This window comes from Poecile atricapillus, chromosome 9 (genome assembly GCF_030490865.1).
Source record: "Poecile atricapillus isolate bPoeAtr1 chromosome 9, bPoeAtr1.hap1, whole genome shotgun sequence".
Classification (NCBI taxonomy): Eukaryota; Metazoa; Chordata; class Aves; order Passeriformes; family Paridae; genus Poecile; species Poecile atricapillus.
Window position 1 is genome coordinate 12,090,254 of NC_081257.1, and position 128,404 is coordinate 12,218,657.

Below are 128,404 nucleotides of genomic sequence, written 5' to 3' on the forward strand. Positions count from 1 at the left end.
GTTCATGCCTATGATGGTTATATGATCCTGATCAACCATGAAAACTATCTAGGTTTCCAGTACTTACCTATCTTCTATTCAAAGCACTCAGTATTTACACTTCTTTTTTTTTTGGGCTAGGCAAGTTAAGCTTCCCTGTGTTTGAGTATAGTTACTTTCTGGATCTCCAGGCTGGCCTATTTTTTGTGTATCTGTCATTAACAGATACCTTTCACTATTTCAATTCTTTGAGTACCATCTAACAAACACTTGCTTTAGAATCCAGACCCTGCCATTTGATTTGCTGCAGCTGTTATATTCCAACCATGATGCATAATCAAACTACAACACCACTCCATCACATTTCTGGTCAGCTCAGGGGTACAGCTTCATCAAGAAGCAGTCTTTGCAAGCTGAAGAGCTTTGCTTACACAGGAAAGGGGAAAAAACAAGCAAACCAAACACACTTGTCATCTAAGGCACATAACTTCCAAAGGAAAAAAAATCAAACTCTTTATTTTTGTTTAAAAAAATATGTATTTGCAGTCATGTGCTAGTTATCATAGTTGTTACCAGTTTACATGTTTCCAAGAAATGACAGTGCTCCAGGTTAAATAGTTAAGATAATTTAGGGTATGAATGGCCACTTAATAATTTCTGGATTAGAAATGCTTTTCATCAGGACGTGCAAAAAAAAATAAAAATTGCAAGTTAGCAATTAATGCTGAAGTGGTATAGTTTAAGTAACATAATAGATACATTAAACTTTTGGTCATGAGTAATTGTATATAAAACATAACAGTACTAAAATACATTCTTTTCATAAAAATACTGTTGTGACATTTTATATCTAAATAAGACATTTTTAGAAAGATGGTATGAAATATTTGTTATACAAAAGCATATTCTTATAGCAGGATTATGTCATAAGATTTTAAAAGTTCTATCCAAGCACTTAAAAGCAGAGTGGTTTTTTTTTTAATAATTGTGATCCACTTGACATATAAAAGTATATGCTGTGTGTACACTATAGCATTATGTTTACTTGAAACTGGTCAAAGTACAATGCACGTGGAGCAGCTGAGTTCTTATATATGACTGCAACTTGTTCAAGAAGATAAAACATCCCTTACTTGTTGCTTAATATGCAAGAGGAAATTACTCTTTATTCATGTCTGTTGTATGCACAATCTGAGAATAATTTCATGCTACAATCTTTTTGTGCCAGTCTGACCTGTCCAGAGGCTTTTTTCAGCTGAAGCCAACATTTTCTCCCTCCAGCCTCATCACCTCCTCAAACACTTGACTGGGTAAGTCAAAAATAATAAAGTTAAAAATTATAACAGGAGCTGACTGGTATGATCTCCAACTGAAACAGACTGTATCAGCTAACTCTACTGAAATCACCAATTTTAAAATCCCTCTAAGAACACCACAGTGTTTATTTCCTGTGATGAGTACTGCATGCTTAAGAGAGTGATCCATTTGAAATCCTGGATGTCAGCAGTTTAAAACCACAAATTAGTATATAATTACTTTAAGGCATGTAAGAGCACCCTGATAACTGACATTGAGTGGAAGAGACTTCCCTTCAGGAAATTTTTGTCAGCTGCCTTCTCTTCTTTAAAGATGCTAAATCAGTATCATTTTGGAAAGATGGTAAAGAAGCAGAAATGCCAAAAGTTAAGAATGGATCTGATCATTTCAGTTGTTCCTGAAGCAGTTTTAAAAGCCGTGATTTACCAGTAAAATACCTAAATTATATGGCATTCTGGCCAAATCACCAATATGTCAGTTGGACTTACCACTAGCTAAAAACTAAAAGCAAAAAACAAAGAAAAATAATCAGATACTACATCAACAGGACAGTTGAGAGGACAGAGTCAGAGGATCAATAATGCCCTGAGTAGGACTGGGTATAGCAGCACCAATTGGAAAACATTCTGCAATGCCAGCACTGCACTGTAGTCCTATACTGTGGCACAGCTTCATATGCCCACAGATTATTTTTAAGAGCACTTATTTAAAATAGTATTAAACACAAGAATCCCTTTAGTTGCATTGGTATTGAAATGGAAAAAACAGTGAAAATTATATCATGGGCTATACTATTAGTACAGTCCATTTGTAGTGTTAATGTACTGGTTTAGAGCTGTGTTCCGAACTTGGAAAGCCACTGTCTTCCTTGAGACTACTTGCCTTTTGGTTTTCTGCACCACAAAAGCCCAGTAGAAATCATGTTGTGCCAGTTTTGAGCAAGATGTCCTGTAAGTCATCTGGCAGTGCCAGTATAATATCATTGATGTGTGTCTGTAGCTTTTTCAGCGTGTCAGTTTTCACAGGAAGACGTTCTGTGTCAGCCTGCAACTGCAAAGGACCAGAAAAGATGATTTGTACTAAAAATGCAAGTTTACCTTTAGAAATATTGAAGTAATGTATTAGAAAATCTGGAAAATGAATTCCTCATTTGCTGAGTAGGAATTTGGACAACAGCAGGTTTCCTCAGCAACCATGCAACAGTGAGAAAAACATTGATTTGGACTTGCAGAAATAACAACAAAATTTGGTTTTCTTCTTCCCTGGGGATTCTGATCAGTCACAGAGTTCCAGCTAATTAAAAAAAAAAAACAACAATCCAGCAATACAATGCTTCCAGCATAGCCAGATAATAATCAGAAGCCACTAACTTTTCAGGCATGGCTGAAATTGACAGTTTTTGTTTTTAAAGTCTGAATGAATGATTGATTCTTTAAACTACCTAGATCATGAAGAATATTTTCATTTATGTACTTGCAAAAGGAACTATATAATGCTTTTATGTAGCTAAGTCATGCTCAATTCAGTTACTTACCAGTTTATTTTTTAACTTTAAGACAAGATCCACTGTTTCTACCTCAGTATGCTTCTGACTCCAGAAAACCAAGTTCTAAAATAAAAAAAAAATCAGGCATTCAATTATTTATGGTTACATATGCAATTTTCAAAAGAGGTCTTAATCTATACTTAATGTTCAGTATAGGTATTTTCCTTATTTCTATGCCATTTTCTCACCTCATTTTACTGCACCACCTTTACTGTGAACTGCAAAATCTGCTTTATTTGCGTATTTGCTCAGTACTTCACTTAACAGCAAACTCGCACACAAACACAATACAAATAAATTAAAGGGGAAAAAAATCCTGCCAAACAGGCTTAGTTTGAGAAAGAGCATCTACAATGCAAAATGGCAGTGAATGATTACCAAATCAGAACTGCCAGCACAATGCAGTATTAAAGTAGTTCAGGGCAGTGCTTACTGTTTCTAGGGCATTAAAGGAGATGACAGCTGATAACTAGTAAGGTATAATCAAGTGGATTTTCTTATGGAAGTTCTGCTCCCCTACCCCCGTATGACTCACCTATGAAAGACATTTTTTCATGTACAAAGAAACATTTCTTTGACGGATCAAAAGAAAAAAACAATAAAGGAGCAGAATCGGTAATAAATTTGTAACACATCTTCTTTTTCTTGATTAAGTAAATGTCAAATACAGATGGATAGAGTCTAACTTGTATAACTGACCTGCAAATTATTTGGTCTATTCTATCTGAATAATCTGTTTGGATTTACTACATTTGTAGTGTTTGGGAACTGACAAAGCAAAGGATAAAAACAAATGGCTTTTGAGAAATAACCAGAGTAATTTTGTTCCTTTGTTTTAAAGCTGTCGTGCTGCCTTACTTTGTTTTTGTTTTTCCTATTCCCCCTCTGGCTGTACAACGTCTTCACCTCCTGCAATTCCTTTCTCCATCAGTTGTTCCGATTCAAATTATATCGATACCCACTTTGGCTTCTTAATTAAAGAACGGATCTCACAACATCAGAATAGCTACGTGGTGTGGCATTTTGTTCTAAACAGACTTCACTTCTAAGCTTTCCATTACTATGGATCAGTTGTAGGCTTATTTACTAAATTTATCTAATTAGCTGTCAGTTAGAATGTCAAATTTGCTGAATATTTACCTTTAAAGCTACAAATTATATTGTAACTGAAAATATGTTGTCAAGGATAGAAGCTGAATAGAATAATATTGTCAAGTAAGAGGAAAAAAGCATTTTTTGGAGGGTGGGTATGTGTACTTTATTTTAAAATATGCAACAAAACAAAAATATACTAAAGGTAGGTTTTACAAACAGTGACAGTTGTTATGACAAGTGAACTGCATTTCATATTGTCCTCTTGCTGTGTTAGTTCTAGCTTGTACTTGTTTAACAAAACCATGTTTTGCTAGATCAGGATTCACAAAACTGTCAACAATTTCACATTTGACCTATGAAAACAGGAGTAAAACTGACTTGTGGAAGAACGTATTTTTATTACAAGATGATAAATATAATCATAAGCACACATTTTTCTAACCTCGTTACAGAGTGCTTCTAAATGAAGGGCCTCTAACTTCTGTGTCATTTCTCTCTGCCGGCTCCTAAACCAACCATCAAAGTTTGGTGATTTCAAAAAATGCCTGGTAAAACACCAAAGAAAAATACATTTTATATTTTAAGTACAATTTGGTAACAGTGTTTTCTACATCATTAAATTTAATTATATTTGAGATTGAGTAAGATACTAGAACCCTTTCTCTATAAACTTTCAGAAAGATGTAATATTCTGAAGTAGAGATTAACAGGTACTTCTATTAATTAAGACAAGGCCTGAGAAAAGAATGTAAAGAACGTGTGCTTGAAACACAAAGATTAGGGGATTTTAGGAAAAAAGAAATCAAGGTTCAGTTTGAAATAGCCTAATTTTTATCTTTGTGTTTGATTGGAAAGAGGAATCAAGCTAGAATCAGAAATAAAACCACAAATAACACTGATCTACAGAAACCTGTATTGTTACCAGAGAAAGAGATTTAAACAAGTAAAGTATACTTAGCAGTATCAATTTCTATTAAAGTAGACATCCTAAAAGAAAATCTTATTCAAATCAATCCTGATTTTAAATTTCCTCAGGAAAAAACACCATTAATATTACTGATCTGTTTAAATTATATGATTTTTTTATGCTGATGAAAGAAATTACCTGTAAAGTCCTATCCAATCTCCCTTTAAACCTGAGGTGAGCTGTGGTCCTGCTTTTTCCAGTGTCTTCATGAAGTCATCTTGGCTAAACTGCCTCAGCTGTGGTGGACTCTATGAAAAGTAAAAAAAAATTAGTAGATCTTCATTTCTCTAATTACCAATTTCCAGCTCAATCAAATTACACTTCCTTACCTTCCAGGGTGATATGCATTTCTGCAAAGGCATTAGGCTTGCCACATAACGTTCCTGGGGAAAAGGAAAGGTTGTTTGCATAACCAGTTTTAAAGACACACAGTCCACATGTGTGTTTACTTATTGCTTGTGACCACAGCATTTTCTCTTCCCAGTGTTAGTACAGGGTGGGGCTGTGCATATTTACCACATGAGAAGACAAGAAGGAGCTTATCTTATACAGACTGCATTTCCCAACTCCAGAACTTTAAGCCAGTGAAGTTCAAGAAAGACATGAGACAAAAGACAGGAAGCAAACGCACCCATAGAATATCTATATCCTGAACTTAAGCCACTGATAAATAATCTCTCTTTTCTTGGAAACAGTCCACAGGTACCTTCATAACTTGGCTGATTCCGAACAGTAACCGTACTTTGTATCAAGTGTATGGAAGAGATTTTTCTGAGTTCCTTACCAAACATTAGTTAGAACTAACCCACAGAAGACTGTCTGAGCTGTGACCATCTCTGCTCTAGCAAGGCTTAGCATAGGCAGGGCCAGAGCCCAAGGTGTCCAAGGCACAGGCAGTGGGGCCATTGCCAAGTGTGACAGCAGGAGGCACCTGTGCCCCACCAGCGGAGCCCAGTGCCGGACCCTGGCTTCATTCCAGGGGTACACTGGAGGGCTACTGGACATAGGGTAACTCCAGAAAAACTACTCCTTATTACTTATGTAAAAACCCCATTAGTCTAAGAACTCACTAATGGAATAATGAAACTTTCTGTCAATTCCAAGAAATACCGCCGAAGTATCACACTCTGCGCTTCTGTAGGACGTTTCTGTTGTACTCCCTTAAAAAAACCCAGAACAACAAAACACAGTCAGTCTGTTACTCCAAAGTATGTAGGTAGTTGTGGTGGGTTTACTTTTTATGAATATTTATTATGAATCTGTATTCATTTGCCATATTCCCACACACAGCACTTCCTACCCCAAACCAGGGAAGGAAAGCAATAGCATCAAGTTCTTTTGTACAGATATTTGTCTTTGCAATTACTGTTTTTTTTTTTTTTATTTTCATGTAAAGAAACACAAGGAAAGAAATATTTCTATAAGGAAGTGTTTGCAAATCAGTTAAAATCTGGAAGCTCTGATTCTTACACATCTCATGTGTGAGACTTTTAGACCAGAGACCAGAGTGGGGGTAGCAGAGGATACAAAACCTCAACAGATGAACAGATAAAATACATTTAATTCTCTAAATTATTAAACTAACTTAATAAGGCCCACCATTCAAATGATTATAGAAGCTGCTAGCAAGGCAGCAGCCCTTCTACAATGAGGGTGTAAAAACATCTATTTTGTTATGAACTGGGGCAAAGGAACTAGAATCCAGGTTCATTTTGATTACACAAAGTGCAGCCTTATATGAAACCACTGTACAACACTACGCAAAATACACAAATCAGTTGCCATTAAGAAGTGACCTACACCATTACCTTTTGCAACTGCTTAACAATTTCTTCATCTTTGTTCAAGTATGGCTTGTAAGAGGAATAAACACCTAAAGAAAAAAAGCAGCATATAGCCAAAGGAGAAACAAGGTATGCCTTTTAAAATTAAAACACTGGCAAATTAAACCCTGCAGTTATTACCAGGTTTGGAGTCCAAAGTTTTTAGGTTCTTCAGTTTTTTCACTTTCACCTGCTTTGGAACTTCACCTGCCAAAACACATAAAGCCACCTTACTTGAAGGCTATCTATTATTGTAAGAAACATTACAAACACTGCCAAGAATCCAATTATAAATCTAGATACATCCAGCAAAAACATGAATAACAGAAAATTGACTTTTCACTTCATATAAGCATTTTATATATATATATATATATATTCACTTGTTGAAAAGAAAAAAACCAAATACCTGAAAATCAAGAAAAACCCAAACAAGTAAAAAGTAAACAAAAAAAAACCTACAAACAAAACCAGCCAAAAGATAACCTTCTGAATCCCTGCAGCCAATTAACATACAGATATATAGCAGAGAATAATTGTTTTCTTAATTTCATATTTTTATTCCATTTTTCTTTGCTCCCCTTAACATAAATGCTTTTGGGAACAAATCTTTGGTACCTTGGCATAACTAAAAACTGTATAGAAGAAAATAAAATAGTAGCCATGGATTAAGTGTTGTAAGAAAATGAATTTAAGTCTCCTTTGTCATAGGCCATACTAAGGGCTTTTCTTTTTGTTTTCTCAATTTATCCTGCTCCAAACAGAAGACCCTAAACCCTGTTCACAGTCTTGCAGCCTCAGCAGAACCTTCCTCCTAAATCTATTTAGATGCTCGACTTTAGAAACAGTAGCAGTTCAATTACCCTTGGAACTGCAGAGTGGGGGGAAGATGAAGAAAAAAAAAACCCAACAAAAATAATCAGAAACCCCTCTTTGGCCCTAAAGAAAATAAAATATAAATTTTTAAAGACAGGTCAGACAGATACATTTCTAGAACTTCCTGACTAAGCACTTCCCATAGCTACATCAAAACCAGAATTTCATACTTGAAACTGTATATCAGATTTGAAGGCCACCTGCTTATGGGGCTTTTCATAGTTTAATTAAGATTCTACTTTCCAAACATTAACTACACAGCAGCAAAGAAACTCTTCCCCACACTACCCTACGCCCCCACAGGTATTCTGACCATAGACAGACATGGTATTTTAAAGTAAAGCAAAACCTTGCCTAATCATATTGAACACAGTACACAATCCTTAATTAATTCAGTGTACTCAGCAGTTAAAATTAAATTCTTCTACAAAAATTAATTTTATGATGTTTTATCTTAATTGCATATTTATGTATTCCCACTGTAGAACAGCATAGTGAACCTGTAGCAGCAAACAGCTACATTCAGGAATTTCTTACAATAGTTAGAGTGGTGGCAACTGACACGTTATCCAAACATTACATGAAAATTCTACCCAATTGTGTAAGGAAATCATTCAGACTGAACAATAAACAATTACTGGAATATTGCCAGATTAGAAATATATTATCAAAATATTGTCAACTTTTTATATTACTGTAACATTCAAATGTAGATTTCACAGGGGTCTTATGTTCTGTGCTGGCTGTGACTGATTTATTATATTCTACTCACACTAAAATTAACATCAGTAATAAATTATGTCTCATTTTAATACCATATTGGTAGAGATACAAAATCAAGACTCTGTGAAATGTAGACCATTATTACTAATGAGAATTACTACCTTTTGCATTTAAGATACTAGTTTTGAAAAGACAAAGACATAGAGCAGTCAAGTTTCTAACTTCACTTGACAGATTTACATCCATGAAAATTTAATTAGCGTTAAACTAAATAAATAGAACATAATTACATATGTTTCTAAATAAACAGGCACACAGTTAGATCCCTTTGTGCAGAATTGTAGGAAATACTTTTATTTTACCTGGAAGTTTGATATCTCCAATTCGGATAATGTGAGGCCAGTGCTGAAGTGTTTTAGCAAAAAAGGGATTCGTCACCCCAAGAATCACAGATGGTCTAGAAAAGTAATGACAATGTTTAAAAAAAGACAGCAAGACCTTCTGCCTTAACAGATACAAAAGGCCAATTTAAGTACTTAACTTGAAATTACTTTCCTTTGGTATTTAAGAGCTACATTTCAAATTGCACATAAGAGCAAAAATGTTTATCAAAGATTCAACATTTTAGAAAATAAGACAGAGGCATCTTAAAGTACAAACAACAGTGAAGAATAAAGATTACATCATCTGCTTAGACTTGGCAGAATTCTGCCCACTTGCAATGGTGAGAACAGCACATTATCTGTTATTGGGGGTTTTGTGATGTTTTGGTTTTTTGTTTGCTTTTGTTTTATGAGCAGGAATCTGACCCATATTTGAAAGACAAAGTGCTATGTTTCTAGGTTTGATTATAACAAACTCTCAGTACTTGAATGTGCATATCATTAAGAAAATGAGACACTTAATATCCCACTTGCTTTAAGCAGCAGTTATCAAGAGATGCAGCACACGCACATTAAGAGCGCTGCCCCAGCTCACACTGCCAGATTTTTCTGTCTGCTCTGTGCTTGGCATCTGGCATGGGGGATGCACAGGGGCACACAGGGAACAACAGGCAGTGAGAGCACAGTGCTGCTGCTACAGCGTGGGCCTGCAAAATTTGGGATTTATAGCACTGATGAGATATGAACATGTTTTTCAATATAGTGGTTGCCATCCCTTTTACAGTCAAACATCAGCAAAGGAATATAGCAAAAAGTCTCAATGAAACTGCCATCTTAGAAATAGGTTATCATCATTTTGTTAGACAAAATTTAACACTTTCTGTAAACTACCCAGAAGCCTCTCTGCTCCCCTCTTACTAAGATAATAAAATACACAGAATAGGCATTATTTGGATTCTTCATCTTCTTAGAGCCATGGTTCTAAAAACCTATTTCCATTATTTTGTTTTCTGCAAGAAAGTCAGGGCAATTTCAGCTCTATTTCAAATACTAATCCATGTAGTGACCAATCATTCTATTTTGCTACAGAGGAGTGGATGGAATCTTGAAACATGGGTTACTAAAGTCTAACCAAATTCTTCCTAGAATTATTTTTAGAAACTAAATTACATACTGCATAACCATTCCCATGGAACACAATCTAAAACATATTCCTTATGTTTATGTGTTTCTCCACTGCTCTATCTCTGGCAATACATCCGTTGAGAGGAAAATTCTATACAAGTCTCTTGTACAAAAGTTGTTGGTTTTTTTTTATGAGTACAAAAAACAGTAAAAAAAACAACAAAGCAAACAAAAAATCCAAATCAACAACCTCTACCTGTTCTGACATTAGAAGAAATTTATCTATTAAAAGATCAGTGAATCTAACATACGCACTCCATTCCCAAATCAAGCTGCATTTAAATAACATATATTAAGAAATACTGGAGGTATATGCTCTCAAAATAAGAGCAGGATTTAAAAAAATATAAAGGGGAAAAAAAATGTGTCCTTAAAGCAGTTTCAAACATCACTGGTTTTGGACATTCATGCTCTTAAAAAATAAGCTTAATTTCTGACTTTTTTACATGAATAACCTAATAATAAATTTAGTGGAGAGATATTTGATTTTTAAATTGTCTCAGCTAGGACACCAACTGACTTAGCTTTATGGATATTGAATTCTACAAGTCACTTTGTTTAGCAGTTAATTAAAAATGAAAACAATTACAGCTGCAATTTGACTTGTTCTGTAGAGAAATATCCTATCAAACTCAAGCCTAATTTAATAATGGAATTGTTTTGTAACTTAGTTGTTCTAGCTAACTAGAATGAAAATTTAAATCAGCTAATTACTGCACTCTGCAAGATAAATATTACCAAGAAAGAGTCTAAATCTAATTCTCTAATGATAGAAATCCAGAGTAGTTAAACATATTTAATACAAATTTACGGTTACAAGTGGCTTTGAGCAACATCTTCTCCAGACAGTTTGATTTACTTACGGGGCTTGTGTGCGAGTTGTGTATTCTTTGAATTCACTGTCGTGGATGGTGAAGTATGGCCTGAAATCACTGCAGTACTTCAGGGGTGAAATACAACTGCAAGGTACAAGAAGGATGAGCTTGGTTTATGTATTCAGTGCAAACTTTCATGAAAAACACAAGCAAATCTAAAATTTGTAATGCTTTGTCACTCTCAGATCAAGTAAGGTCCAGTCAGCTGGAATCTTACACCAACTCCCTTAGTCATAGCCAGAAAGCTCTACTACATTTACCTAACAAGGGCCAACACAGTTTCTGAAGACTCTGCTGGTGATGGTGCCATCACAACAAGTGGTTCTCCCAGCAGCACCAGCTCCCAAAGCATCTGAATGTGAAAGAACACTGGACAGAAACACCTAAAAACAGATTAAGGTATTTCAATACATTTGACATCATAAAATACATATATCTACTGGTTAATAAAGGCATAAAAAAGAAGTTTGTGGTTGTATTTTAATAGTAATTTGAAAAATATAAAGTACTCTTGTAAATGAAACATTTCATGAACTTGATTATCTATTGTAGTTTCAGCCTGTATATTGTCCAACCTGTGTTCCAGCAAACTTTACAGAAAAAGAATATTAAAACCAGCACTGATAAAAGTTAGCTTATAAGCCATGAGACATGTTAAGGATCTGTCATAAATCAAAAAAAAACCCATGTGGTAGTTCACAACTAGGAATTAATCAGTCCAAACTCGTACCTGAAAAGATCTACTTCATGAACAGTCGGTAAAGCCATGGAGATCTGAGCATCTGCCTAAAAGACATCGCAATGCTTGGTTTTTAGTCATCAGACCACCTAGGTATTAAATGAAATGGTTTCCCTTAAATGCTTACAGACAGTAGACAGTATATAGTCTATTTATGTACTGCAGCAGTATATAGTACATTATCTCCACAACTGCCTTTGTGTTCTATGAGCAAGACATCTCTCAAGACACACACACACCCCCCTCACTTACAGGCACATGGCTTTCAGTCCAGAAAATATACAAAATACTGAAGCTGTTTTGAACAACTGCATACGAAGACAGACAGATTTGTTTTATAAACATCTTCTATGGCTAAAGACTTTTAATTCTGGGTTCATCCCCAAAAAACCCAAACTATCCAAACATTAAAAGGATGTTCAGGTTAGTAATTTTGTCAGCCTTATCTTCTTTCAAAACCTGGATATCTCTCCCTGCTCAGGGCAACTGGTTTCGAATATCGCATCTATGAAGACTCCAAATCTGGACTACTCCATTCAAAGTTTCAAAGATTGTGGATTTCATTATTATCATAGTAAATGATGTTTTGCTACCAATCTTTTCTAACAAGTTTAAAGAATGAAAGCAGATCTCTAACTTTATCTATGTGGGGCTATATACAGTATCAGTATCTAATCACTACCTGGTGCATATTCTGTACTATCGGTGTTGTTCCAGGCTTGTCACGATATGTTGGAATCCGCAACTTGGAAAGAAAAAGAAAGATTTATTTTCCCTTATATTGAATCCAGCAGACACTTAATATGCTGACTTAGAGACAATCTGTAATACTTTGAGAGGATATACTGTGGCATGATGCTTATTTACTTTACTGAACTTCCATCTACAAAATTTCCAATTGCAAATTGAGTAACAGAATATGAAAATAATACTCCAGTTTAAAAAGAGACCATTAGTAAAGTCAAAACTGTTACTGTAATTTCAATAAAAGTACCTCTAAATGTCAGAAAGAATGATTTGAAAAAAGGTCTTGGGGGTTTAAGATGGTACAGAATTACTTTTAGAAAACATGCTCTCCTAAAACATCAAGATGTTCTGGCGAGAGAGACAGAATCCAAATAGTGTGAACTTAAGTACACTTCTCTGTCCTCACAGTTTGCATCTGTAAGTGTTGAGTACTACAAATTTAATCATACTGGAAGCTGGTATGCACAAATGGATGTCATTTACACACAACACTTAAGACCCAAGCAGTGTAAAAAACCAGGGACAATATCACTGGGCAGTAATTATGGCTTTACTCAGTTTAGGAACACAATTTCAATTCTCATGGGTAAGAATTATTGATGAGATAAATGTAGGCCTAGACATATCTGATGCTCCTCATCACCCAGCACTGTTTTATTAAATTTCTGCTTTTAGAACAGCTTCAGAAATGTCTTTCTCTCCCTGGTGATGCACACATGTCTTTCCATAAACTTGAGAATATCTGCTGAGAAGGTACTTCTGGCTGTAACCTCAGATTTCATCAAATCCATTTAATTGCATTTCATATGGATTATAAAATTAATATGACTCCCAGAGGCCCAGTTTTTAATCACTATTTAAACTCTACAGTTCTTCCCTATGGACTAGATACAACTTTTTTAATAGCTTTCTTCAGACATACTTCACTGCCATTGAAAAATATAAACAGCACAAGCAATTATTTCTGGTCTGTGGGACAAAAAAGATTTTTACTCATCAACTTTCAGGAATTAAAATTATTTTCATCAATATATTTAATTTGTTTGACTGGAATTTAACTCTCAGTATTTTCAATTGCTACTTTATGTTTGACAAATATAATTAGCACTAAAGCCTCCTAGAATTCAAATTCCAGAGGGATAATACAGACACTGCAATTAGTAGTTGTACTGAAACAGCACTTTTTAGTAGCTACTAAAATTAAATATTAACCTAAACACTATAAAAGATCCTCCCCTCCTCCCTCCAATCAAAGCACCTAATCAAGATCTCCCAGACCTTCACTCTGAGTGCTGTAAACATCTACTCCTGTTTGGAACAACAGGACAATAAAAACAAGGCACAAGGCAGTGAGGAACTGTAAAGTGAAAGATGGGGAAAATCCTCTCAGAGAAGAACAAGTGCAGAAGTCTTTACCTTCATTATGACACCCATAATAGGCAACTGCAGAACTTTCCCTGGAACTGGTGGTGGCCAACGATCAATGTCACTACAAACTGAAAGAAAGATACAAGTTTCTGCAAGCTACAAAGCATGATCACAGAGTGCACACTGCAACTTTAAATTAGTGCTAATAGTCCACAGCAGTTCTACTTGTCTCTCAATCATACTGAACAACTTTTACAGCCTTTTAGACATCATATATTATTCCATTAGAACTACAAAGACTTTCATTTCAAGAAAACAATGTTCTCTGGTCTTCCATTTTTTGTAGCAATGAGACTTACAATTGGTGGAAGAAACGTTAACTGAGAAACCATGAAAGTACAGACTAAAAAAAATTGAAAAGAACACTTCCATTTATGTATATTGGCTTCTGCAGAACCAATAAACACCAGCAGTTAAGGAAAGAGTTGGTCTGTAGCTTGGCTAGAAAGTTTCCCAGCATTTTCTTGTAAGCAATTATGAATATAATACATAATACTCATAGTTTCTGCAGCGCTTATTTTGTTCATAATACAACCTCTCAAGAAAACAGGTAATTGAAAAATGCAGTTCTTTCATGGTTTAAACAAATTGTTGCTCAGTGAAAACACAAAAAACATGAAATGTGTATGGGGCAGGCACAGTACACAAAACAGAGCTCTTCCAGGCAAAGAGCAAATAACTTTTGTATTTGTCCTTCTCCAGCTCTTTCAGCTCTGCAGTAAGGCTGAGGCACCTGTTACCAGTGCTGCTCTGTTGCTTTTTCCATTTGGTCAAAAAACAAACAAATCACACAAACAAAAAAACCAAACCTCAAGCAAGATAACATTTGTACAGTTGCTTAGCAAAAGTTGTCAGACTGCTCAAAAGGACTTGGGCTGTGAAGAGTGCAAACTAAGGATTGCCATCAGCTCCTTGTGCTCAACAGCTGGCCCTGAAACACACACAACCCTGGATGGGTTTCAGGAGGGACCCCCAACTCTCCCAGGGAAGATCCAGAATTCAATTAGCTCTGTCCAATGATCTAGAAGTCAAGCCAGTTTGGTAAAATTTCAACCCTCTACCCTGCAAGAAGACAAAACCACAAACTAGAACGTGACGGTGTTGTTTATTTTTCTGGAAGAACATAATAGGACCACTACCTGCTTCCAGGAAAGCTTCACTTTTTTCAAAATATTCTGGTGCTATTTGCTTAAGCATGGTACGAAAGAGATGGACATAAGGCAGCTTGCTGATGAGGACCAGCGACTGGAATAAAGAGTAACGAATCAGAATTTCAAGTCAACGCTTTCCCTCAGACAACCAAGTGGGACTTCTCCCACACATCTGACTACAGGCAAACTGCAAAAAAAAAAAACCTCCCAAAACTTCCTAACTTTTTGTTTTTAAAACAAAAACTATCTCTTCTGACAGCAGAGCTGGAACATAGCATAACTAATGTAAAATTAGACCAATTACTATAAATTAATAACTAATTTAGTTAGAGAGCAAGAGACTTTTCCTGTTCCTCTGCAGTCACTGATTAATTTAATTTAATTAAGTCAATTTAATTTCCAAATTAATATTTTCCTAAAAGAACTAAAATTACCTTCTGGAAATAGCCTCTTTTTAATGATTTGTCTCGAACTTGTCTGAAATAAACATAGCCATAGTAATATGCTGAATCTTTCTGCAAAAGAAAGGAAATAATTCAACACCTGTTACTGCCCTGCTTTTTGAAGCATTCAACATACAGTTTAAAAGCCTACTCCCCTGTGAGCTTCAAAGTTGATTAGATACAATAAACTAAAAGGATTACTGTATTTATTAGCATTATCTTTTTTTCGTAAGTATTTCATAGAGAAAACATGGGGAAACAATTGTGCTTCTGGCTTTGCTATTTTTATATCATTTATTTACATTCCCCTGACACATTATGAAACTAAAACCAGAAATAATTTCTTGAGGAATAAATCAACCTTTATAATTCTGCAAAGTAGCATTAAAAATATTTTAGTAATTAAAAATGTTAAAGCCCTGACTTGAAGAGATAAAACCTAGTCTTTCAATGTATTAGTTTTACAAAAGATTCTTGGAATATTAAGGAAGTACTCTCTCACGTTTCAAAGACAAGACATCAGCTTCATCCTTCCTACAAACTGGAATTCAAGTACTTGCCACATAAACAGAACTAGACTGAGTTTGAGAATCAGGCTCCCAGAGGCCTCAATGTTCTCTATGGACATGATGAGAACAACTTTTGGTCACCACCTTTTTTTAGGTAACTGCTCCATCTTCAAAAAGTGAAGAGTGGAAACTGAGACAGCCCAAGTTGCTTGGAATTTTTAAAATTAAGTTCATATTCATAAAGCACTTCATATTTCCACAACAGTAATGGTTCTTAAAATTTGATTTACAAGTTTCTAGTCAATAATGAAAGAGATCTGGGCTTCAATTTAATTACTTGTAATCCAAAATCCATACTAATAAAACAATGAATAGTTAATTAAGCTAATTATTATTATAATTACAGTAACATGTTACAACAGACATGAGTTTTGACTTTCAGGACATCCAGTTCAGAGATTTTTCTTTTCGAACATTTCATTTGAAGGTGAAGACCCACAAATTAACATTACCCAAAAGAAATTTAACTTCAATTTTTCTCATTTCCAACCTTTAAGTAAACTGGTAGATCTCTATCCAGTTGGTCTGGAAAACAACACAATGAGACCTTCCTTCCAGGAGACCGTCGAAATCTAAAACAAAATTGTGTGTCTCCAAGACAACCTATATGGAAGAAGAGATAAATAGCAAACAGACAGTATTCTGAGTTTGAGCCTTGTTTAACATGAGCACTTGCTTACAGCCAAAGAAGCATCAGAGTTTTGGTTCATTTATCTTGCATTGCTCTTGTGAACATTTATGTGTTTATAATTTCATAAGTAAAAGTTTTGGCATCTTTAGCAACAGTAAATATACTGTCTGCAACAAGGAAAAAAGTCACTGCCTCCAATGTTGTCAAACAGGTGAAATGGCTGTTCTCCTGCTGGCATTACCCATTTCACTGGCATGCCTGTAAAGTTTTGATCATTTTAGCCACATCATTCCTCTGCTATGACTGCACATTGCCTTTTCTTTGACACCATACAGTTCATACAAGTCACACTGCAGAAGTGCATTATGCTGATCTGTAAATCCACAGGCAAGTATAAGATTCATAATTTTGAAAGCTGCAAAGCTAATTGCTGAAAACTGAGTGAAATTGAGTAGATTATTCCCAGTATTATCCCCAAGGAGAGAAGTTTTACTTCATTTCTATCAAAATGACTTTCTTAAAGAAAAATGTAACTAATTCTCCAGGGAACTGTTTCACCAGACTTGAAAATTCCATTTCATCTTCTCTTTCAGTCACACACATTCTCCTACAGCAAGCACAGACAGCCCAACCCCTCAGTCAGATGCACTGGCTGTGCAGAGTAATACTGACATGCCCAGAGCACCCACATCTGAGTTTCAGAATCCCTCAAAGCTGCAGTCAGAAACCCTAAATGCACCCTGACAAAACCAAAAGTAGCGAAACATGGTGTGATGGGACCATTGAATTCAAACAGGTAACAAGTGCTCAGCAATACGGATGCAATGATAAGAAAAAACACAGCACATGTCAGTAACACAGCATCAAATATTTGCTTCAACTTTCCAAAGGAAAAAAACCCCTCATAAACTCAAACTATTATGAAAACCTACACATAGAAGACCTAAATTACCCTTAATCATTAATATGCTGAAATATCATTCAGAATATGTCTTCTTATTTAACAAGCTCTTCCAGAAGAGATCAGTAAATGTGTCTTCTTCTTCAATTATCCATGCAGAGCAGGAAAAAACATTCTTTTAAAGAGAACTGTACTGCAAAACTCGGCTTTAAAACCACAACAAGCATTGTGATCTAGTAGCTGATTAAATCAATTTTCTCCTCTAAATTCACAGCCACAAGTACTGGAATAGTATATCTTTGTAATAATAAGAGAAGAAAGCTGAATTAACCTTTTGAGCCATGAAAATCTGGGATGGACTAACCTCAAATTTAGCTGCAAGCTAGTAACTTCCTTCACTGCTATATTACATAAAGCTTTTCTTTCTCTGTTAAGGCCAATGATGAAAAAATAAATCCTAACACATAAGATACACTTACAGCCTTGTGGAGGGCAGGTTTTACACAGGTTATTCTCTGTACATCATTTGAAACTTAAACCTACCGAGAATCATCAAGAACCAACAGTTCTTAATAGGGACTATAAAAAGCAAAAAAGTGGAATTTTTCCCTGCTGAAAGTGAAACCTCCTTACATATACATATTCTGCCTAAAGCAATTTTACTACACTCTTATTTGAAAAAATACACCAAAAATTTTTAAAGAAAGCTACCTTTGTTTTCAACACATGATTTTGTACTTTCAAGATACCTTTTAAAGTCTGAAGATATTTATAACCATTAAGAATAAGAGTAATTAGAAAATACAGTTAACTCATATTTCAATACAGTAAGAAGCAGAGCCTCTATTTGCATACAAAATAGCAAGAACAGAGAAAATATCTTAATTTTAGTGACATTTAGACAAAAGGGAAAAACTAGCCAAAATACTTCATAAAATTACATAAGATAAAGCTCACACACATTAAAAGCACACATCTGCATCACCCCCATCTGATCTGATCTGTCATACTGCAGAGCATCCAAACGTCAATGCAGATACAGGCACAATGCTGGTCCTACATGTTTTGACTTTTGTATAGAAATAAAAGTGAAAGGAAGTGTCTGAACTTCTGCCATTTCTTTTTGCAGGTGGTCCAACCCATCAGCCACATGTCCCAATTTCTCTTTGGCAGCAGATGAGCAGAAGTTTAGATTCAAGAATGATTTAACAAGCAGGACCACACACAGCTACAGGCACAGGAAGAATGGGGAAGATAGCTGAGGTTTTTCCTGCACAACTCTTCTTTCTAAATGCTTTTCAATTTAAAAGTCAGTTTCTCTGTTATGAACTTAGAAAATATATCTTTAGTCCTTTATGAGAAGAGGGCTCTGTATACTTCCATTTGCTGTATTAAATCCTTCATATTCTGTGCCTACTCTCCTCTCTATAGTGACAGCACTATTGTTTAAAGAGCAAGATTAAGATGCTCATTGTTTACTTGCCAAGTATTTTGAAACGTCTGCACAAATGTCATCTGGAAGGTCTTACACACATAAATCAGAGAAGAATCCTCAGACCTTACTGCAATGCAGACAGTTGCAGTTTTATATTTAACCTTAGCTGCAACATTTCTGTATTGCAATATTAATTAAGATATATAAATACGTATTTGATCTAAAGCCCAGAATACATCCTGTCAAATTCTTTTTTAATACAGTTTAGTCCAACAACAGACGACTACAGAGTGAAGAAAGCACTTACCCGAATTAGAATCTGGAAAAGACAAATAGCAAATATTGGTTTTCTAAAGAGTAGGGAAAAGAAAAGAGAGCTGTTATATTTCCTGAGATATATTATATTTATATATTTCCTAAGCTAAAACCAAATGATATACAGCAAATATGACTTACCTCTTTATCTGTAAGTTTGGAATGTGGAGGATATATCACCTAGAGAAAACAAACAGTATTATGTTATTTGAAAACAAGCTAGGTATAAGCAGTAAATTTCCATTAAATATTTTAACAATACAACCCTCAAACACCTTCCTAGCTTTAAGACATTTTCAATTGTAAGCTATTAATATTATGTCTTAGTTCTTATCTTCATATGCTTTTAAGCTTTCTTGATCACCCATCTTTACAAGGTATTTTGAATGCCAGTTAGAGACCACACACATTCATTTAAAAAGGTATATTGAGAGTATATGTTCAGAGATTTTAGTGCTTGAGATACTTGAGATTTTTGGTGCAAAAGGTCTCAAAGAAGGACAAGACTACCTCTTTTAGATTTAACTTGTACATGCAAAATGCAGTAGATGATTACATTTAAAGCAAACACACATTATTGCCTGAAATCCGTTGCAATCAAAAGTTAGGCTGTAGTAACCAAAATTCAACCACAAAACACAATCTGTATTATTACCAGCTCTTGGAGGATGAGCACTAGTCCTTAATGACAATAGTGAAAGCTCAAGGAATAAACTCCAAGACATGGGTTTTTGTACTTACAGAAAAAAAAATAGATAATGTAGTAAGTTTTCACTGCACAGAAATCAAAAACAATGCAACACAACATAAGATGCGGAAGCATAATTATTTCAAAAAAGAAAAGATGTATGAAATCAGTGATTATGCAAGCAAGTGGGAATAGAATATACAGGAAAAAGGACAAACCTCAGACACCTAAATTTCACCTAAAAAGGTCCTCAAAACAACCCACTCCAAAACTCCTGAAATGGGTGGCTAGTTAAGCCGAGGAAAACATAAATTCCAGGATTATGCTTTAAAGGAGGTTTCAAGGCTTCCAAAGATGGGACCTACCTAGTCAAAGAGCAAAAGTTAAATGCAGGAACAGAACCTTAATGCAAAGTCCTCATCTTACCATACAGCTACATTACCTCATTTCATCTTGTTCTACTAAAGGTAAGTAAATTTATCTCCTGATAACACTATTCTGCTCTGTAGGAAACTGGCTGATCTCTAAGCACCTTTTTATCCTCCAGCCATAAAATCTCCAGTGCATTTTTTTTCCCCTCAGCATTCTATCAAATGATGTCCAGCTGTGTAAGACATTATTAGCACAACTGAAGCTGAAAGCAGATACAAGTGGAATACTGGCATTCTGCATGAAGTAAACCTATCACCATCTCTTTTCCAACTCTTAATACTTTCCTTTGCTATCTTACGCTAAGCAGCTGTACACTAAATGTAACTCCTTCAGTAGCTGAATGATCCTGAAATTATCCACATTAAGTCAGAAGATTGGCATACAGACTTGAATTCATACTCATTCTCCTCACTAGCAGGTGTTTCTTCCCAGAACTCCTATATAAAATGGAGCTAATTATTCTTCCTGCAGCTACCCACTGGAAAAAAAAACAAAAACAGGCTTAAGTTCTGTAGACATTCTAAGTCTCACTTTATGCACTCATTTTATGCTCATGTCAAGTTAACGTGACTGTCAACTGAGGAGTCTGCAGCCAAGACAGAGGCTGTGCTTCACTCAGCCACTGAGCACAACAGCTGCTCAAGCCACAGGTTATACAGAAACACTTGTCTACATTGTTAATCCCAGTTTGTAACATCAAGGGAAGAGAACTCAGATAATTAGCACAGGATGCTAGGGTTATATCTGCATTTCTCTGTGGCCAACAGTTATGTATTTTACATATTATAATAGCTGGATTGGTTGAATTTTAGGCCAGTCCACCTTGCATTTATGCTGGCACGCCTTTAAGGCAAGACAAAGAAAAAGACACTGCCTGAAGACCAAGAGTTTGCTGCACAGTCACATGGCAAACAGGGTGAAACAGGATGCGAAACTGATCTGAACGGTAATTCTTCTATTTCCCAGAACCGTGAGCTCCCTGTGCATTCCCCAGGCAGTGCCACAGCTGTCCCTGCACTCCCCAGGCAGTGCCACAGCTTCCCTGCACTCCCCAGGCAGTGCCACAGCTGTCCCTGCACTCCCCAGGCAGTGCCACAGCTGTCCCTGCACTCCCCAGGCAGTGCCACAGCTTCCCTGCACTCCCCAGGCAGTGCCACAGCTGTCCCTGCACTCCCCAGGCAGTGCCACAGCTGTCCCTGCACTCCCCAGGCAGTGCCACAGCTGTCCCTGCACTCCCCAGGCAGTGCCACAGCTGTCCCTGCACTCCCCAGGCAGTGCCACAGCTGTCCCTATCTGTTGCACAGAGGGCACAGCTGGGAGCCGCAGCCGTAGCTGTGACACTGCTACAGGCCGGTATCCAGCTCGGGCTGAAAGAAAACGCTTCAAACTCGTAGAGAACCTTTCCGCACACCTCAGCGACCTGGAGAATTATGAACACCGTTCACATTCTCCTTATTATCACACTTTTTAACACCTAGATGCCATAGAAATCAGCGCTATTTGTATGCAAAGAAAGCCGGCGATGTACTTCATACAAATCTCGGGACGCGATACAAACCATTTAAAAGCGCTCACGAACAGCACAAGCGGCACCATGAGAACTGCCCGAAAACCACCAGCCCCACCCGGGACAGCCGAGCCGGTTCCCCAGGGCGCTGCCCCGCTCACCGCTCTGGGGCTCCGCACAACCACGTTTCCTCAAGCACGGCCGAGCTTCCCCCGCCCCGGTGCAACATCAGGGCCAGAGGAAGCGCCCGATTCCGGCGGGGCCCCGCCGCAGCCCGCAGGCCGCGGGGCGAGCGGTGCCCCCCGCCCGCCGCCGCACGTACCTCCACGGCCTGGCCCAGCTCCAGGTCGAAGCCCACCACGCACACGCAGTGTAGCCAGGCTGAGAAGCGGTCCCACGGCAGCAGCGACAGGCACTGGTCGGGACTCTCCGGCTCGCCAGGCTCCGCATCCTCCGCAGCCGCCTCAGCTCCGCCCGGCTCCGGGTCCCGCTCCCGGCGCGACATGGACATGGCCCCGGCCCCGACCCCGGCCCCGCCGCGCGGAGTCAGGTGACGCGCGTGGCCCCGCCCCCCCTCCGGAGCCGCTCGGAGTGGGAGGGGCCAAGCGGGCACCGGGGGAAGGCCAAACCATTTGTGCGGGAGCGGGGGGGAGGTAGCAGCGGTGGGCAGGGAGCGCCCCCGCGCGGCCCGCCAGGGAAGGGCTGCGGTGCGCTCGGCGCGGCCCCTCCGAGCGGGCAGCGGGAGCTCCGCGGGCCGGGAAAGCGGCTCCTCTGCCGGGGCTGCAGACACCGCGCCCGGCCCCGGGGAGCCCGGCTCACCGGTACTGAGCGGGGTGCTCGCGAGGGCAGCTCTGCAGGCAACGGATCAATCAGCTTCTTTTCCTCTTTGACATGTCAGTGACAGCACCTGCTGGGGGCCGACGTGACCGCCAAGTAATTAACAGGCGTGTCTCCATCGTGTCCTGTGCACCGCTGAGCACGGCACAGGAGGGAGGTGGAAATACCCCTCTGGCTGATGGCTGGACAACTTCACCCTCACAGGAAACGGGGATAATAAAAAAAGCATCCAAATCTCTTAAACCCTCTTTTGGTGCCTTAGCCAAAGCCCAAGCTCTTTAATAATGTAAGACCTTTCAAATATTCTTTTAGTATAGTCCAACAGCTATTTATATTTCATTACGAAACGTTTTGTAGAGTTAAAAGTGCTAAATAGCTACTTTATTTAAGGAAAAAAAAAAAAAAAGAGGAAAAAAAATAGAAAAATAATGCATGCAACCCTCCAAACTCCTGACCTCTTTTAACTTTTCACACTAGACTTTTGGTTCACTGCTACTATAACAGCTTCAGCAGCAGTAGGTGTAGATGGGCTGCTACCTGAATCACTACCTGCCATTTTTTCTCCAGAACAGGAGTTGCAAATATTAAAACCAAGATAATACATCTACACGTACTTAAAAGAAAATGTATGACTCGTTAGATGCACTGTTTCCTTAACGCCCATTAACAACATTTGTTTATCTATCAAAAGCAAACTGCTAGAAATTAAAGTATGCTTTGATCATTGGTCTAATTTTCTAGACAAAAGATGAACAAGCATATAAATCAGACAAAATAACACACAAAATTATCATGGTAATAATTTGAGATATACTGGCCTTCAGTTATCATAAACCATTAGTAGCAAAGTGAGTGTTAGATACAAACTGAGATAGGAATGGGGTTCTGCAGTGTGCAGCCTCGGGCAGGGCTCTATGGGAAGGTTCTTGCTGTCTCCAGCTGCTTCAGGTATTTTGACAGTGGTACCATGCAAGACTCACAGATTTTTCAAGTAGTTAACTCCTGAATTCCATAAAAGACTACTCTCCACAAAAATACATGAGTTAGACTGAGCTTAATCAAGTTCAACTCAGCTCAATGAATTTAAGTGGAATTTCATTTGCTGTTTCCATTTAAGAACTGAAATGGTCTGGCCAAAAGCTTTTATCACTTGGTTTAAGGAAAGATTCTATGCCACTGCTTCTTATAAGCCTTCATTGTTTATATTCTTGCTGTCATGGACAAACTGAAAGTTTTAACTATTATCATCATGCATGTCCTTCTAGTTTTTGCTGGCCTCTATTTTTAAGGTTTCATGTGAATAAAAAAAGTATCTATGTGAAATAATAAGAATAAAGTAATTAATAAGACTGATATGCTCCACTCATTTTATTAAACAGTAACTTAAATCCACTGAATGCTTAACAAATAATCTTTTGGCCGGAGAAAATTAAGAGAATAGACACGCAATCTCTGATAAAAAAGTACAGGATTCTTACCTACTGGAGATACTCCCAATAACTAGGGAAAGACTGCTTCAGAAAGATTTTCACTTAGCTATTTTAAATACATTTTAGTTTTGATAAAATGTGATTATCTTCTTCAGCTGAGAAAGAAAAATATTTCTGCATGTATTGTAACATTTAGAAACATCTGAGATTGCTTTCTTCTTCAGGAAGTATCAATACAGGACAAAAGACAGACTTCAGAGTTTGGAGCCTAACTGAGAGCATTTTGCTACAATTTGTAATAAAGCCTCATAAAACACTAGGGTTCTGTATATGGAATATACCTTTACAAATCTCCAGGACCTCTGCCTTGTTTTGCAGAAATACAGCCATCTGTTAATAGCTGGAAGGGTTTGGACATAAGAGATTTCTAGAAAAAGTGTGCCCTGTGATGTCAGTTGCTGGAATAAAAATGAGAATACCTACGTGGGACAGCTGGGTTCTAAAGATCCACAACTGTTCAGTTGAGCCTGCCTTGCTTTCTTCTGTGCCCTATCTTGCTCCTACAGCTGTGATCTCCACGGCTCTGTCCTGCGTCTCTGTGCAGGATGGTTTCTATCAGGTACCAGCAAAGCCTGTGTTGGCTGCTGGCTGGCCAGGTTCCATCAGCTTCAGCAGGGAGTGACTGTGCAGACTGCTCACATCCACAGAGTAACACCAAAAAACTGCATAAATATCATCTGCTCATCTCACTGTCCCCTCCATCCCCCGCCTCGAGATTTCAGTTTAAAGCAGATTTTAGTTGTATTTGAAAATGAGATTTGGTCTAATAAATACATTCAGTTAAATAAACACACACAAAAAAGTCTTAATTATTTTTAAAGCATGTTTTCCATTTTCCAAACAGTCACAGAAAACATCAAACATTTCAAAAAGTCAATATTAATATTAACTGTTAAATTGATATATTAATAGAAAAGCAAATAAGAGCTGGTCACATGATGACTATGTTCCGCTAAAATGATAAAGCAATGAAAATGCCATATATTTCAGCTTGCCTGATTTGAAATGAAAAAACATGGCATGTAAAATTAGATATTAGCATAACATGTATTAATGATATGCACATTAATTACACTTATGTATATATACCAAATACATGTATTATCAACATACTATGCAGTGTACATTGTATGTATAAACAGATAGGATATACAGCACATAATAAATAATATATTTTAAATCACTGAATAAACATTCATATTTGTTACATAATGTAAATTGGATAGTACATTCAGTATATGCTTACTACATATTATTACATTAATGTAAATGTTATGTTGGTAAGACACTCATTTGTATATAAAATACCTTTTTTTTTTTATTGCGAATCAGAAAGAGGAGCAGGGAAGGATCTGAAAGAAAATCGAATAAATGGAGAACCTACCTGATAAAAGAGAATTAAACTGGCAGAGTTGCTTATTCTTTCAAAATTAATGCTGAAAGATAATGCAATTGTTCTTTACATAACCAGTCAAAGAGTTAAAAGGTCACAAACAGAAAATAAGTCTGAAACTAAAGAACAATAATAGCACTAAAACAAAAAAGTGTAACCCCTTTACTAAATCTGGGGTGATAATTAGAATCCATCTTTTTAACACTGAAGAAAACTTCTCTGAAACAGTTCCTTACTTCTTGACAGCTTGGTTCAGAATGTTTTAGAAACTACTTTTGAGGCAAGTTTGTTTTGCAAAAGATACATAAGGATGTAAGTAACAGTTCAAACTTTGCTTTACATTTCCATACTGCTCTATACAGCAATAAATGCCTTCTTAGACTGTCAAATTTTAAATGTGGTATGACAATTGTACATGGAACTTGCTGTATTTCTAAAAATCACTACAAAACTGATTGGATAAATTGTTGATGAATGAGTTTCAGGGATGAGAACTCAGTAGAAAACTGCATCTCCAACTTTCTCCTTACCAGTTTATTCTGCTTTCTTTATCAGTTTGTATTTTAATTTTTACACTAGAAACTGAACTTTTGCTAAGCAGCATGCCTCAGTCATTTCAAATTAACAATTTCTCTGGAAGCAGCATCTAAGCAACTGGCTCATACCTCTGCACTGAAAACTCAGTCTGATATGTATTAATTATTTTGGAAGCCTTTTAGATCATCATTGCACAGTAGTCAGAAATCTGGCACTGAGTTGCCTATAATATTGCTTGGTGTTTTTCCTTTTGAGTCAGTTACAGTTAGCGCAGAATTCGCCATAGGCTTCCTTCAGCAAAAAATCTCATTTTTCATCATGTCATTAAGACTTCGACACACTCAAGCCAAAATCCAGATGTTTTTCAGGTATGTACATGAACTATCTCAGCTGCATTTCATCCTCTTGAAACAGACACCAGCTCTTTAGGGGACAAATGTGACAGTGACAGTCCCCTCCGCTCCCTTTCCCTTATCCAAGATGGCTATGGAGCGGGTTCTTTCTGCCCTCAGCTATGATGGCTATCGTAACATTTTCATGGACTTCCTGCCCAGAAAAAGGATGGACACAGTGTGCTCCTGCTGCCCTTACCTAACATGGCTGCGAGGTGTTCTGTCTGCTTCAGCTGTGCGACAGCGTTTGCAGAAACGAAGCAGGAGCTGACACTTCCTCCCTCCTCCTCCTCTGAGCACAGCACGGCGGCCGAGCACTTCACACCCAACTCCTCATCCACCTGTTGCTTTCCACAGTTCTGGGATGGACACTTTCTGGTAAGCAGCAGACACCTCATAAAATATCCATACAATAGCTGTATCCTCATTTCAGAATACAACTGCTTTCTGTATTGTTATCTTAGCTTATGAATCTGTCCCTGATAACTTCTGAACTCATCAGGCAATCTGAAATAGGAGTTAAAAAGCCTGAGGGATAACTACACCCACGCAGCTCTAATGAGAGCTGGCACTCATGCAGAGAAGGGTGGGTCAAATTAATGTCCTCGACGAGCAGTGGGTACAGCTCAGTTGTTACATGAGCCATTTGGCAGTGCCAAACAGACCTAGAAAGGCAGCTGGCACATACCATTGCTTCCCCATGAGACTGTCAGAGTGGGATTTCTCCAGGAGATGAAGAAGGATTCAGGAAAGCATAATATGCCAGTGGCTTACAGTTTAAATGACACAGTTATATTATTATTATGCTATTATACATAATTAGAACATCAGAAAAAGGTATCATTGCTCACTTTATTATTTTATCATTCTAGTAGGTCCTATAGATGATAATGGATCTTTTTAATCTCTAATTTTACTTTCAGTCTCCTTCTTCCATTAAACATGCCCACAAAAATACAAAAAATGCTCTTAGAAACATTCTTTTCAATCCAACACCTGTAGTACCCCTTGTCCCCACTTTTTACACTTTGCAGTTCCAAAGCGCTCTCAATTATTTCTACTTTTGCAACTAATTACCTGAAATGTAACTCCTAATGGACCTAAATTTATTATCACTTTCTCCACTTCCTTTTTATACCTTTTCTTCTCCCTTGGATTAGTTATGGCACATTGTGTGCTGTAAGCAACAGCCACACTGAATTTCCACTTACTAAAAAGATTAGCCAAAGCAAATTATGATTATATTTATCAGAGCAATACAATCTCATAAGCTGATGAAAGCCATGAAGTGATGTGCCAGTTATATTTTTTTTCCCTGTCAGGAGAATTAAAACTATGGATAAACAGTTCTAAAGGTTCCACCTATCAGTTATTTGGTTCTGTCTTCACAAAATCAGACTTGTCTTTAATCTTGGACTTCATTTCTCTGTTTCAAACACAGATGCTACAGCATGGTTTTGCTGTCTTTTTCCCACTGGATTGTTTGAAGAAAACTAGTCTGTTATGAATCAGTCTCCCTTCCCCAGATCACAGTGCAGTCAAAAACAAAGATAAAAAATAAAAAGACAGCCCTGAGACTTTACTGTGCTACAATTAAGAATGCACCAATCATGCTTTGTCTCATACACTGCACTGCCTTACCTTGATCGCTGCTTTTCCCTCATCCACTGCTGAAGTGCCTGGCCCACCTCCACTCCCGTCCTCCACAGCTGCCAGCTCTTTCTGCCATCTCCCATATCCCTAATCCTAACACCCTGTCACAGGGTAATTATAGTGCTGGCATGACCCCAACATCTATCCTATATCAACAATTTCCACTTGTTTGCTTTACAGGGAATGACGGAATTTAAAATGTACTTGGACTGGACAGACTCGTTCAGCACTAGCCTACCATATGACCTTGACAAGTGACCTTTCCTCGGCTTCTAGAAAACGGGCATAAATATGACCTCGGATGATGCTCCATGCCGTACTGAAGGAAGACACCATCTCAGTCCTGTCCCTGCAGCCACTGCTCCAAGAGTCCCCCTGCTCCAGCTGCCGACCTGCAACGAGACATGGCAAACATGGCCAGCATTCCTCCCGCCTCAGGACACATCAAACCACACTGCGGCTCCTTAGGTTTTTAATCTGGAATCATAAAACGACCAGAAGCGCACGGGGAAAGCAGGAGGATGTTCAGGAGACTCCTGCAGTTTCTCATGCAAGCTCTGCTGAGAACGTGTCACCTCAGCCCCTCCTCTGAGCTCCGCACTTTCACACAATCACAGAATATTCTGAGCTGGAATCACACCATCGAGTCCAACTCCTGACCCTGCACAGGGAGCCCCAAAATCCCACCGTGTGTCTGAGAGCGTTGTCCGAAAGGTTTGTGAACTGGCAGTCTTGGGGACATGACCACTTCCCTGGGAAACCTATTCCAGTGCTCGACCAGCCCCTGGGTGAAAAGCCTTGTCCTAAAATCCAACCCAAACCACCCCTGACCCAACATCAGGCCATTCCCTCCCCCTTATTTATAAGGGCTGTCGGGCCCCGCTCGCCTCCTCCCTCCCAGAGCTGAGAACAGCGACGGCAAAGCGACGGCACGGAGCCGGGGCTCACTCACCTCAGCGACCTGCCCCGCGCTTACACGTCCCAGCCGTGCCCTTCCAGGAGGAGCAGTCACCCCTGTTCCCTGTCCCCTGTTCCCTGTCCCCTGTTCCCTGTCCCCTCACGGCCTATCCCGCCGCCCCCTCCCCGCGCGCCCGGAGCGGGGCGGGGCCCGCCCGTGCAGCAGCCTCACCGCGCGCACGGCGCATGCGCGGAGTCCGCCGGTGCGCACGCTGCCCGCCCCCGGCCCCGCCCCGCCCGGCCCCGCCGCCGCGGCCACACCGGGAAGGGCTCCAGGCGCTATGGCGGCGGCTGCGCGCAAGGTAAGGGGGGAGCGGGGCGCGCCCCGTGCCGCCCACGGGGCCGAGGAGACGCGGGGGGACGCGCTGAGGGACGCGCCTGACCCGGTTTGTTTTGGGCCCCGCAGGTTGGAGAAAACTTCCCGCGGCCGGTGGCCGCCTGAGCGGCAGAGCGACCGAGCGGGAGCGTCCGGGCCCGGCCGCCAGGCCTCTCCCGCCACCGGGGCAGCGGAGCCGCGCAGGGCGGGCAGAGAGCGCGGGGGTGCGCAGCGGGCCCGCCTCATGCGCAGCCACCTGCGGAGGGGCTGAGCGGAGCCGCCGCCGCCGCGCCCCGCGCCGGGGGCTCCTGGCGGGGACTTCCCGGGGCAGCCCCCGCTGCCCGCCCCTGCGGAGCCGCCGCCGAGGGACGCACACCGACCCCGCCGCCTGCCACAGCCACCGCCGGGGAGCGACCTGTCAGGGCACCTCGCAGGCCGGCCCCAAGAACCCTTCCCACGCGTTGGTTTGTCCTCGGGAGAAGGAGAGTTGGGAGCCTCTCCATGCCTTATCAAGTTCCTTATCTCAGCGGCTCCCAGAAGCTATAGACCAGTTCAGCTTTATTTGGTGTAGGGGAGAAAAACAGTGTGTCTCTCGCACTCCATCCTAAATCGAGGACCACCACCTATTCTGCTGGGGTTTAACACACGAAGATGGTGAAATGCGGATTGCTGGGTGAACCAGTAGGTCCCTGTTGTGGAGCGAGGGCTTTGTATTCACCTTCCAGTTCCTGATCTGTGCCGTGTGTGAGAGGACGCTAATCTTTCTCCTTCATCCCCCTTCCCTAAACCTTTCCTTGTTTCCATGTTGCATTGGTCAGACTTTTGGTCAGTGTTGTTTACGGAAGGGGGGGGAAAAGAAGGCAGTTGAGGTTACAAACAAAAGTACTTATATGACTCATCTACTTGGATTTAAGACATTGTATCCTTCTTTCCCGGGGCCTTTGCTTCTCTCTGAAGGAATCAGATGCTTATTCCTATTCTTCCAGAGAAGGATGGATTGAAAGTCGTACGTTTTAGACTTTTTTTGGGCCACTGCTGATATTATTAAAAGACATAATGGGACTTTTTCACTGGGTTATTGCCAGAATTAGTTTACACACTGAAACAATGAGTTGTTAGGCCTCTAATACGGTAATATTTGTCCTGCTTTAATATAAAGTTGCTGTGGAGGTGTTTTAAAAAATTGTGGAGGACAGACTGCATCAGAAGAGGCTCTCATCATCTCTGGTTGGTGTGGCAACCACAATCTGTCCTCGATGCCTTCAGCCTTGGCCATCTTCACTTGCCGCCCGAACTCCCACCCGTTTCAGGAGCGTCATGTCTACCTGGACGAGCCTGTCAAGATCGGCCGCTCCGTGGCTCGCTGCCGGCCAGCCCAGAACAATGCCACGTTTGACTGCAAGGTGCTGTCCAGGAACCATGCTCTTGTCTGGTTTGATCATAAGACAGGCAAGGTAAGATGTTTTTTTAAAACCACTGAAAGCGCACATTTGTTTTAGCAAGTCCCTGTAGATTGTGGATCACTCTGGTTTTGCCGTAATAAATACGGTTGCATAGGGCAGGAGTAAGATTTGTTTTGAAGTGGTAACTTTCCAGGTAAGTTGGTAATTTCTTACTAAGCAGAAACTTTGAGTATTATGAGAAGTGTGTAAAACTAACAGTTGAAAATGGTTAGAGTACTGAAAGGCTTGCATGTGTCTTATTTAGTAGGTGATTTTGAGGTGAGTCAAGCAAATGTGAAAGCACATTGTGTCGATATAGTGGTGTAATAGTACTTTTTTCAAATGCAGAGAAATTACTGTTTTATCAGTGTATGCAAATTGGTCATGAGGAGAATTGAAAAACGGACTAAAAAAGATACTGTACTTGTTTGGCACTCTTCCTACTTGCCCTCTTGAAATTTTGTGGAGTATTTTGTTTGGCTCTGATAGAAGGGTTATTACTGGCAACAGGAGTGTAATGGGTGGCATTCATGATATAGTCTTATTGTTATTGAGAATGGTCTTAAAATATGCCCTGTGTTCTTAACTGTTCCTCTCACAAGTCTGGCAGTCTTGTTAAGCAAAATTGAGGGGTCCTGTAGTGCGTGTTTTGTCCACTAGGGATTGAACTGGGACAAGTAAAGTTGTTTTACTTAATGACTGTCAAGTTAATTTTAAATATCCAGCGAAAAATTAACAAAGGGCAGACTACAGTTGCTCAGCACTGGTTTTTTTTTCCAGATATATTGATGTTATGCCCTAGAACTTAACATGTTCTAAGTCAGCTATTTTTTAGCTTCACACCAAGTCCTTCTATGAAATGCAGTCAGTGTAGCTCTGGATTTTAAGAATAATATGGTCTGTAATTCATGTAGATTTTTTCAGTAGTATGACACAGCATGAGGAGCAGTACAGCGCAGTCAAAGTTCTTAAACCTTCCATTGTTAACTATCCTATGTTATGCAATACTTGGACATGATGGGACACGACAAGCATTTAATTTCTTAAGGCTGGATTATGCCATGGCTTTCAAGTTACCTGCAGGTAATTGTGCAAACTGCTATCTGTATGAAATGTTTCATTAAGCATCTTGCTTTGGCTCTATTCTGTATGTGATATGCATTCCTGGATTCTAGAAAACTAAAGTGGTTGAAATACTTTAAGTTTAGTCTTTAACCTTTCTTGTTTGACTCAACAAAGTAAAATGTTCCCATTTATTGTTTTTTAATTTTTTAATTTTTAATTTGGAAAGTATTATGCATATAGCTTTTTATCAGCATTTCTTATGACTTCTTATAAAGGTTTTGAGACCCCCCTGTGCTCTATTACAGCTACAAATAGTCTGTCATATTCAAGATGGTTAATTTGACAAAGCACTGAGAGTTGAGCAAGTCTGCTCACCGACAGGCAGGCTTCAAAAACCATCAGCTGTGGGGACTTGTTTGTTTTTAAATTTCAGTTTGCTTTGGCTTCTCTAATGTTTATAAAAAAATTATATGCTTACTCGTTTTATTTTTTTATTTTAAAATAGCAACTCAATAGTAGTAAATAAGAGGATTGTATTTGATAGTTCTTGAGAAAAGAAAATCATGTGAAGATCAACTGAATGGTAAATTGTGAGACAGTTGGCAGGGAGGGGGAAATGCACCATTAGAGATAATAGGTATCAAATGCTGTTGTGAAAAGGCAGGTAGAAGATACTGATAAACACAGGCTTGATCTTGAATTATAAGAACTACTTAAAAAATTCTGTGGTGTTTTCAAAACACAAACAAAACCATAAAACTATGCCAGAACGTTTACATGCAGGAACATCTATTATCATTGTTTACATAACTGCTAATAAGCACATCTCATTTAGGAAATTGTCATTATCCTATCAATGACCTATATTTAAACCTGCACAAATTCTCTTTGTCAGAATATTTGTAAACATTTATTAGAAGTTTATGTATCATTCATGTATCAATTCTGGGCTTTTCAAAAGATAAAAGATTTTCAAATGTTAATACAGTAATGAGAAAACCCTTCAGATATTTCAAAATAGTTCACGAATTATCTGGGACTACAGTTTCATAAGTTGTGGACTTTGGCAATATCTATTTCAGGAATTACCAGTCACTCAGTCCAGTCTCTGTGCTGCCTCTTGAGCTGCCTTTCAGTTATACTCTAAGACTTTTTTTTTTCCTGAGGGCTTGGAGTTTTGTTTTGTTTAGTGAATCATGTGAGTGATCCTGTTTACTACTTAGTCTGTAAACAATTTTGTCAGTGTTATCTGTAAATAGGGGTAGAACCTGAAGAGAGGGAGCATCAGTAAGCAATGCCAAGGAAAGTAATAGAGAATTTTTTTCCTGAGGCAGAGGAATGTATAAACTGAATTATGCCATTTAAGTAGACCAGGCTGAAGATAGCATGTTACTTACAGTTGAAAGATGTGAATGTTTACTTTGTATAAAGGCACTTTAATTATGCATGGAAAAAGTTTTCTGCCCTGGGAGATAATGTCTATGTAACACCAACATTATTAAGGATGAAAATAGAATGAGTTTTTAAGATCACCAATACATAGCAATTAAAAGAAAGTACTTAAAGTTGGATTTGGTTTTTAAAATACTTTAAACATAATATATAAACCTAAATATGTGTATGAGGAAGGTGGGAGGAGATGGTGGTGGGATTATCTGTACTTGGACTTTTTCTGTGCGTAGTAATATTTTTATAGACAACCAGTGCAATGCCTCTTCCTGCCTGTGTTTGTAGATACAGCATAATAACTCCTAGTTCACTAGTGGATTTTTCATGCAGTGATAACATTAGAATATTATAATTAGAATTCATTTTGATTTTATTTTTTTTAGTAATTACAAGTTAATGAATCTGGGTTTTTTTAGAGGTGCCTGAAAAAGTGACTCACTAGATATGTAGGAAGTAGATGTGCTGAGCATGGAGTGTTCCACAAAGTGTGAATCAAAGCAAAAGAAAAAGTGGGATATAGTTGAGAAAATCTAAATGTGTTTCTTCAGCTCAAATCACTGCATATGGGAAGAAACTCTTAAAAATTGTGTAACTGAAATTATCTTAAACTTTTTTTTGGGGGGGGTTGTTTTTATTTCTAAAAATAAGCAAGTGGAAGACCTTTGAGAATTTGTATGTGACTTCCAGGCTGAAATGCTTCCGACAGATGTTGTAGAAGCTTGTAGTAGAAACCTGAAGCTTACAGCAGATATCTAGACTTTCAAAATCTGGAATTATTCAGCCTGGGATTGTTATGACTTGCTATTATAAGTATCTTTTATAGGGAATTCATTGCCACAATTTACCAAAAGCTCTGAGAAACTGTGAAAAGTAATTTTCTTAGATCAAAAGCACTCTAAAAGACAGGTGATTTTTAACAACTGAAAAAAATAGGCACAAGTTGATGTCTTAATGGTAGCTAATGCTATTGTTTTAATTTAATTCAAAGTAGATATGAATTGAATTGAGCACATTCTTATCTTGGTGACAGAAATGCTAACTAGTATATTGAAATCCATGGTCCCCATAATAGTAAATGAAATTCATTAAAGCTGTGCATTATGGCTTCTAGACTTAAATATACGTGAGATAAATACACCACAAAATACCTCCTGCAGAGAACACCCTCTATAAAGAAAACAAACATAGAACAAATTCCACGTCCCCCTCCCTCCATAAAACTGTCAAAAACCAAACCCCAAAAGAACCAACCAAAAATCCAATAAGAAAATCCAAACCAATCATACCAAACCCAAACAACTCAAGACAACCAGCCCAAAGGTGCAGGCAGTTTAATGTGATCTGAAGGACTCAGTGAAGTTTTTACTCTGGGTGTGTTTGTGGTGACACCAAGCCTTTTGCTGTATTGTACTAGGGTTAAAAATAAATTTATCAAAGACAGCAAACAAAATTTGTAAAGAGGGAATATGTTACTCACTTAACATTACATAAAATGTTTTGTGGCTATCAAGAACTTGGCACGATTCAGGAAAGTACAGAACATTTTCTTTGGACGTTCTGTTTGTTCAGAAGTATTTTAGTAAATTCATCTTAAAATACTAAGTGGGTTATAAAAAATGGTATTTGGAATTGCAGGGTTTTGCTGAGAGATTTTTTTCCTGCTGCTTTGACTAGAGAATCCTGTGTGGTACTCTGGCCTATTTAGTGTTGATCTATGTAAAGGATGTTTAGTTTCCCATGTATCAGTAGGACTTGTTTTGATAGATACCATGTCTGTTATTTGTTTTTTCCTCTGTTATATCTTTTAAATTTTCTGTTAGGATTGTTGTTGAGAGATGAACAGATGTTATATTTTTCAGTACTCTTGATGTTGCTGTATCTTACAGTCTGCAGTGGAGACACTATCTTCCAAACATTGAATGTTTGTTCCAAGTGCCCTGGGGACTGACCTGGGATTTGCTGTAATGCACTAAGGTGAAACTCCAGTGCTTAGGTGCTTCTGGTAAGAGGGTGATGTCAGGCAGCCCTTGCATACACCTGTTAATATTTTTATGTAAGTGCTTTTCACCCTGAATGAACCATCCAATTTCATACTGATCTGATTGTGAGGATAGTACGGGGTAGGGAGCTCTTGTGTTTGACAAACTTCAGCACCATGGTTTTAGGAGCCAGTGTAGGAGTGCGGGCAGCCATTTATAGTAGAGGTAAGTCAGTACTGACAGGGCTTTCCCTGCAGAGATACCATCTAGAGCCACTGCTGCAGAGTTAATACTGTAATTCTTGGAACTGATCCATTGCAGTCATGATGCATCTATCCTGAGCCAGGAACACCAACACATTGATTTGCCTTTAAAAACAAACAAAAATCCCTTTTGTATTTGCAATGAATTTTTTCAAACCTCAGATGAATCAGGTTACTTAGCCAGAATGAAGGCCAGTAAATGTGTTTTCCTTAGATGTCTTATGGGATGGTTTGGGTTTGCTCCTGGTCCCAGGCTTATAAATGCAAAGCCTTGCTTCTCTACACTTTGATTATATAAAGCTGTTCTTGATTTTTACTTTTTTGTATGTTAGTTGGGCAATCCAGTGATAGGTTGCAGGTGGATTTAGATGGCACTGGAGAAATACTTTGATTTTTCCTTTATCTTCTAATTTTTCTTAATAAATGTGACAGCTTCATTTGCTTATTTATCTAAAGAAAGTAATTTAATTTATGTATGCTGTAAAGGGCCATGTGGGTGAGGAGTGTCTGTGTCACTGTGCTACTTTCATTGTGTTGATTTGAGTATGATCTAGCTAGAGTTCTGCAAAATGTGTCAATACATACTCGGGTGTTTTGTTGCGTTTTGGGTTTTGTAATTTCTTTTAATAGATAACATAAAGTGAAAATTATTTGTGTTTGTGGAATCAGGACAGTGGAAAGGAAGTAATAATGCTGTCTCCATCCCTACAGTTAGCAATTTTAGTCTATTGCTGCTATGTTATACAACAATTTGTTGTCTCTGGATTTTCTTTTGAATCACATCAATACTTGCTTCCTGTTAATTTTGCTCACTTGCTGAGAGTTTGGATTATCCAAGAGCTCTGAATTTTGTTAGATCTTTCTGTGACCATTCATTAATGTTTCCAGCTTGTCTGTCTTTCCAGAAACGTTTTCGCTTGTAGCAGAATTGTTGGAAGAAGGCTCAGCATTGCCACATTTTTGTTGAATATAGGGAAGTGTTTTTTCAGTCTGCTCTAGGAGTAGGAACATCAGGCAGTGAGATGGTTGGATTGTACCATCTTGCAAGAAGACATATCTCTCTGCCAGAGGCCAAGAACAGTTTCCTCATTGAAAAGGAAAATCATTGTGCTGGAGCCAGACAATTAATTGGATACAATTTTCCTGTTGTGTTATACCAGACTTGTGTGTGATTGAGCAATGCCTTAGAGTTTATTTCAGTCTTGAGAAAGTATAAATAAATGATGAACTTCCAGCAGGCTTATAATAGAAAGTCCAAGATCCTGTAGTAACACTGTAGTTGAGTGGAAAAACACAGAAAATTCTAGCAGTTTGACTTTTTTTTTTTTAACTTTGTAAAAAATAAACAAAAAGTACAGGGATTAGTCAAGGGTAGTTTAGGGCCTAAGGAGTTTATAAGATCTTTGCAGAGCTAAGGAACATTACAGTATTGATAGCTGAACTGTGGTGTGTAGTGAAGGGAAATATATGCTATTCTTGGAAATTTTATAGAATAACGTTAACAAACCAGTGGAAAGACTGAAGAATTGACAAGGAGATGGGCTCAACTGCAGATGTCCTAATAGTGTAAATAGGAGAACTTGTAGCTAAATACAAAAATTACTGACAGTATTGTGCTACTATTAAAGTAAGTTTTCCCCCGTAGGAGGAATATCTTGTTTAGTTTTAGTTTTCACATGATAATTCAAATGTGTTGAAAATATATATTACAGAAAGTCTTCAATACAGAAAGCATACAGTGCCTCCTATATGTATAAAAACTATGTATGAGCAGAAGGGTGACCTTTTGCTCTTACGTTAAGAGAGTATGGAATAGAAATTTAAGAATTAAGTTATTAGTGCTGCATTTTCTTGCAATTACACTTGTAGTATTTCTTGCATAAAAATAAAATAAATTCAAGAGCTTAAGATAGAAAAGTTATGGATGTTTGTAACCATGTATTGAGTAATACCCTTCCCTTTTTAAGGGAAGCAACAGAAGTGTTATGTTTCAATTCCAGGATGAAAAGCTCTATAATGGGCCAGATAGATATTTGTACAGCAAGTTCTTTTGAAGACATTTGGTACTGGCTGCTGCTATCTGCATATGTCATTAGTCTTATCTGATAGGGAAGTTTTTGCTCTTAAATGGACCTCTTCCAAAGTTGTTCCTTTTTTGGAAGTTGAGTGAGATGAAGTTTAAACCTCGATTTCTAAAACTTAGTATTTTCCATAGTATTGATGCTCAGTAAATGTTTTTATTAGCTTGTTTAACCCTACCCCAGCAGAGTTTGATGATTATGCCTTGCTTTTTTTTTTTTAATTGGTTTTCTTGAAATGTGTGCTTAGTTATATAGGTTAGAAGCCAGATCTCTTAGTTCTGCAAAGCTGAGCATTTAACCTGCCTACCTTTTTGCCTTTTAATATCCTGGTGACCTTTCCCAGTAACTCGTGGCACAATTAACTGTTATTCCCTCTTTTTTTTTTCATTGTAAACTGTGATAGTTTTGCCAGAACTTACGGGCAATAGAATTGAAAATCAGTTTCTGTAGTATTACTTGTGATTTATTCTGGCATTGCTAGATTTTACACTTACACCTACTGTTTCCAGGTGCTTGAAGAATGTGAAAGCTTTCTGGAGGCATAATGAATTATTTGTAATTCTTCATGTTTTGAACTTTGTTATTAAAAAATTAGCTTCGTTTTTTATTTCTGATTGTGAAACAATCCATTCTGCAGCCAAGTTATTTTTGCAGGTCTGTGATCTCGGTAGGTAACTACCGTTGTTGTTTTCTTATCATTACAGGGATTCCTCTTGCTGGATGCCAGAGGATTTTTAAGGTTATGTCAATATTAGCACATACTTTAAAGGGACAAAGAATGAGTTTGATGAAGTTTCTTTTGTTTCTATGGATTCCAGAACTTTAGGTCATTAAGTAGTTAGGTGGTATCTACTTTGAGGGAAATTACAATACTGTGAGCAAGGACAACAAATACTATGAAATGGATAAACCATCAGAGGATACCTAAGGTTGGTTTGTACCTCAGAAGATTGTCCAGTCCAATCTGCTGGTCTGCATGAGGTCTAATGAGTTGAGGTTGCTTGTGGACTTGGTAGAGGATTTTGTGTACAGAATTAATCCCTTCCAGGAAATAAGCTTCCGAGGTCAGTGTCAGGCATATTAGCTGGTAGATTAGCCTGTGTTGCTGTTGTCTTAAGTTATGTTTCTAACTTCAAGTGTATATATTGTTAGAATTTAGTATTATGCTTACCTGGAGTATTTATTTTATAGTGTAACTTAAAATTACCACCAAAACATGTCAAAATAAATTTTAAAAGTTTTCTGGAGGAAAAGAAGCACTAAATGAATGACACATGATTGTTCCTAGTTCCACTCCTAATTCCATAAGGGTGGGAATAATACAACACTTTCACTTACAGCTGTCAACCACTACTTCCTTTTTAAGAACTCAAAGGAGAATTTTTTTTTTTTGGGTCTTCCTCTTTGAGGACTTTTCATAGACTGCTTATTCCACCACTTACAAGAGAAAGCCATGAATACAAATTGTCATGGAAAGGGTATATTTGGTTTTGTAATCTCCGTAGCTATTTGATGTTAGGTAGAGCTGCTGGTTGTGCTGCTTAAGCAGAGCTTTGGTAGGTATGTAAGTATTGTCAGTGACAGTGAAGGCCGGTGATTTGGGCTGTGAACAGAGCCCTTCCTATGTAATTAAGGGAAGAGGTGATAGGCTGCTATTTGTATTAATAATATGTTACCTATAACACAGGCATGTGGATGTTCTAAGTCTATTTGAATGCTCTTTACCCATGGCGTCATTCTGATCTTTGGTTTCATTTATAATGACTCTCTAATTAGAAAGTTGAAAGTATTTGTGCTGTATTTAGATAATTTCTGACTTCTACGTAAACAGAGAAGAAAATGTTTCTGGAGGTTTTTGTACTTGAACAAATGCATTGCATCAGCACACAAAGACAACTTTCCTTTCAAAATGCATGTTTTGATTTTGTATCTCGGCACACATGCTGCCTCACTGACTGAGATCAGCACAGATTGTACATCCATCCTGTTGCAGCATATTGCTTCCTGATCAATGCAGTGCAGATCTACATCTTAGCTGCAGATTGACCTTCCCTGAACCCATGTTTCAGCAGTGGGCTTGGGAAGGGTTAGAATGGGAAAACACTGCACCAACACACTTGTCCTTTCTCTGAGCCACTCTGGGACATCCAGATTGCCTTCCTGGGGGCTCCTTAGGTCACCCTGTTCTGGGATTTTGCCTAGTTCACAGGTCAGCATAAATGTGCCTGCCATTGAACAATTTTGTATGCAGATGTGTGGGTAAGAGGGGTTTTTCTGGTCTCCCCTGGTTATCAAATGTAAGTGTGCTCATTTTCCTTCCTTTCCCACGCAGCTTAATGTTGAGCCTTCCCAGGATAAGTGTTGCTGGATAAATTTTAGATGATGATCTGGGTTTTATAAACTAATATTAAAGGATCTTCATGACTACTACTCTTTATTTTGAGATCTCTAACTTGTACTCTCTTTGATGTGTGTTATGGTTTAAACTTGCTGTGTACATCTTCTTTCATAATTGCTGCTTTGTAAATAATTGCTTTGTAATATCCTTTAAAGCCTTTTATGAAGATGTAATTTTGAGTCTAACGTTAGGGTACCTGTAATCTTGTAAGAACATTATTTCAGTGACTGGATCTGCTTGCTGGTGTTATGCCTCAAATCTAGAAACTATGTTAAACCATTCTGCTGTCAATATTGCTTCAGACAGTTATTATAGAGGTAAGCAAAGCTCAGTGGAGACTATTCTGTCTTGTCCAGACCAAAACTTTTCAGACAGTAGAAGGATTTAAGAAATAACAAGTGCTTGGTTATACTTGCAGACGTTTGGAAGAGGTAATTTTTTTCAACTGCTACACTTCTGCTGAAATGTCCCACGTATTCTTTTTCATGGGACAATTGTAGTGGCAGGATTTTAAAATGTGAATTTGTGATCATATATGGACAGAAAATGTTTTAACCCTGAAGTATAATTGTGTTTACAGACACTGTCGAAATGCATTTTTATTTCAAAAAATATTTTGGAACATAGGAAGGGGCCAACTTTTTTATTTTAATATTAGCAGTGACAGGATAATTACTAGGACATGAGACAGGACTTTAGTGAGTGTACTGAGTCAAATACAAAAAATGGGCCAATTCAGGGTTTTTTTTGTTATTTTTGACCCATATAAGACCTGCTCTGGGGTTTCCTTTCCATAAAGCTAGAGATGATACAGTGATTGGACAGGACCAGCCTGCTACTGATCAGAGAATCACAGAATGGTTTGGGTTGGAAGGGACCTTAAAGAATATCTAATTGCAACACTCTTGCCGTGCGCAGGGACACCTCCCACTAGACCAGCTTGCTCAGAGTGCCATCCAGTGTGGCCTTGAACAGTTCCAGGGATGGGGCATCTTCCAGTTGTTTGGGTTTGGGCCTTTTTTCCCCATCATTGTTCCTTTCTTGGTATTTTTTAACTTCGTTGTGCTCATTAAGTACTATCATAGTAGTAATAGTAGTCATTGTTATTGTTATATTCCAAAGCAGAAGAATTTCTGTCAGTGCTTTTAATAATTCTTGATGAAGTGTCCCATTTCAGTGGAAGAAAAGCACACCAACAGTAAATGACTACAAAATCAGGTATGTGTCAGGTACACTACATTTGCTCAAACAGCTGTCAGGAATGCACTTTTATCAGCTGTGTCCATGAGCAGGTCTGAGGGCCATCTCAGCAGGGTTCTTCTGATTTATCCCTATGCTCTGTGGGCTCAGGCTGGGGGAGGTGAGCTCCTTATTTCTCTCGTGCATTGTGTCTCTGAGCATTTGAAAGAGTACGAGTTCTACTTGCCTTTTTAATGCAGCCTTTGAAGTATAAGCATTGTTTGCTGGCATCTTAAAAGAGGGAGGAGAAAGTTCATATGCTTTCTTAAATAAGCATTTGGAAAGAGCTCTGTGACCTTGCTTGAAGAAGGATTATGATGAGAGGAATGCCTTGTATATTTATTTTATACAATCACAAGTGGTTAATTCAGTTAAATGTGACTTGTTTACAGTGTAAAACACTTAGATACCTACACTTGAGGCATAGTAAGGGTATTATCATTTAAATGTCTGAATTATGACAATTTACATACTTGTTTAACATGCTAGCAATGTATGAAGCTAAACTTACAAGTTTTGAGAACATTATCATTTAAATAACTTGAGTTGTTTTGGTTTTTTTTTAAGCATTAGGTTCTGGAGAATAGACATGGCTGACTCTTCTTTATAAAGGTGTTAACACCTTTTTTCTGCTTGGGTAGAACTGTTAAAGATGTCCCATAGAAGAAGGCCTGCATGTCTTCCACAATGCTAATGAGAAATTGCATTTTAAAAACTGTGGTAGAATACAGATTTTTGCTGATATTTGCTGCAAAACTCAGAGCTGCGATTCAGCAGAACTCTTGCTTTTCAGTTTCAGTTCTAACCTTTTACAGGATTTTGCTCCAATTTAAAAGGCACTTTTTTTCACTATTGATTTGTGTTCCTCTGTGCTTTCTAGTACCTTTGACAGAACAACTAAAGCAAGTAGCATGGAACAAAATCTTGTCAGCTTACATTGTGCAATGAAAATGTATTTTAGAAAATTCAAGGTCACTAAACCTACATGTTTCTGAAAATGTTGGTGGTAACAGTTATTTAGAGCATGATGCTCTTGCCACCATTAGGGCAGTAATCTAATTGAATAGGAATAGTGAAATGGAATAGGCAGCAAAAAGGCACAGTAAACCCCAGCATCAGAGTAGAGTGTTCCTTGTTTCAATTAGCTGATCTTCTTTAGACCTAAAGCCTCTGTAGCAGGGCGTTCCTCTCTGTATTGTGTTTTTGGCAGTTGCTTGGTAGTAACTTCCTTTCATTTTTAATGTATGTGTCTTACCATTAGAAAATATGATACTTCAGGTTGGAATTAAATTTCTATTTATTTTTTCTAGTTGAGAGGGTGAAAAATAAGGTGTTCTGCAAAATACTGTAGGATAAGGTATTTGACAAAACTGAAGAAATAACAAATCTATGGCAGAAAAGGTTATGGGTGCACAGAATAATTCTAAAGCAGTTGTCAAATGCCAGGTAAGCCCATCTGCATAACTGGTCCATCAGTCATCTTATCCTTCTCTTATTGATTTGGGCCACTCTTAAAGCAACTAAACTTAGACTTCAACTCCTTTGCCTGTCCTCTGTAATGTTGGTACTGTCTTCCTTCCAGTCTTTGGGATGAAAAGAATTGCAGATTTTTAAGAGTTACATTCTTTTCACAATGCTTCCCCACTGGATTCTGTAAGGAATCCCCAACTGCTGCCTTCCTCTTGCTACTGTCCCTTTCTGCAAAGTGGTAAAAACAGTGGTAAAATTCCAGCTTCGTGCACATTGCCTTCCTCTCGTGTCCAAGTGGCTTTGAATGCATATGGTGATGGAGCAGACAGACATAAGATTTTGGGGCTGGAGAGAGGAAAATCAGGGGAAAGAGGAGTGCAATGAAAGGCTGGAAGAAACTTCTGCTTCTCTTTCTCATTCTTTCTAAATGCAAGCAGTTCTCAGGTCACTTTCTCTGGTTTGAGTGTGGTAGCCATGGAAGGTGGCCTTTAGGTGCTCAGGTGCTGTGAGGGCAGGAAGCACATCGGTAGAGTCAGTTTGGAGAAGTGTTGAGATGCTCACACCAGCACTGAGGCTGTTCTGGGGATAAACAGTCGGGTGAGAAGAGCACTGAAGATACCAGGGAGTTTGCACAGGAAGTTCTACAAGGATGGGATAGAGACAAGGGGATCAGTGTTACAAGTGGATCAAGTGATGCAGAAGGGAGTATTGAAACTGAAGAACAATTGAAGTCACAACTGCACACTCTAGATTGCAAAAGAAAAACCAACAGGAAACATGTATTGCTACTTCTCCTTTTTAAATTTACTTGTACCATTAAGCACAGGTGCCCAAAGAGCAGAGTTCTGCGCTGTTGAAAGATGATCATAAATATTACAATTATCATTTAAGGTAACAAAGCTTTTTATTGGCAATTTGCTGTGTTATGCTCCTTGAGTATTTAATTTTAAAAAATGCTTACTTCTATCAGTTTAATTTGTCAGGTTTTATTAAACTATTCTTAGCATGTTGAAAAGAGCCATTGTTATGAGCAGTGCAGGAATAGCAGTTGTAAGGAGCTGTATATGTGGTGAAGTATTTCCAGAGCAGACAGATATCTTTATTTTTTTCATTGAACTAGTCATGTAGCTGGAAGATGGGTCATCTTCCATGAAAGATTTTAGGAAAAATAACTTCAGCTCTTTATATAACTGTCCTTAGTGAGGAGTGTGCTGTCTCTGCCTTATTTGAGACACTTATTGTTGAGCACTTCACCTGTTTTCAATTATGATTTGGTAGTGAGAGCATTCCATATTAGAGTTCACTAGGTGGTTTTGGTTTAATTTGAAATAGCAGCATTGAAATACTTGTCATTTATGAGTTTCTGTCACAGTTAAAATAGTTTGTTTCATACTTAGTTTAGTTCTGAATATGTTGCTTCATGAAGAAATCTACTAATTCAGTTTGCATTTTAGTTGATACTGAGTAGAGATGAATGTTTTTATCTTTGACCTGACAATGATAACTTCATATCTGCAGAATGTTAAAGCTCCAAAAGTTTTATTTTAAAATTAACAGTACTTGTTTTTTGCTTTATTATTTGGTTGAATAAAGTGGTTTGGTAATTTCTTCTGGTGGGTTTTTTGTTTGTTTTGGTGGGTTTTTTTGTTTTTTGCTTTTTTGATATTTTATTTATGCGTTTTTTTGTTTTTATTTTTTATTTTTATGGCTTAGGGATTGAATCCTTGTAATATGCATTGAATTTTTAGTTGAAATTATGCAGCACATAAATCTGAGAGAAGACAACCAGTAATTTATTGCAGCTCAAGTGATACTGAGGTTCCAGGGGATTCATTGACTCACTATGGACACACTTCTTTCTGGGTCGCTGACCAAAATCTTTGTCAATCACACACAGCTGGTGTGAAGAACAGAACTTACTCTGAGATTTTTAAAAGTTTAGTAAGAGATAAAAAGGGACAAATATCCAGCACTAGGGTGTTTTTGCCGATTGGCCAAAAAACACACCTTAGCTTAAAACAATGTTCTCTATCTACTGTTACATTACAGGGGGTACATGTATATTCATGAGAGTTTATACATTATACAAACATTCTTGTGACTTTAGATGTTCCAGTTCTTTTGCTTGATTTTAACCTTTGACTTGTCTTCATGCCATCCTGTAGATTAAATCAATATATTAATTTTTTTTTCTCATGATTCCATCCATTTTTAAACTCCCTGATAATGAAGAGTCAATAAATTCTTCTCTTGGTTTTCTGGTTTTTTTCACTGTTATCTCATCCTTCAGGTAAGGTCGTCCACAAATATGAGGAACCACCTAATTATCTTACACCATTCTTTGAGTATGCCATAAGTATATAATGAGTGAAAGCATTTTAACATTACATAGTCTCTATTTTAATATTATGTTATGGCCTAGGATATAATATATGTATCACACTACTATTTATATAAGCTATACAGTGCATACATAAACTGACAGATTATACTACACCAAAAAGTATATAAAAGTATAATTATCAAAAGGTCCACTGCAAGAATACTTCTATTGTAATTTATTGTGGAATATTACTGTCAAGTGACTTACTTTCTGTAAGTTATTATTAATTTTCTCTTAAAGTAATAAGCAAAAAATGGATTAATAATTTGCACATTGATTATTGTATATATGAGTGACTGATAAAATATGAAAGGACCTTCTGAAATTTTAAAAAATTATATTTGAATATTAGTTTATTCAAAATATTTAGGTATTCATAGAATAGTTAGGAATAAAGATTTAGCTTCAGTTGGTTTTAAATGCCTACCTTTTTTGCTTTTAGAAGAATAGCTGTGTGAGTTCTCCTGAGATTTTTCTCTGTTTTGTTACTCCAAACTATTGATGTGTTTTGTACTAGTTTGTGCTATTTTGCTGTTTCTGCTATTTAAGTTTTCAAGCTGAACCTTTCAAAGGGAAGTGAAGAAAACATCAATGTTCCTGATGTGCCTGTTAAGAAATGCTGAGGTTGAGAAACAGGTGGCAGAAAGCTGTTGGGTGGTGGTTGACGATAGTGTGTCACGCTTTGCATTAGCTCTGCTTGGCACTGGATGAGTGGATGGTATTGCAAGTCTGGAGACACTCAGCTGCTGAGTCTAGAAATTGGCAAGTCCATCCAGTTTGTGTAGTCAGGAGGTAGATACGCTGCTCAGGTTATCCAGTTTTGAATTAAGTGTGAAAAGTATAATGTAACATGGTAAATGAGGCACCTTTGTTAAGAGCACATGTTTATTTTATCTGACTTGAACTAATTTTAAGAGACAGAGATGCAAGCCCTGAAATAAAATGTACTAAAAATGGACTTGGTCCCATGAGAGCTTGTTGAGAATTAAATAATATACTTTAAGCTCAGAAGTTTAGCACCCCTTTGTTTTTAAGGTGTCTTGTTGAATGTTGAAAGAGTGCAGGATACTTTTGATGTTTTTCCAGGCCCTTGTGTGCTTTGCACCTGTTGCTGTTGAGTGCTGGGAGGGGACTGGTCCACACCAGTTCCACCAGGTGTCTGTGAAGGTTTTGTCTATTCCAAAAGAAACCAGAACGTATACACAGGAGGAAGCTGGATTAAAAAAATTACGAGGGTTTTGTCTAATCCAAGAGAAACCAGAACATATACATAAGGGAGGAAGCTGGAGGTGTCCGGTGGCGCAACTCTTGGGGCAGATGTTAAGGAGAGCACAGGGTGTGTTTCCGTAATTGCTGTGAAATGTTACTGCTCCCAGCATAGACCTGGTGTGAATGGGGAACTTGGGATGAAAACTATTTGAAATACAGAGAGAAGAAAGCAGAGAGCTGATTCCTGACACTTCCTGGAAACCTAGATAGGAGATTCTGAGTGCAGTCAAGGAAAGTGCTATGCAGTGAAGCCGAGAGATCTGTAAAGGCTTGAGGTTGTGTGCATGGTACTTTCCTGCTGCAGTCTGTAATTTAAGAATGTCTAAAATACAGCCGCTTCCTCAGCCCTGAGGAGCTACTGTCAGGAGGCAACAGAGGCAGGAGGTAATTTTAAGATCAAGAGAAGGACTAGCTTACTTCTTTCTAAGTCCGTGGTAGATAAATTCCTGCCTACTAACCAGAGCACTGTGATGAGGTACTTAGATGAGAGGGCCTTGTCCTTTACTTGCTTTCTATATCTCTTAGATATTGTGACTTCGGTGGATATTCACATGAATTTGTGTATAAGCAATCAGGAGAGCTGTTACTGATCTATATACAAATTTCATATTCTGTTTCTATTATAACAATAACATCTTAATTGTTTTAAGGCTGGCTGGGCAAACTTGTGATTTTTCTGGTAAACTCTTGAAAATTCATCTAACAAGAGTGTCACAGATGTGTTGGGGATTTGAAGAATTTTTTCTTTAAATAGTGCAGAGCTGTAATAATCCGATGAAACATTCTACCAACCTCCATCATGTATTGTGTTTGATATGCCTAGTATTTGCTTAAATACACTGAGTATACTATTTGTCTGGAGAAGAAAATATTTTTCCAAAAAATTTGAAAGAAGAAATAGGACACATGTTTCTCTTAAACTTGTATTTAACCATGTTGCCCTTAATGCTGCCAATTCCCAGTGGCCCAACCTATTTTCCTTTGAAACAAGCTTTGGATAGCATCTAATTCTAATTAAACTTTATTAAAACTTTGTACTAATAGTAGTCTAATTATAGGTAGTGTAAAAGTCTTGCTGATTTTCCTTTAATCAAAGTGTAATCTTGTCTACAGCTGTATTAAATTTAAGCTTGGATGACAAACCTCTTGGTATGTCAAAGCTTATTACTTAACAGCAAACATGTTTTTTGTGGGAAGGCTGTATTTGTACTGGGAGCGCAGTTTGAATGTTATATGAACTTAATTTGAGGGCTCATCTGTTTTGGTGATACATGGTACAGATGCTTTTTGTTCCATGGAGTAGATGGGCCAGTGTAGATGGGACTGATTTCATGCACAGTACCAGTGCACTGACACTATTATTAAGTGTCATCATTTTTGATGACAAGCTTGCTGAGCTTTTCTTCCATGTTCTGTTTTGACTATAGATTTTCTTTAGATACTTCTTTACATGTTCTTATTTTGAGCTTCTAGTGTATGTCCTGTCAGTTGGGGTTTTTTTCTTTTAGTGACTGACTCATTCTCCTTGTTCGCTTTAGTTTCTGGACCTTGTTTTCTGTTCTTCTAAGGGCATAGATAATCAATTTAACTATTTAGCAGAATTTAATATATTAGATGTCAAGAATACATTTCAACACAGGCCTATCTTTGCACAGAAAAAGCCTAACTGTTCTCAGAACAGCAATTTTTAAAAAAATGCTGGTTAGACACAGAAAAAAATCTGCCTGTTAATTCTGATTCTTTTGCAGGATATAGCAAATTTTAAGCTTAGATACTTTTTACCATTTATTAGGAAGTTAAAGGTCTATATTTAATGGGAAAAGCCTTTGACAGCATTCTTGTTTTTACCTATGCTTGTTTATTCTGGGTAGAATTCCAGTAACTTGCTTCCAGTAATTTCAGTATCAGGAACACCGATTTTAACACTAATTTTAAAATTTGAGAAGTACAAGAATTATTTCTGTGGATGTTGAAGTGTAGAAGTAGCTTGTCTGGGAAGCTTTAGACTGTAAAGATGGAAGTAATATTTTAGGCAATCCACAGAATATGTGGGTATATTCCTATAATTAATGGAAAATTCAATATTAAAAAAACCTTGAACAACCAAATCTTCATAAAATAAACAGTCTTCAGCTGTAGTTTCTGCTCTGCTTCTTGTGGCAGTGTGTTGTGTATCGTGGCCTTGCCCTCTAGTGGCTGCAACTCAACTTGAAATAGTGAAAAGGCGTTTTTGTGCTTAGGGAAGGGATTTGGAAGACTTTTTTTTTTTATGGTGGTTTAATAAATTAAATCATCGCGGGAGGCTATTTCTTCTTAGGTTGACAATCTGGAAGCTCTGATGCTAGAAGGGCGTTCTTTTTATACTTTGAAATTTTTTGTCCGTGTTCTAGAGGGAAAGATGGCACATCTAGTACAAAAATCTGCAAGACTTGATAATGACTTGGAGAGGTGTGGACAGCCACTCCCTTAGGCTTTTCAACTGTGGGGCTGCCAGCAGTACTGTGCAGTTCCCCTGCTCCTAATGCCCACTGGCAGATTGGTCACAGGCACTGAGGTGTTCTGGGTGCATTTCTGTTGACAAAGAGATTAAGAGGTTTTTCCTTTTAGTTTGTCTGAAGAATCACATTCACGGGCACAGGTGTTAGCAGTGTAATATCCTTGATGACCCTGATGGAAAATAGGTAGGAAAAAAACCAGCAATACTTCTGTCGTGTAGAAAGCTGTACCTTGGCAAGTTTTGCCATATTAGCAACCTGTCTAATCTGTTGATCCAGTGTACCTTGTATGTGATTTCTGCCCTTGACTAAGATGTATGAATCATGAGTCACCATGTTTGATACTGTAATTGATTCAGATCCTTGAATGCTTTATCCGCCCTCTGCCCATTCCTCTGCTGGGCTGGTTCTGATGTGAACCTGTGAGAAGGTTGACCCCTGTTTTGAAGCCAGGAGGACACAGCTAAAGAAGTGACTGATAAATATTCTGTAAGATTCCCTATCAAAAATCAGCTCATACATTCTCTCCCATTGCTGGCTGACCCATCTCCATATGTGAGTTTCTTAAGTTTAAAATAAATAATCCTTTTCTTTATTGTGAAATTGTTTACCTCAAAAGAGCACCAGAATAAATCAGCCTTTGTTCATGAATACCAGTATTTAATTACTACTTGCTTTGAAAGTCCTGATCCAGGAATGCAGTGCAAATAAATACAGCCTCCTCCCAGGGTATTTTTGCTCTCACTTTGTTGGAGGTATGGCTTGGCAGTGCCTTGAGTACAAATATTAAACTCCCAATTGTCAGATTTCTCCTCTGCACTGGAAAATGAATTTTCCATCTTTCGATGGAGCCGCACCCTTCTCTTTTGGTGTTTGGTTTCCAGTTAATTGTATTTGCTCTCTGCATGGAATGCTGAAGTTGAAAACACGGAATGAAAATAAATTAAATCTAGTAATTTTTTTTAAAGTTTTGGTCTGTCCTTGATGCAGAGAAGTCTTTGGAAAAGCAAGAAGGAGCATATTGCTCTGGTGACCCGTTGTTTTCAGTATGAGGAACTGTGTAGTGAACTCTCACTACACTCTATTTGAGTAATATTTGTGGTTTGGACCTCTTACAAAAATATCTTGTTTGACGTGATTAAAATTAGTGCAGTGTCATTTCTACTAAGGCAGTTCCCTTCAGTCAGGACTTGTACTTCTGTATCTTTATTGGCTGCCTTGAATTTATATCACAGTAGCTTTAAGTTTATCCTCAGTATGGGCATTTTAGCTGTATTTAAGCAATGTGCTGAACAGTATTTTCCTTGTGACACTTGTGCTCTGGAACTTAATAGTTCAGGAGCAGATGATGGCAGAAAGCAAGCGAACATGGCTTTGTGCAAAGGAGAGATGAATTAACTAGGCCTGCTGCAGATATTTGTTTAAAAATAAAAATACTGTAGTGATACCAGACAAATCCTTTGAGGTTGAATATATCCCTTAATAAAAGGAAGGGAGAAACTTTCCTAATTTTTTCAGGATATTTTGAGAGTTTTTATATAGATAGAGAAAATACCAAACCACTGCTGCACTGCATTTGGAGTTACACGTGAAATCTGATGTGGGGTTTTTTCTTTATCTGAATGTGTGATCACTGGGAGTTTTCTCTGCCATAAACCAGCAGCAGTATGGAATTAATGATGGGAGGTAAACACAGTGCCTTGTGTGGAAGGAGTAGAAATGAGAAATAGTTTGAAATAGTTTTACCAACTCCCTTTACTCTCTAAGCAGTTGAAAAGTCAGCATGTGATAAGAGTTTCTTCTGTGCCATGAGTAGAGGAGTTTTGATGTAATGATTAACTAATTTAGCAACTTAGCAGTGAGTAGCAAGACAATTAAGAAGCTTCTGCAGTTCTGCACCTGCCTTGAAATGTCTGGGGTTATGTTGGGAGTTGGAGTTTCCTGATACACTAAGAGCTGCCTCATAAGTATTGTATTATATAATATATTATTATAAGTATTATATTATATTACATAAGTAGTTCTCTTCTGGCAGAGTATCTGGTAATCTTGGCTTCTGTTGTGGTTTTTCTCCAATTTGCTTGCAAATGGAAATGTAATTGTTTGCTGATAGAAGTTCAGTAGTGCAATTTTCTTAAGGAAAATTTCCCTTTCAATTTTTTTTTTTTTGCTAGTTATTTAGTTATCTCGTTAGCTCAAGATCTTTGAGGAAGCAGAAACAATGGATAATGTTGGTGTTGGATTTCTTATTCTGAGTATTTACTGACAGATGCTGATAGTATTTCAAGTTTGCTTTTAAAAGCCATTTGTTTTTCATTTTTCTTCTTCTTCCTGTCGTTTCTGGTTATTCTTCAGTGTTTTGCCATAAAAACAATTCATTTTGCTTCTTTAGTAGGTGTTACAGAAATTTGATTTTAGATTTTGTTTATGGAAGGTTCTAATAAGGTCAGTTAAAATCTAAACACCAGGAGAGATTTATGCCTTACCTCTGCTCTTAAATTAGGGCAAAGCTCTGTCCAAATATGACAAACCTCTCTCTTTATGTCATACTTTTCATTGCAGTAGTTGGAGACAAAACCATGCTTTATTTTGGTCTTGCACTTCATTAGGTTGGCCAAAGAATGTTAACTATCAAGTTTAACCATTTTTTTGATTGTGAATTTAAGAATAGAAATTTTTGTTTTCTGAATAGTCTTAGTGTTCTTCACCAGTGCAGAATATTTATGGGTGCTTTTGTCTCTTAAAGGTATGAGTAAATTACAATAATACATTACAAACCTTTAGAAACATGTATGAAACACGTATTTGAAAAGAAATTAAGATTGTGTATGAGAACCTGCTCTTTGCAGAGCTTATTTATTATATCTGGATATTATATCTGGATACCAGATATAATAAAATTTGTCTTTATCTATTTGTCCCACAAATACCGGCTGGGAATTTGTACATGTTGGGAGCAAGTTTACTTATTGCAAAGTTTGAGTGTGCCATGTTGCTAGACTTTAGTTACATTTATTAGAGTAAATAATAGTGTTTAGCTTTCAGTCTAGTTTTGTAGGAAAGTATTCCTATAAGGGCATCAGGAGTGATGAGTATTTCAGCAATATTTTACACTTGGAAGTAATTAGCCTGAAGAAGCCCAGATTTCTGGGTAATAGCCTATTAGGGTGTTTTATTTCTATATTTTAAAGCTGCATTAAATTGCAGTATATTTCCATAATTGGCTAATGCAGAAAGCACAGTAGCATTAAGTGATACCTCCGGGAGTCACCTTTGCCATATGTTTTCCCCAGGGTCCATGTTTGATGTGATGATAGAAGTTGAGATAAATTGTACAAAGTAATCATTGGAGTCACAGTGATACATGATATGTAGCTGTACAAATGTCTTGTGTAACAAGAGGCTGAACTTCTTTAATGAAATAAAGCAGAAAACTTCTTTGCAAGAAGTACAATTTCCTTCTAGAAACCTGTTTTTACCTACCTTTTACTGGTTTTATGAGTACATTGCACAAGTCAGCATTTTAATATGGAACAGGAAAAGTTCTTTCAAAGTCTGTGCATGTTATGTAACATATTGTCATCTATGACAGCAGTAAGACAAAATAAGTCTCTTCTTTATATTGTTTTAGTATTCTAATGAGTCAATATGAGCATCTTGGGATGATGTGTGAGTAATCATTTTCTGGGAAGCTCTCTGTTGATTGTACTTTATTGTTAATGTATTTTAGCTTTGCAGTTAAAGCAATGATGTACCTTGAAATTCTCTCAGCATTTTCAGGATGGAATTAAAATAGTACTTGAGTACTACTTAAGTACATTTTCCTCAAGAATATTGTATATAACTAATATATAATTGGGTAATTTTTTTGTGGGAAGCTTCTGTGCTGTGTCTACATTCAGAATGGAGTTGCGTATTTTATGAAAGTGTTAATATCCTTCATCTCTTTTGTGATTCATGTACAAAAATTTTAAAGCATGATGTATATGAAGGGACAGACTTTCATTCTGCTGAGAAGAGAATAAATATAAAATTCTTCTAGTTATCCTGAAACCATGCAGCACTTGTAGCAGAAGGCTGATACTCAGATATTTTTGTGAACTGTGAGGACAAAAGTTAAGTAAAAGAGACATTCTAAAGAGTAGTAATTAGTTACTATGGTGACAGATGTCTCACTGTAGCAAGTCAGTCAGCTATATATAAACCAAATTACTTGTAAATTAGAACTCTTCCTCTACATCTCTTCTTTTTAAAAATAGCTTTTTGCATCAAAACTAGTGACACTGATGTGTAGAGAGGGATCTATTTTTGTATGATGGTACAAAAACGGATGCATTTTGTGGTAAAACATTTAATCTTGAAGTTTTTTATGAGTATCTATCTTGTCATTTTTCTTTTGACAGTGAATGCCTTTTTGGTTTATTTGCATAATCTAGGGATAGATCAGCACTCAGATACATGAGCAACTTCTACCTTTTGCAGTCACTTCATTCCACACCTTGTATATCCTGCAGAAAAATTTATTTAGAGAATGAATATTTTGTATCATGCCTGGCATTGCTTCTGCTCACATCCTTCATCATGAATCTTCTACTAGAGTGTACTTACTACAGAATTTTGAGGAGGCCTTACAGCATAATGGGGAGTGTGCAGGACTTGTTCTGCTGTGACTCGGTGTTGTGCTACATTTTTCCATTATGGAATGTGATTGCTGGGAGGTGTTAATTTCACAACTGTCAAGTTAGGCTTGAAATGCTTGTTTCTAGAAAATAACTTGTTGTTACTTGAATGCTGCCAGTTCTGCTGAAGGAGGGTGAAAGCAAATAAGTTAGCAAGGGGAACCATCCTTTGAGATAATATTTCCATTCACATTGGTTGTGTGCAGTGATAGTACACAATCATAGAGTAAATGCTTTCTTTTCAGTTTAATGTTACTTCAGCATAGGTATATATGATATATTTATCACCTTATATGAAGGATTCTTTTCCTGTATAAATTTCTATCACCACAACACTACTGTTTTTTTTCCCCAGATATTTTCTTGTATTAAGTATTTGGAGCATTGATAGTTCCTTTCAAAACTAATGTAAATAAAAGCAGTCTGCAAGTGAGTTAGTGCTGTTCATACAGTTCTGCACTGACTGATGTTGGAGGATTCAGGAATTGTAATGCAATTTGTTTACTTATATTTTCACAGAATTACAGAATGGTTCAGATTGGAAGGGACCACAGTGGGTCATGTGTTTCAGTCTCCCTGATCAAGGGTCATGTGAGAACATGAGGCACAGAATTGTGTCCAGATGGTTCTGGAATATCTCCAGTGATGAAGACTCCACAGCCTCTCTGGGCAACCTGTTCCAGTGTGCAGTTACTGCAGAGTAAAGAAGTTCTTCCTCATATTCAGGTGGAACTTCCTGGGCATCAGTTTCTGTCCATTGTACCACAGATTAGAGCCTACCTCTATTCCTCTGACACCTCCCAGCAGAAACTGATAGACATTGGTGAGGTCCCTTCATGAGGCAGAACAGCCCCAGTTTCCTCAGCCTGTCCTCACAAGAGACATGCTCCAGTCCCTTAATCATCTTTGTAACCTCTGCTGGACCTGCTCAAAGACTTTGTGTCTCTCCTGGACTGAGGAACCCAGAACTACATTTTATCAAAAAGCATGTATTTCATGAAAGCAAGGATGATGTAGGTCATGGTTTCCTTAATTTTCTTAATTCAGCTTGAGATAGTTGTCTCCTAATACAGGGAACTTCAGATTCTGGTTATGAGCTGTACTTATAAGTACTTACATAACTTATGTACTGATTCTGACATATTACAATTGACAGAAGTCAGGTGGTTGACACTGTAAATGCAGCCTGCTCACTGCCATTCTGTTCTTGACTGATGCTGCTGCTGTGGGAGGTGTGAGTATGTGGCTTAGGAACCAGTTTCTGAAGTTTGCTCATTTTTAGCTCAGGTCATCGTTACATACCAAGTTAAGCAAACTGAAAGCAATAGGAGTTCTGAAACTGCGCTAGGTTTTCAGCTGTCCCTGCCTTCAAGCCAACTTTGCTGCTTTCTGTGATGGCTAATGAGCAGACAACCCACCACCATCCTGGTGCAGCTGCCTCATTCCCTTTGTCTATTACCACATGTGAGTTGAAGAGAGCTGTCTGGAATGGTGTAGTGCTTGTGAAAGGTGTGGGGGACTATGGGTTCAAGTTGAGGGCAGCAATGCATAATCACACAAACTTTTGGACACAAGCAGTAGAGATTTTTCTCCTCATTGTCCTATACATGCACAAATTTGGAATTGTGAGCATAGGTTTTTGCTTTTGTTTTAAACTAGAGAACTTATATTGTGTTATAGTTTGAGGTCCTACACTTAAGCTTTTAGCCATCTTCTGTCATTCTCCTAAGTATTAATTACTTGGAAAAATGCAACAATACTGCTTGAGAATTATATTTGAGAAAAATAGCTCAAGCCATTTAAATAGCATATTTTTAAGCTCCATGTAGCTAGTTGTAAAACTGAATAATTAGGAGGAATTGCTTAATATTTTTAGTAGCCTTTTTGTTAATAAAGACCACTTTCTAATAAAATCATTGTAAAATAAATGTCTGATACCCCCTTTCTGAATTTTTGGATGTCAAGTAGATTATCTGTGATTACTTGAAGAGTAGTATAGAGCTAATGACTAACTAACCCTGAGTCCTGAGATTTTCACCTTCAGACAAGTAAGTTGAGTTGCAGCTACTAGCAAACTTATGGTTGGAATAGTGATTTAGAAAGTAAGTGTGATGCTTAAATGGGCACAACACATAGGAGGTGGCATTAAGTTTGCAAACATACTTTTTTGTGGTTTTTTTTTTTTGTTGATGATTTTAATTTGCCAGAATTTAAAGTTCTGATAGGTGTGTGTTTGCCAAGTCAGCAGTTAAAGTAAGCATTGCAAAATCATATGTCCAAAAAACGTCTGTGCTGACATGTTCGTGGGTACAACTTGAACATGTTTGCTTTGTCCTGTTGAGAAAGGTGACATTTTACTGCTGAGGATGGCACTAGAGCAACTCAGGGCTGTAGCCAAACACACATTTTATGCACAGTGAATCTGTTGGTGCCTCTCAGTGCTGCTCATTGCCTTTCTGCCTACCTAAGGTGCTTCTTCCCCCTCCCCACAAATCCATCCATCTTCCCTTCCCTGTGTCCTTTTCAGGCAAAGTCTTCTGACCACTCACACAAAAGTTAAGCTGAGTGACAGGGCCTATAGTGAACTTGAAAGCACTTGAACAACCAGGACATGGCAAGGAACACAGGGATTAATATTTTATAGCACCTCAAATGTTTCTAGAAAGGCCAAACTGTGTTTATACCCAGAGTCACTTGTGCTGGCACAAAGCTGCTTTTACTGGCACAGTTTATTTTGCTTGACAACAGGTATGAGCAACCAGCAGGGTTGTCCTGGCAGTACAGACAACAAAACTTCAAGGTGTAAACAGATATAGGAACAACTTGGTCAGCAGAAGAGCGTATTCCCTGCTGTCATTTCCCCTCTACACCTTTGAACTACTGGCAAGTTTGGAAGGATAGCATTGGATTCCTGGGGAGAGCTGAAGATTTTAACCTTTTCTTATCAGTGCAGCTGGATTTACATTAAGTTTACACTTTAAAAACACTGTGACTTTTTCATCTGTTGCTATATCAAAGAATGTTTTTTTTTTACTGCACAGAAAAAATGGTAAAATATATTATTTTTTTAGAAAAGTTACTGAAAACTACTAGCAAGTTTTGCTTCACTTGAGAAACCCAATAGTTATAGTCCCTGAAAAGCCAGCTGCTACTCCTTCACTCTGTTCAATCTGACTGGAAAATCCCTTTCTTCACAGCTGGTTGCATTTAGTTTGACAGTGGGTGCCTGCCTGGGGTAGTTAGAATAATTTTAAAAAGGAATTTTCACAAGAACTCAAAACTTAATGCACTAGTTTTGTTTCTGAGTTGAAGGAGCAGGGGTTTAGTAAGCAAAGAGCTATTAGATCTATGTGTTTAAGAAACGGAAAACTAAATAGAAAAGCAATTTTGCTTGATGCACCCCACCCTGTGAATTATGCTTGCTTATGGAGACAAATACTTGTACTTCCTTGATAGGCGGGTGGAGTTAGGCAAGTGAGAGGAAAGGAATTTAGGATCTGTCTAAGCAGACCAGAATGAGGAACTCAATCAATTGGATCTGGAGATAATTTAGCATTTGAACTTCTCCTTCTTACAGCCAAAGGACGGACCTGGAATTCAGCATGGTTTGCACAGTGTACTCTGCTAGCAGAGTGCTGCTCCCAAAATGAGAAAATTGTCAGTGTTAAGACTTCAAATAAGATAAAATCATCTTGTAACAATATGAGAAAAAAAAATTTCTAGCCACAGTGTGACAAATGCTGCCCATGTTGGTTTGACCCTGGTATATGTTGTTTTAAAATCTCTGGCTTTGCACAGTTGGACTTGCACACAGCATACTTTGCTTCTGGTAGAATTCTCAGCATGCAATGAGTAAATGACCTCGGTTGCATTACTGTTTAGTGAAGTATTACTCCAGGGCAAGTATTCCAATTTCTAGATCCCTATTTACTTGCTGCTTTTGAATATTAGCTTTAGTACTCTGGGGGTGCATTTATAATGCCTGCATTAATTGTTCAATGATTATGTAGTGTAAGTAGGAGAAGAATCTTTCAACGTTAACTGCAGCATTTTATGGTTTAACTGCTCTGGCTAACAGCCTTGCTGCCCCTTAGTGGCAGTAACCATGGCAAAAATGAAGCTGCCATCTCCTTACTGGTTACAGTTCATAATTTGACAAAATAATTTAAATCTCTCTGGTTCAAGCTAAAGCCACAAAGGTATAACAGGACCCTGAAGCTCATGGCAGTTGTGTGTATTTCTTTCACAAAGGAAATAAGAAGTGAGAAAAAGAATGGTGAACTAGAAGATTCTGAAATTTGGGTTCTTTTTCTACATTAGTTGTTTAGGCAGTGAAAATTTATTTATTAAATAAAATGCATTAATTTTTGACTTTGTGTAAAAGTAATAGCCTACATTTTGGTACTTATTTACTTAATTATTAATTTAGCTATAGAATAAGGCTGAAATAGGTTTAATGTGACGGTTTCTTCTTCCTGCATTTTTTGACTTAGAAGTTGTTCCTCTCCACATACTGAATCTCATATCTCTGTGGATGAACTGCCTCGTATTTCCAGCAATTCTCCTCACTGTAGTTCTCAGAATGATTGCCCTGAGCTCCAGTTTCAAGCTGGGTTAGATGGAGTAGCAGTAATGTGCTCTTAAAATGGCAAAGGATGGCTGTACATAGTAATAGCAAATATTAGAAGTATTAAAGAGCTGGTCAGTTGTTTGTTTCTGTAGTTCTACTGTAATTAAATTCAGGTAATCAAGTCACTGAAGAATTGTGCTACTTTCTTTTCAAGATTTTCTCTACACCTCTGAGCCTGTATTTTGTCTTCTCTGAGATCCTTCAGAAGTGTATCAGGCCTGCATATGGCTTGGGAAAGAAAACACTTCATGGCTTTCTCACTTGTCAGGCTAATTAAGGAAGGAGTTCTCTTCATCCTGCCTCCTGGAATATGTTACAATAGTGATCATTAAACCGAATGGGTTTGTTACTGCTAGTTGGTTTTGTTACTTTGAAGAAAAGAGTTTACCTACATTTCATAAGTTAGGTTAAAATCTGTCCTCCTGAAGTATAGAATTTGCAACTTCCTAGTATCAGTTAGAATTAACATCTTTATGTGCTTAATTTTGATGTATTCTGGTTTGAGATCACTATAGAAGAATCTTCTATTTCTCTAATCAGAAGATAATGGGAATTTTTTATGGGGGAAAATCGTAGTGTTGTGTGTGTTATGAAAATAACACATGAACTGATTTAGCAGGTTGTTGTTGATGCTCTTCTGAGTGAGTCATTGACCTAGAACAAGGAATGTGATTTTTATGCACCATAGGTCAGAGCAGAGGGAGGTACCTTTGTTCCATTTGCAAAACTAACAGTAACTTGAAATATTATAAATATTAAGTTGGTGAAATAAGCATGTAATTCCTTGCAAAACAGGGAAACAAATCTGTAGCTTTTTGAAACTTCCATAAAATATTTTCTAAGGAAGATGAACTGTACTGGAGAAGTTTGTGTACTGATGAACTGCAATTAGTTTAGAATGAAATCTTCACAAATTTTGTGGAAGCAGCTTGGTAAGATGTCTTCAATTAACTGAGCTTATTAATGGCTTGTAGGTTGGAGGGGGTATAAACAATAATTTACTAAAGAAGAAATACAGGCTAGGATTTTTTTTTTTTTTGTCTGAGGTGTTATGATAATGGAGCCTAAGTTTCTTGAATACTTTTGTGTTACCTTGTGTTTTTTAAGGAGGGGTGAAAACAGCACTTGAGCAATATATACAGGTGTCCCTTGAATTAAGGATGTGGTAATACTTTAACAGTCCTCAGAAGCTGGGTTGTTTTGAATGTGCATGAGCTGCCATCTCTGCTCTACATTGGACTTACTAATATGAGGTACAAAAGGGCTGGGACTTTTCTCTGAGGAGTGAATTATAAAAGCAAGTATAATTAGGCCAGGAAATGCTGCCATTTTTTCTGGCAGCCCTGGCTTAAACACCTCCTTGTGTACCTTGCATCAGCTAGAAACTGGTTTGCAATGACTAAACAAGGACCTGAGCCAGTCCAGGTGAGGAGGTGGTGGCACATCTCAGCAGTGAGAGCTGGGAAGGGCAGGATTCATCAGCAGTGGGAGCTGGGAAGGGCAGCATTCATCACTGCTCCATGAGCTGGCACTGCTGTCTGAGCTCGGGCTGCACTGGCAGCAGGAAGGATAAATGGTGCTGGATTCACAGAAGGTGCTGAGTTACACAGCTGCTGTGTAAAAGGCGTTGGTTTGGGAATCAGAGAACCTTCTGTGCTTACCACCTAATTAAATAGTACATTAAAAACCAGTATACTGCCCCAAGTACTAGTTAATGTATAGACACATTTGTTTCAGGGTTTGCACTTGATTTTATTTCCTGAAGATAGCTTTAGTAATTATGCAAAAGGGCTGGAGAGATTGACCTTTGAGAAAGATCATTTGAACTAGTGAAAACCAGCATGGAAGTAACATTTGAACTTGCTACCTGAAAGGGTCTGGCTCAGTGGGTTCCTGAGGAATGGCTGCGTTCAAGATGACTGAATCCTTTATAGCAAGGTTTGAAGGCAGTGTATTTTCCCTTCCTTAGACATCACCTATTAACATGTGTCTGGTATTGCTTCTTTATTAGATGCAGGGAGAACAGTGTTTACAAACAGGATGAAAAGACTTGAAGAGCTTCATTTTTCTAAAATTTATGTAATACAATGAAGTAGAATGCACTTAAGCAGACATCATTTACATAATATTAAATGTAATGTGTATTTTCTGTGGACATTTGTTCACAAATATCCTTTTTCAATTTGAATTTTGTGTCTGCTGATAATTTTTTAAGTTTTGTATGGCTGATGCTCTGTTGCACGTCTTCTCCTGTGGTCACTGTCCTGTATTTCCTTGTGCTATCTTGTCTGAGTCCCATTTGCAGATTCTGCAAAAATGTGGTTACAAGGGGCAATGATTAATCAAAACTTTGGGAGGTATAAAAGGCAGATATGCACAGAGAAGTAAAGGGTGGGGAAGAGCAAATAAGCAGAAGCATGTTTGTTTCTCCTTGCCCGTGACTCACTTTTTCATAACAGAAGTATTTTCAAATTAAGAAGAGAGCTAATTCAAAACAAACAGGAAGCAAGAAATAATTACCTCTGTACTGAACTATGAGAGGGTTTCAGTACTTTCAGACTATTAAATTAACAAGCTAATTAATTTGATTGGCTCTTAAACGTATAACTTATAAAAACTGTATTATATACTATTATGTTAATAGATAGTATTTCGTAATATGGAGAGTATTATTTAGAGTAGAGTGGGTTTTATTGCTAATGTAGTGAATGCAGTCATCATTTCTTGATCTATCCATAATTTATGTTTACCTTCATCTTTATCAGCTTATGACTGATGACTGTTTTCCTTCAGTTGAACATCTAAGGCGTATCTGTTGGGGGGAGCGAAGTCTTTCTTTTCACATAGTGCATTTCATTTCAAGCTCCTACCTGAGCTTTCATGTGCTGGCATTCCCCTTGATTACCGAGTCCTGTGTGCTGGGTACAATGGAATTCCAGCTCTGCTTAGGGCCACTGTGTTATGCCATTTAAGATCCGTATCATACACACACTCGGTGTCATTTTCCAGTACAAGATCTGAGGATCCCTGGTGCTGTGCTCTCACTCCATTCGGAACTCATCTTTCCCCTCGACAACGTGTTTTTGAGCTATGTATCAGGGTTTTTGAGGTGTGTGATGATAGAGGCAATTAAAAGCATGGAAAATTTTGCACAGAATGCTGAAAAAAAAGTCAATTACTTTTATAAGAAAAAGATGGGAATACACCTTTTCCCCCCAACCTTATGCCTGCTTTGGGACTTGAGATTCTTTATGAGTGCAGGATGCCAGCAATTTCTACCATTCCAGCAGGTTCCTGTAGTAGCTGTTGTTATTTGGAGTAGTGAGATTGACTCATTCCAGTAGTTACACCTGGCTGACAGTAGCATTCTGGTCCCCTCTTTTTTTCTATCACTGCTCAAGTCGTAGCAAATCACTTTGGTCTTCTGCTAGGTGTAACCTCTTCTCAGATGCAGCAGTTTTGACTACAAGTCTTGTGTCATAAAAGCAGTTTCAGATTCAGTAAGTTGCTATTAACATTTAATTAACTCTGCAGATGGGTATTTACAAAAGTACTTGAAATCTTGAAATTAAATTAATGATGTGAACTAGTATTGCTGAGAAGTAAAAGCATCCTGTTGGTTTAAAGTTTCACCATGGTCTTTTATTGCAATTCCTGATTTTTTTTATTGCAGTTCCTGAATTCTGTCTTCTGCCAGAGGTTTTCCTTGTGCTTTCAGTACTAGCTTTCCCTGCTGCATGTTTGTCATGCAATACTGTTACCTTAAATGTATGAGCAGCTAGAATTTTTATATGTTGACTAACTTAAATATGAATTGTTACATGTATGTAGCAAAAGGTGTTACTGCTAATGACATGTGATCCTCTACTGCAGGAAGTAGTTCAGGCAGGCTTTGTAGCAATTATTTGTATAGTGTATGTGCTAGAATTCAGTGAAACGTTAACTCAAAATCAAATATAAATACTTCTTGATAATGGGAAGGTGATGCATCCTGATGAGGGTGTTTAGAATTTACTTGTGCTTGTATTTCTTGGCTTACTTTTCCCAGATATTTTACTGGTTTTTTTTTTTTGTTTATTTTTAACAGTTCTATCTTCAAGACACTAAAAGTAGTAATGGTACCTTTATTAATAGTCAGAGACTGAGTAGAGGATCTGAGGAAAGCCCACCATGTGAAATTATGTCAGGTGACATCATCCAGTTTGGTGTAGATGTGACGGAGAACACGCGGAAAGGTAAGGGTATGGATCATTTTTTGGTTTCTTTTCAAGTATATTTTTTTAGAATATCTTATTACAATCCAGTCTTTAAAACTAAATGACATTCCCATTGTAAGAAAACAAATTTGTTTGGTTTTTTGTTTCTGCTTCCCTCCTTTGTGCTGGCAGTGATCCCTGTGTCCATGTGGTACCTGATCAAGAAACTTGTCTGCTGAAAACACATATTCTATTTCTACTCCCTTGCCCTGAGATGGACTTTACTGGGTTGTTTCCATGGCCTACATTCTTCCTTGGCTGTGTGATTTTTTTCAGAGGAAGTGTAGGTCTAGAAAAGGAGGCTCAGCTGGGGCCACATGTTCATCTATTGCCTCACTTAAATTGACAGTAGCAATTTTAAAAATGCAACACAAGCACAATGCTGTATTGGGCTTTTTTGTATTTGGACTTTATTATTGTAATTGTAATTACCTTTCTTTCAAACCCCTTGAACCCTAAGGTTTCAGCTAATATTGTGGCAGAAGTATGAACCTGAATTTCTTGGTCAAGTAGTCACCATAAGTTTGAAACAGGTTAACTTAATTCTTTTCAGAATACCCACTGTTTCTTTGTGAAGACTACTGGTTTTAATTTCTGCAAATACTTTAAAATGACAATAGAGAAAAGGTGCTAGCTGACAAATGAGGTGATGGCATTTTTGTTTGGTTTATTTTTCTTGCTGTCTTCTTCCCAGCATGCATGCTCAGGAAATGTTGTATTATGGCAGTAGCTCTGTATTTGTGTTAATTAAAATGCAGCCTCTATCTCTTCTCTTTTGAAATTATGTGGTGTTTCAGGAATAATTTCTTTATCTTTCTGGAGTATGGTATGTATGGGGATTATCATATTGTAATCAGTTTTGTCAAGATTTTTTAAAGTTCCCTAATGGGTCTACTGCTTTCTGTAAGCATTGAACTTCTGGCCATGTTCTATACCATCCTACCTATTCAGTAACACAGATTTGGCAAGAAAATGTCAATTGCCATCACCCCTTTACTGCTTTTCTGAACAAGACTTTCATAGAGCTTATCCTTAAAGAGAAGTGTATTAGAAAAGAATGAAAGAATAATATAAAATTGGAAGGCTGATGATAAAGTTTTTTAAAACAAGCAAATAAATGAAATGTCCATCAAAGCAAACCTCTTGTAAACCAAACCCCCGAAGCCCAACAAACCAAACCATAGTACAACAGGAGAATTTCCTGAAATGCATTAAGGGAACAAAACATAAAGATAGCATCTGCTGTGTTACTCATGAATTTCATCTTCAGCCAGACAGGATTGTAATTCTCAGATCTGAAGTATCAGAGGAGGGTTAATGAATGTCTTTAAAGAAAACAGTGTTAAGTAATGGTGGTGGTATTTTGTCATGAAGAGCTTTTGGAGCTGTAGGATTTTTGAGTGATTCTTTGTAGTGGAGGTCTCATCACATTGTTTTACTCTTCTCAAAAATGATGTTGCGAAGATTCAACTCCAGGATGCCTAGCTGAAATTGCCTGGGAGTTATTTAAGGTGTTTCCATGTGAAGTGATTGCAAACATTTAGGAATACTGGCAGTATACGTGGAAGAAATCAAAGGAATGCACTGCATCTAATGGACTTGGAGCTATTAATTTGATGAGATGCTGTCCTTGCTAAGAGAGGCTGAATTTCTTCAAGTGTGTTTAGACTACAACAATTTTTATTATAAGATTTAGTTGGAAGGAAAATTGGACTTGACTTATTTTTATCAGCACATTGCAGTTAGTTCATGGAAATATTTGTGGAAAGTTCATAGTAAGCAAATTCTTGCCATGAATTTTTGCCAGTAGTAGTTGTTGTCTGTGGTTTTATGTTAGTTTTACAAAGCACGATACATTACACAAATGCTGGTGACTTGGCATTTGTGTAATGAGTGATCAGATTATGCAGCCTTACTTGTCCTTTTCTCTGGCTTTGAACATGGAAGCCTTGCTCATGTTACTCATGAATGTGTTGAGCTCGCTAATGAGGAAGAGGATACAAGTTCACTTTCCTCCCTCCCTGCTCCCACAAGCAGAGAATGAAGATTTTATCATCACAGGGTGTTTACCTATGAATGCAGTTGGAATGCATGTAAGCATGGGGTTTTCACCAGTTGGCTTCAGTAATCTTAGATGCTACTGCTAATCTAATCTAGTCATGAAACAGACAGGAAAGTAGTTTTTAAATTGGTGGTTCCATCTAAAAGCACTCTGGTATTTCCATAATGCTTTACTTGCACAAGACATTTCAGCAATCTGCTGTGTGTAATTATAAGGTGATGACAGGACAGAACAGGTGTAGTTGCCCATGTAAATTCTGAATTTTGTCAGTGTTGCTAGAATACATTTATTGCATTGTTCAGGATGTGTTTTACTAAGTAATTTCCTTGCAAATGTGATCTGGATTAGGTTCATTAAAGTAGTGGCATGTTCAGTATGTGATTTTTCAGGTTATCAGGTATGAGCACCAATTCCTCAGTTTCCTGCTGCTGAGCCAAAGTCAGTAACAGGTCCTGGAGAAGTGTTTGCACCCCTCTTGCTTCCTTATTTGTCCACTTGCTATGTTACTGACAAGCACAGAGACCTGGCCATTTCCCCCTCATTAATACATCACTTACCTATTAACATCCCACTGTGCTTTTTTTGTGTTAATGTGGTTTATATTCTTTTAGCACTTTCTAAATTTCCCACTTGGTGCCAGAGCATTCCAGGTTAACTGATGATACTTACCTGCATGAGAAGGAGCAGCATCATTGCAAAGCAGGGTCAAATAATACCAACGTAATTTAATTCAAATGCATTTTATGCACTTTTTTCTGGTCAGGTTTGGAGTTCTCATACATCTGTTCTGTCATGGGATGTTTGAGGAAGGTCATGCAAGTGGGGAGCCCAGTGTGTGCTGCACCCAAGGGGTGTGGGGGGCTTCTCAGGGCTGGGTACCACATTAATGAGTGAAAATAAACACGAAAGCATCATTGGCGAATTGTCTCTTTAGGAAGCAAAAACTGAGACAAATTATTTCTGTGTTCCCATTGTGCTCTAGTGCAGCAGAACCTGTCGAGGTTCAGGACAGGTCTCAGGGGTTTTGGAGCTGTGAAATATGGGGCAGCTCTGTGTTTTGGAGGGGACCAACAAGTTCTGAATTATGACTGAATTATGGAGCAGGAGCAGGGCTTTACTCCGTGGGGAGAGTTCTGGATGTGAGGCAGCTTTTTCGTGCCATGGAGGGAGCACTGGATGTGCAGGGAGTGATGGATTGGTGAATGTGCACAGAGCGCTGGATGTGCAGGAGCAGTGGATGTGGACAGAGCAGTGGATGTGGACAGAGCAGTGGATGTGGACAGAGCAGTGGATGTGGACAGAGCAGTGGATATGGACAGAGCAGTGGATGTGCAGGAGCAGTGGATCAGTGGATATGGACAGAGCAGTGGATATGGACAGAGCAGTGGATGTGCAGGAGCAGTGGATCAGTGGATATGGACAGAGCAGTGGTTATGGACAGAGCAGTGGATGTGCAGGAGCGCTGGATGTGGACAGAGCAGTGGATGTGGACAGAGCAGTGGATGTGGACAGAGCAGTGGATGTGGACAGAGCAGTGGATGTGGACAGAGCAGTGGATGTGGACAGAGCAGTGGATGTGGACAGAGCAGTGGTTATGGACAGAACAGTGGTTATGGACAGAGCAGTGGATGTGCAGGAGCAGTGGATCAGTGGTTATGGACAGAGCAGTGGATGTGCCGGAGCAGTGGATCAGTGGATGTGCAGGAGCAGTGGATCAGTGGTTATGGACAGAGCAGTGGATGTGCCGGAGCAGTGGATCAGTGGATGTGGCGGAGCAGTGGATCAGTGGTTATGGACAGAGCAGTGGATGTGGCGGAGCAGTGGATCAGTGGTTATGGACAGAGCAGTGGATGTGCCGGAGCAGTGGATCAGTGGATGTGCCGGAGCAGTGGATCAGTGGTTATGGACAGAGCAGTGGATGTGCCGGAGCAGTGGATCAGTGGATGTGGCGGAGCAGTGGATCAGTGGTTATGGACAGAGCAGTGGATGTGGCGGAGCAGTGGATCAGTGGTTATGGACGGAGCAGTGGATGTGCAGGAGCAGTGGATCAGTGGATGTGGACAGAGCAGTGGTTATGGACAGAGCAGTGGTTATGGACAGAGCAGTGGTTATGGACAGAGCAGTGGTTATGGACAGAGCAGTGGATGTGGACAGAGCAGTGGATGTGGACAGAGCAGTGGATGTGGACAGAGCAGTGGATATGGACAGAGCAGTGGATGTGCAGGGAGCAGTGGATCAGTGGATATGGACGGAGCAGTGGATGTGGACAGAGCAGTGGTTATGGACAGAGCAGTGGATGTGCAGGGAGCAGTGGTTATGGACAGAGCAGTGGATGTCCAGGAGCAGTGGTTATGGACAGAGCAGTGGTTATGGACAGAGCAGTGGATATGGACAGAGCAGTGGTTATGGACAGAGCAGTGGTTATGGACAGAGCAGTGGTTATGGACAGAGCAGTGGTTATGGACAGAGCAGTGGATATGGACAGAGCAGTGGTTATGGACAGAGCAGTGGATATGGACAGAGCAGTGGTTATGGACAGAGCAGTGGATGTGCAGGAGCAGTGGATCAGTGGTTATGGACGGAGCAGTGGATGTGGACAGAGCAGTGGTTATGGACAGAGCAGTGGTTATGGACAGAGTAGTGGATGTGCAGGAGCAGTGGATCAGTGGATGTGCAGGGAGCAGTGGTTACGGACAGAGCAGTGGATGTGCAGGAGCAGTGGATCAGTGGATGTGCAGGGAGCAGTGGTTACGGACAGAGCAGTGGATGTGCAGGAGCGCTGGATGCGCAGGGAGCGGGGCCTGTGGGGCGCGCGCGGGGCGGGGCCGGCTCGGCGCGCGCGGTGGCTGGCGGCGGGGCGCCCCCTGGCGGCGGCGCTGCGCAGTGGCGGCTGTGCCGGCTCCCGGGCGGGAGCGGCGGCCCCGCGGAGCGGCCGGAGGTGAGTGGGATGGAGAGCGGGGTGAGATGTGGGAACAGGGGGTGCCTCAGCTCCGTTGGGAAACCAGGGGTTGCTTTACTGCCTCTTCTTGTTAATTCCTCAGAAGAAATACCATAGACCTGAATTTCAACTATTGCTGCTGCTCCGTGCACTCAGTACTGTATTCGTGTTTTCTGTTGCTTTATCTCAAGCTTTCTCCTTATTTTTCCAACTGCAATTAACTGATAGCTAAAGGTCAGACTGCAGAGTTTGGATATTGTTTCCTTGCTTACTGTTTTAATTTTATAAGTTTGTCAAAAATGTGGTACCTTTTTCCAGTCACTGTCCGTTTGAGACCTTTTGCTAGATGCCCATTATATCTTTATTTGACACAAATAAAGCCTCCTGCAGACTTTAGGAAATTTTTGTCAGTCTAACTGTTGGCAGAAAAACTTGGGTATTATTTAATCTTACAGCAAACCTTCCTGATATGTGACCCAAAGATAAAGCTGTCTGTTCGTATTTAATGTCAGGTATCCTAATGTTTTCTTATTAAAGTCACTGATTTCCTCTTAAAGAAAGAATTTTACATTATGAAAGCTGTGTATTACTAGGTACAGCTAATATTGATAATGTATTTTTGAAATGTTTTTGCAAACTGGATTTATTCCATTATAAATAAAGACCCCAAACCCTGCAGTTTAATCTGGTATGTATATCTAATACTTTACCAGGTCAGCTTGACAAAACAAGATGCTCTAGCCAGGAGAATACATCTCCAAAGCATTAGCTAAATAAAGGTTAAAATCAACTTGTCTTGGTTGGATCATTTCTCCTGTATTTTTAGATTCTATTGAGGTAGCTTCCTTAAAGACCTGTCTCATTTCCCTGGAGTATTACCAGTGTCCTAAAACGCCCATTGCCCTTTTTTTTTCAAAGCCAGATTAACTGTTTTTCTGATATTAGTAACTGAGAAAAGAGAGCAGCTATTTGTCTCTGTATGTTAGTGGGTGCTGGAGGTGTGGCAGTACATGATAGGTGACCACACACTCACATACATCTCACTTGTGGTAGTGTTTTGGGAACAATGTACAGCTATCTTTCCCTGTGTTTGGAAATAATTTTTACTTCCCAGTTTGTAGAACCATACAGGGTGAAAAAAATCAACTAAGGGAGACACATAATTTGACTGATCTCAAAGGCTTTGAAAATGGTATCAGTAACATTTTTTGAAACATTGTGTAGAAAGTTTGAACCTGATGTAAGAATCCAATATTGCACTTCCTCCTCTTACTCCTTAGGATCTTTCTTGAGTTGAAAGAATCTTGAATTTAGTCCTCAAGGAACAATTTTACCTCTTCTGAAATGAAAGACCACTAGTCTAGGGCTGTGCAGTAGATGTGCACTACAAGCACCCCAAAATAGAAATGTGTTGTATTGAATAATGCTGCTCATGGTGTTCAAAAGGATGTACTTCTCAGTGGTTCCTACACACTTCCTCTGCATTTCCTTTTCGATCCTTGTTTCTAAATAATAGTTGCTTGGCAAGTTCCATATCTCGAAATAAGTGTCAGTGACACAAATTGGACATGTTACCATTTAAGTTCCTGGATATGCTTGTTGGAATCTTGTCAAAAAGACAGCTCATTATTTTGTTTATATCTCTGCATTCCCATTACCTCGTACAGGTAAGATGCATTCCTCTTCACTCACTTTATGATCAAAACATTCACTTTTTTAATTAGTGTAGTTAAGACAAGTTTCAGGTATTGCTGCACGTGAAGGAGTTGGAACTGGACGCTGCTCCACAGCCAGGACTGAGTACACAGTGTAACCTCTTCAAGTTTATAATGACAAAGTTTTCTGTGTCCAGAGGAGGTTTGAGAAGGCAGACCCAGGCCCTTGTGCTTGAAGGTGTTCATGCCTCCTCCTCTTTGCCTGTCTCAAGGTTTCTTAAGACAGTTTGTTTGGTTACTATAACCTTAAGCACTGAACTTAATGGAGCATGATGACTTAGTATTTGTTTCTTTTCAGTTACCCATGGATGTATAGTCTCCACAATCAAACTGTTCCTTCCAGATGGAATGGAAGCTCGATTGCGATCAGAGTAAGAACATGTATTCACATGTACCGAAATTCAACTACTGTATGATGAGGATTGAATGGATATTATGTTTAAAATCATCATGGGAGCAATTTCTTTTCCTGTGACCCTGCAAAGCGAGTAACTGAGTGCATGATTCTTTTGCAGGCATTATGAGAAAAAGAAAACCTCATTTGCTTGTTGTTTTTAGTAATTAAGACAGCTATGAAGAATAAAGAAGTTCTCTGAAAGAAGAAAAATATTCTTTTATAGTTGAGCTTTTCTGACTGTGGTTTACTCTGCTGAAATGGGTATTAGAAGAATATAGAGGAAAAGAAAGCAAATCAGAAAATTCTCCTGCCCTCTTTATTTGTGATTATTATTTTGGCTCTTTTAAATGCACATAGACTTGACGAAAGTGAAGTTAATGGAAACTCAGATGAATATTGGCAGCATTTTCTGTATATGCCCATTTTTGAGAAATCTTCCATGAGCATTAGAAACCAAGAACTTTAGCATTTTGTTTGCACTGAGTGCTAATCACAAATGGCATAATTTTAGTCATCTATCATTATCAACAGTTTTGTGGGGTTTATTGCTTATTTAAATATCCTTTTATCATTAGCATCCAGAAATTGTGTGAAGCTTTAGGGTATCTGCTTCCTTGTGAGAAGTAAAAGTAAATTACTGTACAAGATTTTCCATATAATTTCATGTCCAAATAAGAATATAGTAAAAATGTATGGTGTTATAGTTTTGATAAGAATGTCCAAGTACAACATTTATGCATTTTCTGTCCATTTTTTTTTATTTTTTAGTGTTATCCATGCTCCATTACCAAGTCCTGTTGACAAGGTAATTCAGTAATTTGCCGGTTTATGCCTTATTCAGACACATGATATTTTCAGACTTGTTATAAAGATGAAGAAATAATGAAGTCTGTTTTTATCTAGTTTAATATTTTGAGTGACATTGAAGGTAGAGAAGTAATGTAGTATTATAGTGGATATTTGAAGGTAAGTTGACTTTTTATTTTGTGGCACCTGAAACATGGCTTTGGAACAAAACCATTGATGTTATGATGGTTAATTTCCAGGTACAGGTTGACAGACTAACAGGTCTTCCATAATTTAATACTTCATGTCTGTGGGACCCAAGAGTAGCTCATGATTTGGTGTTTGGATGAGGTCTATTTTCTCTATATCACATTTTTTTGTGGAGGAGAAGCTGCTCTTCACAGTCTGGAAAGCACTGTTGTGTTCCCAAGGAAGACTGAGACCAAATGTCTCTGCCTCTCTTACATAGCCAGAGTTGCTTACTGTAGTGTCATGGAGTTGGTATTGTTAAGTGTAATTCTTAAACTCAGTTTTGGTAATGTGGGGAACTTGTAGAAAAGCTGTTAATAGATATTTCCTTGAGAAAAGTGATCAGAAGTTGATTGTTTCTCTAGTCTCTAAAAAGAAGGATTAACTTAAACAGGTTCTAATCAGACTTTTACGCAAGAAGAACAAAATTTCCAGAAACCGTGAAGACTTATTTGTGAAACTAGCAGCCTGAGGAGTTTATAGACTGTTTTTAAGTTGAGATTTCAAAACAACATGTGTGGCTTGAATACAGGGCATGATTATTTCAGTGTATGAAGCCTACAAGAATTAGTATATAAATAGTTGGCTGAAATAAACCCACAGAACAACCCCCCACTTCTTTCCAAATGAAGAACAGTTTGTTATTATTCAAAGATAATACAGGTATTCCTTAATTCTGAAATAGATACTTATAAAGGGAGATAATGGTGATGATGATAATGACTCGTAGGTCAGCAGGAAATGTTCAATCGTAATATGTGTGATGACATTGAGTTGGAAACCCACAGTTTGTGTTTGTCCTTGGGTTGAATGGCTTCACCTTTGTGATCCTTGTTTCTTTTTTGTCAGTTTAGTCTCAACTGCACCAAAAGCTTTGAACTCATTGGTGTGTTGGTGGTTCAAGAACATGTGCAGAAAAACAGAGTGGGGCCTAAGTCCTGAGTTGGGAAATTCTATAATTTAAAAAAGCATAAACAGTAACAGAACAAGAAATGAAGTAAAATGCTATTAGCAGATAATCTGAACTTTACCTTTGTGACTAGATTTAAGTGAATTTTGCATTATTTGTGTGTAATGAAAAATCCAAACCATTCTGATTCTTACTTATCTTCTTTTTCAGGTTGCTGCTAACACTCCCAGTATGTATTCTCAGGAATTGTTTCAGCTTTCACAGTATTTACAAGTGAGTTTTCTTTTAAGTGCATTTAGTTCAGCTGAATATTTTTGTTCAAAATGCACATCTTATCCTGTGGCTTGTATCTATTGGAAACTACAAAGAAAGGGACAGTGTTGGCAGCTCTTCTTCCTCACTGGCATCACCAGCCTTTCTGTGCCTGCTCCTGTGTCAGTTTAATAGGTGTGCTTTTCCCAGGATGTCATGTCACAAACCAGTTAGATTGCAGAATGGCAGCACGTTAAACTGTGTGCTGATAGATAAAAGTAAACTCTTTAGAAAGGATGATAAAGTCAGCTTTTTGAGAAAGAGATTAAAGCTTTTTTGCTGGTAAATTTTATCCAGGTTTAAGTGTGTATAAGTTCTACTGATTTATTTTGCCTGTTTTTGTTTTGTTTGCTAATGGCAATTTTGATTTGTTCACATCAAGGCTTTTGAGATAGATACTATCTTTATATGTATTTGCTGACATAGCAGGAAGGAGCTCATGCAGATGCTCTTTCTTGGAAGCCAAATACGTATTCACTCACCAATCTGTTCACTCTCCATATCCTGGAGTTAATGAAGACGCTCTTCTGTCTTCCTGTCATAAACCAAAAATCAAACAAAAATAGTAGTTCTTGCTTGGCATTTCACTTTTGTGACCTCATTTGAGGTTGAACAGCTCACTGCATGGAAGCTTCCAAGCTGTCTTTTGGTGTCTGCAGTTTTGTTACTCAAATTACTGACAAGACGAAATTTGTAACCTGAGCTTATAGGATAGCATTTTCTAACTAAACTATCTAAATAAATTTGTGGATGGATATAATGGAATGGATTTATTATGGTTTTGAACAAATAGACAGTGTTTACTACTCATGTTTCCTTTTTGTTGTCTTTTGGGATCTCTTATGTTGCTTCTGATTTCCTGAGTTGTTCTAGCTGAGCTAACTGGTGCCCTGCTCTCTTCACAGGAAGCCTTACATCGGGAACAAATGTTGGAACAGAAGCTGGCAACCCTTCAGCGACTACTTGCTGTTACACAAGAGGCTTCAGATACTAGTTGGCAGGTATCTGCAGGCATCCTTTCCTTATGGACTGAACTGTGCACTGCCATATAAACTTTAGCTGTTAATGGGGCTAAAAAGCAGCAGAAATAATAAAAACTTTATGGTGGTTCTCTAAAACTGTGCAAAAGACACTGTTTAATAAATTTAGTGGTTGTGTACCTTAGAAATAGCTGTTAGCAGTAAGTCCTCCAACAAAATTCAGATCTTTAAAGCCGAACTCTACTGGCACTGCATTAAGCACATGATAATTCTGAGGTGACACTTCTTTTCTTCTAGGCTTTAATAGATGAAGACAGGCTGCTATCAAGACTAGAGGTTATGGGAAATCAATTACAGGCTTGTTCAAAGGTAAGTAGTTCACTTAAAGTCAAATATTAGGAATGCTGAAAGGCAGCTCTTTTCAAGTGTTTTGAAAGTAGCTAGTTGCAGGAAAGCTTTTGGACCATAAGCTTTCCAAAATGAGCCTCCACAGCTTTGATAATCTGAGTAGCACAAAAACACATCTGCTCTGTATTTCAAGGCATCTCAGTAAGTGGCTGTTGTTTTCATTGCCCATGTCCTGTCTGATATTCAGAGTTACAAGCATGTGCTGCCCTGATTGTTGTTTAGGCCACCTATACCTGCCTTGGATTTTAATTTTTCTTTTATTTCTATTTTTTCTTAACTGTCTACATTTTAAGAACTTTTTCTGCAGGTCCTGTTTAAGGTTTTTCCTCTGGGACTTGGTTTGTTCAGTTCTCCTAGGCCTGACATTGTCTTAGCAGTGTACAAAAAAATGTCATAATTTTCCTGGGATCAAAACTGACCACTGAATGTGTGCTGCTGTACATACACTTCAAAAATTAACTTATTTATACCCAGTTGTGTCAACAATCTTTGATCAATGATTTGTACATAACATTTTCTCATCTATCAGAGATTGCTAAACATTTTTTAATAGAACAGACTTTATCACAATCTAATTTATTTGATGAGTGAAACAGTAATTGTTCTATTCTTGAATTATTTTGTATGTGCAGAATCAAACAGAAGACAGTATACGAAAAGAGCTTATAGCATTACAGGAAGACAAACACAACTATGAGACAACTGCCAAAGAGTCCCTGAGGCGGGTCCTTCAGGAGAAAATTGAAGTGGTCAGAAAATTGTCTGAAGTGGAGGTACTGAAGTTTCATTCCTGGTCTTCTGGAAGTGCTAAAATAGTTGTAACTGCTGCTAATTAGGTCCCTGTTTTGTTGCTGTAGTAATTCAGTTTCTGTTGTAGTCTGACACTTGCAGGATGTTAAGTAGTAGTGTTTATTTCTCCTGTTGGACAGGACTAAGATTGTTAAACCGTTAATGAGAAACTGTTCTTTCAGCTCTTCCCTTTTCTTCCTGCTTTCAAAATTCATGAGGCTGTCTTACAGAAGTTGCTGTGTGTGGGACATAACACAGGGAAAATGACATACATGCATTTAAAAAAAAGCTTTAAGACCTTCTTTAAAGTGTAGCATTTATGGAAATATACACTTAACCACTTGTACAAAGCATGCTTTAAAAGGAGCTTTTACAATGAGCTTTTGCAGTTAGTGTTAGACACTCTTTTGAGGTAAGATTTCTATCCCTATAGTATCTTGCATTATTCTCTTTTCCTTTATTTTCTTTTACTTGATCATTATTTGCTATATTTCCTTGGTCAAGAAGTCTCATAAGAATAATTGGCATCCTGTGCATATATACTGCTTGGAAAAAAATAGATCATCTGCAGTGTTTGGTAGTTTGTCTGCCTTGTGTTATTGTTTACTGCATAATAATTCTGTCTTACAGCGGAGTTTAAGTAATACAGAAGATGAATGTACACACCTGAAAGAAATGAATGAGCGGACTCAGGAAGAATTAAGGGAATTAGCTAATAAGTACAATGGAGCTGTAAATGAGATTAAAGATCTTTCTGACAAGCTAAAGGTAATGCCAGAATTTCATCTGACTTATGGTAGAACTGTGATAAATGGAACAAATAAATACAGTTTACTTTCTAATTCAACAAAGGAAAAAAGAAACTTGTTAAACAACTGTTAACAATAGAAAGATGCATATAATCTACATATTCTCTAGGTTCTCTTTTAATGTAATTGAAACTGTCATCAGTTAAGTAACTTCCTAAAAATGTTCCCTCTTCATTCACTTTGAAAGTTACCATATTTTTTGGCTGAATTTTGGATAAATACTGGAATTGGAGTCTAGGTTCCTAGTTTGGTACCTCAAGAAATTTTGCTTTCCAAATTAAAATGTTAAATTGCTGGTCTTAAGGCAGTTGGTTTCCCAGTAATGGGTTGATCACTGATGGTGAGGAGTATAGCCAGAAGGATCAAAACTGAAACTTACTACCTTGTTTTGAGGGAGGAGACTGTTTAAAATGTATGTTCATGAGATCCAGCAAGGAAAAAGATGTGGCTTTCAATCAAGGTGGTCTGTGCAGGGTACATTCTGTTCAGAAGGGTTCTTGGGTTTTGATTTAATTGAGATGCTGGAAACTTTGGGCATTTCTTAGCTCCAGGGCCCTTTACTGTTGCTGTAAAATTTATGTTCCTCAGTCAAAAAGTCAGTTAAAATATTTTGAGATTTTCTTGGTCTACTTGAAGTAAAATCTGTATAAAGCTACTAGATTTTTCAGTTTTTTTCATTTTCTTTATCTGATTAGCAAAGAAAGTTACTTCTGTACATTTAGTTACATAGAAATCAAGAAGATCTATTCTTCCACATGTTAATTTTGATTTTGGGGGGGATTTTTAAAATCTTTTTGAGCAGTTAGCAGAAGGAAGACAAGAAGAAATCCAACAGAAAGGACTGGCTGAGAAAAAGGAGTTGCAGCATAAAATAGATGAAATGGAAGAAAGAGAGCAAGAGCTTCAAGCAAAAATAGAAGCTTTGCAGGCTGATAATGACTTCACCAATGAGCGGCTGACTGCTTTACAAGGTTAGTCAATAGCGGGAAAGAAACTTTGATTATTTGTTTTTCTTTTAATCTGTGAAATACCTTTTTCTTGGACTTCTGTTTACAGTACGGTTAGAACACCTTCAAGAGAAAACTCTTAAAGAACACAACAGCTTAGGTAGGTGTGATCAATTTCTTGTTTCAAGCAGTTTCCGGGTTTGCTGTTCCGTGTGTTGGGATAACTTGCGCAGTGTCGGTGTCTGGCAGAGGAGTTGTCATTCCCAGTTCGCCCAGTAGGGAGCGCGCCCGCACTGGTGCGGCCGTGTCGGGGCAGCGCCGGCAGAGGGCGCTGCTGCTGCGGGAGAGCGCGGCCGAGGCTCGGCGAGGCCTTCGAGCCATTAAAATACTTCATTATATATATCCACACATGTATATGTATATGTATATGTATGTAACAGGCAGTAATTCTGCGGAGTTAATAACCTCTTAGGGGTGTGAACAAACAGCAAAGTCATCTGGAGTTTGAAACACGTCAAACTTTGCCTGGTTTGTCAGATTAGGTACTTGTGAGGAGGTGGTATGAAAAGCCAGGTACATTTCAAAATGCTGTGTTGATAAAGAAACAAAACCCAAAACATTTTTCTTGGTTCCAAAAATAATGCCCTCTCTTAATCCTAGGCATACAAGTTGACGACTTCATACCTAAAATTAATGGGAGCACAGAGAAAGGTAGTGTATCTGAAGGCTACCTTTTGTCTTATGATTGATGTTTGAAAATGAACAAATTCAAAATGTTCTCTAAAGTTTTGCTTGGAATTTTTTGTCTTTGTAAATGAATTTGTCCACTCCTGAGAAGCAATTTTTGGTTTTTTGCTTATACTTCCAGTCAGAGTGTTTTTAGAATGTTCTGTAAAATACAACAAAACCACTTGGAGGCTGTCTTTTTGTTTTGGTTTGGTTTTTTGTTTGTGATGGGCTGTCACTGGAATCAGTAGGAGTCTACTGATTGAATGATGTCAGGGTTGTGACACAAGAAAGTGGAAAACTCATAGTTTGTTTTTCCTTTTAATTTTCCCTTGCAACACATGGACATACAGTGTTTTTCTAGTAAAATTGGGTATGCTAAGTAAAGTCAGCAAAATCTGGTTTTTTATAAGTTTAATAGGAAAAAACATGAGTATATAAAATTTATAAGCAGTGGAAACCAACTTTTTAGAACTCAGGAGTATCTTTATGTGAAACAGAAATGAATACATATTGAACTAAACGATAGGGATTTTTAAAGGCCAGTTAGTTGTGATGCCTTGTGAGGCTAGACAGAGGTAAAGGAATGAAGCAGGTATTTATTAAAAGGCTTTCAAAGGATCCACCTTCGGCCATACAAGTGCTTGGCCGTGGCTCCACCCAAGATGGACCCTGAGTCATGAGTTTTCACACTTGTATAAGTTTTGGTCCATTTACATATTGGGGTTAATTGTCCAATTACAGTCTCAGGTTATGAAGTCACGTCCTCCCAGATTGCTCTCCTCAATTTGCTGTTGTTTACACTTTTTGGGCCTGAAGCTGCAATGGTGTTCTTGGGCTGGAAAAGGATTGTTTTGTCTGACTGCCCTGTGAAGAGAACTTGCTAACACTTTGTATGAAGTTCAGAGTCACCCACTAAGGCAGTACAGAATCTGGAAAATATGAAAGCTAAAATTTAAGGCACCAGTTAGAGCCAAATATTTTAGCTCATATGTCTTAACATACACAAAGTTTTTTGAGTGAAATTTTCCAATATCACATATAGCAAAAAATATTCCAGTTATGATTCTGGATTGTTTAATTAGCTGAGATATATTTGTTCTCTTATGTCAATTTAAATTCTTTCCTTGATGTAGCTTGCTTCTACAATCTGAGGAATGGTGGTAGCATAGGTTTGAAGGTTCAGGGACCTATACAGAGAACTCATGATTTTAACCAATATTCAGTGTTTAAGGATTCCTGTATTTATATTTTTGAAACAGAATTTTAAAGCTCCATATACATATTTGTAAATTATGAGGTTCTTAACTAGGGAGACCAATAGCAAAATCAAAAGTTCATCGTGATATAACCTCATGGCTGGTCCTTATTGGGAGTAGGAGAAGAGATCTGTTAAACACCTACAGGAACTGCATCAAAACCTCCCCTAAAGATAACAGTACTGGTTACCCTTGTCTCAGCATTTTAGGCCCTTACCCGTGGTGCATACTGAGGTTAGCAAGCAGGACCTTCAGTGTTTGTTCCCACCTCTCTACACTATCATGAGATTTTATTCTTATGTAGATTGATCCATCTTGCTGATGCATAATTTTAGGTTGGTAATAGCTTAGTATTTGATAGAATGGTTAAGAAATAGATCTGATTTTCTCTTTTTTAAACTAGGGCTAATTTGAAACATTTAGTAAAAGTTTTGAGCTCTAACTTCAAATATAAATTATTTTATAGCAGACTAATTTATAGCATCATACTAGATTTCACTTTTTTTTAATGAAACACTTTCTGTTTTAAAATTGTTGGTAGGAATGTCATGTGAGATTTTAAAATACTGATACCTTTTACGAGTCCAAATTTTAAAATTGCCCATTTAAAAATCATGTGATTATAACAAATAGCATTATATCACTGAAACTCACTTGTTTGGTCAAAGGTAAAGAAGCAATCCCTTTTTGACTTACTTTGGGTTGTACAAGAGTCAGTGTCATCTGAATTGATGCATGACAAAATAGATTCCTTCATCCTATGAGTACCAGTGGAACTTGTGCTTAAACCTGGAAGTTGTAGGAAGCTGTTTGCCAGGTTATTTTTCTTTGTCTACAGACAACACATAACTGCTCATTCAAGTTCTCTTTCTGTGTATTTATACAATCTATCACCGTTTTTGTCATGCACATACCATGCTATTTCATTATTCTGTATTTTAGCATCATTTTTCATTATTCTGTCAGTTGTATATTTTTCTGCATCTCTGCCATACCTGATCCATCCCCATTTCTCTGGCATTTTACAGCTTGCTGCCCTGTGTTCTCTTCATGACAGTCTGTGCCCTTTTACATCTTCCAGTCCCTTATGTAGCCCTTGTATAACAGATGGGCAGTTATTTGCTCTGCCAGATTTTGGATTTTGTTCTCTTAAAAGCAGCAGGAAACAGTTACTGATGGATTTTTTGTTGGGGTTTTTATTTGAATTTTCTTTTTCTATGTACTTTTTCCATTATTTTAGAAGAGCTAAGAATTTTCAGTTTATAATGCAGATTGAGCAACTTTGGGAATGAAAGAGGAAAGCTATAAAACCCATGTAAAATCAGTATGCTTTTAAAAATTCCTTTTGTCTCGCTCTCTCTTGAAGTGTGTGCACACTACCTGGCCACGGCAAGAATAATGGTTTTACATTACTCTTTTCTGTGGATGTAGTAGTTAAGACCTGTATTCAGAGTAGAGTTAAAAGTTGTGTAGAACTAAGTTGTTTCAAAAAGTGATATTTCTCTCAATATGTTGCACCACACCTGGCTTTCATCTTTAAGTTTTGTGAGCCATATATTACATAGAGAGAAATTTGTATACAGTCACTTAGAGGACCAGGTGAAAATGAAAAGAAAAGAAAAAAAAAAGTAAGTTTAAATATGAAAAATTAATTTTACAGCCATGGTGCTGGTTTTTTTAATAGCTTTGTCCTTGTGGGTTAAAAAAAGTTTACTTTTCAGAGTAACTTAGAAGTATAGTAAAGCTTAGTACTTCAGTTGAACTTCTGATGTCAGAGCTAATGATTGAACAAATTTGGTTAGAATGTACCACATTCTGCAGGTTTGTGCTAATGACAGCCTTTTCCCACTGCTGGACTCTTGGTCAAAGGGTTTTTGTGCCTTGAAGAGATGCAGGATTCTGATGGAGTTGGGAGCTGAACAAGGACTTGAGTAAACCTGAGAATGGAGCCCAGTTTTAGGAACTCTGCTGCAGAACAGACTTTTCAAAGTGAAACTGTTTAAGAAGTACAGGCATATATTCAACAACACTTTTAAAATAGAGGATGTTAGATATGAAGAATCAACATGAAGATTCGTGAAAAACTTGGAAAATACCCTTTTAAAGCTAATAAAAATGCTGAAGAACATAGGTTAAAAACATGTTCTGAAAATGCAGCTGGAGTACTTCTTTCTTCTGATCAGTTCAAAAGAGTAATCTATTTCCTAGTATCACTCAGACATCATTTCAATTTCATGTTTGTCTGCTTGCATATCAACTCAGATTTGATTCAAAAGTCCATTGTGAATACACTGACAAGTGTTGTTAATATGCCTTTCAAATTTTTTGTTGCATCAATTTGAAAATTATAAGAAGATGTAAACTGAAGTGTTTCTTTCTCTACCAGAGCACTTTCTTTCAAAGAGTGGAGGGGACTGCACTTTTATTCATCAGTTCATAGAATGTCAGAGTGAGTACAAGAGTGTTCACATTTGCTTTAAAAAACCAGAAAACACAGTAAAGGTGGATGAAACCTTGTCACTACTATTTAATATTTCTGTAGTAGCAGAAATTTTCTAAACATAGAATTGTGACATTGTGGTACTAAGCAGATGTTTGGTAGAAGCAGTAATAGGATATCTTTGCTCTTGCAAAGTGATGGTCACATTGTCTCTTCTCAATTCATCCATTATTGTGCCCTGACCAACATATGGGTGGAGATATTGCCACATGGTGTTTAAAACTGAGTGTAATTTTTCACCTGTTACAAATTAAGTTGCAGCCTATCAGTGTAAGTGAACATCACAGGCAGCAGGACAGAGAATGAGGTGCCTTTTCACATATCTATAATTTATCTGATGATTACACATTCTCTAAATTAGTTGTAACCAAAGAACAAAAGAGAAAACAGGTCCATAGTTTGTATGTGGAAATCCAAGAGACTGTTTTAAGAAAAAGAGAAAATTGCAATACCAGTCTTCAGAAAGATGTGTTATTCTGGAATGTGAAACGTGTTTTTCAAAGCAAATGCTTTTGAAAATGAGTAATGAAACAGCGCTGTCTGCACATCCATAATTAAGGAAAAACTGAAAGTGTTAAAACTTTTTGCCTACTGAAAGAAAAATATCATTAGAATGAAGAGAAGTGCTATTAAACTTCAAGAAAATCTGCTTTTTTCTTTTACTTCAGAGTATATAGAAATTGTGTACCTAAAATTGAGCAGAGAAGCATTTAGAAGCAGAAAGACAGGATCATTTTTGACACAATGCCCATTGGACACTTTCCTCTCAAATTTTCATGAGGAAGCGTAGCAGACTTGTTTGATTTTACTGCTTGTGATCCAGATTGCAGTGCCATGAACCAAATGACGTTATACTACTAATGTTTGTATAAGAAAATTTAAACTTTATTTGAAAAATGTTTATTTAAAAAAAAATCTTGGCCGGGAGCTGTCTTCCATCAGGCTGCAGTTTAAAAGAATTCTAAATTTTGAAAAGATCTTGTATGAATCTTCTTTTTTCAGTGCATAAAAATGAGGTTAAATGCTTGAGTAAACATTTTTTTCATCTAGAACATGAAGAGCACACTGTGTGATGTTCAAATACAAATTGGTTGCCTGTTTTCATTATTTGGATGTTAGCTTAACCTGTTTTGGCAAAACTTAGGTTAGTTTCACTTCTGCAAACTAGATGCAACCAGTCCTGTCACTGTTGAGAAGGAAAAGTGATCAACAATATCTAGTTAAATATTCTAAGATGTAAAAGAAGTACTAGTAAGAGTAAAATTAATATCAGTGGATTTATGCCTACCCTTTCTCAAGACATTGAAAAATACAGAGTGAAGACACTGCAAGGATTCAACTGCTTCACTTTTAAAGGAATAAATATGAGTTCAAAAGGGTTCAGTATTTTGCATTTTTTATGACAGTCTAGGTTTTTACTCTCACATCAAGAAAAAGTCCAAATAATTGACTCTTTTATTTGTTCTTGGACTGAAAGTTTGCCTCTTCCACATTCAAATATGTTTAGTCAAGCCTACCAATATCATGAGGTTAAAAGCCGCATACTGTAGGTTCTATTCTTTTCCTTTTGTATGTAAATGCTACCCTTCAGTCCTACTCCTGTTCTTTGCTCTGGGTGGCATCAAGGGCTGGGGACTCCTGGGGAGAAAAATAACAGTTCCAGAGATGGTCAGGAAGTGAAGTTTTAAGGCACACAGAAAATTGTGTAAAACAATATCATAAAGATTGGCAATACAAAGCAAGAATATACAATTCATCATGTGGTAGTATGTTGGGGTTTTGCCCAGAGGTTTAAGTTCTGAGAGAGGAGCAGGTTTATAACTTAAACAATAATGATATAATAAAAATCCCAGAAACCAGATGGTTTGTAAAATCTAGCTTCTGTAGGTTTTTAAAGATATTGTGTAATTATTTTTATTTTTTAAGCACAATGCACTCACACTATCATCCAGTAATGTGTCCTGATCTGTAACATCTGTGGAGTGTTATGAAATCTGGCTCTGAATGATCTGGGAAGTCTCTTACTTTCTGATCATTACATCCAGTTCACTTTTTGCTCATTCCATAGCTTTTTTTTTTAATAACCACTGGTGAAAATCAGTGAAATCAAGAGCAGAAGTCATGGTGCTTCTTTTTGATCAGTATGTGATATACATTATTAGTAAAAATGTGATGATGTATAGACCACAGTGAGATTTGTTGCCCTGCTAGCTTCCTTTCACTCCAGTCTAACCTTTATTTCTGTTCTAAATTTTTGCCCTTCCTTTGTGATTTTTGCATTTGATTTTAAATGCAAGTCAGCTTCTTTCTTTTCATCAAGCTGATCTTTGCAAATTTATTAGTAGTAGTTTTTGGATGGATTAAATGTGGTTTTTTTAACTTCTCCTTTGACCTGCATGTGTCAAGTAAAGGTAAAGCTGTTTAGTATCACTTTTTTTCAGATGGTTGGAAATTTGTGCATTGAGGGACAGGTTTTTATTGGTTTTCAAATCTGGCCTGCTTCAAAGACTATTTTGATGCCAAAATACAAATGTAGGGAGACCATGTTACTTAAGTGATAATTGTAATGTTAACAGATCATAGTTATTATATTGCACATAGTGATGATCTAAATCTAAAATGGAGTTCTTAAATTGAAAAAATAGGAAGTACCTAAAAAACCTAAAGGAAAGCTGGCTTTATGCTGCAAAAAGAAGTATGAATTATCTTAAAGACAAACTGAAAGCTTAACTTCACAGCAGATTGTGTCAGTAAAAACATTAGTTCTATGTTCCTCTCTGCTTTCTGCTACGTAGGGACTGGATAGCCTGAAAGTTAAAGTTCTTTTGTGCCAGAAATTAAAGCTAGGATCCTCAGCCTAATTTATATTTTGGTAACCAAGATTACATGTCTTGATTCAGGGAAAACACTAACTGATTTAAAAACAAATCAGGTTTATGAAGTTTTCTGAAATAGTAAAATTAAAAAATGCAGGGATTTGAAAGAGATGTTTTAAAGAAGACATCTCTTTATCTTTTCTGTGTCGTTGTCTGGAGTCTGACATTTTTAGTGACTAGGGAGGTAACAGTGAAAAATAAGATTCTATGGACTTTGGTGATATCAACATCCAATTTTCTGTGTATTATCTAAATACCAGCATGCTGAACTAAACTATTTTTTTGTTGGCTTATGCCATGTATTAACAATAGCATTGTTGAAACACAGAGAACGTTCACTTGTTCTGAAAGTTGGGAGAGGTCTCGGTCACCAAGTGCAAAACACTGGCTGTGCCAGCTTTGGGTCAGGCTGGCAGAGACTTGGGTGCTGCTGCTGAAGGTCTTGGCTGAAGAAACAGTGCCAAGGAGACACCTTTTGTACAAATGGTGAAATCAGTAATGGACACTAGAAAACAGCAAGCCACCATGGAAATGAAAAAAAGCCAAAAAAACCCCATGCCTGCCGTTTCTTTTATTCATGGAAACGGAGTGTTAAGAGCTGCTGCAGAAATTTCAGTTTGGAAAACATCTGAGTAGGGTAGTTTGTGTTTTGTTTTGCAGTTATTCAGGGTTTAGCAGTTACTGAATAGCTAAAAGATCCATCAATTCATAATGCTAAACTTTCTTCTGTAAGCTGATTATAGAAACCTATTTTTAGCTAGCAGTCTAACATGGTTGAGGTGTTACCCCTTCAGATCAAGTAGTTGAAAGCTACTTTTTTTGCTTTCAGCTGTTTTATTCATATCTACAGGGAGAATTCCTCAGCTTTTTTCTTGCTGCCTTCCCTTCCACCCATCTTCCAGCCACAGCTGAGTCCTGGAATAATCATATATCAAGACTTCTGTTTAGATTTATTTTATTTTAAAATGGAAGAGGACTCATGGTATTACTCGGACTCCTGACTTGTGGCTGCCAGTAACTTGATTCCCTTCACAGCGCTTTGCTCCTCAGTCTAGGCACAGTCATTCTCAGCAGCTCTGAGGAACTCGAGGCTGTTCTGAACTTGGATGATGAGTGATCTCCTACAGTTGCTTGAGACCTAAAGCCAGTCCTGAGAATCCAGTCTCCTGTTCCATATGTTTCTGAAGCAGTATTAGCAAACCGTTACACTAATGTAGGATCATATTTGTGGATAAAAGTAGGTGGAGGGAACATCTCTTTTAGACTGGTTTATCTCTGTGGGAGGGCAGAGTAACAAAGGACAACCTTTTGGCCATGAACACCGTTCTTCAGGGCTTTTTTCTGAAAGGTTATCTACCATCTAGGGTTGTAAAAGATATCGCCTCCTAGATCTTGTCCTGCATCTTAGATTGTCGTAGTTACAGCAACATGCCATCAGAGGAGTAGAGCAATGAGTTAATCTTCAGAGATACTTGAAGCTGGAAATGCTGACTAAAGTTGCTCTGATTTTTTTGTTTGTTTGTTTGTTGGTTTGGGTTTTTTTTTCAAATTTATTTTTAATTTGAAGAGGATTTACTGTTAACCAGCATCTTTAGCCTGAACGCTCCTGTTTGTGCTGTTCATTCACCCTTCTCTGTGTCTCAGTTACCTGTTGACGGCACATGGAGTATCCAGCAAACTGCATTCCCTGCCTGATATCAGGGATCTGACACGGAAAGCATAGAGGGGAGGCAGAGGCAGCTTCAAGCCTGATATTTCAGGGACTAACAGCTTTCAACATGGACTTAATTGCAAAATCTATTGCACAGAAATCAAACATGTGATCTGTAAGATGGAACCCTTGATACTTCTGTGTTGGCATCGCTTCTTAAGGAATTAGAAATAATGAAGTCTCATCTGCAAAAAGAAATTAATTATTCAATAGTTTTTTATAGTGTCTTCAATTTATCCAATCCTGTTCTTCCCTTAGTGTTCTTGTTTTCCTTCGTGTCTAACAGGAGTTAGGGTGAAGTTAGCAATCTAGTCTCAAATTCCACTTCTAAGATTTTTGTGCGCCTCACATACATGAGTAGACTTCCCTAAAGCAGACTGTATAAAAACTCCATTTTTCATGAACCTGAATGTAATGCATTCCTAGTTTTTTGGAGGTTTGTGCAGCTCTCCTGAAAGGTTTAAATGAAGAAAGACTGTTTCTGTGTACCTTTCACAGGCGCTGTTAAAAGCAACTGTGATGTCGAGGGGACTTTTTTATTGCTGTTTTACTGTGGTGCATTTCTAGATTTCTGCTATGTTGTGTGGATGTCTATTTCATGCAACCAGCTCTTCAAATTCCTTTTTTGATAACTGAACTTGAGAAATGTGTTGTTTGTTGCTTCCGATTCTATTTATTTTTTTATTTTCAAGTACATTAAATTAATTTTTCTAAATACTAATTAGTGAACTGCAGCATTATGTAAGTTAATAAGGAGAAATAATTATGCACTGTATCACAGTTCCGGTAGGCTTGTGTGTTCTGTTTCATTATTCCATGGCAGTATAAAGTTTTTGTTCAAGCCTGAGTAGGAAGTAATATTATCAGCTTTTAATTTGGTCATGGAATGTACTCTACGTAGATGCATGCAGGGAAAATTTGAGCTTGGAAAGTAACACTTATTTTGTTTGGCAGACAAGATCATAGATGAAGGACATCTAACCAAAGTGGAAGAAACAAAGCTTTTGAAAGGTTAGACTTCTGGATTATTTAACTGTTTTTGAAGCATGCTTTTTTCTGTCACTCAGTGCATGTTCTGTATTAAGCCAACAGTTTGAGTTTTGCCTGAGTATGCATTTGAGGAGAAATTCAATAAAGGGAAGGGAAATGGTGTGCTGAACTCTACTCCAAATACTATTGTAGGCTAAAAAGATTTAATGGAAACCATTTTTGAAGAGTGCATGAAATGCTGGTCTCAATATTGACTGAATTCTTACTTGAATATGCATTTAAAAAAAAAAAAATTAGTAATTTTTGTAAATTCAATTCAAATTTTAGTGCCTGCATGAACTCCAAACAGGATTTTGGTTTTATTATAGGGCTACACAGAAATAAAGTTTGGTGTCATTTTAAGTTTAAAATAAAAGTGTATTTTGACTGTTTTCTAACTTATACCCTCATAACTTTAAAGTAAGTATTAACCTCCTAAATGTGTCTTTTCCAAATAAAATATATCTGTGCCTCTCTAACTCTTTTTCACTAATGTATAACACAAATTAAATTAAAGGACCTAATTAGAAAAGACTTGTCAAGGAACAGTCATCCCTACCTTACAATGCCAAGATCAGGATTGCTACCAAGTGTGCAGGTCAATATTTCTCAAGTGTCTAATAATGTAGGATTGTTTGGACTTGCAGGACTCACTCCTCTCTTGCAGCTTTTTATTGATGTTTGAACATACTACCTCAGTTCTTCACCCTCTGTCCTCCTGCAAAATGTTATTGTGTTGAATAAATCTTAATTTAACAGCTCCAGTGTTTTAGAGACATTTGAATTTATTTTCTCTTCCTTTAATGCATGTAATGGCACCTTTAACTCCTTTCTGTACATGAGGAAGCTATAGACAAGGTGCCATATTTGGCAAAAGAATGCATACAATAACTGTAATGTAACACTTGCATGCCCCTTCCATTGCAAAGCTCTGAGCTATTTTTAGTGTTTGGTAGTATATTCTAACTCATCAAGTATGATGTCAACACATTTTAATATACTTTATCACTTTAGCTATATTTATTCAGCTCAGTTTTATTATGGGAAATAGGATCAACTGCTGTGATATAATATAGTACAGGAAAGAGTTTTGTGCTTACGTCTCTGGTTCCAGAATAGGAAGCAGGCTTCTAATAGTTTGTCTGTCTTGTGCTGTTTCACATGTAGAACTGGTGCATCTTTCCCCTGGTGCCTCATCTTTTGTGCCTTGTTTCAGAGGGGGGAGGGCAGGAAAGGGGGACAAGCTGGTATACCAAGGGTGGGTGGGAGCTAAGTATATAAGGGGGTGCTGAGGGAGAGAGAATTAATTCAGTGGTTGGAACTCGCACTGTTCCTCCCATTTTGCACAGAGCAGGAAAGCAGTATTTCCATGGATGCCCAGATATGGTAAAGTTAGTTGGATATGGATCTTGCTCATCTTAGCATTCCTGGATCGGCCACTAATAAAAATGACATGGGTGAGGCTTTTAGGTTATACTTTCCTTAGTAGTTAAAAAAAAAAATATTGTGTTACTTGGTTTAGTAAATATTACAGTTTTAGTGACCATTCTGTGAGCTTGGTTCTATATGATAATGTGAAATGTTTTGATTTGTAACACCTTTAGATATTAGTTAAAATCCTTATTCCTAAATATAAGAAAGAACCCTTTTTGTTTTAGCAGAGAACCAACCACCCCCAAAGATTAAATTTTTAACTGTAACAATCATTATGAATTTTGAAGTCTGGTAAAGTGGAAGTTATGTTTGGAGTACCTGCCAGGTCTGATCCTCTAGTGTGCTTTAACTGTACAGGTGCTTTTTCCCTTGCTCTTCTCCAGTGATTTTGGTTGCATTAGGATGGGAAGAGTCTTGCTCTTCATCAGCTGCTTTCTTTGTACTTGCTGCCTTCTGTTTCATGTACAGGTAGATGTTCATCTGGCACAGAGTTATAGAAAACTTTTCATGTTAGATTAAGAAAACTTCTGGGGGTTTTTTCTGTCAACCTGTCCATGTTCTGTCATGTTGATTTCCTCATGTAGCCACATAGCTTGTCTCCAGTTTCTGCTTATTTTGTTTAGGGGGAAGTTAGTTCTGTGTATTCTCTTGTTATTTGAAAAGATGTCGTATTATTCCCTTGTTTTTTACTTCTTTTCATACATTAACCCTGTTGTATAACACAATTTATTTATTGATGTGCTTCTTTTTTCCTGGGTCCTGGTTCTTCATTGTTGCATGCATGTTACCTATATGTGGTGAAATTGTGTTCACTGTGCTTTTCTCCATGGATGGTAGAAGTCTGTGTGCTGGGAATGCTGTATTGACCTCTTTTCATATAATATCTCTGCCTGGAACTTGAGACTTCAGAGGAAACCTTTGTTAGCCTGCAGGTGGGCAGCAGTGCTGTCAAAGCAAGGCTCTGAATAGGCAGCCAAGATAGATTTCGTTTTGCATAACCTCACCTGCATATTGGTGACAGGTTGTTGATGACAGACCTGCTGGGTTAGCCCACACCAGAGATGGTGTATCCTTTATTAATGAACCCATCAGAACTAAACCATAATTGTTATTTAAGAAAAAATTTTTTTCAAATATATTTCAGTCACATATAATGTTTAGACTTTGAATCAGGGGTGATTCTGTGTGGGACAAAAATACTCTGGTGTAATTAAATCCCCTTATCTTTTGAAAATATGTGGTCTCCACTAAAAATCTAGAACTGGGGGAAAAAACCCAAACAACAAAATATTCAGCAAAATAAACCCGAACAAACCAACTGTGTGGCTTCACTAACCTGCATGTAATAAAGTGCTGAATTATATATGAACAGCTATTTCATGAAGGTAATTTTTTTTTGTGGAAACCCTAACACTCCTTCTCTTAATACAATTTAAACTGAAAATTCTTTCTAGAAACTAGTGTATTTATATTGCTGTGCTTCTTTAATGGTTCACACCACACTTCTTTTGAACAGTACAGTATGTACAAGACATGTTCTTATTTTATTTGTCCAAAATACTGAAGCACGGTTTTATTCTTAACAGCAGTTTCTTTCTGACTTGCTACAGTATCTGCATTGTTCTAGTTTTCTTTTCTTATTTGTTTGCTGATTGAATCAGCTTTTCCATAGTTCCAGCTGGCAAGAACACAGCATTAACCCAAATTCAAGCTGTGCACGAGGCAATTGCATCCTTTATTAGAGGCTAGGCTGGGTTAATGACTCCAGGGATGCGGAATCCATTTTAGCCCAGACTTGCAGAGAAATAAGCACCCAGCAGGTTTTTAACTGTTTCTTGCACCAAGTTGCTTACTACTGACATTTAGAAGTAGTTTGGTTTATAGGAGAAATTATGAACAAAGCATTTATTGATTGTAGTTGTTTTTCCTTGTCTCTTGCAGAGAACCAAGCACGAGTCAAAGAATCAAACGATTTGTCCGACACCCTTAGCCCAAGCAAAGAAAAAAGCAGCGACGACACTACAGGTATGAGTTTAACTGAGATTTCTGTAACCTCTCATCAGAGTTGAGACAAGCTTAGAGCAATATTGTCTGTTTTGTGGCTTCATAATTTGACTCTTGTAAATTGAGAAGGACATAAAATCTTCTCTTCATGTAAAGAACATGTATGAGAACTGTCTGCAGTCTGCCTTCTCTCTGAAAGGTGTGGGTTTTTTTTTTTTTAGATGCTCAAATGGATGACCAAGATCTAAATGAACCTATTGTCAAAGTAGCTCTTCTAAAAGGTAAATAAATTTACTTTTGCAGCTTTAGATGCATAATCTAGATAGATAATCTTTTTATCTACTTGGTTTTTATCAAATGTGCTTTAAAATAGAATGCTGTAATTCAAAGATGTTAATCATGTAGTATGCAAGAGGTAAATATCAGTAATGACTACTTTGGGTACTGCAAAAGCACACTTTTGAGTGTTGCTATAGAAATAATGTGTATAAAGGTAATCTCTGTACTCACCAATGCTGTTCTAGGAATTTACATGTTATAACTTTGCCTTGAGAAGTAGAGTCAGCACACATTTAAGACTACAGCTGTGGAGAGGAGGGATTCGTCCATCACTGACATTTTTCAAGCGCTGTCAAATTTTACTTGCAAAGCTTCCATCAGTGTCAGAAATTCTTCTGTTAGCTTGCAGCTGATGAGTTATTCAAAACAAGATTTTAGATTTTCCTTTTAACACAATCAAGATTGGAAGTTTGTGTTGTAACTCTGTTTGGAATGATTGCATAGGCTTAGCTCTGACCTTCATTGCTATAAAAGTAAAATTTTATTTTTTTTTTGCATTGAAGGCATATATTTAATTAACAAGCTGGTATTTACAAATTCATCAGCTGAAGAATTTTGTGCCATATTAATTAGTTATTACATTTAGCCTACTGAAAATCATTTTATGCTTCTTTAACAATTAGACACTTGATAAGATCTGTACAATTATGCTCCTATTGGGATCACAAGAATGTGACAGTTCTTTGTGATTCAGAAAGAAAGGAAACCATAACAGAACGTAGGAGACCTGTAAAAGAGCTTTTCTCTGCAATTGTTTACACTCCCTAATTTTACAACAGAAAGGCTTCCAAAAATTGCACAAATTACTTTTGCTGTTTGGCAGTGTATAAAATTAAGCTTGATATTTCCCAGTGGACATCAGTTCAGGAAAGGAGTTTAGAAAGGAGTATTTGAGATACCGGGCATCTGATTCCCTTTGGGGTGTGCTCTAATAACAAGTATGTCTGCAGATAATAACAAGTATGTTCATACTTTCTGTGCTAGAAGGTAGAATTTGATTGTTGTTTGCAGTGGTTATAATAGTCTTATTTTTGGTTATAAAACTGAGCTTGGCAGCAGCTTTTCCTCTTGAGGCTATTTATGGGCATTCCTATTTTGCTTTCATGAAATCCTTAAAAAATATCTGTGCAATGAATCATTTGCCCTTTTAATTTTTATGAAGAGCCTATAAACCCACAGTTTTGAGTTTTTTTTCAGAGAGCTACTTCATGTGTCTGACTTTGCCCTAAAAAGGATCTTATTTGCCTCAGAAAGGTTTTCAAGTGGACTTGTTATGCAGCCATATAATTAAGGAAGAGTGAGAACATTTTTGATCTGGCGGCTGTTTGGAATGCAGAAACAGCCACTGGAAAAGGCAGCAGTCTTGTTGAAATTTACAAAACAAATTAATGGAACAAGAAAATTATGAGACTTCTGATTGCTGTAGTTTCCTCCAAGCATTTTCCATCAAAATTTTTTGATTGCATTCAGGATTTGTTTCAAGTTTCTACAAGTCAGAATCTGGCAAGGTGGGGAAGAGGTGAAGCTGTGATAGATTAGTTGGTTTTGGTTTTTTCCCCTACAAGGTGAATGATTTTATTAACCATTCATAAAAGTTCCCTGGACACTTCTGTTTAAACAGGCTGTTTGTGACTACTTATTGCAAAGTTAAGGACAGGTAAATGTTAAACAGCTGGAAAGAAGCAATAAATGTCATTGGAAGGTTGGTAATCTTGTTCTTACCAATGTCTCTGTGTTTTCATAGTAATTACAAGACTGATCCATGGAGTCCTAGTAGGAAATGTTTTCAGCTGAGGGTTTGCTGCATAGTGGTAATCTACATAAGGCATTTTGAAAATCTGCAGCAGTCTGTTTGCTCAGAAAGTTTGGGAGCTGTTGTTTTATGGCAAAATAACCGGATATTTTATTTAAAATATATGATACAGTTTCCTTCATGTGGATCTTATGAAGCTAAAAAAAAATCTCATGACAAATGAATTGTTGTTCATCAGAGTACCCTAAAAATTGTCTTCTGAATAACTTGAGAAATCCTGCAAAACTCTGAAAGTGAACTTTCAGAAGTGAGGCTTGAAGAAGTACCAGACTGCTCATAAAGTTACTTCCACAGGCCAGGCACATGGAGATAAGAGATCAGTTAAGACCGTGGCCTAGATGTGCTTCTGTATTATCGCTGTTATAATTTTTTTTTTTAAATGAAAATTGTTAAAAAATAAAGTTTTTTAAACAATTTTAAAATTACCTTTAGAGTCACTGTTAAGGGAGGCTTCACTGTACTTTTGTAGGAAACAAATTAAAATGTGGCAAACCAACTGATCACAGATGAAAGTTTTCCATGAGGTAGAAAAAAATGCAGTATTTGACCTTATTTATTTAATCCTTTCTGGCACCTTTTTATAATTAATGGTAGCTGCTTAGCCTTCTCTAGGACAGTTAGTTGTGATGTGAATTTGCTTAAGGGAACTGATTCTAAGCATGATGATATTTAGTAGTTTTATTATTTTAAATAGGGAAGTCCTACTCACTGAAGAAATAATTTTCAAAACTAGAATTAGCATAAAAATTGTATTTGTTTTGAACTAAAAGACATTTAATTTTTAGTTTGGGTAAGACTAAAGAGCTAATATTTTCTTGTGCTTATATTTTTTGGTTTTTGATTTAGAAGCATGTTAGGCACAAGGAAATTCCCCTTTTGTGTTGATGTAGGAAAGAGTTTACCTTGATTGTGCCTTTGCTAAACGGATTATATTGTCCCTTAAAATTGAGCCTCTCATCTCTTTTGAAGCAGTACTGTCTTTTATGATGTGTGCTTTCATTGACCAGAAAACACTGCCACCATAAAGTTCATTTAGGGTGTCTATTGTTGGATTTGGGACACTGCTTCTTTATCAGGCACGATTTGAGCATAATTTGTCAACTTCCTCATCCATTTCTTCTGAAAAGTCTCATTAAGGAGGATTGAAAGTCTAATTGCCCTAAATCTTTATCCATGAGAAATTAAGAACAAAACATGTTCAGTAAAGAGAAACTTGGATTTAGAACTAATAAACTATAAAACAAAGTATTTGGATGAAATATGTAGTCCTCTCTGTTCTTTCTGCTCTCATAATTTCGTTCTGGTCTAAAAGAACATGTGTGTGCTCAAAAAGTTCATTACTGTGCAATCAGGAAAAAGAGCCCCTTACAGAGATGCAGTATTAAGGCTTTAGCATGATTTGGTAAACAATTTCCTTAATTAAGAGAACAAGAAAAAAATCTATAATTACTTTACTGATAATATATACAGCTAAATATGAATGTCAAAAGTGGAATGATGAGCTGAGCTGTAGTTTTCTTTTTAATTTTTCCTTATTAATGACATGTCCAGACAAACCAAAGTAATATTTTTTCTAAACCCTTATCTTAAATCCATATAGTCTATAGTTGCAGACATTTGTTGATCAGGTACCTGTGTAACTCTTTTCTATCCACCATCTCCCATGATACTCAGCTGGAATTCTTTCACCAATTTCCTTCCTTTACCTTTCTCACCAAACAAGCTTTATATCAAGTTTTAGCCCTCTACCTATAGAGTTTATTAGTGCTGTTTGTGCCTATTGAAAGATCAGTTTGTGCACAGACACTGCTTAAGGAAAATGTAGTAAATGAGATTTTGCTGGATGCTGTTCCTGGCTTTGCAGATGCCTTTAGGCTGCAGTGTTCCCACATCTAATTTCTAGATGTGTGGCCATTAGAGGACACTGCTCTTAGTAACAAATACATAGTTTTCCTCTTTTTAATTCCTCCAAAACTTCAGCTGTGAAACTTTGTCTGTGACTGTGAGTCATCTCTTGTAAGCCCGAGAGGCATTTAATACGCATTTTAGCTAATACAAAACTTACAGGGAATGGCAAATGTTTTTATTTAGGGTTTAAATAATGCACACAGATTTATGATAATATTGAAGATTTACCTAATATTTTAATATATGATTAAAAAAAACCAAAATCAAGTGCAATATTTACTTTAGGATTCACTAAGGCCGCTGAATGAAGTAAGGAGGCTGGAATTTCTTCTTTTTCTTAATTTTGTTTTGGGAAATTTCCCTAAATTTTTCCTTTCCTTTTTGGTCCCCAGAGGGAGAGGGGGAGGTTGAGCCTGATGTGGTGGGTGGGTGGCAGTAGTGAAACATGGAGTAGCTGCTCTTGCCTGAGCCTGTGCACTGAGTTAGGCTTAGAGCAGCTTCCTTTAAAGAGACAAGTCATAAACACAGTCAAGTATTGTCTTGATGTTCCTTGTTTTTGTGAATCCAAAAGTCCTTGCCTGTTTATACAGTGTTTTAAAAAACTCTCTAATTCTTCCTTGTTAATTTTTGTTTCATATTGTGTGTTATGTATAATAAATGTTGTAAAGTTTGAATATGTTTTACTACTTTAAAAAGTATATTAATATTTTTACTAATATTTGCCTAATCCAGTTTTGAGTTTAACTAATTTGGAAGATTTGAATAAACAGTTGCCAGTCATCACATGGCAGTGCAAATTAAGCTCTTTTACAAACTTATAATTCAAAGCAAATGTTCTTTTATCAGATGAATTGCAGGGTGCACAATCAGAGACTGAGGCTAAGCAAGAAATTCAGCAACTGCACAAGGAGCTGATTGAAGCCCAAGAGCTAGCTAGAACAAGTAAACAAAAATGCTTTGAACTTCAAGGTGAGACCCAGATCAACTTGGTTCTGTAGGGTATTTATTAAAATTGTATATATCAGGTAGTTCAAGATAAACAAAAATGTTTTCATGGTATTGAATGCATACTTGAACTTTGTCTATTTCATCCTTATTTCAGTCAGATAATGGATGTAATTGAATGTCTTCAGTGGTAGCTCTTTGTTAAATCATCCTATCAGCTATGTAGCTCTGTCGTTTTTGAGAGGAAATAGTATAGTCCAGTTTAATTGCATATTGTTCAGTGTTCATTAGGGGTTATATTTACAGCTTTTTTTTTTTTTCCCTTCCTCCCACACCAGTTTGCATTTAGCACACGCGGAGTTTTCGGATCAGGCAACAGATTATATCAATTTCAAATTAATTGTAATACTACCACAATAATGGAATGATGTCTTAATATTAACTTTTATTAAACTACTTACACAGTTACTACCTTTGATAACTTCCTGAAGTAATATGTTTGTTTAATCTTTTCATTTTAGGAGAGGTTGTGACTAAAGTTAATTACACAGGTGAAATACATGTTACTAACAAAAACTCTTGGGCACATTTTCACTTCTATTTGTAGCTCTCTTGGAAGAAGAGAGAAAAGCATATCGAGTGCAAGTTGAAGAATCCAACAAGCAAATAAATGCTCTGCAAGGTAGGAAACTTTTTCCCCCACTCTTTAGGGAAACTATACAGTTTTGACTGTTTCTCTGGCATCATAGTCACTAATAAAGGAAAATGTTTAGTTGAGTGCATGTTTTAAATTGGATTTCTTTCACCATGTCTTTGAATGTTGTTGTGGAATGTTTCCTTTCAATTCCTGTGGTTCTCATAGTTACTTAGAAAATGCAAAAGGTGTAATAATCTGTAATAGATATTTCTTCATCTCCCATTAGTCTTTCCCAGTTCTGAATGATCCAGGGATTCTTACTGTGACTGCCTTCAGAGCACTCAGAAGCTTTAGGTATTTTTGTGCTACTCAGTCCCTTTATTTCATTGTAGGATCCTCTTAAAGAAATTTTTCATCCAAATCCACATCCAGCATCAAAGCATGTAGTAAAGTTGCTGCAACAGAGACCCTGTCTATGCCTTTTGGAAAATTGATATAATCAATCATGCTCTTTTCAGCCCAAAATGGATACAGAAGGATGTAATCCCATGATTTACATAACTGAGTCACATGTTCTGTATCACGTTAACTTCTCATCCATGCACGTGAGTGAGCTCATTGATCAAGAGTCTGTCAGTCTGTCCAGCCTTAAGGTCAAAAAAGGTTATATTACATGGTAGTTCCCTTAGAGCAAGCATTAGTTTAAAGAGCTACTCAGCCACTGATTATTGCCAAACTCAGGAGCTTCATCCCTTGGGATCTTTGTCAGAATGCCATTTGCTTTGGACCCAAAAGTATCTGGAAGGCAGATGAGCAAACAGGCAGGTGGACTGACAGTCCTGACTTTCTTAGGAAGTCAGAATAGCCCTAGAAGATTATTTTCTGGGCAGTAGTTTGTTGGATAATGTGGTACTTGTCATACACTAGTTACACTGAAAATCTTCTGTAATAGCTCTGTTTTATGTGACTGTCAGCAAAGAATCTTTACGTTTTCTGCTGCTGCTCTTGTAAGAAGGAGAAGCTTACAGAATGCTCATCTTCAGAACAAAAGGAGCAATTTAACTTTGAGTGTTATCTAGCTAATAATGAAAATTCTCCAAGCAGTAAATGCTGTAACAAAAATTAAGAAATATTTGATAGCTATTTCTGTGCAAAAAAAATTTTTTTTTTCCTCCTAAGAAGAGAGAATGAAAGTAGAAACTTGACAGAGCCAAACTTAATTGCAGGATTCCTCTTCTCAATTCAGTACTTTTTTTTTTTTCTGGACTATTCTCAAGAGAGGTCTTGCTGATGTTTTCTCCTCTCTCTCTTGTAGTTCAGAATGTTCTGATGTTCACTTTATGCTTTGCTGTTTCCCAAACTTTTAGGGTGTGACACATCTCACAGTTTGGGAAAAGTTGTCAGGATTCTCCCTTGGCAGCCCCTGTGAACTGCAGGGGAGAAAAAAAAAAACCTGGCGGCTTCATGAAGTAACATTTCTAGAAGTATTTTCAGGGAATCAGTGTTTTAGGCCAGCCAGTGTTGTTGGCTTTGTTTGTGATAGAGAAGGTGCCAGAGAAACAACTGAGGTCGTGTCTCTACGTGTCAGGTTCATTAGATGAACACATTGGTAGAGCAAGGAAATTCAAGTAACTTGTTGCTCCTTATTTTAAAAAATGGAAGAAGCAAAGCATTCCATTTAGATGAGGTAATGGCTTACATAAACAAGAGATGTAATGGAAGTTTTCTTTCTAATTGTCCTCTCAAATTATATCCAATGCTTCAGAAACCATTCCCATATTGTTAGTAATTTTCCCTGTGTAAGTTATTTCTACAACTAAACCTGACTTAGAATCTGTGTGTGTCTTTGGATTTTCAGTCCAAGGCTGCTTGTTTTCAGGCATGAACATCTAAAGGGAGAGTTGTTCATCAACAGCATGCACAGGATAAAAAAACACATTTCTTTGAAATGCTGCCAACACCAAGAAGCAGGAGTTTACCTTGGCTTGCTGAAGAAAATACTATCAGGAAGATATGATTTGTATTGCTTTGCTCAGGCACCTGCTGTATTAGAAGTTGTAATTCTTTGTGTTTTAGGGCGTATTATCTTCTAGTGTAAGGATACATGGAAAGGCAATTGTTGATGCATCATGTGTTGTCTTACTATCAGGTTCTTCTCATCCACTGCTTCATTTGCTTTCTGTTAGTATAAGCCTGTAGAAATTATTTTCAAATGAGGTTGTAGTAAGTATCATTTTGCTCATATATATTTCAAAATCCATCATGCTTCAAATGTTTTTTTTATGGAACAGAGATACTGTTTAATGTTACATGAATTGTCATGAAATTCTTTTACTATTGTCTATAATAACTCTTAGCTATTACAATATATAATAACTACCATATTTTTTCCCATTATGTCTTTTTCCTTCAACGTGGGGAATTGGGTAATTCATAGGTTATTTAGTGTATTTAGTGTACAGGCTGGAGCCTGTTTAGAGGAGGGCACAGAAAAGGTTACCTTTTCTTCTTCATTGCACATCAACTAAGTTACATCAACAAAGTCTCTAGGTTGTACCAGGGTATGAATTCTTTCTCTATTGCTGCATATGTAGCTACTGGAAAACATCAAGTATAATTGTCATGGAGGTGCAAGTTCCTTTTGAGTAGCTCTGATGCTCTACCAGTTTACAGCAAGACTCACTCACATTCTTCCTATCATGTTCTATAATGGATTGAGACAACAAAAATAAATAAAAGTAACCTAGGAAAGTTACTCAGCCTTGGTTATCCTCTCCATGCTTTTTGCTCTCCTTGTTTTGGTTCTTTGGCTCTTTGGTTCTGAAACATACAACTATAAATCTGTAATGACCCTCTACAGTATCTGACATTAGGTTTTCAGTTTCTTGTAAGAATTCTACCTTTTTTTTCTCAAAGTTTTTGCCTTCTTCATTAATTTAATTGCTTTTTTGCATGTTGAAATCAGTGATATACATATTTATTTTAAAAAATGAAATAGAACAACAGCAAATTAAACACTTTGCTCCTGTCAGTGTTATAACTGCAGTTCTCTTGGTCTTTCAAACTTCCCTTTCCTCTGTACTGCAGGGTTTTTTTAACTGTTTGCACTGGATTCTACTTGTGTATGTCTTTATGAAAAACTGCTCAGAGCTGTCTTTACTAATGAAAGGATTTTAGATGGGAACAATTTTTAAGGTTTGCTTCATGCAGAAATGTCAAGTAGCTTCGTGTGTATGTGACTGATGAACATTTACAGTAAGCTGTAAATGCTAAAGGACCTTCTTCTAGCTCAGTATACATGGTGCAGCTGTGCCTTTGAATTTAAAATTCATCTTGTGCTTTTAAAAATGCTTTTTGCAAAGAAATAAAGTGTATTTCCTCTACTGCATGTTAAGAACAGAGTAGAAATTATTCTGTGTCTCAAATATTTATAGACATCACAAGTTAACTGCTGAACAGGCAAACATTTCCAGTGTAGCTTTGCAAATGTTTGGCTTGTGACAGAAGTTTTCTTGCTTTTCCTCTTGTCCCTGAAATCCCCAATGTCCTTGTCCTCTAATACTTGTTTTGCTTACAGTGATGTTGGATCTAAATCTTGTTTTCAGATTTTGGAAAGTTGCTTTGGTATCACACACAAGGCACAGCTTTGTCTAAGAAAGCTTTGTCCAGGCATCATTTCTGTTTCTTTTGACTCTCTGTATTACATGGCACACATACTTGCCTCTTTAAGGGTACAGCATTTCACAGGATAAATATTTTTTTTTTTAATTGCATTAGGCTTCTTTAGTCCTGTTAAGTATCAAGGTGTTGAGAAAGGTTTTCAGGTTTTTGTAAATGCAGTTTGAAAAAATATTAACATGAATGTCTGCTTTCCAGCTCAGTTGCGAAGGTTACAAGAAGAAATTGAGAATCTTCGCAAGGAAAAGGAGAATGAAATTTCAACCACTCGAAATGAGCTAGTCAGTGCTCAAAATGAGATTCTGTCACTTCAAAAAGTAGCAGAAAAAGCAGCATCAGAAAGAGACACAGATATTTCTACATTGCAAACGGAGCTACAGACGGTGCGAACGGAGCTTGAGCGGTGGAGGAAAGATGCCTCGGATTATGAAAAAGAAATTGTCAATCTGCAAGCCAGTTTTCAGCTCAGGTGCCAGCAGTGTGAGGAGCAGCAGAAGGAAGAGGCCACTCGCCTAAAAGGTACTTGTTCAAAAGGATGTCACAGAGCATGGCTGCCAGAGCATCCTGCTCACTGTGGTGAATGCCAGTTACTCCAATCACTCCATCCCTTGGTAGTCATTTACTCTGTGTGTGCACCAAGGCTTGTGGTGTTAGAAAACATGTTTTGCATGCTTCATTAAACAATTACTGTCAGTTATGCCTAAATTAAAAGTTACACTTTGATATCAGTAGACCAAGTGTGATTCCACATAGAAAAGATGGAAAACTTTTACAGTTTGAGGGATTCATACTGGCACCAAAATTTCCAAGAGGACTTTTGTAACTTCTCTATAATTTCAGCCTATTAAGAGGAGCTCCTGAATTTTTAATTCTACCAAAGTTTCACCAAAGCTTATTGCTTCAAACATTCTTTCCTTGTAACAGAGGCATGGTATCTAGTGATTCTCTTGCTATTTTCAAGTCTTGGAAATTATTTTCTTCAAATATGCTTTTCTAGCACTGTTTCTAAAATACTAGAGTTGACCCATTGAAAGGTTGTTTTCTACTTCTTCTTTGTACCTTAGGAAAATGCTTTAAAGAAAAAAGTGACTTGCCTGGCACTGGGTCATAAATCTCATAACAGTAGAAGATACTGTAACATTTTACAGGTGCTCATGAGAGAATTCATGTGACAAGTATATTTGAGATTTGTGCCTGATACCAGCTTTTCCTCCATTTATTAGCTGGTGTTCCTTGAAGCAGTCATGAAATAATTTTACTTAATTGAATTAACTTATTAATTGCAGGTGAACTTGAAAAGTTGAAGGCAGAGTGGATTGCCCTGGAAGCTGAATGTGTTAAACTGAGGAAGGAAAATACTTCACTTACATCTGAACTTCAGCGACAAGAGAAGGAGCTTTCTAGGTAAGGGCACAGTGGTTTGTCTAGGAGGTATCACCGCAGCTGAAGAGTTTTGGTGGTGTTGGTTTTTCCTCTCAAAAGAGATACTGAATGTTAATTATACACAATAAGTTGTGGATGTATGTTTATAAGCAAGACCACGGCCAGCCTTTTGTGTCAGCACTCTGTATCAGGAGACAATATTGGCCTGTACTTCTGTGATTGCTCTAAGCTGATATTTACATATCAAAAACAATGTATTAAGCTTTCAAGGGTGAAAAGTGCCTGTTTATGTAAATTTAAAATGTGTAAGGAATCAATTGGGTTTTGTTTTTCAGCTCTCAGAAACAGAGTTTAGCACTGACCAGTGATATAAGCGTTCTTGAAATGTCTCGAAAGGAACTTGAAAATCAGATGGGATCTTTGAGAGAAAAACATCAACGGGATGCAGCCAGTCTGAAAACTCAACTCAGTGAAGCTGAGAGTCAAGCAAAAGATTTTCAGAAAGAGGTAACATGAAATATTTCCATTTTGCAAGAAAGTAGTGCCCAGTGACTGACCTTTTTAAGCTAAAAGAAAAGGGAAAGTTTTCTAGTAAAGAATCTTTTTCATATGTTTATTGCAAGCAGTTTAAATGATAGCTAAGTAAATATAAACTGGGAGTCAAATCTAAAAAGGAAGACTTCAGGTAAATACTTGTATTCTTTGAGAACTTCACTTACATGCATTACTAGTAGTAATGTGAATTTACTTTTAAGTAAATTCAGACAGGTAAATCATTATTCAGTCTTCATGAACAGCATGGTCCAGAGTTTCTTTATCTGTCATGAGTCAAAGTTCATTCTTTTTTTTAGTCTTATCTTCCCAGTTAGATTTGAACTGTTTTATTTGGCAATGGGACTACACATTCTTTACAAAAATCTCCTTTTATCTTAGTGGATTTGTAAGTGCATAAGGAGGAGCCAGCATTCTGAGCATGTATTTAATCTGCCTAGCCTCTAAAGATTATGTCTGGAAGAAGGCCATGGTCTCCAACACTTACTTGCTGCTTCTTATGAGCATTTTGAATGTTTCCCCAGTTATTGTTCTTAGTTTTTTTGCAGTCCTTTTGTTTGCTCTGTGGTTAATTCATCCATGTCACATTCCTTACAATTCCCAGAATCTGAAAATCCCAGTTGTCTTAATCTCTGTTTTGTAATCAGATCATATTTGTAAAGATGCCTCATCTAAATTTGTGGTGAATGCCAGTACTGAAAGGCATTAGTTCTGTCCTTACTAAGCCCAGTCAGGAGGACTGCTAGAATAGAAAAAATTGAATGTGGGTTTGAAAAAGGGAAAGCTACCCATTCTGTAGGAACATGTCACATTCCCAGTACTGTTTGTACTTGACCCACACTGAGGATTATGGCATGACAGTAACAAGGCTCAATTTTTTAAGATTAATTAAGGCTTTGCATTTACTTTGTATTTCCTTGGGTTTAGTAGTCCCAGCCCTGCCAAGCTGGGCAAAAAAAAAATTAATTTAGAAAAAAAGGAAATCTAAGTTCTACCCTGCTTTTATGAAGAGAGTGCACTGATGCAAGGCAAGTTAGCGTAAGCAGATGACAGAAAAGGGAGCTGTGTGCTAAGCAGATGTCAGCATGTGCATTCAGGGGTCCACAGATCGTTCTCTCTTTGTCTTTAGTATGAAAGAACACAGACTGTGCTCTCGGAGCTGAAGGCAAAGTATGAGGTGGCTGAACAACAAAACCAGTCACTCACGGAAGAGCTCAAACAATGTAAAGAAAACCTGAAGCTGCTACAAGAAAAAGGAAACAATGTAAGTATGTACCAAATGTGTGGGGAAGTCAGGTTATGACACTGGCAATCCTGTTGATTGAAGGAATATGGAAGAGTCAAATAGAAAAGGATGGACTTTAAAATAAAAGCTGTGTACCATATTATGCAAAATTCCATTCTGGTCCTACCTGTGCAGATTTGCAGATCATTGTACTGTTACAATTACACATGAAAGTTAAATTTACAGTTGCTTGACAGTTTTAAGTATGTCCTCAGATACCTGCTCTCTTGAAAACATGTGGCTTAAATATTAGTGAACCAGAACTAAGTAAAATTTTCTGATTCCAAAGAATGATACAGGAGTAAAAGCTGACAAACCTGTATCCAGATGAATTGAGAAAACCTTTTCAAGCTGCTCTCATTTCATTAGTATTTATTGCAATGGATGTTCCCTCCTTACTCTTGCTTATGCTTCTTAACCATGGTTATTTCTGATGGGCTCATGCTTTAAACAGTACAGTTGAACTGTCCTTTCTGTTCACTAATGCAAACAATATTTTCGATTTTTCAATTTATTTGAGAGGCTGTATCATTAGAACTGTGTTCCCAGCTAGAGACAAGTTTTTATTTTACTGAGATTCTGAAATCTTCCAAACCTTAAGGGTACAGCAGACACATTATAAGGTGGTCATAGCCTTATTTTAGGTCCCTTACTACCCTGAATATAATTTCATATTCATATAATTTCATAATTCTCTTGGAACTTGATTCTTGCTTAGAATTTTGTGCAGTGCTCAGATAATGTTGAGTTACTTGACTCACTTAAAGCAGAAGTCAAAACCAACCAGACTAAAACTTCACCCCATTTTTATAGATCACACTGAATAAATAATTGTGAATGTGAGATTTTCTGCTCTGTTAAAAACATGAACCTCAGAATCAAAATCATCAGTGGAAAAGGGGGATAGTAAAGGGTTGAAATACTGTGAAGGAAATTGGAGCACCTGATGAAAGTGAAAAAACTAAAAGGAAATTTTAGGGAGAATTAGAGGTGAGTATTAAAATGAAAGCAGAAACCACAGCAATTGCCAAAATCTGCTTGCAGAAGAGGAGTTAATTGTTACATTTGAAACCTGGAGGTCAGGGTGTGATGAAGAGCATCCTCCATATAAGGGCAAACTCACTGCTCACCAAACATTACTCACAGTCAGTAATGTAAAACATATCCATCTTGGGGATTGTTTCAAACATCATGGATACTGGGCTGAGTTCCAAGGTCAAATTTTTCAAGTACCATTGCCCCCTTATGCTGGAATCATTATCTGCTACTCCATTTCTGAGGACAGAAGGCGACTTCCCACTGTGAGATTTGTTCCTTTTTGCAGCCCATCTGTGTCTGAGTTTACATATCTTCATATTCTAATAAAAGATGCACAATTTTGTTGAAGCACTTAGTTAAATGTTCCTTGACAATAGGGAGATTTGTTATGTATTGATAAGTTTGTGAGGGGAAAATCTAATCATTTGGAGGTGATCTCATTGAATGTGATGAATATTTATCATTCGTTTCATTTGCCAAGAATGTGTATAACTTACCAAAAAGAAAATCTATAGAATTGTTCAGTGAACCAACAAATGTTAGACTAGGCTTCTATACTCCATTTGGGATATAATTTAAATATTAAGTTTTAAATTTAAGTTTTATTTTTAAAAAAGATTGCAGTATTGTGTTTTTGAAGTGCTTAGCGGTGTGGTGAAACACTTGTGTTTGCATGCTTGTAGTCACTGGTTACTTCCTGATGTGCTTTACACAACAGATTTAATGATGTGAATGGTTTGAGATCATCAACTGCTCTGGTTGATTTAAACCTCTGGCACTTTCTTGAGCACTGCTGTGATTATTTCTGCCAACAGGCTTTCTGTGGGAAGGTGGCACTGTGATTCGTGGCACCTGTGTCACAAAAATAATCTTGCATGAAAAAGTCTTCAATAGTTACACATAATTTTTCTGTTAAGTATTTGCCTTGATTGAAAATAATTTAATTGAACAAGACTAGAATACATTCTAATATTCCTGTGTTTTGAACCATATTGGAGGTTCTATGAATAAGTGATTCCTACAAATTCATAACAGGATGAGATTTTACTTACTAATCACAATGTTTTAGAAAAGTTAAGCATGAATTTATCATTTGTTTATTTATTTGACTGAACAAAATCAAGGTAGCTTCAGCACAAACAATTTTAAAAATATTTGGCATGGTTTGACCTTAACCTCTGTGTGTCTTCGTGTGTGCACAAATATATAGAGTAGGATACAGAGAAAGCAGATGTCTTCCAAGGACAGCTTAAAAATCATGTAGGTCCATCTTTGCTTTTAATTTTTCATATCACAGATAGAGGCTGTTCCATCCAGAATGTGCAGTAGTTTCCATGAATAGAACATAGCAGAGCAAAAGTGTGGATGGTTCTGAGGAGGCCATAAGCTGGATGAACCCTGCAGTCTGGCCAGCTGCAGCATTTGATCAAGTTTCAGAATTGCATTTGGTCACAAGGCTGCTGACCTGGCAGAGATGCTGAGCTTTGTGGCATCTCTGATAGAAATGTGCTTCTCCGCTTTTTAGTAATTGGGTGTGGATTGTACAGTCATGTTACAATCTCACAGAAATGTCTGAACTACTGGGTTTACCTGTGGACATAGCTGTAATTGTTTCACTAATGGAGGAAAAAAGATTGTTTTTCCGGAGGCTGGTGATGGAAAATGGAAAAGGCTAACTAGCAAGGAGTGAAGAAATAGCTGAAAAATCCAGTATTTGATGTGAGTCTTTCTCTCAAGGAATCCAAATAGGATTTCCTCCTACGTAGAAAAACTAAAACCAACTATAAATAAGATACAGGCAAATCAGTTTAACATTCATATTGTTTTCAAGTGCGAAATTCCAAGTTGTGAGAAGAGGTTTCTTGGAACATTTTCTGCTTACTTCCCTTAATTTTTAAACATCCATGTTCATTTGAGTAGAATGGTGTACTAACTTTGTATACCAGATTAGATAATGCTGTAATGTGTTAGATGTCTTTAATACATTTCAATTAAAACAAATCTTACTGACTTATTTTCCCCTCTCTAAATCATCTTTACATGATTGATTTATAGCACAAAGTGATTTTTAATATCCCTTCCCTTCTTTAGCCTTCCATATTACAACCCGTCCCAGCCGTATTCATCGGCCTAATCCTGGCTTTCCTGTATTGGTGTTACGGCCCATTGTGGTAGCGAAAGGTACAAGCACTACTGTTCAGTCAATGTATGTTTGTCCCTCTCACCTGTTTGTGCCATTTCTGTATCAAATACTGCATGGTGAAATGCTCACAGGTATTCCTTTACCTGAAGCAAACCCTTCATTTAATATGCCATTCTGTTGACACTGACAAGCTGAGCAATCCACTAATCATTTAACATCTCTGTGATTTCTTTAATTCTAACAGTTAATTTTGTTCTAACTGGTGCTTGAACGTGCCTCTTCTAACTCGGTCTCAGTTTGTCTTCAGCAAATGGGCTGCCTTTTGCACAATGCTGCGATGCTAGGGCTTGTAAGAAAACTTAATTGCTTAATTAACTGTGAAAAATGAAGAGTTTGCCTCTAATAATAAAATTCAACAAGCTTTGGTTCCTATCTATGGACTAAGAAATTCCTCTCTGGCTCTAAACATTTTAATTTTTCTCACTATTACTGATGGAAAGATGGAAAAAAAAAAGACAAGAAATAGGTGGTTGGTTTGTATCCTGAACTCTCAGCTTGCATTTTCTCTTGTCTCTCAGTGTGTCCTCCTCTTAAAATGCCATTGTTGTCATGCAATGTTGTGAGAGTCTGTTAAAAATGGTGTTGTTAGGATCTGCTACAAACTAAGTCACAGATCTGGATTTAAACGGTCAAAAGTTAACGATGTGCATAAACCTCTGTCTTGCCTTGACTTGGCATGAGCAATGCTTTAAACATCTCAAGCCTCTGCACGTTCAGTGGCGGATTTCTCTGAGGTGTGTACAGTAACAAAGCTGGAAATACGGAGCTGCCCAAACTCCTCCAGACGATCCTCAGTCACGAAGAGGTGTGGAGTTCCCTGTGCTGGAGGATCGTGGTTTGCTGTGGTGCTCCAAGTCAGGACTAGCCTGCAGCAGGGCTCGCGGGTGACATTGTAGTGATGCCTATCAACAGGTACTCAGGACTTGCAGGAACCACGAGGTAAACTGATTAGTATGAATTAGAACAAATATGATATTGATTTCTTTTTTCTCTCCACACAGAGACAATGGCCTTGGATGCCTGTGATGGCAGCTTTGGTTGCTGTAACAGCCGTGGTGCTGTACCCAGGCCTAACCAGAGCTTCTCCATGAGAACTGTTGTTGAATCCATACACCGTCCTCCCTTTAGAAGCTGGCAACATTCATATACTGAGGGAAAACAGATTAATTCTCTTCCTTTTTACCTCTTAATACAGCACAGCTCTGCGTGAGAACAGCAGTAGGGTCATTTGCTTTAAACTGTATAAAATGTATCTGTCTATAAAGAGGGAATAAAATTGTGATTCATTATACTGTGAGCAATATTTTTGCTTACAACTTCATGCAAGTTTTAAATTAGTATGTTTGGATTCTGAATACTATAATGGTGGCCTAAAGCAGGCTTCTTGGTACCAAATTGTGCTAATGGCTAGGGTTGTGGACACTGACTTTAGAATCTGATTGCTAGACTTAAGAGGAAGATACTGATTTGGACATCCAAGCCAAGTAACCTTGCAGATACTTGGGAAACAGATGCAGTGTGCTCAGTGCCTTTCAGTATGATCTATTTTTTTTTAAACTAGCGTGTCATTTTACTTGCTGTTAGTCACTGAGCTGTTGGGAACAAGACTTAAGAAAATTTCTCTTACCACGCCTTTCAAAGGAAGCATCTTTTTCTTTCATAAGGATTGCTTTATTAATGGGTTTTGGGAATAAACATAATTCATGTCCAGCCTTAAAGAGATAGAGATACTGATGGTGAAGACCAGCCTAAAGTATTTAGTGTGAGCGTGTGCGAGTGTAAGCCTGTGTGTGTTCTTGAGTGAACTAAGGTGTTTCTGGGAGCAAGTACTTGGTCATTTGATGGACATAGTGCAGTGATTCAACTTACGTTAACTTTAGTTTGAATGTAATTTATTAAATTTCATATATTTAAAGAGATATGTTCTTTAAAAGTATGAATACCTTCTCACATATCACATGTATCAGTTTATTTTTTCAGTCATTTGATACTTTCTGACTTGAGCTGGAGAAGCTCTTTAGAATAAGCTTTTGTGGACGTAACTTTATTAAGAGAACTGTTACAGTACGTCTGTGATCAGCTGAGAAAGTCTAGATACATAACATACTACAAAATTAGAATCATATACCTGATGAAGTATTGTCAGGTGAAGATGATTTTAATTTGGTAGTAAAATTTTGTGGCTCCTTATCACATGGCTGTAAGTATGATGCAGTGGTCCCCATTACAAAGTTTATTTTCCTTATCTAAGTACTATAACTATTGCTATTTGCTGACTTTTGGTGGGAATCACTGTAGTTAGTGCTGAATTAAATGTAGACCGTAGTTGTCTTGTTCAGCTCAACAGTTCTGTCAAAAAAGTTTATTAAAGACGTAAATAATTTTTTTAAGAATGGTAAAGTAAAATGACTCTGCTAAAGGAAACTTCAAAATAGGGAGGTAATCTCAGCAATTCAATTGGCTTTAAAGAATGTTATGGCAATCGACAGATAGTTTCAATATTTAAATAGAAATTTAGTATATAATTTACTTTGTGAGGTTTTAAGGGTCATTGTCCTTTAATTAAAGGTTCTATCTTAAGTTACATGGGATTTGCTAATGGGAGGATTATTAGTTGGAGAAAATAGTCCACAAGTGACTTGTAGGAAATAACTATTGTTATTTAGTTCATTCATTTCATCCTTTTCATCCTTTTCAGTTGCAGGAAGCCACCCAACCACAGAACACTCGTATGCCAGTGGTACTTAGTACCTCTTGTATATAGGTTATTGCAAATATTGTTCTGAAATGCTTAACTTCAGAATTACATTTTTTTAAGTAATTAATTGTTTTAAATCTATTTTGTAAAGATATAAAAATACAATAGAATTTCTGGAGTACAGATTAAACTATTTGCACTAACACACGTGATGTGCATGATTTAATAAAATAATACTCTCCCTATGCATGTTTGAGTTGAATGTCATTTGAAAACAAGAGATTCATGCTAAGTTTCTTTTGCACTAGATATTGCCACAGTTACTAGGCACAATGTCTGCAGCATGTACAGTAAGAGCAAAAGACTTTTTTTTTTTTTTTTTTACCTTTTATTTCACATTTGCACTGGTTTTAGTTTTAGTCTAGCTGATCCCTCTGTCTGTGGTTTTCAGAAGGAAGTGGGGTAGGAGGGAGTCATGGAAGGCTTGGGAACTTATTGCCATGGAGGAGGAAAAGATGTTCTGAGCTGCAGGGTGGATGTGCCCATGGCAGGGGTGGTGACACGGGAGGAGCAGTGGCTGCAGGTCCTGGGCAATAGAGGAAAGCCCTGCTGGGGGAAGGGAGCCTGATGCTGCCTGCTCACCTCTTTAGTATCTCTAACTCCCTCTTTGTCCCTCTTTCAGCTACTGTTTCTTTTGCAGTGGATTCCCTTCCCTTCTCCCTGCTGGTAGCATGTCCAGGTGGTGTGAGCAGGTGGAGTCTGGCAGAGCCAGGGGTCTCTCCCCGCTGCCAGCAGGGAAGGTGCCAGGTTCCCTGGGGACAGCTGGGGGAGCCCTGCACCACAGCAGTGCTGCCTGGGGCTTAATTTTGTCCTTGTGTTAAAGACAAATGTTGTGTTTTCAGGAATCTTTAGTGCATCCGAGAGCTGCAGTTTGAGGCCCAACTTGGTTGTATTACAGGAGAAATACTTCTAATTTCATTATGTGCACGTATACATATTTATATTATATACACAGGTGCATAGTACACATTGCATGGGGGTTTGTGCTTACAAGTATACCCGTGGTTCCCTAATACAGTGCCTTTTCCAGGACTTCTTGACGTGTGCATGTTCAAAATGACGAGGAATGAGCTAAAATGCACAGTTCACTCTTGTGTTGTGAGAATCCCTGGAGAAGGGTTGGGTAACTGGGAAGCTGCTGTTCTTCAGTGCTTCGATACTAAAACACCAAGTGGAGTTATTTTGCAAGGACTCCTTGCACAAACCTTTCTGGTTTTTTATTGTCTTTTTTTTTAAATGGTAAATCTGTGTGCTCTTCTACATTCATATTTAGGTTCTTTCTTTTGTAAGGCTTGATTAGCTAAGCCTTGGAGTTACTATACCGAGCAGCTTTTCACACATGTGAGATGCTCCACTTGTAAAACAAGTCCTCTGAGCTTGCACTGAAGTTTCAGTTTTTAAAAAGATTCCTCATAGTAGCAAAGTTAGGGAGTTGTTTTATCAGTTGCTAGTTCAATTTGGAAGATTCAGTATAAGTCTTAGACTATCTGAACAATTCTTCAGGTTTGTCCTGGTGTCTTGAGTGAGGCACCTTTTTTAAATTCTGAAAGAATTTACCTACATGGGGACTACAATAGCAGGCCTTCTATTTAAAAATATAAATATGTGAAAAATATAGTGTGATTTTCCTGTTCCTTGTAGCTGAATTAAATGAGTTCTTCCAGAGTCTTTGCCTCATCCTTTCTGCAGAATGTCTGGATTTTTTGGTGCTAAATGGAGAATTGTGAGCCTGCACAATATATATTGCAAGAGTTCTCATAAAACAGAGAATTAGTATCAGTTGACTGGTAGCTGAAGCAAAGGTAATCAATCACCTGCATGTGTATTTGTGGGTTATATCCCTATGTTATTTTTCTAATCAGGTCTTCTGAGTATGTTACCTGTTCCAGATTTGTGTGCTTTATGTAAGATTTTGAATGTCTCCTGCCTTAATCCATAGGGTTCTGCCACTTGCAAGAATCATTTCTTCAGCTTGAATCTTCTCCATGAAAAATCCACTGCTGAATTCATTCCACCAGCAGCATCTGAGTGCTTTAAAACACCAGGTCATCACTATGGCTTTTGGGAAGCCACTGTCCTTTGCACTGGCTCTGCAAGTGGGGCTGGCTGGATTTCACCAGAGGCCTTTTCTTCCCTCTGGCTGTTCATCCACCATTAGTGTTTCATTAGCAACTGTCTCAAAATTTCAAGTCTCCATTAATAATAGCAATTGATCATATAACAGAATTAGAAGCCATATTCCTTCCTTCTCTCTTGCATATACCTCTGGGTCTGTTTGAAGGGTGATTGCTTCCTGCAAACAGCTGCATTGAATTCCTCAGATCCAGTTGATTTTTTTCATCCCAGTCCCTCTTTGCACATGCTTATCAACACAGAATTCCTCTTTCTTCTCTGGTGGGGAATTAGGCTGCAGTATAGGGGATTATTTTCTGGGCTTCCTGGGTTTTTACTTTGTACCAGCTTGTTGAAAGTGAGCAGAGGTTTGTCTAACAGAGCCAAGTTCTTCTGCTTGGAAGAGAGGGGCTGCACCCATTCCTGTTTAAAAGCTGGGTGCTACCAGTGTCCAACTAAAGGCTCCCAGCAGAAGAAGGTAAATCAGCAGTTGAAACACAGGTTTTGATGGCAAAGGACATTACAGGCTCAAGTTCCCATTTGTAAAGGTAAGGGGAACTCATCTGATCACTAATCTGAATATCGTAAGTCATAAAACTTCAGTCTGATTTCATCAGCAGCAGTAGAACATCAAAAAGTTCAGCATTTGTTAGAAAAAAAAGAATTCTTGCTATAAGAACTTCAGAAAAAGGATCAGTTGCCTGTGTAGATAAGGTACGTGAGCATCTACTGTTCTCTCAAAAAAAAACCCCAAACCAATCCCCAACCCTCTGCTTGAGTTCATCTTCCTTTGGCTTCCAAAAATTGAACTGCAGTACATCTCTCTTGGAGGATGTTCTTTTGCTGCAGATGTTGTCCTGATCCAGGGATTTGACATACCGTGATCATACCTTCCAATCTTACTTTATATGAATGGATTGAATTTTTAAATTTTTTTCTTCATCCCTCTAGTTTTTGTTGTCAGTTTTTTAAACAATTTTTTATTTTCCAAATGTTCTCTTTTGAAGAGTAGATGCCAGAATAGAACATGTCCTTACAGTTACTACCTACTAACATCATATGAAGAGACAATAAGCTTTATATCCTGCTCTGGTATTCTTGTTAGATTGTCTACCAGAACTTTTTTTTGGGGATTCATTTGACTTCCAACTTCTAGATTTTAACCTTGTCAATCAAATCACTGTACTCCTCATATCACCCCAGTATGAGGTGCACCCTGTGGTATCTGACTTTGCAATACTGTCTGGTAAAAACCACTGTGGGCAGCGGGCCCAAGCAGCAGCCTGTTCCCATGACTGTTCAGCACAGCATTGACAGGGTTTCTTTTCCCTTCAGGTTTTATAGGGATTGCTCCTGAAGCTTTATTCTAGACTATTGATCATACACTGTTGAACAGTACTGAGAGAAAAACTGATCCATGAAGCACAGTAGGGAAAATATTCATAGAATAATTCCTTCACTTAGTTTTTACAAACTGACAGCTGTTCTGTAACCTGCATTATTAGTTACAGTGATAAATAGTGGTGTAGCAATCTGACTTTTATTGGAATGTCATAATTTACAGAAGTCTTGGTTTAATAACACTAATAAACTCATTTTTTAAAAAAAAAACTTTGAAAAGGGAAATTTTATTTTCTAAATGCTTTGACAGGTATGAATTATTTTACATTCTTGAATTTTTTGCTGATTGCTTCCTATAGATTGTTCTATGATTTGCTTACATTTTAGAGTGAAGCAAAGCCAGTCCTTTTCCCAGGATCAGACATTTTACTCTCTTCCCTCAGCCCCAGCATGTTGTTTGCACATTACTGACACTGCCCTCTCCAAGCATTTAAAATTCAAGGTTGTTCATGTGACTGAGTTTCTCGGTGTGCTCAGTGAGCATCATTCCAGAGCTGGTTGTGCCTCAGCTCCAAGGCACCGAGGGATGTGGATGTGTGTCCGTGCTGTTCTGGGATTGTGCTTGCATGTGGTGGATCAGGACATAGTCACAGGTGTTTAGCAGCCATGAGAGTGAGAGTGAGGGTGTAATTGAGATTCTTGGGTAAATGGTTCTCAGCTGTGGGAATGGAGATGTTGGCAGGGAGAGGTAATTCCTGTGTTATGTCAGGTGAGACATTGAAAATGCCAATGTACTGCCAAAGCGTGTCATCCCTTCATCGTGTCTGATGAACAAATCCAAAGCCTGGGTTCAATAAAAGCAATGTTTTATTACCTGACTGTATTAGTCAGTAAATTGAGACAAAAGAGTGGAGTCATCCATACATTCTGTTCTATTGGAATAAAATGTAACCAAAAGCTTACCTGTATTTGTTTCAGTACCCATTGTTGGGACATGGATTTTTTTTTTTTTTTTTAGGAACACCGCACACACACTATGAGTGGTAAAGTACTGCCTTCAGTATGGAATGAATTTGCTATTTTAATCTTTTCATGCTAGATCATTTATGAAGTTTATATTCTATTTATATTTCTTGTAAGGAGTTCTTGCTCTGGAAAATAATTTTATTGAGTATGTCATCAGTTTTGATGTGACAAAACTACTTCTTGTCTTGAATACAGTGGCTCTTACTTTAAAAATGTTCCAAATATGCAATATGTCTTTTGGGATGAATAAATGGTAAAAATTATGAGAATAAATTTACATCACAACATAAAGCTGATTTGTATTGTACATAGTCTTTCATTCAGCCTAACTCCAAATTTCAGCACTCTACAACCTCTGAACCTGCTACACTCTGCTTTACTGCGTTAGAAGACAAGTTACTAACTAGTGAATTGATTAAAACTGATTTCAATATTAGAATTTATTTACCTGTTTACTTTGTGCAAATGGAATTTGCAGCCACATGACCTTCCCTCCTGTGTGTGACATGGTAAAGCTGGGCTCCAACACATCTGAGCCCAGGGAGAGAAGGGCTGGAGCACAGGATAGGAATGCAGCCTTGGTTTGTGCAAGAGTTTACATGGGTTTAGTGGTAAGACATCCTGAGGGGATCAATCACAGATCATTCTTTAACAAGACCAACAATCCTACAGTCTTTTATCTCCACTGTAAATCAGAGGGAATTCTGGAGCTCTATTTCAGTGCTGACTCAAGAGAAGGACATTGAATGAGTCACATAGTTTTCAGCAAGTTTGAGGAAGGAAAGTCTCCTCCCTGTTTGGAGACTGTGTGGTTTGGATCCACCCCAGGGTGCAGTTTAGGTACACATCGTTTCACTCCAGGCAAGCAATAAGTGCTGGTGTTAGACCCAGATAGCTTGTCTCTTCTATTTTTCAATTAAAAAAGTTAAAGTCATAGTTAGCATTAAAATATTCTTCCAGATGCAGTAGATGGTTGGAGGGGAAGGAAGCCTAAAAAGGTGGTAAATATATCTGCTGCTCTTCACGGGACATTGCTGGTAGTGCTTAGTGTGTTACAAGTTTGACTGGAATTCCTGTCTCCCAGCACAGAGTGCTTTTCCTTAGACCCTGAATGATTTTATTTCCGAGTAATGCTACAGGTAAAAGGTGGTGATAGAGTTTGCTTTTTTTAAAGGTTCAGTGTCAATATTCCAGGCTCAGTAGGTGTGATATTCAAGGCATTTGGTGTTTCTTTTATAAGTGTAGCAGCCACAGCTGACTGGCAGGTTTTCTTTTGCAAAACCTGACTGGAATCCAACTGTAGTTGGCCATTGTGAGACATTTATTGTTCTTTTTTTTTTTTTTTTCTCCACTTCATAATTATTGCAGTGGCACATAAGCAAAGACATAGCCTGTGGCAACTTCACGGTCGTTTTTTAATTGCACTTCCAGCCTTGGGTTGGCCAGGTGTTGGTGTGCCTGTGCTACATGTTGCAGCAATAGTACATCCTTCCCCTGCAGACTTCTCTGAACTGTAATTCTTCTTTGGAAAAATTGTGTCCCAGCCAATAATAAATTATTAACAATCTCCCTTATCACTACTTTACATGATTGCCTTTGCAGGAAGTGAGGGTGTACCTTAGCACATCCATGTCCCTCTTCAGGAGGATGTTTAGTAGACAAATGCCAAAAAAATTTTGGTGTCTTATATGGTGTGTCTCGTTTGAAATGTAGAGAGTGGTAAAAAAATATTTACCCCACACTGATGTTTCTTCCAGTAATTGAAAAACAAATACTGGAATAATTCCATCTGAATGAGCACTTCTGGGATGTTTCTTTGGTGAGAGCTGAATTGCTTTGTCAGATGTGTAGGATGTTGCATCTGCTTGGAATGTGAGTCTGTGAGACGTCCCTGCTACTGAATGACTGCCTTAGATGGGCAGGGAAATGTATCAGGGAAATCTTTGTTGTAAAGTTTGTCAGGATGGAAGATGAGCCACGTTATTGGTAATTCTCAATTGAGGCACCTCAGTTCTGCTCATATGCATGTGGACTCATTAACAGTGGTGTTCATTTGGTTCATTTAATGTAAATTGTTTCCAGTTCCCATGAAATACATTTCACTGGAGATTATTCAAACATGGTAAGTTTTCAATTGTAAAATAGAGAACAATAATTGCTTGTTTAGTCATATTCTGCAGCTGTGTGGCTTAATGTTTTAATTTCTTGGACTTAAGTAAGACCTCAGTGCAACCTTAGACACTTCATCAGAAAACTGCTGTATTATTCTTTAGATTTTGAGCACATTTTGGAGTTCTTCAGTCCTTTTGGTTGTGAAGATACTCTGAAAATACGAAGTTCTGTGTGATGTGAAGGTTGTTTTCTGCAGCCTCTGAAGTGCAAGCAGTGGATTTGTTCTGATGAGTATGGCCATAGGTGTCCATGGCCCAGGTGTGAGAGCCATCCCCACCTGAGGAGAAAGCGGATGATGACTCAGGGCAGAGTCACATCCTGTTAGCTGGCTGGGGACACCACCACTCCACTCTTCCTGCTTCTCACTAATGAAAGCTGAGAAGCCATAAAAAAGAAGCCCTTTTAAGTGTGAGAAGGGCCAGTCCTTCAGCCATCTGTGGCTGTTCAAATCTTGCCTGCAGGTATCTCACCTGCTCAAAAGCAGCTCCGGCTCAGCCCTGTGTTTATGGAGGTCTCGGGGTCAGTGGCTGGTGGCTGCAGACCCAGGCACACACCAGCCTTACCTCCCTGCGGCTGAGAGCTGCTTTCCTCTGCAGTCCCAGGCTGAGGTGGTTTGCTGTGATGTGGGTTCTGCTCTACAGGTGATTACAGCTGCTCCAGTGTCTGCCAGTGCCCAGAGTGGCAGAGAGCGGAACCCCAGCAGCTGGCAGGACCCATCTGAGGAGGCTGTGAATGCCCATGAGTGACAAACAGTGTCTGGCTCTTGCATCTCAGCGTGCTGTGGTCTGCCTTGTGGGGTTGGCTTTCAGCTGGAGTCTGGTGTATATGTGAACAGGTGGATTTAGGTTGGATATAGGGAATAAATCCTTCCCTGTGAGGATAGTAAGGCCCTGGCACAGGTTGTCCAGAGAAGCTGTGGATGTCCCATCCCTGGAAGTATTTTGGATGGGGCTTTGAGAAACCTGGTCTATTGGAAGGTGTCCCTACCCCATGGCAGGGGGTTGAAATGAAATTATCTTTAAGGTCCCTTTCAGTCCAAACTGTGCAATGATTTTGGGACAGATCAGCTCAGCTGTTCAGAGCAGGTGCCAGTTACACCAAGGCTGTGGGTTTGATCCCTTTATGGATCATTCAGGAGTTGGACTCCATGATCCTTGTGGGTCCCTTCCAACTCAGAATATTCTGTGATTAAGTGTATTTATCCAGTTTCTGTTCTACAGTGCACATTAAGTGGATGAGCAAAGCTGTGTTTGCATGGCTTCCTGAATCAAATGATCATGAAACAGGCACAAACTGGTGTAGCACAGCTTGAAACTCCACTTATCTATACATTCTGTTTTAATGGGATGAGGCTTTGTGTTTCTCAATGCAGTTTTAATGGGATAGAGGTTTAGATAAAGGTATTTTAAGCTTTTAAAATTCTGCGTGTTAGAAGGGTGAAGCTGGAGTTGTGATTCATGGTGTGTACTGTGTGCACAAATCTCTGCTGAGACATCTTAATTTGAAAGAGGGGTGTTTAAAACCTTCCCCAAACATATTGGCTGCCTCCCAGTAACTTTTAAACTGGCATTGAAGCTGGAGAGGATTTTTTTCTTTTGTTTCTCTGCTGCATTGCTTAATGCATGCAAAACTGAGTCATTTGGAGTCGGCTCCTTAATCAAGGAGCTTCTACTAACAGCTTGAGATGTCAAATCACAAATTTCAAATACATTTCAAAACATGTTTTGTGGTGAAAAATACTTCCCCTGCAGCCTTCTTGGGGGTGTCTTTGCTGGTAGTTGCTGCTTCTGTTTTTCCTCAAACATGTCAGGGTGGTTTTGCTGAAATAAATTATTTGTCACCCTCAGTACACAAAAGCCCTGGTAGCTGTGTTGTCTCTGAGCTCCCCAGCAGCCCTGTGCTGGATGTTTGGTTGTTTTGGTTTCCTGGACAATAAACTGGTGGCCTGAGAAGCCTGACCTGGTCTGTATCACCATGAGGGGTGGCAGGAGCCTGCAGGAGGAAGCTCCAGGTGTCTTGAGAGGAAGGAAATGAAGGGAAAACAGCGTGTTTTGGGGAGCGTTCCCACACAATGCAAGGGAGAGGCATGGGGTAGGGGGCACATCAGGAAGGGAAGGGTCAAATGGGTCTGGGAAAGATGTTCCTGGGTTTTACCACAGAGGGAAAAAGTACTCTTCCAGCCTCGAAAGAGCATTCCCATCCTCTGCCTCTGTCTGCTGCCTGCCTGAGCCGGTGTGGTTGGTGGTGGAGAGCCCCAGCTGCTGCCCGGGGCAGGGGGAGCTGCCCTGTGTGACCTCGGGAGCAGCGAGAGGGAAGGTGCTGTTTCATGTTGAATGCACTGTGCAAGAGAGGGGCCTCACAGGCAATATCTGCCTTCCTGCCCTACGCCTGAACCTCATGGGAAGCCTGCTCCATTCTTATCCCCTTCCTGGCATTGACCCCTGGGTCCGCTGTGACCTGAGGCTTCCTGTCACCCGTGCAGGGCCAGCACCATCCACGTAAGAGCCAGGTCCACGGGCTTCTCTTGCCCTGAATGCAGAAGATTTCTCCTGCCTTTTACAACAGAGAGGTGACCTGGAGCTGTGTTTGCAGCATTAAGCAAGTGAACAATAAAATAGTTGCCAGGGGATTTTAACTGGAGATGCCCTTCCAGTCACTAAGGTGTCCAGGAAGCAAAGTCTCTGGTCTGGGCAGTCACAGCTGGTGGGATGGGATTTGGTGGAGGTCACGTTGCAGAAAGCAGCTGGGTACGCTGCCACCGGGGCACAGTGCCACTGCAGGGGGCAGAGCCCCTGGTGAAAGCAGCTCTGCTGGCCCAAGTGCCAGGGTTTGCGTAGGGCACAGTGGAGGGTGCACCTGAGCCTGGCTGCATCAGGAGAAGGTAAGAGCTGGGAACATCTTTTCTGCTGTAGCAAGAATGATGTTGGTGCCAGTACATCCCCTGCGTGGTCTGAGTCCTGCCTTGGCTAAACTGTGTTCTGTGAGTGAGATGCCTTTGATGCATCTGTTGCCTCATTCGTTGCCTCATCCACAGAGCTTGGCTTGAGCCATCCCTATGGCTGAGACAAAGATCCTTTTAAAGCTTAAAAGAATCTTTGTTCTAGTTTTGTTTTGTCTAATTCTCACTTGTATATGGTAATGTACATAATATATATGGAAAAAATTATCTTCACTTAAATGTTTTTTTCTCTGTACACATGCCAGTGGAAAATGCTTCATTGATACTACTACAATCCTGCAGACCCAGACAATGCAATTCTCAATACTGTTTCAATCTACATTTACTGACAAATAAAATAGTTTGTTAATTTTACCAGAAGCAGATGTCAACTTTCTAGACTCAAAGCAAAAAAACCCACAAACCAACAAAGCCCCCAAAACAAAAGGAAGAAACCCCTTTAGACTCAGTGTGTGGCCTAAATGCAACTGTCCCTATGCCTGTGCTGCTAATTGGGCCCTGCCTGTCGCCCTCATTAGCCTTTGGGCTTTTGGGCACTGCTGAGAAGGAACAGTCCCATTACAGGGCATTGGAAGAGTTGTTACATGATGTCTCTCTGTGAGAAGAAAAATTCAGTTCACACCCTGTAAGTCCAAACTATAAGGTAAAAATAATCCCTTTCTATTCTCTCCTAAACAGAACTGCTCCTGGAAAGCAGAAACAAACCCTAGTAATTGCTCTATGTCCCTGGAGTCCTTAACAGAGCATCTGCAGACATGACAGGAACAAGACCTGCTCCGGGATCCCTGCAGTTTTCCACAATGGCAGAGATCAGTTCATGCGTTACTGTTTCAGTGCTCTGTGTGTGCTCAGTGCTGTGACATTACAAAGAAGATGACTTTATTTTCCTGCTGCAAGGAGGTTGAAATCTTAACATCCTGAACATATGGAAGGAGAGTTTTCTCTGACTGTCAAAAATCTCATAAAATGTAAGCTGGGGGGAGAGGGGAGGCCACGTGCATGCTCAATGTTCAAGAAAAAGCTATTTGTGCTCAGTGTAATGACAATATTTTTCAGTTGCAACTCTCCTGTGCAGAAGTTTAATCTCCCTGCTGTGGACAGAGTGAGAGCAGTGAGAGCTACATCACTTTTAACATGGCCATATTTCTAAGAACAAAAGGAAGCTGTGTCAAGTATGTGATTTGGGTCACTTTTTGCACCTTTTCTTGTCTGTGCTTCTATTTATGCCCTGGCCAGTTCTTACACTCCCCAAGCTTGTAAGAAAGTAGACATGGTTAATAACTTTAAGAGGAAAGAGACTGGTTTCCTACGTCTGATCTGAGCACCACAGCCTTTATTTATATAAACAGTGACATCATCTTCTATTGCAGAACGGGAACCCTAAACAGTTAAAGGAGAGCAAATTTTAGGAAGTGTCCTTATGAGACAAGTGTGGTTGATTTTCAAGTGTGTATATTTAAGAAAGATGCTGTATCCTGAATCAGATAAGTTCTGTGAATCTGACTTTACTCCAATTCAAACTGCAAAAATTAATCACTTTTTTTTTCCTTTTAAACTGTGTAAAAATTGGTGCTTGCAGCCTGCTGGGGAGTGTGAAGAGCAGCAGAGCTGGCTTTTTTGTCCACTTTCAGTTTCTGCCAGAAATCTGCTTTTGCACTCCTCCAAAAGCCTTTTTTAAGTGGCGCCTGACCCATCCAGTGATGGGAACAGCTGCCTTGTTCCCGGGATTCAGTGTTACTCATCCAGGGGATGGTGTTCAGGTCATTGCTGAGCTGCCAGTAAAGCACTCGGTTTCCTACTGGGGGGGTTTGCTGATGTCTGTTAGAAAATATCACCACAGCCATGTCCAGTCCCTTCTCCATCACACAGCGTGCAGGAAACGTGCATCCTTTTGGCCAGAGCTGAAAAAGCAAAACCATACACCACAGTATGGCTGAGTCACTGCCAAGGGTGAACATCTGCTCTACAGCTTGTCATTCATCCCTTAAAGATGTCCTGTGAGCAGCCAAGAGCACTGGCCTGGCTGGGTTCTTGCACCTGTTTTGTACCTGAATGGGTGCACTCTCTCCAAAGGGGATGGTTGCAGATTGGCACGCTGCACCTCTGTGCCAGCTGCACATGTGTGGCAACACATGGACCTGCCTGCTGGAGAGAGAATACTCTGGTTTTTGCTCACTTGGATTTTCTGTGCCATATTTACTGTAAAGCAATACTCCTGTAGTGAATTACCATGAGGAAAGCAGACAAAAGCTCCCCATTTCCTAGCAGCTGCCTTGTGGCAGGGACATGTCTCTGCGCCTCTTGTTGCTGTCAGGAAGTGACTCCATCTGTGCTGGTCAGGCAGGGACAGAAGGCTGAAAGTTCTTTGGGTTGGCTTGTTTGTTTGTTTGTTTAAAAATTAACAAGTGTTTAGAAAGCATTAGTGATTGTTTCCAGTGAGTTTGCTTTCAAACCTGGCCTCATGCCATGGGAAAGGCTGGGTTAAGTGCCATTGGACACTGGCGGGTGCCACAGCTCAGTGTCCTCCAGCCGTGTCCTGAACCAGAGAATCTTCTGTCCTCTTTGAATTGTTTCCCCCATGAATGAAGGCAAATGTTGCATTTTATGAGGGGCAGAACAGCATTTCCCCAGCCTTCCTTGTGTAGTAGCTGGTGCCATTTTTCTTTGGATTTAAGCCAGGGCTGTCTCAGCAAACTTTTGGGTCAGATTCCTGGTTTCTCTCATCCTGTAGTTGCCTTTTCCTGTTGCTGCCAGGCTCTCAGCTGGAGCGGGGGAAGCGCTCATGGACCTGCCCATGTGAAGGGCTCCAGTGCTGCCGAGCTGGTTTGGGGGGAGGTCACCAGCTTGCTTCTCATGGCTTCTGCAGGTTTCACTTGCTCCAGTGCCTGAGTTTCACACTTGAACCTGAGGAAGATCACATCTGAAGGTGTTCTGTCTTTCTAGCTCACTGTGGGAGGGGTAACTCCCTGATGGCACTTTGTGCTTTGATTTGAACTTACCCAGTGTCTTCACCCTTATCTCAAAACAGCACCTTTATAAAAGCAGGTGAACCCAGCTGGTGTGAGGGCAGAAGTGAGATGGTTTGGGGCATCTCACAAACACACACTGGTTCCTCACTGCAGTAGAATTACAGCAGTGTCCCAGACAGATCCTCGGTGTGCCCCTCACTGGTGTGGTTCTGCCCAGGCTCAGGGCTGATGTCCTGGCTGACATGTAGGGCAAGAAGCAGTTTTCACTCCTCCTGCTTCCAGGTAGGTGAGGATTTGGACCAGTTTTGGAGAAGCTGATCCTTGTGTGGAGAAGATTTTGGGTGTCACCATCATGTGACAATTCTCAGGAGTATCCTTAAGATACCATTTATCCAGAAGATTTGCTGTGCCTGCTAACTGTAGGGATATGTGTTTCTTCCCTGGTCTTACTAAGATCCTGGTGAGCCATCTGGAAATTTCATCCTATGATTATTCCAGGATCTGGAAGACCTTTTGTAACTACTAATCCCAGAAACAGATTTTTCCTTCATCCTGTCTGTCAACACAGCCTTTAACTTATTTTTATGGGCTTCAGCACATGTTTGAAGCATCGCTGCCTTAGGATACAATTTATTTTTTCCAGACTATCTCAGTGCTCCTTATATCTACTTATAGCACTTTCTGAGGAAAGGCTGTTTTGTGGGTATTTATTAGGATCTTCTGTGTCCTTCAAAATTTGACATATCTCTATTTGCACACCTAGAACAGGAATCAGTGTGACTTGGCATGCCATGAGCATGAGCCCTAGGAAATTATGCTTTGAGTTGCCACCTATTTTGCTGCAAAAAAAATGAGTAATGTAAGTAATTACATTTAATTAGTAAGACATGATAAATATTTCATTAAAAAATATTGATCCAATTAAAGCAAGGGGGCGGGGAGTAAAGCAAAAAGACTAATCTAAGATAATGGGATAATCTAACTGGTGCCATGCTAGATTCCTGATATTTTGTCCCTTCTTATTGTGTCTTGCCCTCTGGCTCTTGTTCGCCCACCAGTATAACTTGTGGATGAAGTTTGCTGTATGTGTCTTAACTGCTCTGTGGAGGGAGTGGGACATGGCAAGCAAGAATCCTGTGTACAGGAAAAGCTGTTTAATAGATTGCCATCAATGTTGGGGGAGTTGGGGAAGGTCTGTGTTGTCATCTTGCCTGGAACCATGGCCCTGTGTTCCTGCAAGAACATAAGGCCCCAGGCAGAGGCTCAGAGAAGCTCCCTGGAGGAGCCTGCAGGACACATTTCCCATGGCTGGAGCATGGCAGAGTGATGGAGAGGCGGGAAGAGTCTGTGTGTGTGCACAGACCTAGCAAGGGGCCCGCTGCAAGTCCCCTGGTTTGCCGTGTGTCAGAGCAGGCCCCGAGCGCACAAACTCCTGTAAATCATGTAAAGCCATCCCCTGAAAGTCAGGAGCAATGCAGGGAGAGCTGCCTCCTTTTTCTCTCTTGTTAAGGAAGAATTCTCAAAAAATGTTTTTACATTTCTTGAGAGCAACAGAAAAGCTTGATCTAATTGCTGTTCTAAATGTATGCCCATGGCTTCTGAAAGGCCCAGCAGGATATAAAACCACCAGTTACCAGTTCTGATTTTTGCCAGAACTTCAAAGTGTTTCCTTTTATGCAGTAATCTTAAAATGAGTCCAAGAAAGCACTCACACCATTACTTAGATATTCCAGTTGTGCCACCAATATGGAAACTTAAATTATTATATTTCCCACAGACAAATCTTCCATCATTAGCTAAACTTGATGGTCTTCCACTTGCTTGTAGGGAAGATACAACCTCCTTTCCATGGTCTGAAAAATGGTTGCAGCTGAAAGCTGAGCCAAGAGTGATGATTGATGGACTAAAAAAATAGGACCTTAACATGGTAACCGAAGTCCTATTTAGACTTTAAATGTTTTTTAATCATAGTCATATCCCTCTCTGGAAAAGAAGCTTCACATGGACCAGCCAGTACTCATTTAATATATGCTTTGTTATTTTACTGTTTGAGATTACAGTTTCCATCTTTATCACTTGTGTATCATGCCCAAACTTTCAGTAGAGATAAAAGTTTATGTACCTCCAGTGATTAAAAGCAAAATTAGTCAGGCAGGACCCAGTTCTATCCCCTAAGTCTTAGTCACTTCTTGAAAGCCTTGTAAGTTGGGGTTCACCTGCCTTTGCTAGTGTGTGATCTGGCAATGTGTTTATTTTCTGAGGAAGGCCATTGCACAGGATTCATTCATGAGTGTCAAAAAGCCATGGCTGCTCTGCTCCAGAGATTGTAACTACATAATATCAATACATTATAAAATTGAGGGGGACATGGGGTTTATTGGTCAGGTTGTATTGGGACTTTCTTGATAAGTGCAGTTATGTGGGCAGAGTCTGAGGTATTTATTTTGTCTGCTGGAGTGGCCTCACGGTAGCACTTGACCTTGCAGTCAAGCCAATGTGGGTTTGTCCCTCAGCCACTGAGCCCAGGAGAGCCCCAGCAGATTCACCGGGTTCTGGTCAGGAGCAAGTCCTGGAATGCCAAACAACAGCCACCAGGGCCTGCAGACCCCCATCATACTCAAAGTGCTTTCAATGATCACAGGATGTGTGGTCAGAAATTAAGAGGTTGTTCAAAAATCATGTAGATGTAGAGAAATCCTCCTGCTTAAGCAAATATCCTGGCGAGTTTCTCCTGGAAAATAATTTGATGTGTAAAGCTGTATCTTTTCCAGGGTATGAGGGGTGGGATTTGAGAGAGAGAAGTGTCTAATTCTCCAAACTTAGAAAGCATGTGGGCCTCAAACTCTTTTCCCAGTTGGAAAATTTGCTGTTAAGAAAAGGAAATAGGTTTTCATAAGCAATATTTAATTCAAGCATTAGGCTAATTCTCCCGCTGCAAAGCTTTTAGGTCAAATTCTGATTCATTGATGTGGATCTAGGTTTAAAGGGATTAGGAGAGGAAGTGGACACTGAAGTTAGGAAAACTTTGGTTTCTTGTTCACTTTTTCCTACTCATCAAATGTATATTTGACCTATGTTTCTATTTTAAGTGTTGTGGGGAAACTTACTCCTACGTGTCTGCCTTTGCTCTTTTTCTGCCCATTGTCATAAGCTCTGCCATGGGTGTGTTCCATTTTAGTGTTGCAGAAAGGGATCCTGATCATTCTGGACATGGCATTGTTGTACAAATGCTAGGAATTTCTACATTTATTCCATTAAGTTAGAGAATGGAAAATGGGTGGTTTATTATTCTTATTACTCATTAAAGTTATGTGTTAAAGCAGTGCCCTGTTTCACAATGTGATGTTCTGCAGTAGCTCAGGGCCTGAGGGAAGCCATGGCCAGTACCTTCCTTTTGTTGCTCTGTGTGTTACGTGTTCACAGAAGCGTGTGTTGTGTTCAGCATTCCTACAGGGATCACTTTGGGGATCCATCTGAAAACTTTTCATCTGGCATTAAGGTCAGTCTCCCTCTGTCTGTCCTTGCCATTTCTCTGTTGTGTGTGTGACTCTCAGATCCAGTTGTCCACAATCCCGCTCTCTCCCAGCTTCCAAAAACTTCCTATTTCCCATTGTGAGTACTCTAATTCCTAGGTCTCAGAGACCTGGCAGCCATCAATCCAGTGTCATTTACAGTATCCTGTAACACCATGAATGATGGTTGTGAGTGCTTTTTGCTTGCTGTGTTCATAAAGCAGCTACAAAGACACTGTTGGAGGGGCCAGGTCTGCATCCCACCCTGGCTCTGGTACTGTGGAGTTGTGATGGATTTACCGCTTTCATAAATGCAGCAAACAGCATTGCCAAACCCAGTGGTTTATCTGGGGCCATCCATGTGCTCTGGAAAAAAACAGCTCATCCTGGGAGAAAAGAATGATGGGGGGTTTCCCTCAGTTTCCAGTAATTACTTGGAGAGTAATTATGTTGCTCAAAAGAAAGAGCTGCTGCTTGTCTTGTGAGAAAAACGAGATAAGAACCAGGGGGTTAAATGTAACAACTCTTTTCCATACCAGCCCTGCCAGTGCTCTGGAAAGAGGCGAGCACAGTGGTGATGAGCCAAATTCACCTTGGGGCCAGTAATTAGTCGGGTGGGAGCTTCCCACTAGATTGGGGGTGTCCTGGGAGGTCTCCTGGAATAGGGAGAAAAGAAGGGGTTTGGCAAAGCAGAGGACCTTATCATTTTTCTCCCAGTTTTCACCATGTATCATCATACTTGGCTCTGTAAAGCACTGTGATATAGTTTGTATACATTATGTAAAATAAGTTGTATTCTATTATATTGAAGAAATACAAATATAAAATAAAGACAAAGGATGGAGTAAAGTAGCTGTGTGGTAACTGGACCCCCAGTCCCCAGCTGTGCTGGTTGTCCCATTCCCCAAGACTGTGGTTGCAGGTCACTGCCATCCCTGGAATTATTGAGGTGGTTTCCACATGACGATACAATGTTAAACACAGACTGTCCTGGATGAAAAGGGGAGCACAGATCGGATTCTGTGGCACATCGCTCTCCAGGAGAGCCTGTCTCCACCATCCCCTGCTCTGCTGCTGTTTGTGGCATTGTGCAGCTCTTCTGTCTCAGGTTTTCAGGAACAATTTTTAACTGTGCTTCACTTTTTTGAAGTTGGGAAAGCTCTAATACATCTCCAGGCACAACTGACACGTGGACCCTCTGGGAACAGTGCCTGTTGGTAATGGGACAGCGTGTGGCAATTTGTAATCTAGGGAAAGCAAAACTCCGACTCTCCAGAGTTAGTGGGGGAGAGGCTGGGAGGGAGCTGAGGATGGCTCTAAGCCTTTCAGATGGGCAACTTGCTATTGCGGAAATTGGAATCTGCCAAAAAATGCCAAGGGGAACCTTTAATGGGAAAAATGTGTTTGTGAGCTGCCCAGCAGCAGGATGAGATCTGCTCCTGCATTTCACCCTCTAGGCAGGAGCTGTGGGTCACGGAGCCTCCCAGGGAGGAAGAGCCGGAAATCCCAGCGGCTCCCGAGCCCGGCGGCTGCGGCGGAGGAGTCGGACCCGGGGCTCTGCAAGGGCTGCCAAGGAGGTCAGCGCAGGGGGCTCCCGGCACAAATCCTTCTGCTCTGTGGGAATTTCCCTCTCGAGCGACTGCTGCACTTTTTAACCCGAAGATTAATGGAAGGGGGCCGTGGAAAGGGCCGGAGTGCCTGAATTAGTTCATTAGTCTCCAAGCAAGCATGCAGCCGGTGAGTCACCGGCACCGCTTCCTGCGCGCTGATGCTCTGCCTGGAGCTCTCCCAGCGATCCGGCCGAGCCCTGCGAAGGCTGGGAACTCGCGGGACCACATCACCGCATGCTGCGACTGCGGGCTGTTAATGCTATAAAATAAAAACTAATCTAGATTAATTACACTGCACATGTTATTCATCTGTAATCCTGCTCCTTGGCCTCTTTCCCTCCCAGCATAGCTCCCCATTGTTTTCTTCTCCTCTCTTTAGGTGTCCTTGGCTTCCTTCGGGTTTCTCCATTTTTTCCAAGCGCTGGGATGACAGAGGTGCCTGGTTGGCGGCAGTACCTGATCTGCCTGTTCACCTGGGGCAGACCCATGTGTGTGTATGTGGAGGTATAAGCAGCCAGAGCTGTCATGCAGCTTTGATGGGTCAGCAGCAGTGCCCTGTGATGGCAGTGAGGTGCTGCAGCACAGCAGGGTGGGTGGCTGGAAGTGCTCCTGGTCACAGGATCATACAATATCATGACTTGGAAGGGACTCACTGAGTCCAGCTCCTGGCCCTGCACAGGACAACCTCATGACACCAGAAGTGATGGTCCTGGTAGGGGATGCACACAGGATGTGTCTGTTTCCACGATGTTACAAAGGTTTGTTGCTACACCCACAGAAAAGGTTGAAAACTAGCTCCAGTCATGCAGGGGACCAGCCTGTAGCTGCGACCAGTTCTTACCCTGAAATAGAGCATTGTGTCAAACCAGCTGTCTTCCTCACATGGAAGTGGTGGTGCTTATGTGCAAACTTGTGTGCAGTCCTGGCTGCAGTGCTCTGGGGTGAGACAGCCCCTCACTGCGCTGCAAGGACCTGGAGGGAGAGCCAGAGAGCAGGGCTGAAAAGCCAGATTTTTCATTCCTAGGACACATCTCTCACTTGCACTGCTGACCTGTGGCTGGGATAGAGAAGCCCAACCACAGGTTCCGGCCTGGAGGGCTGAGGGCATCCAGGTGCCCCCTCCAGCTCATCCTCCATCACAGGGATCCTGGCACAGGTTTGTTTAGCATCAGGCCCTGGGGTTGAGCTCAGAGGGACCTGCAGCCATCGTGACTGAGCATCATGGCCTGTGCAGCTGCAGGAGGCTGGTGTGTCCCACTGCTCTGCCTGGACACTATCCAGCTCTGGTGAATCTGTTGCTGCCATAAGTGCTGGGAAATGAAAAGGTGTCAGCTCGACAGGGCAGCCTGTAGGATAAGGTCTGGTTGCTGTCTGGAGTCTGTGGCAGCACTCCCAGTGACTTGGGCAGGAGAAGCACCAGAACCCTGATCCCCTGAGACGATAAAGATCTAAGACTTGCTAAATCTGGACAAAATAAGCTGTACTTTTGTTTTGCTGTGAGTTTTTCATGCAAGAGACTTTGAAATGATCTTAATACCTCACAGAGGATTGTTGCACTTTCATGTGATGCCAGTGGGATCAGTGGATGCTCCAGTGAGGTCCCAGGGTGCAGTGCCTGGAGGTCTCCAGCCCCCTCAGCAGCAGCAGTGGATTAGGGGCATAATTCAGGTATTTTCCAAAATGTTCTGAACGATTTTTTGCTGCAGTCACTTCCAGCAGGTGTTTTTAAATGTGGTGACCATTTGTTTTTTCTCCAGCCTTTGTTTTACTTCCCTGTTCTCTTGTTTGAACACTGTTGCCACAGGGAAAAGGATTCAGAGGGTTCAACCACAGGCTGGAATTTTGTTCTTTTTATTCTTCACCTTTTTTTTTTTTTTCTTTTTTTCTTTTTTTTTTTTTTTTTTTTATGACTGCATTTTTAAATGGCATGTTTATAAGTGTGGACCTCATTTTCAAAACAAAGTATTTTGAAACTAATTTTGCAAACAGCTGTTGCAAAGCATAGCCCAGACCGGAGACCTTTCACATCTGTATCTCTGACTCTGTCCTTGCAAAAGCGGTGTCAGCACAGAGGGTTCTGGGGTAGGTACAAGAGGGACTCGTGACCCCCACAGGGCAGTAAAACAGCTTTTTTGAACTCTTGGTCTGTCCTGGTGTCCTCTTAAGCTCTTCTACCAGCTCAGACACCCCCAGCACCACTCTTCCTCAAGAAAACAGGCGATTTCTGAGGCAGTTTAGGTACAGTAACTTGGGGAATCTGCGTGTTGGTGAAACGGGCCCTGCCCACACCTGAACCCCTTCCTCCTGCACCTGCTCCCCACGATCACCAGCCTTGGGATGTTGTGGCATTTGCCAGCAAAACCAACCCATCTGTGGGTATGTTCTCAGTGGCAATTTGTGCATCTGCTTTAGATTGCTTTAAATTACAGCAAGGGGCCAGCTATGTTTAAATGGACTCAGAGGTGAGACCAAAGAAATGAGGCTTAAAATTCAAAGCAATCTGACCTGCCCTGCCATGGCGTAATGGTCTGAGTAAGGTACTTTCATGGAGCCATCTCCCTGACTCCTGGGAGAGATGCTTTAAAAGCTCCTCACATGAGCAGTTCAAATGATGTACACATGGGGAAAAAGAAAATAGTGTTTAATTGAAACTCTGTACATGTATATATGTTTTTAGGATAAACAAAACAGATTGGGCAAATATTTACTGCTGCCCCCACTGCTACAAAGCAAACTTTCCCACAGCTTTTGACAGATATAATCTCTTTTTTAGCCATGATGGTGAATTTGTAATGACAAGGTTTCATTCTGAATGTTTCAGGATTTCCTGATTGGTTCTCATGCAATTATTTTGATTAACAATGAGGTTTTCAGACCGACTTGAAAGGGTCTCGG

The 128,404-nt window shown here is 38.7% G+C and overlaps 2 protein-coding genes and 1 long non-coding RNA gene across 42 annotated transcripts; 1 reads left to right on the forward strand and 2 right to left on the reverse strand.

Moving 5' to 3' along the window:
• Nucleotides 1-468: 468 nt before the first annotated feature.
• DENND6A (DENN domain containing 6A) lies at nt 469-22,303 on the reverse strand. Of its 5 annotated transcripts, XM_058844971.1 has the most exons (20): nt 22,078-22,303; nt 19,270-19,308; nt 19,121-19,163; nt 16,337-16,449; nt 15,269-15,349; nt 14,823-14,928; nt 13,672-13,751; nt 12,191-12,253; nt 11,500-11,555; nt 11,030-11,152; nt 10,758-10,853; nt 8,689-8,783; nt 6,869-6,934; nt 6,713-6,777; nt 5,975-6,064; nt 5,234-5,287; nt 5,043-5,152; nt 4,380-4,482; nt 2,831-2,905; nt 470-2,346 (listed from the first exon to the last, which is right to left on the reverse strand). In XM_058844971.1, the coding sequence occupies exons 1-20, from the start codon at nt 22,264-22,266 to the stop codon at nt 2,215-2,217; spliced, it is 1,779 nt and encodes a 592-aa protein (XP_058700954.1). In that variant the 5' UTR covers nt 22,267-22,303; the 3' UTR covers nt 470-2,214. The 5 variants fall into 5 exon arrangements, with proteins under 5 accessions (XP_058700955.1, XP_058700956.1, XP_058700959.1 ...); XM_058844972.1 differs by lacking the exon at nt 12,191-12,253 and having other exon boundaries at nt 469-2,346; XM_058844973.1 differs by lacking the exon at nt 5,975-6,064 and having other exon boundaries at nt 469-2,346.
• A 1,671-nt stretch (nt 22,304-23,974) lies between these two features.
• On the reverse strand, nt 23,975-29,142 carry LOC131582109 (uncharacterized). Of its 2 annotated transcripts, none has more exons than XR_009278280.1 (5): nt 29,010-29,142; nt 28,046-28,449; nt 26,604-26,763; nt 25,467-25,518; nt 23,975-25,077 (listed from the first exon to the last, which is right to left on the reverse strand). It is a non-coding gene; the product is annotated as an uncharacterized LOC131582109 (long non-coding RNA). The 2 variants fall into 2 exon arrangements; XR_009278279.1 differs by having other exon boundaries at nt 24,253-25,077; nt 26,604-26,779; nt 29,010-29,141.
• Nucleotides 28,458-112,583, forward strand: SLMAP (sarcolemma associated protein). 35 transcript variants are annotated; one of them, XM_058844937.1, is made up of 25 exons: nt 29,236-29,316; nt 29,421-30,011; nt 30,490-30,784; nt 62,260-62,413; nt 69,442-69,514; nt 70,309-70,345; nt 71,696-71,758; nt 72,703-72,798; nt 73,075-73,146; nt 73,818-73,958; nt 74,605-74,742; nt 75,586-75,754; nt 75,840-75,890; nt 76,391-76,441; nt 80,102-80,164; nt 85,757-85,813; nt 89,207-89,290; nt 89,491-89,550; nt 94,176-94,298; nt 94,882-94,956; nt 98,788-99,108; nt 99,876-99,993; nt 100,308-100,479; nt 101,654-101,788; nt 106,052-112,583. In XM_058844937.1, exons 3-25 carry the CDS (start codon nt 30,587-30,589, stop codon nt 106,139-106,141), a joined length of 2,541 nt encoding a protein of 846 aa, XP_058700920.1. In that variant the 5' UTR covers nt 29,236-29,316; nt 29,421-30,011; nt 30,490-30,586; the 3' UTR covers nt 106,142-112,583. The 35 variants fall into 35 exon arrangements, with proteins under 35 accessions (XP_058700919.1, XP_058700920.1, XP_058700921.1 ...); XM_058844936.1 differs by lacking the exon at nt 29,236-29,316 and adding an exon at nt 28,458-28,771 and having other exon boundaries at nt 29,421-30,784; XM_058844938.1 differs by having other exon boundaries at nt 29,421-30,784; nt 62,260-62,407.
• Nucleotides 112,584-128,404: the final 15,821 nt, after the last annotated feature.

What these genes read in the sequence shown, in the direction of transcription:
- SLMAP (XM_058844936.1), top strand. Translation starts at nt 30,587, where the DNA reads ATGCCTTCAGCCTTGGCCATCTTCACTTGCCGCCCGAACTCCCACCCG. An exon ending in TAAAGAACACAACAGCTTAG is followed by an intron (nt 75,891 to 76,390) that starts GTAGGTGTGATC and finishes TCTTAATCCTAG; the next exon opens with GCATACAAGTTGACGACTTC. An exon ending in CAAAGTAGCTCTTCTAAAAG is followed by an intron (nt 89,551 to 94,175) that starts GTAAATAAATTT and finishes TTCTTTTATCAG; the next exon opens with ATGAATTGCAGGGTGCACAA.
- DENND6A (XM_058844971.1), bottom strand. Translation starts at nt 22,266, where the DNA reads ATGTCCATGTCGCGCCGGGAGCGGGACCCGGAGCCGGGCGGAGCTGAG. An exon ending in CCAAACTTACAGATAAAGAG is followed by an intron (nt 19,164 to 19,269) that starts GTAAGTCATATT and finishes CCTACTCTTTAG; the next exon opens with AAAACCAATATTTGCTATTT. An exon ending in TTTTCCAGATTCTAATTCGG is followed by an intron (nt 16,450 to 19,120) that starts GTAAGTGCTTTC and finishes TCTTCCATATAG; the next exon opens with GTTGTCTTGGAGACACACAA.